The sequence below is a fragment of the Heliconius melpomene genome, chromosome 17 (genome assembly GCF_056956725.1).
Source record: "Heliconius melpomene rosina isolate 202511_hmr_F chromosome 17, ASM5695672v1, whole genome shotgun sequence".
In the NCBI taxonomy this organism is placed as follows: Eukaryota; Metazoa; Arthropoda; class Insecta; order Lepidoptera; family Nymphalidae; genus Heliconius; species Heliconius melpomene.
In genome coordinates this window covers 3,867,654-3,992,132 of record NC_140405.1, presented here as the reverse complement: position 1 = coordinate 3,992,132, position 124,479 = coordinate 3,867,654, and the positions used below count along the sequence as shown (strand labels likewise).

General features: G+C 30.8%; 13 protein-coding genes across 22 annotated transcripts; 7 read left to right on the top strand and 6 right to left on the bottom strand.

Moving 5' to 3' along the window:
• The first annotated feature begins 6,270 nt into the window (after positions 1-6,270).
• LOC146529878 (macrophage migration inhibitory factor-like) lies at positions 6,271-7,263 on the top strand. The gene is made up of 3 exons (XM_085201065.1): positions 6,271-6,478; positions 6,588-6,763; positions 7,008-7,263. The coding sequence occupies exons 1-3, from the start codon at positions 6,371-6,373 to the stop codon at positions 7,078-7,080; spliced, it is 357 nt and encodes a 118-aa protein (XP_085057191.1). The 5' UTR covers positions 6,271-6,370; the 3' UTR covers positions 7,081-7,263.
• A 2,525-nt stretch (positions 7,264-9,788) lies between these two features.
• Positions 9,789-11,215, top strand: LOC146529877 (MIF-like protein mif-2). The gene is made up of 3 exons (XM_085201064.1): positions 9,789-9,986; positions 10,085-10,260; positions 10,901-11,215. Exons 1-3 carry the CDS (start codon positions 9,879-9,881, stop codon positions 10,986-10,988), a joined length of 372 nt encoding a protein of 123 aa, XP_085057190.1. The 5' UTR covers positions 9,789-9,878; the 3' UTR covers positions 10,989-11,215.
• Positions 11,216-17,703: 6,488 nt separating this feature from the next.
• Positions 17,704-28,502, bottom strand: LOC146529876 (uncharacterized). Its single transcript, XM_085200384.1, has 7 exons — positions 28,199-28,502; positions 27,810-27,932; positions 26,372-26,883; positions 25,805-26,106; positions 23,867-23,994; positions 22,532-22,711; positions 17,704-21,794 (listed from the first exon to the last, which is right to left on the bottom strand). Exons 2-7 carry the CDS (start codon positions 27,882-27,884, stop codon positions 21,555-21,557), a joined length of 1,437 nt encoding a protein of 478 aa, XP_085056510.1. The 5' UTR covers positions 27,885-27,932; positions 28,199-28,502; the 3' UTR covers positions 17,704-21,554.
• Positions 28,503-28,801: 299 nt separating this feature from the next.
• LOC146529875 (transmembrane protein 184C) lies at positions 28,802-33,950 on the top strand. Its single transcript, XM_085200465.1, has 6 exons — positions 28,802-29,345; positions 29,434-29,673; positions 30,200-30,481; positions 30,808-30,910; positions 31,834-32,008; positions 32,385-33,950. Exons 1-6 carry the CDS (start codon positions 29,083-29,085, stop codon positions 32,633-32,635), a joined length of 1,314 nt encoding a protein of 437 aa, XP_085056591.1. The 5' UTR covers positions 28,802-29,082; the 3' UTR covers positions 32,636-33,950.
• Positions 33,951-34,079: 129 nt separating this feature from the next.
• Positions 34,080-37,637, bottom strand: nSMase (neutral sphingomyelinase). The gene is made up of 6 exons (XM_085201100.1): positions 37,378-37,637; positions 37,108-37,281; positions 36,804-36,987; positions 36,253-36,407; positions 35,594-35,780; positions 34,080-35,273 (listed from the first exon to the last, which is right to left on the bottom strand). Exons 1-6 carry the CDS (start codon positions 37,413-37,415, stop codon positions 34,824-34,826), a joined length of 1,188 nt encoding a protein of 395 aa, XP_085057226.1. The 5' UTR covers positions 37,416-37,637; the 3' UTR covers positions 34,080-34,823.
• An 862-nt stretch (positions 37,638-38,499) lies between these two features.
• Positions 38,500-44,556, bottom strand: LOC146529873 (uncharacterized). Of its 2 annotated transcripts, XM_085201098.1 has the most exons (7): positions 44,182-44,555; positions 43,986-44,098; positions 43,732-43,905; positions 42,758-42,909; positions 41,095-41,218; positions 40,680-40,779; positions 38,500-39,245 (listed from the first exon to the last, which is right to left on the bottom strand). In XM_085201098.1, the coding sequence occupies exons 1-7, from the start codon at positions 44,296-44,298 to the stop codon at positions 38,778-38,780; spliced, it is 1,248 nt and encodes a 415-aa protein (XP_085057224.1). In that variant the 5' UTR covers positions 44,299-44,555; the 3' UTR covers positions 38,500-38,777. The 2 variants fall into 2 exon arrangements, with proteins under 2 accessions (XP_085057224.1, XP_085057225.1); XM_085201099.1 differs by lacking the exon at positions 43,986-44,098 and having other exon boundaries at positions 44,182-44,556.
• Positions 44,557-44,948: 392 nt separating this feature from the next.
• LOC146529872 (protein ILRUN) lies at positions 44,949-47,402 on the top strand. The gene is made up of 5 exons (XM_085201108.1): positions 44,949-45,421; positions 45,500-45,613; positions 45,803-46,029; positions 46,546-46,655; positions 46,998-47,402. The coding sequence occupies exons 1-5, from the start codon at positions 45,231-45,233 to the stop codon at positions 47,025-47,027; spliced, it is 672 nt and encodes a 223-aa protein (XP_085057234.1). The 5' UTR covers positions 44,949-45,230; the 3' UTR covers positions 47,028-47,402.
• Positions 47,403-47,757: 355 nt separating this feature from the next.
• On the bottom strand, positions 47,758-75,207 carry Ts (Thymidylate synthase). 5 transcript variants are annotated; one of them, XM_085201102.1, is made up of 8 exons: positions 75,018-75,207; positions 73,474-73,630; positions 49,881-50,063; positions 49,335-49,436; positions 48,969-49,226; positions 48,769-48,889; positions 48,457-48,682; positions 47,758-48,180 (listed from the first exon to the last, which is right to left on the bottom strand). In XM_085201102.1, the coding sequence occupies exons 3-8, from the start codon at positions 50,056-50,058 to the stop codon at positions 47,971-47,973; spliced, it is 1,095 nt and encodes a 364-aa protein (XP_085057228.1). In that variant the 5' UTR covers positions 50,059-50,063; positions 73,474-73,630; positions 75,018-75,207; the 3' UTR covers positions 47,758-47,970. The 5 variants fall into 5 exon arrangements, with proteins under 5 accessions (XP_085057228.1, XP_085057230.1, XP_085057231.1 ...); XM_085201104.1 differs by lacking the exons at positions 73,474-73,630; positions 75,018-75,207 and adding an exon at positions 52,321-52,440; XM_085201105.1 differs by lacking the exons at positions 73,474-73,630; positions 75,018-75,207 and adding an exon at positions 52,010-52,027.
• On the top strand, positions 51,260-63,051 carry LOC146529871 (uncharacterized). Of its 3 annotated transcripts, none has more exons than XM_085201095.1 (11): positions 51,260-51,314; positions 51,398-51,543; positions 52,065-52,185; positions 53,698-53,886; positions 55,466-55,614; positions 56,062-56,234; positions 56,987-57,120; positions 57,480-57,654; positions 58,567-58,674; positions 61,679-61,811; positions 62,143-63,051. In XM_085201095.1, the coding sequence occupies exons 2-11, from the start codon at positions 51,404-51,406 to the stop codon at positions 62,453-62,455; spliced, it is 1,635 nt and encodes a 544-aa protein (XP_085057221.1). In that variant the 5' UTR covers positions 51,260-51,314; positions 51,398-51,403; the 3' UTR covers positions 62,456-63,051. The 3 variants fall into 3 exon arrangements, with proteins under 3 accessions (XP_085057221.1, XP_085057223.1, XP_085057222.1); XM_085201097.1 differs by having other exon boundaries at positions 61,694-61,811; positions 62,143-63,049; XM_085201096.1 differs by lacking the exon at positions 51,260-51,314 and having other exon boundaries at positions 51,356-51,543.
• On the top strand, positions 64,311-73,094 carry LOC146529870 (epoxide hydrolase 4-like). The gene is made up of 6 exons (XM_085201107.1): positions 64,311-64,584; positions 69,767-69,891; positions 70,212-70,324; positions 71,127-71,295; positions 72,153-72,301; positions 72,685-73,094. Exons 1-6 carry the CDS (start codon positions 64,384-64,386, stop codon positions 72,948-72,950), a joined length of 1,023 nt encoding a protein of 340 aa, XP_085057233.1. The 5' UTR covers positions 64,311-64,383; the 3' UTR covers positions 72,951-73,094.
• A 339-nt stretch (positions 75,208-75,546) lies between the features above and the next one.
• Positions 75,547-84,245, top strand: LOC146529868 (FGFR1 oncogene partner 2 homolog). Of its 2 annotated transcripts, none has more exons than XM_085201110.1 (5): positions 75,547-75,682; positions 75,864-75,998; positions 76,192-76,443; positions 76,796-76,924; positions 79,624-84,245. In XM_085201110.1, exons 2-5 carry the CDS (start codon positions 75,864-75,866, stop codon positions 79,735-79,737), a joined length of 630 nt encoding a protein of 209 aa, XP_085057236.1. In that variant the 5' UTR covers positions 75,547-75,682; the 3' UTR covers positions 79,738-84,245. The 2 variants fall into 2 exon arrangements, with proteins under 2 accessions (XP_085057236.1, XP_085057235.1); XM_085201109.1 differs by having other exon boundaries at positions 75,568-75,788.
• Positions 84,246-84,659: 414 nt separating this feature from the next.
• On the bottom strand, positions 84,660-88,398 carry LOC146529867 (uncharacterized). Its single transcript, XM_085200695.1, has 7 exons — positions 88,240-88,398; positions 87,791-87,961; positions 87,334-87,450; positions 86,590-86,801; positions 85,628-85,839; positions 85,156-85,422; positions 84,660-84,864 (listed from the first exon to the last, which is right to left on the bottom strand). Exons 1-7 carry the CDS (start codon positions 88,280-88,282, stop codon positions 84,735-84,737), a joined length of 1,152 nt encoding a protein of 383 aa, XP_085056821.1. The 5' UTR covers positions 88,283-88,398; the 3' UTR covers positions 84,660-84,734.
• Positions 88,399-91,452: 3,054 nt separating this feature from the next.
• LOC146529866 (uncharacterized) lies at positions 91,453-123,053 on the bottom strand. Of its 2 annotated transcripts, none has more exons than XM_085200253.1 (6): positions 123,002-123,053; positions 97,150-97,283; positions 96,081-96,245; positions 94,669-95,764; positions 93,581-94,151; positions 91,453-93,073 (listed from the first exon to the last, which is right to left on the bottom strand). In XM_085200253.1, the coding sequence occupies exons 2-6, from the start codon at positions 97,193-97,195 to the stop codon at positions 91,898-91,900; spliced, it is 3,054 nt and encodes a 1,017-aa protein (XP_085056379.1). In that variant the 5' UTR covers positions 97,196-97,283; positions 123,002-123,053; the 3' UTR covers positions 91,453-91,897. The 2 variants fall into 2 exon arrangements, with proteins under 2 accessions (XP_085056379.1, XP_085056380.1); XM_085200254.1 differs by having other exon boundaries at positions 93,581-94,097.
• Positions 123,054-124,479: the final 1,426 nt, after the last annotated feature.

Below are 124,479 nucleotides of genomic sequence, written 5' to 3'. Positions count from 1 at the left end.
ACACTCCCACTTTCCGCCGAATTCTAGAGGCATTGTGTGTTGAGATGCAGAATTTATCGCCGCACTTTGCTTCGAGACCAGACAAAGATTTATAGGCTAGGTCGTAGATCTAAAACTGACATTGATTGAATATGACTTATCAAAACTATTTAGTTTAATAGTAGTCTTATGTCTCGAGCACCTGTTCCTATTGATTTTACTGCTTCATTATGATTGAATGCATATTTACTTACTGCAACTTCTCCGTTCAATATTAACATATTGTGGAGGTTTGTCTTTCAAAACTTTGGAATATAAGTAAATGCACATTTATATCTTAGATCAATAAAAGAAGTCTTGTTAACAACGACTTTAACTTTACGAGATTTTCATTTTCACAGTGGCAGTTTTAAATGTTTTCTTTAATATTTTACGCTATCAAGATATTTCCTGCTAGGAAGGATTTTCGATTCAAACGGTCTAAGTATAACTTTGATAGATCACGTGTAAAGAGCTCGTAACCGGTCGAGTACGTGTCGGGCTTCACGTCATACCTGCGAAGTAGGGTTACACCTCATACTTAATTCATAAAGCTATTATTATTATAATAACTTATCATAAGCCCTAGGTTGCAAAAATAAAAAAATGATAAGTATTTAAATTTTAATTTTTATTATATATATTTATTTTTATTTTTATTTTTAAATGTACTACTAGTTCGATTTGAAATATTTTTGGGTTGGATAGTCCATTTATTGGCAAAGCCCATATATCCATGTCATGTACTTGCAGTCAGAGTTACCTTAGGCACTTAGAATGTGTTATACGCAACTCTAAGTATAATAATATCCTAACATTTCTTTTGAATAATCGATTGATTATTAAATAATACTTATTGAATATTTATTAGTCACGCCATTTAAGTTCCAATAAAACGAATCTTTTGGCTGGTGATATAAATAAAAGTTATAAGTAAATAAAAGTTTATTCATCAAGCATCGCAATACAGATTCTCTTCGAAGTTACTCCCACTTGCGCAAATTATGCGGGAAAAAAACTGAATTGCATCCGTCTAGGAACAATGACGCTTTAGCTGCGGGCACGATAACAAAAAAGAGTTTTCCATCATTTTTGCTCTCATATAAATCCTCCATAGTATATATAGCAGTATATTAAAAGCGGTAAAGCATTCGAGGGGCTAATCACGAGCAAAATCATCACAATATATTCCACTAAAATGATGTTGCTACGAGCATAGTACCTACCTATATACTATAACTAGCGGCCCGCTCGCGGCTTCGCCCGCGTGAACTACGTTATTATTAATTTCTGTCTCCATGAGTACCTACGTCCTATAAGTGACGTCAATGCAAAACTTGAGACTTCTAGCATTTGTAGTAACGAAGTTTCATACAAACTATCAACCCCTATTTCATCCCCTTAAAAGTGGAATATTGCAAATTCCCGTCTTAGCGAGCACCTACGTCCTATAAATAACTTCTATGTAAAATTTGAGATTCCTAGCACACTTAATTTCTGAGATTTCGTGATGAGTGAGTGACCTTTCGATTTTATATATATAGACTAGCGGTCCGCTCGCGGTTTCACCCGCGTAAACTATGTTATTATTAATTTCTGTCTCCATGACTACGTCCTAGTGAACTCTATGCAAAATTTGAGATTTGAGATTTCGTGATGAGTGAGTGACCTTTCGATTTTATATATATAGATATATACCGTATACTATAATAACTTTAGTTAAACGAAGTACTATATGTAATACAATTATAATATACTGAAAGTACAGACTATTAAAGTAATCACGTAAAAGTGAGAACCGACAGGAAAAAAAGGAGGGTTTGTTTTGAAGTGTTATGGCGCTGTAGACGGCGACTGTTTACAGACTAGTGGCTTTAAACAACGTCCTGGCGCAAGTAACTGTTTCACTGCGCTATAGGCGCTATAGCTGGCTATACCTACCTATGTAATATAAGGTAGCAGTAATGTGCAAGTCGGGGGAGAAAAGCCTCCAATCTGATGTTTACGGATAATGTTTCACATTGTATTTCGGGCGTAGTAAATATAAAATTGTATGTTCTTTCTTTTGCAAAGATATACTGTTATATTAATATGAGCTTGTGTATTGGTGTACTGAAAATTGTTTTTTTTTTTGCTTCACGCTGTATGAAGTGTCTTAAAACTAAGACACTCCGTTCCCCAATGTCTGATTCGATTCTGATCGATTTAAGCATCATTTAAATTGTTTTATTGGGATTCTTTAAGATATTAGGTATTTACTATCTTAATAAACAGAAATATTCGAACAGAAATCTGGTCACTGAGCTTTTATACTTAGGTAATTGTATAATTATATTTTTTTTGTCGATATAAATGTTCTATAATGGAAGATAGTAATTGGATAGAACATTCATCGATGAAAACTGCATTGCCTCTTGGACTATAGACATAAACATAATTACATAACATATTTAAATAAATAAATTAATAATATAACATCTATCATATAAAATATTTCTATAGTAAACATACGCTGAGGTATCTGAGACTCCGCATCGACATCAGTGAAGATGCGTCGGCTGCACAGGTCGAAGAGCCACCATCGGGCTATGTGATCTGGCCACTGCCAGCATCCGGGCATTTCGACAATCACACAAACATAATTATACACACATACACTTAACTAACACAAACACTAAAAAACACTTTCATAGGTTTTGTCTAAATATTAACACTAATAAGAATAATATTGTTATATAATGCTTATAAATTATAATAAAAGTACGGTAGAATGTAATATTAAAATAGCTTTTGTGTTTGTGGGTGGAAAATACCGAGGATAGCTTATGTGAATTATTCACCTACTTTTCTAGCAAAATGAACAAAAGGACGTTAGGTCAGTCGAGTATTGGCATTGGCACACTAACAGTTATATAAATTTGCGTAAATATGGCGACATTATAAACAGTATTTAGGTCATTTCAATATAACTTAAAAATACTAAAAGAAATAAGAAAAAACAATAATAACCAAAAATCATATATTACTATGTTTTCACTTATGTTCATAATTATTATATTAACCATTTATATAAAGGAATCTGTGAGTACACTAAGACCAAATTTAACTAAAACGTTGTTGTGAGTGAAATGTACATTAAAAGTAAATTTTCATAAGTACAACGTTTACGAAAAACTCTTTCGTCCTACTTGAAACCCCTACAATTAAAAAGTTTTGGAAACGTTCTTACAGTTTTGAACGGAAAAATATAACTATCAATACTTAGAAAACCTGAATTGACTAAAATTGGTTAAATTATTTATTTTTAGACTGTTTTAGTATATAAGTTAAATGTAAATTGACATCTCTGTGTGTGTATGCAGACACATTGTTTTTCAATATAAAAATCGTAATATAACGACGTACGGTTCTATAAGATTGTTATATTATTTTTTCTATTAAGCAGCTGCTTATTTTACTTTTTCTATTAGAATTTTATTAGATAAATAATAACATTTGATTGAAATGAAAGAAGGTTCCTTTGAATCAGTTATTATTAGGTACCTATTAATTTTCATGTTTGCGGCCTTAGAATGTAATATTATAAAATTTGTTACAATTCATGATACGAATTTCAAATAATAAATGTATTGGAATATAATTAAAAATAGTGATACATATATACAAAAATTGTAAAGTGACAAATATACACGAATTGCTTCGTATCTCTAAGTACAAGTAAAGTGCAATCCTATTTTTTTCTCACTCTACTAAAACAATATTGCACGTGTTTTATGAAAAACCAATTTACGAAATTTTATACTTCAAACACAAGTGACGATGGTATATCACTTCAAACATATTTCACTACTATATACTATGTATGTATTATTTTAATAAACAAATGTTTAACATTTAATAAAAGTGTCTACAAAAAGGCAGCGGTTAAGTCGCGCGGGTTTTACACGTGCGTTTTATTCGCGTCGCCGGAACGTACTTACTACGTCCGTACAAGTTGCGTGCGGCGGCCGACTGGCGCCAACACCCTCGTTCAACAGTTTGCAACCTCTCTCGCGGCTCACCCCTATTTAAAAGAATATTGTTACGATTGATACTATTGACAAATATTGAAATATCTAATATGTTTTATGGCTTGCCGCAAAAAGACATAAACATTAAAGCCCATATAGATACGCACTTTTAAGTAAATACCTGTTATTATTAAAACTTATGCGACTATTTCTATTTTTTATATTAAAGAACTTATGTTCAAGAATTTGTCAACGTACTACTTAAAAAAGGGCCCATTTCTAGAAAAATATATTATGATCTAATCCAGTGATGAGTATACCATATTTTTGCCAGGAATGAGGCTGATATAACCTGGCGTATCGCCATGACCCTAAATAATATAATAATATTAGTATGCAAGACATGAAGAGGATGCATAAATTTGCATGAAGCTGAAAGACGACGTTAGAGTTAATTGATCGTACTGTTTAGACATAATTACGAAAGACGATATATGTGACTAAATTCTGCGATCGCAGAATTACGTACAAGCTGAAGGGACTGATATATAAGATGATGACCATGATCGGACCATTGTTGCTGGAATGCTGGCCAGCACTATCTCGGCACAGTTACGAGCTTCATGTAAGGGCAATGAAGATGCTGACGTGGATGTGTTGTGTAACGCAGTCGGACCCAATGCGTAACACATTAAATTCTTATAGTAAAACACTTAGTCTTCGTTCCAAATAGCTTATGTTATAACAATAACTTTTCGCGATTATTACACATTTTAAATGATAATGGTAGACTAAGGTGACATTGGTCAGTTAATATAATCTTATATCAAAATACCGCCAACGATTTCCTTATTTCGCTTACTGCCTAGCAGAATGAGCTGACTATATCTTGCCCTCTGGTGCGTTGGGTTTGAAACTTCAAAGATTTCGTCTTCAAAGATCATGAGTAAATTCCAAGTGGTAGAAAGTTTCCAATTGTCTTCTCTATTGAAATTAGGATGTTTTGTATTTCAATAGCCTCGAGAATGTGGGGCTTATCAAACCTAATGTAATGGTTGGGTTCATCCCAACCATCACACGCAGCTGACTTCAAGACATGAAGAATGGGCTTCTCGATATCGGATATGTGTGAGATATAAGCTTATTTTATACTGTTCACAAGTTAATTCAAATATAGAAGAACTAAGAGTGTAAACATACTCATCCTGATAAACGATTTTGTTTGAAATTAAACAGTGCATTAGTATAACCATATTTCTAAAGAAAAATATCTTTATTGACCTTTTCCTTGGGTTGAATAAAATACCATACAACAATTATTAACAAACATCAATGTTTAATTCGAATAGAGTTTAAAATAAGACCTTTTGCACCATTACACAGCAACAATTTTAACGAAATCTGATCAGGTATTGATAAAATCGTAAAGTCCATATATATTTTACCTGTTAGATAAGTAGAAATACGTCAAGACACGCGCTAGCATGTCCAGCCAAGTTAAGTAAAGCAGCTGTAAGCGCAATGTGTATTTTACAGCACACTTTACATACTCGAACCAAAATGAACTTAAACAGTTATTGATTATTATATAAACGTAACGTTTTAAAAACATATTTACAATAATGTACGTAATATTATATGTTTATAAATAAATTAAATTATTCCGTATGTGTTTTTATGTACATATTGAAAAATGTGTTTATGTAGTTATATAGATTCACGACAATCTGTTATGTTGTCGAATTTTATCTGTATACTTATAATAAAATCGTAAGAGGGTCGGTGTCTGTACTTGGAAGACATTTAAAAAAAAATGTTATTGGGAACCTTTATTAACCTGATAGAACTCAAAACAATGATTTTTTAATTTTTTGTCAGTTTGTCTGTGCGTTTGTTATCGCTAATCTCAGAATCGGCTTAACCGATTTAGATGCGGTTTTTACTATCTGGCAAGCTTCCGAAAACATATAGGGTTTATTTTATTACAATCGGTTCATATATAAAAAAGTTATGTCAATTTAAAGTATTTAGTTCGACAAATTTGCTAATTGCCGTAACAGTTATTTTATACAACTGTTTTACTGAATTGACTGAATCTTTAGTTTTCAATTACTTTATTAATATTTCTATTTCAAGCGGGCGTAGCCCCGCGCGGGCCCACTTGTTTATAATATTATGACATGACAACACATTTGCTTATCATAAAATAAATGATATGCATACTAATGTAATATCAACAAAAGATAAGTTGGGAGGAGCTGTCGTACGATATTTACTTTATTTATAAATAATAATCCATTCCGGATCGACGTTATTATAAAGAAGTGTACAAATACAACAAGATGCCTTGCTTAAAAATAGTGACTAACGTTGCAAAATCAAAGATACCAGCAGATTTTTTGTCCAAAATTTTACCAGTTCTGTCTGAAGGAGTAAGGAAACCACCTGAAGTAAGTACTTTTACAGCAATACCTCTGTAAATATGTGGATAATTAATATCAGTAGGTAAGAGTTTGTGCTGCTCACTATAAATTTGATTTCCTATGATATTATTTTCAGCTCTTTCTCTGCTCAATAGAAGGAGATTGCCAGTTATCAATTAATGGCAATACTCAACTTCCTGCCGCTATTGCTTCACTTGAGTCGATTGGAAACTTAGGTCCACAAGACAATCAGAGAATCGCAAAATTATTGTCATCTTTTATAGAAAAAGAGATTGGTGTAGTACCAGACAGGTTAGTAATAGTTAACAGTATATTAATTATACATTATAATAAGTTTTTCGTTCCAATCAAGTTATTTTCAATTTTCATTGTAAAAGTAAACCTAAAGAAAAGATCAGAATACTGTTTTTTTTTTTGCTCTGTTTTATGATTATATTCTTACCCTATTCACATTGTTATTATAAAACATTTTTTTTTAATTTTATAAAGGTATGAGAAAGCTTAATTTTGATAAATTACACAATCTTTATTCCAGATTTTTCCTGACTTTCTACGATCTTAAGGATTATAATGTAGCAAAAAATGGAGTTACTATTGCGAACATGTAAAATAGAGACGAAAACTGGGGTGAGATGGAAAACAAAACAAATCATATAATTAAAAAAACTACGATTTATTATATATATATATTAGAACAAACAGTTCGTTTATAACTTTTCTATTTTTAAATAATTTTTAACTGTAATGTTATATCAAATAAATTAATGGCAATAAGCCAATATTTATTCTAATGTTGTTTTTATACGATAAAAAATCGTTATCACTTCCAGCTTTTTTTATAAAATACTTACGTTATAAAATACCTAAAACGTTCGTGTAAATTATCTTCAATTCTATTAAAAATGTAATTAATAATATTATCTGTCCACTGCCCAACAATGTTTTATCTTTTGATTCGATTCGTCTCCATTCGTCCGTAAAGTTCGTTAAATCAATATAAAAGCGATGAAAAAATTAAGACATTATTATAACTATGTCATTTAAGATATTTTAAACTTCTATTAACGACTTATTTGCACGATTGACGTAAATAAAAAATATTATAAATGTAATAGTTGTGAGAATGGATGTTTGTTCCACTTTCAGGTAAAAATTACTGAATGGATTTTGATAAAACTTTACAATAATATAGCTTAAATATCAGAATAACACATAGATTACAATTTATGTAAACATTTTGTATAATTTTGATATAATGTAACTAAGTTTAATGGGGCAAACCCGCGTACGGGCTGCTTGTAACATAATAGATACTTTTCAAACTTTTAAAAATTAAATTTCATAATTTTTTAATTCCAATTTGTTTAAAATATATTTAATAGATAACCATACTTACTTTATTCCTCAAATACACTGAATTAACATTAAACAAATAAATAATCGTATAGTTCAGACATGCGAAGCCGCGGGCAGGCCGTTAGTAGATAATAACTGCGGAAGTTTCATGAATGAAAAATGATACATGATTTAAAAAATGCATATATTGAAATAAAAAATACACGTAAACGAAATTTGAATTGAGTTAAAAAGGTCCTGAGCAAATAGTTGTAACAATTTTAATAATAGATACTAATGAGACACCGAGTGCTGCTAGTAACATTAAGTTTCTAGAGTCTTACTAATTGCATACTAATGTTTACTTAGAATTTATGAATCGTCTGCATATAGTTTACGAGTTTATTTACATAGCAAACAACTTTAACCGTAATTTTGCTCTTTATCAGGGTTACGTAAATTATATAAAAACAGTTGTAGGTTCGATCACCTCTCCCCCAATGAGGGTTTGATCACCATTAGGTGGAATTCCCTAATGTAATCAAAATCAAAAAATAATAGCAAAATCGATTCTTTTATTTAATTTAACGTGTGATGTCTCAAGCTCCTAATGATTTTTAATATTTTTATTGTTGGTAAAATTGGAGAAATGCCCATTGCTTCTAGGCTTCTAGAACACTCTGATATCATTAAACACAAAATGTTACGAAATTAAACATTCGTTCAGAATTTGTACTAATACTATATATGCTCATGAAATTCCGAAAAAAAATATAGTTAAAAACACCCCCGAAAACAATAAATTAAGGTAACTGTTTTGAAAAATAAAAAGACTCTTCTAACACCTGGGATGCTATAGTAAATAGGTATATTATAAAAAATATTATTATACTGACATAGCCACATTACGCACGTTTTATCTACTAACCCGTCCTAAATACGCAAATTTCTTATTCATTAAAATGCTACTTACCAACGTTTCAAAATTTCAAAATAAAATTTGCTCAAACACAATAGACGACATATCAGCTTTATAGCTGCCTAAATGTTCATACATTTTTGTTTGGTTCATTATCGCTATCCTTTAAAAATTCGTAATTTTCAATGTCGTGCACTTGTTCTAGAGCTATATTCGTATTAAATATATCACCTGAATAAATGAAGGTGCTAACAAAAATAGAAAGTCATCATGCTATAATATAAGTACTTAATCATTTTGAAGTGGCAGATTAGCATCTACTGGCGGTTGGCAAAAATATATAAAGATTAGTATAAAACTTCAAGTCATGTCAAGCTGTTTAAAAAGAAGATTTTTAGATGTATAATATAGAGTAGAGATTATAGGTTTAGCTGTTTCTAAAGATATGTATAAAAGGTTTATTGCTGTAATAAAATAATATATCTAATATTAAATATTTTTATCTTAATTAATAATATATGAAAAAAATATTTGTAAGGATGTGCGTATGTAGCTAATGTTGAGAAAACATAAATATATTAAGCAAAGTGTAAATTTTATATTGTTTTAGTTGTTCTTCTACTTTTTTACCCAGTCTGACATTTTTATATATATATCTTTTTATGGCAAGCATATATATATTTTTAGCTTTAAGCATTATTACATTTACATCTTACCCTCATAAATGAGTTACGAAATATCAACATTCATCTACTTTTATATAATGGAACCAAATCTCTACGAGTTTTTTAGCTGCACGCTGTATCCTGCAAATATTTATTAATCATTCCCCCGACTTGGCATCGAATCCACAGCCGTCGCGTCCTCTGTCTCCGTCACGACGACTCTCTTCGAAATTATGTGTAATCAACAATTTGATAATGTAATTAATGCAAAATTTAAGCTTTAACTTCAAAAGTATATATATAATAATATTATCGCTTCGTAAATTTTTCCCAGATACTAATATAATGACTGTGCGTTAGCTTATCGTTTGTTAGGATTATCAGCAAGTATAAGTATTCGAGTAAAAAAAATGTTTTACACAAGACACATTCTAGCAGCAATCTTAGGTGTTTCTTAAAGTGAACAGTAAAAAAATCTTTTAAAAAAATGCCGATTGTTAAGATTATGACAAATGTTCCCCAATCAAAAATTCCTAAGGAATTATTGGGAAGAGCGATTGAAGTGCTTATGGATGGATATGGAATGCCAAGCAATGTAAGTATCCGTGCATGTATTAATAAAAAAATTATAATACTTTGAATTATTTAGATTTTAAAAATTTAATTAATTAAAGTATGGTACAATATTTTCAGCAATTTCTCATTGGTATAGAAGGAGATAGTGTCTTAAGCATCAACGGTGATACTGAACTTCCTGGAGCTATTGGAACTGTGGAAGCTGTTGTTAACATAAATGCAGAATATAACCAAAGAATAATAGATAAGTTGTCGGCGTTTTTAGAAAAAGAACTTGGTATTCCCCCTAATAGGTAAGTTAAAAATATATGGGTAATTTCCACAGATTTTGTGTTATTTTAGAGGTAATTTTCAGTTATGGCAATACCTTTTTAATCAAATTTGAATAGTATCGCAAAACTCAAGAAGCACTCGCAAAAATCAAGCAAATTAATAAATGTTCGTGAAATATTCCATTTACTTGCATAATTGTTTCTAATACACTGTTAGTGATCAAAGCCCATTTACTTTCAAACTTTAATAAGATTTCTTAGTAACGTAATATGGAACCATTTTCAAACACCGCTTGGTGGGTACCGTCAATTTAAATATTTCACTACGAATAATTTTAGAATTATTTATTTAATTATTATTGTTTTTTCTCTGATGATGTTTATTGAAAATACTTGTCAATTATGTCGCGTATAATAAATAAAATTTGCGTTGTAAAACTGTGTTGTACTTCAATATTACTTAAGGATTTCTAAGAATATGTTCGATATTTTAAAATGCTTAACAATAATTCTAAATATTGTAAGTGTTTCCAAATTTGTTGCCGTAATTTTGTAAAAAGTCTTTTTCCAAAAAAGTTAATAAGTATTATTGAAAAAAATAGCAATATTTCATACAAAAACTACTTTATACTACATTAAAAATATTTATATATCTTTTCAGGTTCCTCTTATCATTCTACCTTTTGGAAGATCATAATGTAGCGAAAAATGGTCTCATCATGCCAAATATGCCTCATTATAAGAAGTGAAGCAATCAAGATAATCTCAAATTTACTATAATATATTATGTAAAATATTTTTAGAAAACGTATAAAAATTAAAAATAACGAGATTCTAACGCGAAACCGCGCCTCTTGGAAGCAAGGCTCGGGTTTGACTTCTGTTTGTTAGAATTTTTATATGTTTTCTATACCTACTAATTGTATACACTTAAAAATTGTAAAAAAAATAATAAATTAAATAATAATAACCAATATACGTTTTTTTTTGTAAATTAAATCAAAGCACATCAGTTAGTTAGAATTTTTATATGTTTTCTATATCTACTAATTGTATACACTTAAAAATTGTAAAAAAAATAATAAATTAAATAATAATAACCAATATACGTTTTTTTTTGTAAATTAAATCAAAGCACATCAAGGTAACACTACAAAAAAAAATATGAAATGCTTTATCTATATATATATAAAAGGACATGTTCCCACTGACGCACAGGCGTAACCACTGTGCGTAGAAACGTGAAATTTGGACAGATGTTTATTTTCGTAATCTGGATTCTTTGTGGATACAAAGGGATTTTGAAAAATTTTAACCCTTGAGCTATGAAGTAGGGGGTTGAAAGTTTGTATGGAATTTGAAATTCAGACTTATAAAAATATTTCATTGAACACGTGTATCACGGTTTTTTGAATTCACCCCCTAAGGGTGCAAATAAAGGGTCGAAAGTTTGTATGGAAAAATCTTTAAATCGCCACCGATTTTTATAAAATTTGAAATTTAGACTCTTAAAAATATTTCATTGAACATGTTTCATGGTTTATTAGAATTCACCTCTAAGGGTAATAAGCAGGCGAAGCTGTGCGCGTCCACTAGTTTATAATAATAAATATTATCAAGCCCTGTGCTCTCTGCACAGGATTTCATATCTTAACGTCACAGCATCTAATAATTGTGTGTTCAATGTGTGTTCGATTTTCACTCCTGCAAACTAATTATTTCCATTTCCTTGCTTTGGAAATAAGAGAAACCACAGTTGAATTCTGCAATTCAACATGCATTCTTGAAAATTGGGTGGAAAGTATGGAATGAAGAGTGTTAAGAAAAATTAATTTGAAAAATCGTTTTTAAAATGCTGTCAATTAAAAATGTGTTTTTTTAAATTATTTTGTAAAATTTGCTAATTGTCATAACTACCATAATTAACTAATAAAAAGAATTTTATTATGTAGTTCATACATATTTTTAAAATAAAAGCTTATAGTAAATTCTGTGTAAGTAAAGTATGTGTGCAGTGGAATTTTGAATGCAGTGGGATTTTTAATGTAATGAAAAATTGTGTGTTCTATGCCCACTGCATTATTTTTATTTTACTTATCTTATCTATATATATAAAATCGAAAGGTCATTCACTCATCACGAAATCTCAGAAACTACATGTGCTAGGAATCTCTAATTTTCCATAGGAGTTATTTATAGGACGTAGGTGCTCGCTAAGACGGAAATTTGCAATATTCGACTTCTAAGGAGTTGTTTTTGGGGTCGAAAGTTTGTATGAAACTTCGTTATTACAAATGCTAGAAGTCTCAAATTTTGCATAGACGTCACTAGGACGTAGTCATGGAGACAGAAATTAATAATGACATAGTTCACGCGGGTGTAACCGCGAGCGGGCCGCTAGTAAGATATATGTGTAATATGTATAGCAAAATATTTAGCTCTCATACTCACAAATATGACAGCTAAAAAATATTACATGTACTTATTGAAAAAAAATATTTAAAGCATTAGAGTTTACACATACATCTCACAACAACTTTGATAAATAAAAATGAAGAAAATAAATGTATTTAAAGGCTGGCTGGCATGGTATTGAAACACAGTCTCTGGCTATAAATAAGAAAGTCAAATGATCAAATCCTACTCAATAGAATGAATTTATATTTTCATTTTCTTGCTCCGGTAACAAGACAAAGACTGGCAAATAATTTGGCTAAAAGTGGAAACAGAGGATCTTAACAATAGGCAATCTCTGCCTACAATACTTATTGTGGGATACAGTGTGATGTGAAACAAGAACAAAGTGTGCACAGGTTTTCCTCAATAAGAGTACATTATCCAAACTTTAACTGAAATTTCATACAGAAAAGATTCCCATACCATTCTATAACATCTGTTTAAAGGCATTATAGTTTCTGCTTGGTTTTATAGTCACTGGTATACTTAAAATAAATATGTTGTTAAGAAATAAGCTAAGATGGGATTGTTTTTAACAAATATTACCTAATTTTATTATCTCAAATACAATAGACCATTGAATATTATATTTGTTAGGAAAATATTTTTCAACATACACAATTATATTTTTACAAAAAAAAATCTAATCAATTTACACAATCATACATTGTTTAGGTATAAAAATTCTGGAAAAATTACAATGATACTGGTGAAAATTATGTAATCATTAGAAAATATAAATATTGCACAGTAAAAATTATGTTAAACAGAAATCAATGTCTGGTACAACACATTTAGAATAGTTCTTAAAGTTTATTGATGTTACTTTCTCAGTCCATTAAGTGGTTTTTAAAGTAATAACATGACTTAAAAGTAAAAGTAAAGTAAGAAAAGGTGTCAATTATAAAAGATAATTTTATATTTAAGTAGGTTTAAAATATATTGATAGTTTTAATACAGGAAATGAAGACCTCAATGTTTAGTCAAGCGTGGATAACTTATTTAAAACCAGATTTCATGGAGTAAATATTTTGTGAACTATTCCGTACTTAAATTGCCGCTTACCTGCTATAATTCCATCCATCTGCAGCAAAGCAGCCTCCAACAATTTAGCAGGATCTGATTCGGGCGAAGTTGGATTATTATCGCCATCAACTTGCGTCGATTTTCCCATTACAATAACACAATTAAACCGCTAGATTAAATAGCTTCGCAACTTGAAATAAACACGTAGAGAAATTAGTCCAAAAAAGTTATAATCAAAATCAAAAAGTTTCAGTCAACAAAACTTTGACAATAAAAGTTAAAACTTATTTGATAGTTCTGTGACAGAAGACAGCATAGAATATAAATGTTTTCTCTTTGTTAAGTCTTAACTCTTTTAAGTATTTAACTAACTTTATACGTAAAATGGAGTCAATAGAAATTGTTTTAAGACTTTAATTTAGGTTTATATGATGTTTTCGATTCTAAATACAAAAACAATGTAAATTGAAGTATTGGTTTTATAAATTGAGGGGTATAAAATTAATATAAATAATGTAAATTTATATATAATGTTATTTTAATATAGTTTGATTAATGTTTTAATGAAAGGACAAATAAATTCAGGTAGAAATTTGCAGTTAACTCTATTTCGGTATTTGGTTATTGATTCAATATTTCAATCAGTCTTTGTTTTTATACTACTCAATTATTATGCAGTAAAAATTGTTTATATACTTATAATAATTATATAAAAAATACAAAAATGTACATAATTTCTATTTAGACTAGATACGTGCATTGCCTTTGGGCCTTAGGTAAAGTATCGAAATCGAAAATTCGATCGAATTCTAAACTACTAAGAAGTGTATGTGGCGTTAAATTTTTTTTTTGAAATTAAAAAAAAAATGTTATTTATATGCTTTTTAAACAAGTATGTAATGAAAACTACCCTTGTTAGTAGTTCAAAATAGCAATAAAAGATACTCGCAATATTTCACTTTCGATACTTTTCCTATAGACTGAGATCCGGCCGTTGAATCCTGCATATACGAGTTTTCTTAATTAAACCTATATTGATGAATAATACATGATTAGTAGAACAGATTACACCTGGGTTGCCTGGAAGAATCCTGCCGCAATCACCTTTAATTACATTTTTTCGTAACTCATTTTTGGAGAAAATTGCACCCATACGTTTTTTATATGAATCGCACATCATTTGAAAGATAATCGCATAGGGAATTGGAAAATTAAGGGTTGCCAGCTCTCAGTCTGCCGCAAGTCTAGGGTTGCCTGGTTTAAACATGTCACTAAATGTTAATAATTTGCACTCATGTGTTTTTTTAATGAATTATATATCAAATTAAAGCTTATTTTTTTCTGAGCACTATAAAACAGGGTTGCCTGGAAAATTCCTGCCGCAAACAGGGGTTGCCAGCGTTTGAAATATTTTATTCCGGTTCCGTATTACTATGAGAATAGACGATGAAATGCGCGGTCTGCCTTATGTTTTAAAGTAAAATATTATATAATAGAAGGTCAATCTTAAAATCAATGTTTATTCTAATTGTTCACCTGTTAAATGATGATTTGATTCATATTAAGTACACGCAGAAAACTATTTAAAGATGAAATCATTCTTATTTTTCAAGTAAAATAATAATCCATAATATTGAGTCTTCGCAAAATTTATTTTATAAATAATAATATTTAGTTAAATAACCCTTTTAAAACAACTAAATTATCGAATTAAGTAAATGTTTACAAATATCGATCTATTATAAGGTATTAATTACAACATGTTTCCTTAATATAATGAGAGGTGACAATTATCGCGGATATTTTTTTTATTAATTAAGAAAATATAGAAAATTACATTTCAATAAACAATCTCTCTCTCTTCGCCCTCTGCTTGTTTGATTTGACAACGCCGTCCGTATCCGTAGAAAGAACTATGGCGCCCATCTTTTTGGTACGAATATTTAGGTTTTTGGAAAGTAAATGAAAACTATTCAACTAATAAAAACTATTAAAATATAGATAAAAAAATGTCGCTAGCAAGAACTTGTCCGTCTATGCTGATAGTTTTTAAGGCATTTAGGTCTGAAAGAATTGTTCTTATAATTATAATTAAGCGTAATCACTCACTCACGTCCCTAACTTAGTGTAATCAAAACTGAGGCAACTCCCACGGCCACAATTGTCTACATTTTATTAAACTATATAATTTAAACATTAAAGTATACTTACGTTTTGCATTAGAAAATAATTAAAAAATGCTTTATATTTTTGTTTTAAAACAATGAACTTTTTGTAACACTGTAAATGATAACCGTGCATTGTGTCACTATTTAAAAAAATGTCACTGTATAAAATTCATTTTTTGGTGAAACAATAACATGATTTTACACTTTTGGAGAGATTCCTTGTTAAATTCTATCACATTTTCACTCCTGCCGCACAAAAAACACGTCTTCATTTTTGTCAAGTAAAAACGTCTTTACTCCAAAACGAAAGGTAAGTAAGTAATATGCTGAAAAACAACTTATTTGGCCATCTGCACTTTCATTGCATTTAGAAACAATACATCTTCGAAAATAATTTTATTGCATTTGGTTTGCTTTGTATCGCGCCGTAAAATGTTTATCTATAGTAAAAAATAGCCAACTAATTGATATTTGCTGACTCTTGGTCATAAACCGTAAATAGCGTTTTTTAGTCGGTATTACTGTCGGATTTTCTTCGAATTTATTTTGCTAACTAGTTTTGTTTATTATAATTCTATTATATATATAAAAAAATTGCGGCAAGCGTTGTCAAATCAAACAAGTAGAGGACGAAGAGAGAGAGAGAGAGCGAGTTCATTGAAATGTATTTTTCAATATAATTTATAAAAAAAAATATCCGCAATAATGGTCACCCTTCATTATATTAAGGGAACATGATGTATATGTATGTATATTAATAGTTTATAGTAGATCGATATTTGTAAACATTTATTTAACTAGATAATTTAATTGTTTCAAAATGGTAATTTAAATTAATAAATAAATATTAGTATTTAGAAAATAGATTTTGCGAAGACTCAATATTATGGATTATTATTTTACTTGAAAAATAAGAATGATTTCAACTTTAAATAGTTTTCTGCGTGTACTTAATATGAATCAAATCATCATTTAACAGGTGAACAATTAGAATAAACATTGATTTTAAGATTGACCTTCTATTATATAATATTTTACTTTAAAACATAAGGCAGACCGCGCATTTCATCGTCTATTCTCATAGTAATACGGAACCGGAATAAAATATTTCAAACGCTGGCAACCCCTGTTTGCGGCAGGAATTTTCCAGGCAACCCTGTTTTATAGTGCTCAGAAAAAAATAAGCTTTAATTTGATATATAATTCATTAAAAAAACACATGAGTGCAAATTATTAACATTTAGTGACATGTTTAAACCAGGCAACCCTAGACTTGCGGCAGACTGAGAGCTGGCAACCCTTAATTTTCCAATTCCTTATGCGATTATCTTTCAAATGATGTGCGATTCATATAAAAAACGTATGGGTGCAATTTTCTCCAAAAATGAGTTACGAAAAAATGTAATTAAAGGTGATTGCGGCAGGATTCTTCCAGGCAACCCAGGTGTAATCTGTTCTACTAATCATGTATTATTCATCAATATAGGTTTAATTAAGAAAACTCGTATATGCAGGATTCAACGGCCGGATCTCAGGGATCGATTTATGCAACGTTTTGCGTGCTAAGCCACAGTTCGAAAAATATTAAGATGAAAAATATTATTTATTATTTGTTCTAGTTTTTAATTGATCATACTAACCAATCAATTTCAAATTTAATGTAAAGCCTAAAAATGTACCAATACTTGTATAAAGAACAATAAATAACATTTTGTAAAACAAAATATTGTCATAGGTATTTCTTAATTCTTATAATGAATGATAATATAACGTTAATCACAAGTAAAGAAAGGAAAATAATAAAACGATCGTAGAGTACTTTATCTCATAGTTTATTTATTAATGTTTCATTAGACCCTTTACCAAATTATTATATGTAAATAAATAGAACTACATACTTGGTAGTAAGTACCATTTTATATTTCTAGATCATCGTAACAATACGATAATATTTCAACTGCAAATAAACTTTATCCATTATAAAAACAAGCAAAACAGCCATATTGCAAATATTTTACTATACATAAATAAATAACATTTTGTTTAATTCTTTATAATACTTTTTGTGTAAATATATATATATTTTTTAATGTGACAAACAGTTAAAAATTCACACATCTATAATATAATTGAATAGATTTCAAAAACATGATTTTTATAATTTATATTCTCATTTTATTACTGATCTAAGGCACAATCTGCTATAAACATGATATTTTCACTATCACTCATTAAAACTGGTAGATCATAGTTTTTCGTTATAAGATATTATTAGTAAAATATGTTATTTTTACTCTTAATAATGATAACACAATAAATGTAACAGCAAATATCAACGATGATCTCAATTTGCCTACCATTAAAAATGACACAGGTCTACAAAAAAAAATGTCTGCTTATAATTTCAACTCATTTATATAGTTTATAAAGAGTTTATCTAAGAAAGTAGTTGCATATTATAAAAAATATTTAAATATCTGTTAAGTTCACAACTAAAACAAGGGGAAATATGATAAATTTAAATTGTAAAAATTTCCGAGGGCGTAGATATTTTTGATGTTTTATCGTTTTGTTTTGTTGTGTTTTGTTTTGTTTTATGTTTTAAAAAAATGTATAGACAGAAGAATAGTTTAAAAAACGCAAGTACCACCGCGGCACTCGGACGGTATCTAAGTGACGCAGTTTGAAACCCTGTTCTATTTTTTCTAAAAGTTTTATACATTTTCTAAAATAATATACAAATATTTTTTTATTGGAGACCTGTTCAAATAATTTCTTTAAGACAATTTACTTAAACTACAAATTACACACATAACAACTTAAAACAAATTAAAATGTTGGTAAGCTGTGTTTTGGTATTAAGGTGAGGATTGCTACACTATAGAGCATTCTGTTATGTAAAATATTACATTAAGTTTTAAAAACGTGTAGATATGTGGGCTTTATTATATTATTAAATATGTAAAAAATTAAAAGCAATAAGTTAAAATTGTTTGTTGCTAAAAAATATTTTTAATATTCCTTCCTATTTCTATCATATGTATAACGTCATTTCAGTAAAAACGTTTTTGAATAGTAAAAAGATCCCACACATCTATTAAAATTGAATATCAAATTTTACCTAGAATGCCGCCAAATCGTACTGAACATAATTTTGTATTAATCATGACCAATAGCCACATAAGTATTGAAATACTGCTAAGAATTAACTATACAATTGACATTTACTTTGCATTGCTTTGAAACAATTACAATTATTATAATCTACATCCTACGACCACACAAAAATAGAACATGAAATTGCAACAATTAATCAATGGCTGTGCTAAGATTAAATTTGTATATAATTTCAAAAAGTCATAGCTATTTGGTGATGGAAGATAAATAAATCACAATAAAACTTACTGTGAGAACAAATGTAGACATGTTATACATGTATTCTAATATTTGTATTATTACATCTGCCTATCATGTATTTATTGTAAAATAGACGTTTTTCGTAAAAAGAACTGTGGTTTGACTAAATAAAATATATAATAGCTATAAGTATGACTACAAACATACATTGCAATGTCATTTATCCTTAGCACAGCATCAATCCAATAATATAAGTAGATAAATTTATCTATATATATGTAAACATATGTTACTCTGTAAACTTTATAATTAAGATCTTCTTAATTTTTATACTATAATCTATAAATATATTATCTCTATTAAATATTAAAGGCAATATCTATCGTTAGATGGACGGATCGATTAAAGGCGCCCAACGGGGGTTACCAATTAATAATATTAATAGCTCTTAAGATAATCTACACTTAATTCTAGTGCAGCGTTACGGACCATACAATCCACGTCTACACGAAAAAAAAACAACAATGAAATATAATTATATAAGAATATCTATAAATAAATATGTGTTGCTCGTTCAGGTAACTCACTAGGTCCACGCAAAGCACGGTTGAGTAGGGTTGCCAGCTACTCAAAAAACACTCAATTTAAATAATCTTCGTTATTAGACAGAAATAAAAAAATATCAATATTTCTTATATCTATATAAAATGTCACAAAGGAAAAATAAATACTGAAAATGAAATTACTATTTAGATTCATAGCCGACAACCCTACCGACAGAGCACCCCGCACCGACTTTAACGCTACACATTTCGATAACAAAACAAAATAAAAATTATATAAGTTCGTTGGTAAACATAATTTCAGTTCCACCTAAAGTCAATTTAGTAAACTTAACAGGCAAGACCACAACCGATATTAAGTACTTATTAGCTACAGGAATGTAAATCTCAGGTTAGACATAAGTCATAACGTAAATAATTTGACCAATTAAATCTAACATTTTTTTAAGTACTGAAATTGTAATAAATAACTAGAATAGTTTGTCAGACTATTCCATATTCTTTAAAATAGTTCACCATTATTGAGCACTTTATTTTAGACAATATATATTAAAAAATGTACAGAAAATATAATTTTATAATATTTAAATCTCTTTATCGACGGATTTACCAATTAACATCAAATAAAATGTTACAAATTAATTATTAATAAAATACCATTAAAAGCACTTGAATAATTAATCATGATATGCGTGAAAAAATAAATAAAATGTTTGTGCGAAAAACGACGCAAGTACTTCAATCATAATAATACAATTGTTGAGCCGTTTTCAAATTGTTGAGCAAGTGCGTTTTTTACGACGGTTTTTTTTATAAAACATAACCTATGCACTACAAAAGAGCACAATCTTTTAAGTACACAATCGATGTGGGTACATCTTTCTAAATTTAGAATATAAATAATAACAACATAAAAAAAACACTTGTACATTAAGTATTAGTCGTGGACTTGCATCACATGCGTTAAATAGAAAATATAAAATTAACAACGGAATGTTAGAATTCATAATTCCGTACGGTTACTTGATCACAATAAATCAGGGACATAACAAGGCTTTGCCTTCTATAAACATCTTGAATAACAGCGAAATGTAAAAATATATTAATTTGTACACTCTTTACTATAAGCTTTTAATAAACATTTGTAAAATTCACTATCGCACCAAAATATATTCTATGAATATTGTATCGAATAACGCCCAATGTACAATTCTAGTACAGAGAAATTAAATAATAAATAAAATAAATCTTTTAAAGACAATATTTAAAGTATCACTTCATTCCCCACCAAAGACGTAGTTTAATTTTTTTTATGTCAATCTCAATAATATATGGAATGTACACATTACAATTTGGAATGTCAATATTTGGACGATCCACGTTAGGTGAGTTCTTACCTGAATATACCCAAAAACTCCATTTTGTCTTATCAGCAACAATTTTAACACTAAAATATCCATACAAATATCCTCGCTCATTTACCTACAAATTACCACTAAATAACCTTCAAACAAAAAAAATAATAATTTGCACTTTAAGTTTAATAGCTTCGGGGGGACGTTCTTGCGTGTGAAGCACTTCCGCATACACAATAAAAATTAAAAAAAAAAACAAAGGAAAAAATACAATTAAAAAGTCCATGAAAAAAAAGTGAGGTAAATAAGAATTGAAGTGCTTTACGCCAATACGTATGACAGACAGTGCACAGATAATAAAGTCAATGGAACGGCCCCCCAGCAAACAGTCATTGGTGACTCTTGCTCAGCAGGTGGGAATTGAACTCGTACACATTGCAACACTGTTCCCCACATATGTTGCACTTCCAGGGGTTGGAGTCGCAGTGGCACCCTTTGTGGAGGAAGTAGAGGGTTGAGTCGGGGAAGGTTATGGAGCAAAATGCGCATACAAGCGATGACGGTAGCATGGAAGCGTCGCCGTGCGTCGATGTTATTATACCGCCTTCCGATGGAGATGCTCGCGATGTCTGTGAATTATAACATTTTATTTATTTCTTAATTCTTAATTTCTTTTTTCTTTCTTAATCTATACTAATATAATAAAGCGGAAGAGTTTGTTGTGTTTTTGTTTTGTATGAAAGCTGCATTCTTCAGAAGTGCTATAGGCTATATAATATTACATTACACATATGTACTAATAAATTAAAATAGTTTCTAATTTGACATGCAATTTATTCTGCCATGTTAATAACAACCGTCGTTGCTAAGCACCGGTTTGCAAAGTTTCTTTGTTGTTTTAAGAAAACGTCACCCAAAATGAACTTATATTTTGATATTCATCCTTATAAAAATAAATATATTATATAATATTTAATAAATATTCTTATAGTTCAAGCAGGCGTAGCCGCGTCCGGGTCCACTAGTTCTTAATAAGCCACAATTACATTGGAAAACGCTACTCTCGAAACGTAGTGTTGAGTCACTATTTAGAACCAATATTGTAACTCTGGGTAGAAAGTGTTGAGTGTCTTAACATTCTGCCTATCCTGCTATATATAGTATACAGCGAGCTATTGAACAGGACCATTGTAACTTCACATATATAATATGGCCATGAAAGATCGGAAGAAAGCAGTTGTATGCTCCACCAAGCCACTCACACTTCATAAGACTAGATTATAGAGAAAAAATAGAACAATAATAACAATACTTAAAAGGGAAAGCAATGTATGTAGAGTGTTTTTGGTGTTTGTTGTTTACTTACATTGGACCCCCTCGTGCGTCCTCTAGCGGAGATGCGCCGGCGCAGGTCCTCGCGCAGCAAGCTCTTGAGCGGCGACACCTTGATGAGGGAAGATAAGCTCGAGGACACGTCGCGCTTGTCTGTACCATTCGCTTCACCGTCACGGTCTGTTGTGTTGGAATCATCTTGGGTGTTTGGTTCCTGTAATATCAAAGGATACTATATTAACTAATTTGTTGTATAATCCATTTTCCAAAAAAAAATCCATTTTCATCTATTTCATCAATTTGTAGCCTTTATAATAAAAATTGAATATAATAATTAAAAAATATAAAAATTGCCTTTATAATAAAAATTGTAGGAATATCAACATATTTTGAATAAAGTAATAAATCATTCTGGGGCATATATTTAAAAAAACCAACTTAGGTTATTAAAAAAAATTACTTCAAGTTTTGCTTACTTTCCATTTTTGTATCTATGTTACATATAATTATAAAAGTAATTTTTTGAATACAGTGTCGAATATTTTTATGACCTAACTAAATTTCTCTTAATTAATTCCAGTTTATTCATGATCTCATTGCAACATAAATGTACCGTTACTTTGATTCCCTTTATTAACTTTTTAATAAAACCTATACATGTATGTATAGCTATAGGTCTCTAGTTATCTATACTAATATAATAAAGCGGAAGAGTTTGTTGGTTTGTTTGTTTGAACGCTAAGATCTCTGGATCTACTGGATCGATTTACTTTGTTCTTAATTTGTATGAAAGCTGCATTCTTCAGAAGTGCTATAGGCTATATAATATTACATTACACATATATACTAATAAATTAAAATACTTTCTAATTTGACATGCAATTTATTCTGCCATGTTAATAACAACCGTCGTCGCTACGCGACCGCGTTCGTTACCGTATCATTTTGATATTCATCAAATATTATATTCTTATATTTCAAGCAGGCGTAGCCGCGTCCGGGTCCGCTAGTATATGTATATATGTATAACTAGCGACCCACATTCAGCTTAAAGCTATTTTTATATTATAGAAATGATACAAAACCTTTACATAAATTGTAGCTTTTGTGCTATTCTAATGTATAATGTATATAAGTTTCATCTAAATCTGTTCAATAGTTTTTGCGTGAAAATTAAATAGACATCCTACTGAACAGATCCTATTAAAATTTCGAGGATAAATTAATAATATTTATAGGGTAATTTCTAGATTCATATAAAGAGAATTTATTTATAATATTAGTATTACTATCTAATTATGTAAAAGGACAAAATATAAAATAAACCACATTAAAACATAAAAAAAATTAGACAAAAAGAAATATGTACCTGTTTGATAGGTATTAGTGTAATCGATGGTGTAATGTTTGTAGGAAGTCCGGCAGAAAGGGAACTACTGGCTACTGCACTGTCGCCAGATTGTGGAGAACTTGGACCTTCGCCGTTCATGCGTGACTCTGTAATTTATAAATTTTAGAAATTAAACATTTCATATAATATAAGTTTTAACTTCATGCTACAGCATGAAGTTAATCCCATATATAACAAGGTAGGCAGGACAACTGGTCTTAGTACTAGTTACAGTCCGTTACCCTTTACGTTATTTACAACATAAGCTTCATCATTTTCACCTAAGGATTGCAAGCCTTGGACACAAAAATTGCGCACAAACTCTTAGTCTAGTCTTGAATCAATTCCATATTTTTACGTTTTTTTCGTGCTTTCGCTCAGTCTTTATATGGTCTGCCAGAAGAATTCATTTTAGTTTCTTGCAAATATTCCAACAGAATAACCACATGCATTCCAATTAACTTTAAATTCTAGTTTCAGTCCATCCATCCATCGTTTGTTGTATTTTGTTACTAACTTTTTTGAATGCTCTTTCTTTTAGTTTGTATGTCTGATGATGACAAATAGAAGTTCTCTCTAATAAAAGTTTTCTATTTCAGAAGTATTTTTCCCTTCATAATTGAAGGGATATTGCAAAGTGTGTAACTAAGATAATTAGGTAATAGAAACGATGTGGTAAAATATGGCTACTTTAGTAAAACTTTACTTTACTTTAGTAAACTAGATGGTATTTTTATACTTATCCAGAAAAGAATTTTGTGCAAAACCATAATGACCTAATTAAATAAAATATGTTATATTAAAGACAGTATTTCAGCAATGACTGTTATCAATTAACCAATATATTTAGATATAAAAATGATAATTTTATCACATTCGTGGTTGGGATGACCACAAGAAACGTTATGTTTAAAAATATATATATTATAAGCCAAATATATATATATTATAAGCCTTAAGGTTGCCTGGCAGAGATTGCTATTAAGCAATAAGGCCACCTTTTGTACATTTATATATATATTTTTTATTGTATTTGTGTCGTGTCTTGGGTGTACAATAAAGAGTTATTATTATTATTTTCCATGTTAAAATAAGCCCTCTGGTAGTTTTATTTAAGCTTATAAAACAAAAACGATCTAAATCATAATAATTCTAGATCTAAATATTTCTTTTTTTTTCCTCTAAATCAGAATGAGGCAAATATGCGCAAAATTATTTTTTTTCTCTTGAGTAATTCTTGAATAGTTGTAAGTCTATCATACTACACTTTTATCGGCAGCGGCAGCCAGCGGCAATAGTGAAAAGTCCAATTAAAAAAAGATTATCTTATAGTGTATCACATTTATAAATTTTAAGATGTCTTTACAAAGACAATTATTTATTAATAATTAATTATATTTCATTAAAAAGATAATAGGCTTTAGAAAAATGTATAATATTAAATATAGTTACTACAGAAACCAATAAAGAAAATAACGCTTAAATATTGCTGTGGTATGGAAAATAGGGAAATACCAAAGTATATTGTTTGAAGGTTATTTTGGAAATTTTAAAGTAAAATTTAAAACAAAAATCTTATTCTATTAATATTTGTGTGCATCATTTATGAGATGCTCTTATATAGGAGCACCTCACTGTGTGCAGACTCAATATTAATAATCAAAAAATCTTTGAGTTATTTCCTCATCATCATGGTTGTCATCAACTACATGTTTTTACTATAAATATATTTTGATTGTAATGTCTCAGGATCTAGACTCATGTGGAATTTTTTAAAAACTAGGTCAAAATGGTCTCGGAAGAGCCTTTTTTACATATAGAGTCTTTATTACATATATATTTTTGTACAGGTTGATGTACCAAAAACATGTTGAATATATTAACAATAACATTTCTAAAAAAATTGATTAGCTATACCTTGGTGATTAGTTTGTCCAGGTGAAAAAGTTTCATTATTATCAGCCATAGATATTTCCACATGTGGTGTTAAATAATGCATTGGAGGTGTTGCATTATCTACTGAACGGGCTCCATTACTGTCTCCACTGTCTGAATATGCTGCAGCGACGGAAACTGAAAGGCCAGAGCCCAATGCCCCTAATGCAGTAATTGCACTAGGGTCCATGGTGCCATCTGCGTATGCTGCATTGGCTATGCCGGCAGCAAGAAGTGACACAGAATTGTTGCCTGGACCAGGATTGTCTAAGTCTATTCCATGTCTGAAAATTATGATAAATGCTACTATAATAGATTAGCATATACATATAAAGTTTAAAAAAATTGTAGCATATTAGTAAGTATGCCATTCTTTTTCGAGGTGCATGTTGAATAGCAGAACTCAATGCCACACTTCATCTTGTTGTAAAGTACAGCAAGTGCAGCATCCTTTGAGTGGGAATTGAATCCATAATCTTGTGTAGCATTTGATTAAAAAGAATAAATATATTCTTATTTTATACTTAATTAATTCATATTTATAATTACCTGTTATAGAAGTGGACTCTTAAACTTTTCATAGTGGGGGCACGATAACTACAAAGTGGGCAAGTCTTAACAAGGTCATGCTGTCCAACATGTTCATTCTGGAAATGTGCACGCATAGCGATCTGTCGTTGGAAACCTCTGTTGCATATAGGGCAATGATATGGCAAGCTTTTTGTGTGAGTTGTAAAATGTTCTGCTAAATGATCCTTTCTAAAGAATCTTTTTTGACAAACACGACACTCATAAGGTTTGACCCCTGTGTGTCGCATTTTATGTCTACGCATATTAGCGCCATTTGAAAATTTCATGTTACAGACATCACACTCAAAGAGTTTTCGGTGTGGCCTTGCATCGGTATTTTGGGCTGCGGCAACATTATTGTTGTCAGGGGAGCACTGAGCCATGTGTGTTGTTAATGCTCGACTACTTAATGTACTGAAACTGTTGCATGTGGTACACTTTAGAAGTGTACCACTGCCCCTTTTAGGAGTCTCCTTACTTGCCGTTGGCACCTGAAATTATAATTATAATAAGAAAAGTTGTATCATTATATGTGTAGAAGGTTAAATGATAATTATACTAACAAATCATAAAGATTCATAAATATTGTGACAATACCAGTATTTTTTAAATAATAAAGAATTAAATTTAAAAAAAAAAATTGTGTATCCACAATATTACTTGTAAAAATTTCAAATATTTAAAATACATTAAACATAATTACAAAATGACCACATTATAGAAACACATTATATGTTACATAATATTCTGAAATGAATCAACTTGTTTGTTTACTAAAACTGACATAACAATAAAATATAAATAAATCAGCTTCATGCTGTATCCTGCATTGTGTTAAGAAACTCTGTTTTGCACTTTCCACTGAGTTCTGGAAGCATTGTGTATAAAATGGCGGAACTCAACGCTGCGCTTTACCTCAACACCGGAGCGAAGAAATAGAAATATAAATAAATATTCCATTTTCTCAAGTGGGGATCGAACCCACAACCAGTCGATTTTACAGTCGCACTTTGTGCCCCTGCACTACAATTCCCAATAAAATATAAAACAAAATATTAAAACTGTTAATGTAAGCAAGCACTTTAAACTTCATACAAATAAGATTATATTAATTAAAATATGCTCATTATATTGTCAATAAGTAATTAAATATAAAACATATTTCAATAAGTGTAATTATGAGTATGCATTACTGAATAAGTTCAGTAAGTTGAACACTAATATAATAATAATAAAATTATGACAAGTAAACAATATGTTCTAAAAACATATAAATGTTACATCAAGCTTGATGACTACTTTAAGTGCTGTAAGTATTGATTAGTCCAGAATTTAAAAAACACATAAATAAAAAAATAACCAAATAAATAGAATGTAAGCTATATTTTCATAAATAAATTATTTACAGGAAACTAACCGGTTCATTTTTAACAGCAGTCAAATTTGGCGACACGGTGCCAGAATCGGCCTCTGTTTCCCCTTTTGATGACATCACATTAGGTCGCGATCTATCTGATCATCACTCTCCCGCCTTGCACGTCTACAACACAACACAAATTAGCTTATTTTTTTCTTAACACTACTTAAAATCACTATTTGAATAAAGCTTCATTACGAAAAACATTATTTAATAACAATTTATGAAAAGAATGGCGAGGTGACCCATTTACGAAAACATACGAATTATCGACTGACAATATATTATTTATAAATCTTAAGAATTCTATCCCATGCACATCTCACAACACTAAAATTTAATATAAAAACAATGTTTACTGGTTAAAAATGAGAAATTATCACACTCACTTGATAGCCCGTCTTGATACGTCGACAGCCAGAACAGCGGTATTTTAGGGAGAGATCGCTATGTGGCCTAATTCAATGCTTGAACTCTATGCACAAAATACGTGTTACACGAATAACTGTAAATGCACAAATAAGTGGGCCCCCACCATTAACTTATGTTAATTATACATTTAATAACATTTATAACTTTTTATTTATCCTAAAGAATTTTTTAAATCTAAAATGAAATCACTAACATTTTTATCAAACCTTTACCCATTCTGTTACACTACTTGCTCGTCTACGATGGTTCGGATAAATAAAACAGGTGATTTTTTCTTTATTTTATTTTACATGTGGCAACACGGGCAGCTTAATTCCAGTTGCTATCCCTTTCATACATTTTCATAGACAACTACAATGAAAGAAAGAGACACTTGTAATCGGATACATTGCAATACAAACAAGAAAATAAATATAATAATTTATTTATTTTCTATAAAGTAATAGTTTGAATAAATAAAAAAATTATAAATACGGTTTTAATATCAAATTAACGATGAAATAAAATATATTTCAATATTTATTCATCATAAAATTTTAGAATAAGAAAACTAATATAATGATGAACGAATATGATAGATAAATGTCACTTTATGCTATGACAAATATAAAAAAAACAAGTTTTGTTATAAACTTGAGAGTCAAGAATCAAGATATATTAATATATGCTGTTGATAGAGATTTAAATATTATTATTACCTCATTAAGTATTATATATTTGAAGATATTTCCGTTGCTGTAATAGTGATCGCCTCTTTTTGAAATTTTGAAGCTGCTCTTTGTTAGTATCTTATGGAAACATATGCTACATTAATGAATAAAAGAAGATTTTTAAGAATAAAATGTGTTCAAGATCCATAGCAACATTTTTTAGCCAATGGAGACTATGGATTCGTCCTATCTTCATCGCTACCTACGTTATATTAGTGACAGTATTGGTACCATTGCTGATTATTCACTCAATTAACAATGGATTTACTAAGTCAGATCAAGGTACTTTAGTTGGGGGTGGCTTTGTACTACTAGCTGTGCCAATATCTATTTGGCAAATAACTCAACATATTGTACATTACACAAAACCATCTTTGCAGAAACATATTATAAGGTAAACTATTTAATCTATAGTTCATGGTCAAATGCCTCACTTCTTGTTTTAACAAACACTAATGAACATCTCAATGATTCATTTTTAGGATTTTATGGATGGTACCAATTTATGCGCTAAATGCTTGGATTGGCTTAGAATTCCCAGAACAGTCTATTTATATGGACTCTTTAAGAGAATGTTACGAGGCATATGTAATCTACAATTTTATGAAATATCTCTTTAACTATTTAAATGAAGATCATGATTTAGAAGCAATCCTAGAGACAAAACCACAAGTATATCATATATTTCCACTATGTTGCTTAACACCGTGGGAAATGGGAAGGTAAATACAATTTTATTACATTCTTTAAAAGATCCAACCAAGACCAATTATTAAAAAAAAATTAAACATATTGACACTTCAACTAATTATGCCATATGTCCTTATCAAGCCATGTCACAATTCTTATACTCTTGTTAGCGCTTATTTTTTTCAAGCATCTCTGTAAAAAAATCTTTACAAATTATCACTATCCAAAAATTATTTCTAAAAATCAAGAAGAAAAAAAGGAAATGCTATTCATTGTTTTCTTGAATATCTTAACATTTTTTCATTAATTTCTAAATATTATTCTTTTGTGAAATGGGGTCAGTGTGAAGACTGATATATTTTAAAATATAAAAAATTTAGTCAACTTTTTTTTTACAATAAATATGTATTAACATAGGGTAAGTTTCAACTGTTACTAACAAGAGGACTAATGTCATAATTAAATAAATGTATTTATTATATATTATATTATTTATATATTTATTATATGTAACATTTATAATAAAATTTAAATACATTTGTTTGTTTTTATTTCCAGTGAGTTTGTACACAACTGTAAGCATGGAATTCTTCAATACACGTTAGTAAGGCCAGTGACCACAGTTATATCAATGATATGTGATTTGTGTGGTGTTTATGGAGAGAGTGACTTCAGTCCTAATGTGGCATTCCCCTATATAATAGCTATCAACAATTTTTCTCAATTTGTAGCAATGTATTGTTTGGTACTTTTCTACAGAGCCAACAGAACTGAGCTAAAACCAATGAAACCTATAGGAAAGTTCCTTTGTATAAAGGCTGTTGTGTTCTTCTCATTCTTGTAAGTATTTTTTTATTTTGTTATTTACATACAATTTCTATTACATTTCATTTTTTGGATCAGGTGTGAATACAGAGCATAACATTGAGTTGTGCCACTCAAATCATAATCTATCAAAAACTGGCGGCAAAGTGGAAATTGAAATATCTTAACATTAGTTACTTAACTTATTCTCCATGTCAGTTCTTTTTATATACAGAGTGAAGAAAAAAAAAGAATGCCTCAAGAATAGTTCCTTTTGCCTACCCCTAGTAGGCTACAACATAAAAATAAAAAAAATATATTGCTAAAAAGTTTCTATAAAATATTCTCACATTATGTTTCAGCCAAGGGGTTCTTATCAATATTTTGGTATACTGTGGTGTTATATCAACTATATTTGATATTTCTGACAAAGACAAAGTAAAGATTATATCTTCCAAGCTTCAGGTATCCATGTTTTATTATATATATGAATAAAAATGTGATATATTTTATTTATGAATACTACTACTTAGTTCATTGATGGAAAAAGAAGTTAGAGCCCTTTGTGGTGTTGGGACACAGCAGATGACTATTAACTCTAAGGATGTGGGTTCAATTTCCCTTTTCCCATATTATTGTATTCATTTTAAAAACATATATCTTCGATGTAATTTGTAACTAGCTTTTACCCGCGTAGATAAATGGAAGTAAGTAACCAAGGTAACTCCAACCTCAGTTATAGTGGGCTACATTAAAACAATTAACTTCATGTAATATTCTATAGCCTTCCTTAGTAAAAAAAACCTATCCAACATAAAAAAAAATATTTATTCCAACCGAGAATAGCACACTCAACCTAACAAACTATTCAGTTTTATAAAAAAAAATTATAACTTAAGAACTCTTTTATTACTACGAGACATTAGAACGTACATACGGAACTACCCAGCGAAGTAAAATGAAATTCCACACATGTAGGTTCCCTAGGTAGTGCAGGGGAGAGGGGAAACCTTGGAATTCCTATGGGAATGAGAAAAATCTAGTTTTACGTTTTATAGTTCACATAAATGGAATTGCGTGTGGAAACTTCACTGCTTGAGGGTTGTGGCGCATGGGCACAACCCACTTTCCCACTCTAAGAAATGAATATTTATTTAAATTTATATTTCCGTTTCTTCGCTCTGGTGTCAAGGCAAAGCGCGGCGTTTAGTTCTGCCACTCAACACGCAATGCCTCCAGAACTCGAAGGAAAGCGAGGAATGGAGTTTTTTAACACTAGGTTCCCTCTGCCTACCCTGCTGTGTGCGGGATACAGCGTGAAGCTACAGATAGAAGTGAAGATACACATTTTATTTAATTTTAACTATTACTATATATTTTATTTTCAGGACTTCCTTATATGTATAGAAATGTTTATAGCAGCAATTGCACATCATTATAGCTTTTCATACAAGCCGTTTGTATCGCCTCTCAACCCTTCGCCGTCTTGCTTAGGCTCTTTCCTGGCTATGTGGGACGTTTCTGATGTAAAAAGAGATATTTCAGAACATCTTGGTGTTGTTGGTAAGTTAAGACTATTATAATTTGTTCAAGTCATTTTAGTGTTTATATTTTTATCCATTAGAGATCAAAGTCCGTCATCGCGCAGCGGTACAGCATGTCACTGAGAACGCGATGTTTTAACATTAGGTTCCCCTCCCCCTTTGGTAGGCACCAAGCTATGTAAGATAAAACGTGTAGCTGAATAGAGAAACCTAGTATTAAAACACTCTGTTCTGTTTTTCGAAACCGCCGCATTTTATCTTGTAACCAAAGCGAGGAAATAAAAGTAATTCATTCACTCAACTAGTAATCGAACCACAAACACACACTGTTCTACTGCGCTACAACAGTCTCATGACTTTCTTTAATTTATATTCAAAACTTTTTATTTTAACAGGGAGCTCATTTAGCAGAAGATTACGCGGCAAGTCCATGTATCATATGGCTAGAGGTTATGATGAAAGCTCTCGACTGGTAAACGAACCCGTGCCCTCAAGCTCCGCGCCAAACCTGACGATCGAAACGACTGAACCTACCGTTGAAGTTCGACCCACTTTATACGGTTCCATAGAGAACACAGTTGCAGGGTCATTGAACTCCGAAACGGAACCCTTGATCAACACTGACAATAATGACCCCAAGGTTTAATTTCAAGTGATATTTTATTGATAATGTAGCAGTTAATATAAATTTGGTCCTACATGTACTAAATATTTAATTATTATATGTAATAGTGATGTAACTAATATTGAACTAATGAATATAAACAAATTAATTATAATATCACGTTGATAATATACAATATCTCATACTTTTCTTGTTTTATAATTCGAAAAAGTAATTTGACTCATATTCACATTATCATCCTTATTATTTATTTACTTCCATTTGGGTAATAAAGCTTGAAGTTTGAATTTGTCTTAAATAATAATCAATTTCTCAAATGAAAACTGTTATTGTGAGCTTAAAAGATATTCGTATATTGACATACATGTATACGGTATGATATTTGTTACATCACTAGTACACCACAACATTTGTTAGATTGAAACTGTTTTTACATTTCCAGTAATATTAGAGTATTGATAAATACTTACCAAAGGGATGCCAGTGTAATGAACAATTATATACAAATGGTATATAACAATAAAAGAATTGTACCATCTCATGTACTTATTGAAGTTTAGTACTAAAATGATATTTGACACCATAGTGCAACAGAGGGAATTTTCTGACTATACAGACAATGGTGGTGGGTTCGATTTCCACTTGGGGCAGTGAAAATATTCAAATTATTTTTCCCTCAATCTGGTTTATGTTGATTTTAAATCATCGGAATGTAGGAGATTAATGTGACCTACACTAGTTTCTCTCTAAGAAATAAGAACATCCTTATTTATGCTAAACTTGTATTTACATTATTATTAGCTTTCTAAAAGTACAATTATTACAATAATGAAATTGAAAACAAAAATTATAAAACATAAGGAATTAGTCAAAATCTCATCAATATTAATGAAATGAAAGTTGAATGAATGTGTCAGTGGTGTGTCAGTTGTGTATTTTTGCTTTACATTTTATTTTCTCTTTAAATATATTATTGCTAGTATTTTTTCGCTTTTTAACTTAAAATCAAATTATATATTAGACAGGTGATTTGGGGCTTTCCATAAAAAAACATGCGTCCACACAAAAACGTGGCGTTATTTATGGATGGCCGCTACAAGAACAAGTTATTGTATTTTTTATAAAAGAATATAATTTAGTGCAATATTCGTTAATTGTAAATTTTAGTACGTATTTTTTTCGCTAGTAATATATAGATGCACGTTTATACAATTATTGTGTAATAAATACAAATATCGACACCATATATTAAAATTTAATTAAAAATGTGATATTGATTTATATTTATATATTGATTATATCTGTTAAGTTTCAAAAATAAAAGATATTTCTCTAACATTGTTTTATTAGTTATTTTATTGTTTTATCAGATGAATAAAAACTATTTTGATTTCAATCTATTTGAAAAGGTAAGCCATAAATAACACTTTGTTTTAAACAGGGATATAGGTAAAAAAACGAAATATTTTAAAGTTACTTTTATATTTATTTTAAATATAGAAAGCTCATAGGATATACAATATAACTGCTTAGAAGCTGCTTGGTTTACGTATTTATAATCATATTAACATATTATTAGTTGGTAAGGTTGAACGCATAACATGTGTCATCCATTATACATACACGATATAAAATCTATCTTATGTTTAAAAAAATATATTTCTTGGTCATTTTGCTATAGGACGTTGTGGTGCAGCAGCATAGTGTCTTTCTGTAAAAGCGTTGTGGGTTCGGGTTCCATTTCAGAGAATGGATTATATTATTTAGTTGAGTACCGCCAGTGTCATGACATTAGGTTCCCTTTGCCTACTCTGCTATACAGGTATTTAAAAGAAAATTGATTATATAAAAAATACTCTTTATTTATAAAAATGGCTAAAATAAAAAAAAACAGGTGTACAATGTGTATATGCATAATTTGATATGTTACAGATATTTTATTGAGATAGATATATACGCACAGAATTTATAAATTCAGTTCAATTTATTTATTGTATGATTTATATTATATTAAATAGCAAAATAGCTACGAAAAAAACATTTTAAACTTAAAACTTGTTATTAAGCTAAATTATTATATTGGCAATGTCAAACAAATTAAAATATTAAAATAGCGATGTCTTTATCATAGTCATAACAAAACTTTAATACTGATTATTATTAATAATAATATTTATAAAAAATATTGGTTGTATCTCACTAACAAATCTCAGTTAACATTTTTCTCATCATTTCGGTTTTTATTAAAATTCTCTAGCGCCCTCAATCCGGCTTTCAAGCTATTCATTTCAATTCTATTCCACAAAGTACCCATAATTAAATAATAAAAGCAAATTCCTGTCAATATTATTTTTAATATATCAGATATAATATTATTAGGCCAAAAACCGACAGAGCCTAAAAGAAACATGAATATTAAACCACCAGTCAAAAGATATAATTTTCTCGATTTCCCTATCGTTTTGGTAGCGTCTTTGCATACTTTAATAGTTTCTTCGATAGTTTCTTGAAATTTTTCTTCAGCGCTAAGTTGTCTTTGGTTTATTTTATTTGTCGAATTAAGCTTTAACTCCAAAGAAACAGCATTATGGTCAGAATAAGAAAATGATTCACCTGGAACTCTATTTTCCAATGGGTTTCCAAAGTTCACAACGACAGCCTAAAAAGTAATAAAGAATAAATACTAAATAGAAATTATACATAGGTAAGAATCGAGTTACTTGAATTGGCGGAACTCCGGGCCGCACTTTGTCTACCATTATTAATGGAAACGAAAATTATTAATGGTGAAGGTAATCAAGTCGACAACCATTAGATTAGACATGATAGTCTCAAAAGGCTATTGACACAATCGTGGCACAATGAGTATTAACATTTTCTTAAGAAAAAATGTGTGTTTTGTATAACTACCTACATAAAAGTATGTTAATTAGGTAATTACTAACAAGGGTACTTGTTTTTATACCCATAAATGCTTACCTCCAAGCCAGGTTTAACATGGAACAGAATGTGATCTATTCTCTTTCCTTCAGGGCAGGTTTTAACTAATTTTGCATCAGAATAACTATTATTAATATTATCACAAGTTCCCAATATTTGGTCAGTCTTGTTAGCAACGTGATCCAAGCTGCATGGGTCTATTAGAGCTGGCAGTTGACTTATTAACCTTAAAATAGCATATTAAATAATTAAACATTATGGGCCATCTATACTTAAATTGCGTCACACGATTAGGGGTGTGGAAAAAACATGACGTTCTTGTGACGTCATTTATGTTTTTTTCCTCTTTGTATCTTATTGCTGTTAAGTATATAATTTAGTTAATTTTCAGTCCCAAACCTACTGTTAAGACCCTCTGTTCCCGATGCACCACCCAATTTTTAAGATGTGCGTGTCGATTTCGACATTGGTAATTGAACCCACATTCTTATTACAAATGATGTCAAAAGTTCGATGTTTATTCCTTGTAATAAATTTGAAAATAACCGTGACCATAGTGGACTCAATTCCCACTCGTGGGAATGTATTATTATTTACAGAATAGTCCAGTATGGTCAATTTCTCAGGGCCTTAAGCGTATCTAGAGATGTTTTCTGGGGGAGGCTTGGACTTTAAGCCAAAACTAATGACATCCATACCTGAATGACAAGTCGCCTGGAGCAGTGTTTAAGTCTCCAGCCAGAATGGAGGCATCTGCAGGTGAAGTTGTGAGGTTCACAAACTCAGCTGTTGAATATGCTTGCAATACTCTGTGTGCTAAATATATATCATCCTCATGATATTCTGCATGAAGCTAAAAGATTTAAATATTTATTATACTTCATTAAAGCCAACTCAAGCCAAGCCAAGCTTTGTTGCTTATTCAATTAACAACTCAGTCCATAAATTTAAACTATTGCTAACGCTGAATATCAAAAAATTCATGGATTACGAAATATATGTGTATTGTATACCTTGAGCCAAAACTATTCATAGTTGGAAGAATCAGTTGAATTTAAAAAAAATCAAATCTTAGTTTTTTTATTTTTTGTTGTAAATACTCTGACAAAATAATGAATTTAAAAACCCATAACTGTCATGTTAAAATGAAATTATTGATTGAACTACTAGTGAAACTAGTTGGCTGCTACATGTCACATTGCACGTATACTTAGATGTTTAAATAAATGTTAAAATAACCATAACTTACATGTGTACAATAAACATTAATAAGTCTATTATTGCATTTTATTCTGCACAAGCCAACACCCTTCCCTCCAAACCAGTCACCATGATGAATTTTATGAATGTAGCCATTTAGCGGCCACTGGTGAAAGAAAACATCTTGAATCAACCATTTTGAAAATACACATAGACCAGATCCAAGAACGCCACTACAATAAATTAAATTCACAAATAAATATCAATATTCAAATAAATATAAGTTAATAGCTTTAGAAAATCTCAACCAAAATTATAATAATAGTATCAAATGTATAAAAAGAATTACTTACCTATAAAAGTAATGAGAATATGGTAAGGATTTTGACAATTGCTCTTGCAAATATAAGTAATCATTTTCACTCCAAATTTCTTGTAAGCATACAATATTATGAGAAGCTTGTACCAAATATTTAGCTATGGCTACTATTCTTTCTTTACGGTTTTTTGAAACAATAGGAATACCCCTAAGAAATAATAAAAAATGTATGTAATAAATAAAAAAAAGTACATAATGAGACACATATATTTATACAAAAAATATTTTTAAATTGAGTACATACCAACAATTTAAAGTAAATATGTTTAAATTCAATTCCATTGTTCTGAAATAATAGCTTTGCAGACGCTAATTGATTGATTTTCTTCGTATATAAGTTGATGGGTATTTTTTCGTTTTTAATTGTTCACTTAAAAATAAAGTAAGTTATGTTTTTTAACATATTTTTTTGAGTTTTGTAAGGTTTGATAAGCGTGATAATAAGCAAGTTAGTGATAACACACGTTATCTAGGATAAACAAATGAAATATCATATGACACTGACAGTGACATTTTAGAACCAAGAGTCTTGAGATTTGATGTGTCTTACAAGTTTGAGAGATGTTCAACTATTATTTTAAATATCGACTATATATGGATGGACTACATTTATGGATTATTATTGTGGATATTATTATGGATCCTTGGATTTACATTTACTTTTAATTAATTTCCTGAACAGATGACGAGGTACAAATATATAGTAAAATAATTATTAATAAATTCAAAAGGATTGATAGCGTTCGAAATTTAATTGAATTGACTATCAAAAATATCTGTTTCGCTAAGCTCAATTGTGTACATATGGACTATACGATAATTTTAAGAAATGATCTTATCTATCTAATCGTAAATATTCAACTTATCGTAAATACGATAGGTTGAATATGTTTCAATGTACATATAAGTATATTTTTTCAGCCTAAATTAGGCTAGCATTGGACGGCGATCCACTATACGAAGGCCTCACTCTATATATATAATTTATAAGTTTCAAAATCGCACCAAAATCCGTAGAGTATGATGACGTCGTTTGTGACGTCAAGTTTGAGTAATTTGTCAATATCATTTTTATACTACACAAAATGTCAATTCATCTACTTACCAAGGTGTGACGTCATTCGCTCTGATTCGCTCGGATTTCCAAATAATTATAAATCCTGTTAATTAATAATAAACTTAATTGAAAATTTTAGTAATTTTTACTTATCGCCATCATTCCTATTCACGATGTTACGTCATGAGTGTCGAGCGTCGGAACTAAACGTCGCACTTTGATAAAGATATGTATACCTACTATAATAATTGGGTTTATGTCTTAAGGCTTCAAAATCTTCAAATGTACATATAAATAAAATACAATGAGTCATATAACATTTTTATTTATTAACGAAAACAGATCTCATTATTTTATATCAGTATACATTTATCTATATCGTTAGTCAACTGTAAGTGACTGGGCACATTTGATTTTAGATTTTTCTTACTCCTAATGGTTTTTTTACCAAATAAAACTTAACTACCTCCTTGCTGTATACTTCTTTCACTTGAATGAGACTTTTAACTTTGGTTATAATTCAGTCCCATTTTCTATTAGATATCAATCTCTAATAAAGATATTGTCATAACAACATATTAAAAAAATCATACAATTATTTGAGGTATATCTTGAGACAAATTAGTTTCTACAGAATTACTTGAGGCAGTTGTAAAAGAATTTTCAGCCATAGAACTTTCTTTAGTCACAAAAACATTTATACTGTCAGTATGTGCGTCTTTAAATATTATATTATGTGAGGTAATTGGATTATTATCACTTGGAGACTTATCTAAAGAAGACTGATATACTATTACATTATTTTCAGGTACACTAAAAGTCTTTTTAGGCTGTTCTTGACTAGTAGATTCTATAAATAAACTTGAATTAGGAGTTATATTTGTACTAACAATAGTTTCTTCAGCTTCGTTATGAACAACACCACCCAATTTCAATATTGAAGACACTTTCATACTATTTAGATCCTTTCTTCTCTTTCGGACAATTTTTGTTTTCTTTTTGTTGTTTAATAAGACATCAGGTTTGTGACGTTGTAAATGCTCTTTTAGCTTCGCCTATAAAAGGATGATTTAACTTGAAATATTTTTTATGTTATAAGAAACGTAAAATAATTAAAAAATAAAAATGTAAGCCATTCTAGACTTATTTCCTTATTTTAAATAAATTTACAGGTGCATAACCAGAAGCCTGATAAGCAATTTATTTAACATAAGACTTGCAATGGTCTTATAGTAAAATTTATTTTATTTATTTAAGTAAACAATGGTATTTTTTAAGCTTCTCATGGGATACTGCATAAACCAGATAAGAGAAGCTAGTGTCAGGACCCTTCAGACTTCATTCTACTCAGTTTGAGAAATCGAGTAAAAATCGGCACCGTCAACGCCAATCTCGTAAGACAAGCAAGCAATATTAAATATATGTATAAGGTATTAAAAATCGTAATTTCTATGCAGTAGTGAAGCTAATTATTGGCCCAAGAGGCCAGTCGTGGCGCAGAGGTTGTGGGTTCGACCCCACTCGAGGAAATGAAGTTTTTATTATAATTGAATTTATTAAAATGATTTAATTTGGTTTTATTTAATTTCTCCGCGCTAGTAGAGCTAATTATTAGCCCAAGTGGGAATTAACCCACAATAAATATATACAACTAGCGGACGCGCGCAGCTTCGCTTGCTTATTTAGGGGTGAATTCTAATAAACCAGGAATCATGTGTTCAATGAAATATTTTTAAGAGTCTAAATTTCAAATTTTATAAAAATCGGTGGCGATTTAAAGACTTTTCCATGCAAACTTTCAACCCCTTATTCACCCTTAGGGGGTGAATTCTAGAAAACCATGAAAAACATGTTCAATTAAATATTTTTAAGAGTCTAAATTTAAAATTTTATAAAAATAAGTGGCGATTTAAAGATTTTTCCATACAAACTTTCAACCCCTTATTGGTACCCTTAGGGGGTAAATTCTAAAAAACCGTGAAACACGTGTTCAATTAAATATTTTTAAGAGTTTGAATTTACAATTTTATAAAAATCGGTGCAGATTAAAAAAGAAATCCATACAAACTTTCAACCCTTATTTCACCCATTTAGGGTTAAAATTTTTCAAAATCCCTTCTTAGTGGATGTCCAGATTACGAAAGTAAACATCTGTCCAAATTTCACGTTTCTACCATCAGCAGTTACGGCTGTGCGTGCGTCTTACCTCAGTCAGTGAGGACAAGTCCTTTTATATATATAGATAAGACACTGATCTACTGCACTCTGTTGGCCGCCATACTTTACAGAACACATAAAAAACAATAATCAGCAGGAACCTAGTAATAAATTGATTGTAACTAACATTAATTAGAATGCTAACCAAACAGGGCGGCATGGTCGTTGTCACGACAAAGCTCTTAAATAAAAAGAAAGAAAAAAAAAAAAAAAAAAAAAAAAAAAAAAAAAAAAAACCTAGTAATAAAGTTTTTATTATTCAAAATGGCTACCTTTGAAGATAATTGGGCCTCACATATTAAACAATTAAAGGTCATTCCTTCATGCTTAATGAGAACATGCTGTTTCAAATTACTGTTTCGCGAATAATGTCTGAAAACAAAAGAAATATGTATTATTTCTTATATTATTGGTTGTTCTGTTTATTATTACATGCGGCAAAGCATTTAACTATAAACGCGACTTTCATTCTCACTCAGGGAAATAAAATAGTTTCATTTGCTTGTTCTTGTAACAAGACAAAGATCGGAGTTGGGTTCTGCTACTCAATCCGTCTCGAAAATTAGGATATACGTGGTCAATGAAACGTCTTAAGCATTAGGTTCCCGTTGCCTGCTCTTCTAATTGTGGAATACAGAGTCAAGCTCTAAAAATATATTATTATAAAAATATATAAAATAAAAAAACCTGTGACAATTTTCATGTGGACAATAAAACATTTTTGTTGGTGCATTCGGTTCATGTTTTTTTACATGTCTAATTATGTGTTGCCTTTCCTTAAATACTTTGCCGCAATCATCACATATATATTCTGTAAGAAAATTAATCAAGATTACAGTTTAATAAGACAAGATCACAAATTAACAAGATATTACATAAGAAATGTTTTTAAAATGTTATTTGAAAAAATTTGAAAAGTTAAATATTCTTTAGCTTCAAATTTTTAAAATATGTTTTCTTAAAAAGTACACAATAGATTTACCCGAGAGGTGCGTGTTCAAATTCAAATTTTGAGTGAAAATATGATTTTTTTTTGTATTTTTCTTTAAGTGTAGTAGAATAAATATTCTATATATATAAAAGGACTTGTCCTCACTGACTGAGGTAAGACGCACGCACAGCCATAACCGCTCATGGTAGAAACGTGAAATTTGGACAGATGTTTACTTTCGTAATCTGGACATCCACTAAGAAGGGATTTTAAAAAATTTTAACCCTAAAGGGGTGAAATAGGGGTTGAAAGTTAGTATGGAAAAAAAATTAAATCGGCACCGATTCTTATAAAATTTGAAATTCAGACTCTTAAAAGTATTTAATTGAACACGTGTTTCATGGTTTTCTAGAATTCTTTCCATAAGGGTGCAAATAAGGGGTTGAAAGTTTGTATGGAAAAATTCTTAAATCGCCACCGATTTTTATAAAATTTGAAATTTAGACTCTTAAAAATATTTAATTGAACATGTGTTTCATGGTTTTCTAGAATTCACCCCCTAAGGATGCAAATAAGGGGTTGAAAGTTTTTTTGGAAAAATCTTTAAAACGCCACCGATTTTTATAAAATTTGAAATTTAGACTCGTAAAAGTATTTAATTGAACACGTGTTTCATGGTTTTCTAGAATTCTTTCCATAAGGGTGCAAATAAGGGGTTGTAAGTTTGTATGGAAAAATTCTTAAATCACCACCGATTTTTATAAAATTTGAAATTTAGACTCTTAAAAATATTTAATTGAACATGTGTTTTATGGTTTTCTAGAATTCACCCCCTAAGGATGCAAATAAGGGGTTGAAAGTTTTTTTGGAAAATCTTTAAAACGCCACCGATTTTTATAAAATTTTAAATTTAGACTCTTAAAAATATTTCATTGAACACATGTTTCATGGTTTATTAGAATTCACCCCTAAATACGTAAGCGAAGCTGCGCGCGTCCGCTAGTATTTAATAAATAGTATTCATTCTCGCCAAACGACAATTCTAAGAAATTATCTTTGGGTAGTGGAAATTTGTAAAAATCTCCCTACAGAGAGAAATATATTGATAAGAGCATATGGCTTAGTGGTGATTTCCCAGAGGCAGGGGTTCAAATCCCACTATGATCAATTTTTTGTACATATTCTTAATAAGTATGTAAATGTGTTTACAGCAGATTGTTTGCTTTTCAGTTTATTGCTAAATCTTTTTTGTAGAGAAAGAAGAAGCTTAGTTTATCAACTTTACAACCAATTTCCTAAAAACTGTATGTAGAGTTTTAGGGCTTGCATTAAGTATTCACCATGAATGACAAAGAGTCTGTTGTGCAAGAAATAATTAAACAAAAAATCACTGAAGCCGAAATAATATTGCAAACATACCTAGGGACTGGAGGCATTTTCTTCTGTGTGACATAAGGTCGGTCCAGCGACTAAATTTTATATTACAGTTTTCACAAGTATATGTTTTATGGTTTCTCATATGTTTCTTTTTTTCATACAGTGTGACAAATTCCCTTTCACATACATGACATCTATAATAAATAAAAATACTTTTCTTACTTATAAAACAATAATATTCTTGTAACAAATTGTTTTTCTTAGGAGTCAAATGAACAAATTATTAGTATATAACCGTTTTTTTTAAGTTTAAGAACCAATTTTAATAGATTAATTGAATCTCCAAAAAACTCCAACTACCATCACTCCATTTACTAGTACTCTTTCTAAAGTATTGAAACCATGCTACTTTGGGACATTGAGCTTTAATACAATTATTATATGTTCTACATAATATCAATCTTAATAATAAATGTTTAAACTGATATGTTCTCAGTTGTCTAAATTAATAAAAGCTGCAGCATACATTTTATTTAATATCAAGTGCTATTGTTCTTAATTTTGTGGCTTTTAGGTGTGCCAGTAGAGCACAATCAACTTCACCAATTATTATTAAGTGTATAACTAATTCAACTATATGCATCATATATCAATACCTTAATTTGCAAACCAGCTAGTAGGAACTCAAGAGATGCCAAAAACTTTGTTATTTTTCACATGTCACTTATTTAAAACAGAATTATCATCATCTTATACAGCTAAATATAATTTGGTACAAAATGAACATGTATAAGAAAGACAATCATCATTTTTTATAACATTTTGGTGTCTCTGGTAAAGTTCACACAGAAAGTATTAAAAGATATATGTTTTTATATTATGATATTCTTAGTTGCTCCTAAACTTTTAAGCTTAAAAGTTGCTACACATTATTCCAAAATAATGTAGAGATAGTTAACTAACAATAAAACTTTACTAAGACACAAATAGGACTTTAATGTTAGAGATATTGTTACCTGAATGTTTTTAAACCATTATGAATATACATATGGGCTCGAAGTTGGTGCTTCTTTTTGAAAATCAATTTACAGATATCACAAGCAAAAGGTTTGTTGTTTTCAATGTGACTTACTTTCATATGCCTTTTTAAATTTTGTCTGTTAGCATACTTCTTCATACATTTTGGACAGCTAAAACAAGTGTTGTAGTGATTATTTTATAATATCAATTAAAAAGGGAAAGAAAATATTTTCGGGTAATATGTACATACCAGTGCAATACATCAATATCACTCTTCTTATGTGCACTGTTAATATGACGATCTAAATGACTTTTACTGGTATATTCTTTTGTACATGTTTCGTGAGTACACGCAAAAGCTTTCTAAAAATGATAAATATTTTCATAAAATGCATATTATAAAGGAGTCTGTTCATATAATTATTATATAAACTTATAAACCTTACCACATTTATATGAACCAGTCGATGTTGGGCCAGCCTATAGGGTCTATTAAATACGGCAGTACATCCACTAAACGGACAAGCATGCGCTCTTTTAGATTTTTGTTCTGGTGAATCCATATTTATCGTATAAATAGGAAAAATATCAAAGTGTAATTTATACCACAACTAATATTTAAATGTTATTGTAAATACAAATGAAAATATCTTCTATGACTTCAAATATATACACCTGTATAATATTGTAAAACATTTAATACAGGGAACGTTAACAAAATGTATAATAAAATCCTTAACCCAAAAAGAAAACAATGCTGGGCTTTTTTGAAGTTTTGATTTAAAAATATTTAAGTATAAAAGTCAAAGGTTCGTCACAGATCAATATTATTCATTGGATAGGAGCTATCATATCATAAAGTAAAAAATTGAATCGGGAAGAATGAGAATGCCTGAATGTTTTTTTTAAGAAATATGTTAAATAAAAGTTAATAAATCTTTATGTAAAATTATATTGCGTTGGTGTTCCTTTCATTAATCTATTTATGAAAATTACAATTTTTTTTTCTATTAATACGCTTAAAATAAGAGCAAGTAACAATTATATTAAATTATTTATATGTTAATTTATTAGCATGAAAATGTATTCCAATATATATAATAGTAACAATTTGTGAAATTGTCACTGTTTAATTTAAAATTTCACATTTAATATTTACCATACCGTCGTTATTTAGGTCATTTTTTGAATCTGTACTATATGATGATCGTGATTTAAAAAAACTCTGACAGATTACGGGACAGATGGCCGGAGATCATCGATCATTCATTCATTTTTGAAAATAAATATGTGACATCTGACGATTACTATTGTAATATTTTAAATGTCAAATATTTTATGTTTATTATTTAGTTACAAGTGCGAGCAACTACACTACTTTTGGACTTTTTAACATTTCCACGAATGAAGTCAGCTGACGAATATAAACAAAGGGAATGTCAATAGGATAGTGTTAAGAGTTGCAGAAAGTGCCTGTTGTTTAGGTTTAAGCATAATGGATATTGACGGTTCATCATCAACTGGTGAAATCGGCCAGAACCATGGCGAAATAGATCAAAATCTTCTGTTGCAATTTAGTTGTATGAATACTACCGATAGGGAAGAGCTCATACGCCAAATGCAAAAGCTTTTAGGAACTAGTTTAAGTTATAATACAGCTAGTTTTTTTCTCGATATGAGTAATTGGTAAAAATATACATATGAATTTTATACAGATATTTTCTGTATCCCAATAAATCTTTATAAAATTCAATTGTTTTTCAGGAATTTACAAGCAGCAATATGTTGTTATTTAGATTACAGCTTACCTCCCAAACTACCATCTATGTCATTAAAAGCATCTCAAAGTCAGGAATCTGCAGTGGGACCCTCAGCTTAGTAAGATTTTCTTATATAAGTTAAATTAATACTGATATATTAACAATCATTAGTAAATTCTTATTTTATATATATCTATCTAACAGGTATTATTTATCAGAATTCATTAAATTAATAATATAGAAGTAATGAAAGGAAATATACTTAAAGATGACAAAATTGAAGTAATTCAATAGTATCTGATTACAGTTTTGAACAAAATTGGAGTATTGCCAACACAGGAACTGAAGGGTGGCCAGGTAGCTGTAGATTGATACAGGCTGGGGGCGAGTATTTTGCAGCAACACCAGTGTTTGTGCCACCTCTACCCCCTGGACATTCCACTAATGTAACCATGAAATTGCAAGCACCAAGTGTTGCTGGTGTGCATCGAGGGTATTTTCATTTAGTAACAGAAAAAGGAGAACAAATTGGTGGTATATAATGTTTTTATCTTCAACTGTATTTTTTACACTTATTATTGGCATATGTAATGATTATTAGTTAAGTTTATTATAATTTGAATTCTCTTCCAATGACAAGCGTTTTACTATCACTTTTATTATGGAGGTTAAGTATTTCACAATATAAGGTAAATATGTATTTCAAAAAATTGGTTGAATATTTGGATTCATTCTTTTGTTTTTAGCATCATGGAATCTCATATAGCAGGGTAGGCAGAGAGAACCTAGTGTTAAGTCACTGTACCCATTACAATACTTCTGTTCCCCATATTCAGTCTGAGTTCAGGAGGCATTTCATGTGGAGTGCTGGAACTCAATGCTAGTCTTGGGTTTAGTCACACACTTGTGCTCCTGCACAACAACTATATTGAATCACTCTACTATTATAAAATATTTTAGAATGTGAAAATAATAATAGTATAGGTTATGTATTTTTGACATGTTATGTTATAATATAAAATATTAGTCATTGCTATTTTTATCTTTTAGATACTTTATGGGTGGAAATTACAGTGGAATCGGAAGTCACAATGGCTCTTGCAGAGCAACTAGCTGCTTTACCTGTACCAAGTAGTAGATTGGATGAATCAGTTCCTCAGGTAATATTTTTTTTAAGCTTCAATCTATCTATATATTCTGCATATAGCAGGGTAGGCAGAGGGAATCAGGTGTAAAGACATTATGTTCATAAGCAAATTATTGTAATATTGCTTTTCTCATTAGTTTTTTATAATTTTTGGGGAGTATGTTATTATTGACAAACAGTGACACACTTAATAAATAGTACATTTTTAAACTTTTTGACATTTGAAAAAGGTAAGTTGTAAATTATTTTATAAGGAAAATATATTGAGATCTTATTTATAACCTATAAAAAAAGTTCTTTAATAATATTTATTTAAACTGAATTTCTATGCTAATTAAACTTAATTTATTTTCAGGTCCCACCACAAGATGACCAAATGTGTTGATAATAGCCACATATTGTTTTTTTAAAGCTAATTTACCTACCAATTATTGAATTGACTCCTCCATAAAAATATATTTTTTAATTTCGAAAACACATTGTCATGGGATTCTACAGGAACTGAAAGTGTACTAAACTTATAATGTAACAAGACTTATAACAATGAAGTGATGTACAAATGCAAACTTAAATTTTATCTATGATAAGATAAAAATAAATATGAATTTGTTATTGTTGAGATATTTACAATTGTAAGAGTAACAATTTATTAGCATCACTTAGGTTTTAGATATGAATTGCCATTATTTTTTTAATCATTATGGGGGTTTAATTTTGTAGTTTTATTAATAATAATTTAATTAAAGTAAATATTTGATAATTTAGTGTTAATTATTTATATTTCTAATATTATATATGTATATGTGCAAATTATTCACATCAGTTTATTTTATTCTGAGGCCATTGTGCACAGTCCAATTGAGTTTGGGTTCAGTGTCCTCTTATGGGTATGAAATATAATCATTTCCCCCACACTAGCAAAATATACTGTGAAATTTCCACACATTGAGCATTGAATTTTGCCACTTAATGTTTCATCTCTAATTCTGCAGTGAATATTGGTTTCACCTTGGATTTTCTGTCTACCTCAACATATGTGGGATACAGTGTGTACTCTTTCTTTTTCATTTAACTTATTTAAAATTTTGTTTATGAAAGCAAAATAAAATTCTGCCTGTTTTAACATTCATTTTATTGTGCTTATATAATTATAATACTACAAATACCATTTTATAAATCAAATACAAAAAAATAATTATACTTAAGGCACATAAATACAAGACTATAAAAGCTTAAAAAAGGTTTTTGTTATAACTCAATTAAGTAGATATACATTTAAAAAAATAAAAGAAAAAAGTCTGTAAAAAGTTTCTTTAAAAGAAACTGAGTTAAACTGCCATTTCCATATCAATTTTCGGATAAGGATTGTAGTTTTTAATAATAAAATCTTCATATTTGAAATCATCAATAGAATTAATTTTTCTTGTAAACTCCAGTGTAGGAAAAGACTTTGGCACTCTTTTTAATTGTTCCTTTAAAGGTTCTATATGATTGAGATATACATGCGTGTCACCTGTCGTGTGAACAAATTCTCCAGGCTGAAAATAAAATGTATATTTTTAAAAAGGATATGGGTTAATTTTTATATTATATTTTCATTTTACGATGTTTATCCATACTGTGTTACGTGTGACATAGTTACAAATAGATACCAATAATGAACACACTACTATAAAAATATTACTAAAGTTTAAACTAAACTACTTTGAACTTGGCCGCCATTACCTAGGACTTGATTTTAGAATGAGGAAATTTCTGATACCACAAAAATATTTTGTTAGAGTAATAAATAATAAAAAAAAAAATTAACTCACTTCTAAATCAGTTATATGAGCAATCATATGTGTCAATAGAGCATAACTAGCTATGTTGAAAGGAATACCAAGACCCATATCTGCGCTTCTTTGGTACATCATACAAGAAAGTTTTCCACTAGATACATGAAACTGTACTAAACAGTGACATGGAGGAAGTGCCATTTTGCTTAAATCTGAGGGATTCCATGCGCATACCAACATCCTTCTGTCACTTGGATTGTTTCTAAAACAAAATGAATAAAATAAATATATTATAATTTTTTCCCACTAATTTATAAGGTATATAAAACACTAAAAATATATATATACTTGATAGTATTTATTATGTTTTGTATTTGATCAATTCCTTGTCCTGCATAATCAGTTTTCGCATCAACATATTTAGCTCCACTATGTCTCCATTGAAAGCCATAAACAGGTCCAAGATCACCTAAAAATCAAATTTTAACATAAATTAATTAACCCTGCATTATAATTTAAGCAATAGTTAATTAAAAACAATACTTTACCTTCCTCCCTTTCAGTAAATCCTAAATTATCGAGAAACGTCCTAGAACCGTTTGCATCCCAAATATGAACTTTTTTATCTGATAAAACTTTACTGTTTGTAGATCCTGAGAGCATCCATAAAAGCTCTTCTATTACGCCTCGCACAAATACTCGCTTTGTAGTTAATAATGGTAAGACATTATTGCATAAAGAATATCTTTGCATGGCTCCAAAAATGGACAAGGTTCCAACACCAGTCCTATCCATGCGTTTATCACCTGCGAATGTTTAAATTATATGTATATTTGATACCAATTTAACTTATAACATAGGGAGTACTAATTACTAATCTTATTCTTAATAAAAAAAATAAGGTAAATAGTTACCTGTCTTGATTATTTTTTCTATTAAATTTAAATATTGATATTCTTCGTGATGGTGCATTAATCCATTTTGCGTCATATTGTACTTACGCTTAGAATTATTAGCTATAAAAAGAGTTATTAAATTCTTTCTTATTAAATAAACTTTAAAAATACTAATACTATTAGTAATTTCACACAGACCACAGTAAAAAAAATATTGTCAAAAGTCCAAAAGCGCGCGAAAGTTGAGACGTCAAAATGATAGCTCTCGTTGTTTGCTCTTTAGTTTATAGGCGTGTCAGTGTAGCACAATTTTTTTGCCAATTTCTTCGCCAGGTAGATAGAAGAAAGCGCGATGTAGATTAGTTAGTAAAAAATATAGACAAAATAAAACTTAGAGATAGTTAGTCTCCATGTAAAGAGCATTTATCATGTTTAAAATTACTCCAGGGCAAAAAACCATGAGGTGAAAAAGCTTGGTATCTTTTAGGGACGAGCTACACCAGAATTTCATAAGCGATTCACTACTGGGCTAAAATGTATTAATTAAGCAAAAAAAAACTTTACCTTTTTCCTTTTCAGTAAATCCCACATTTTTTGCATTCCAAATATGCATTTTCTTATCTGATAAAATTTTGCAATTGGTAGATCTTGAGAGCATCCATAATTGCTCTTTACTCTTTGCAGGTAATAATGGTAAGATTTTATTGGACAATCTTGTCATGGCTCCAAAAAGAGACATCATGGTGTCTAGAAACATTAAATATTAAATTGCCTAAAAGTGACTATCAATAGTTAATCGATTTAAATGGAACTATAAAACGCCTAACGAGTTCTAATGTTAGAAAAAACGGGCAAGAATGCGTAAAAGTCCCATGAATAATCGGATTTAGTGTCATACCTACATATATACAAACTGGCTTAGAGTAGACACTCTTAAGAGTGTAGTATAGTAGTTCTATAACATTATAAAAACTTTTGTTCTTACACTAATTAATCTTATATTATATCTTTTACTTAAGGCAGATTTTACGCATTTTATTGTAACTTAACAATAAGTTCGCGGACTAATAAAGATGCTTAAAATACATTGAAAAAAAAAAATAGAAAATGATCCATTCAAATCTGAGAAATTTATCATCTATATTTATCATCAAATATCAACCGCTGTTAGTTGATTTTACACAATATTAAAATAAAAGTTTAAGTTAAAGTTTAGTTAAGGTAAAGACATGTGTAACTAGCTTTCGCTCCATGTGTTTAATGCCAATCTGGTTACATAATATTATAAACTTAAAAAGAAATTTAAATTTCATAAATAGTCAGAATGAAAAAATTAAATTAATTTATCACACTGCTTAATAAACTCTTAAGCTATTTTTCAGATGCTTTTAATATATTCCAATATAATTTTAATAAAATTTAAAAGTTTAAGCATAAACATGCTTTCTCAATTAGAGTCACCCTCTATCTGGTAAATATAATATCCATAGAAAATAACAGCAAAAATTATGGACACAGTCACACAACGCTGTTCTTTATGATATACCTAACCGTATAACATAGTAACAATTCATTAATTTCATTCGTATTTACTAACAGTTAATTATTAATGCAAACAGCACATCAGACGAGAATGAAAATTATTAAGATGCAATGTCCAGTGTTAAAAATTGTTAAGCATTTTTAAAGATTTTATTAATCTAATAAAAATTTATTTTTAATTTTTTTTTTCTGGCCCTACTTTTAGTAATCACTCAACAAATGCAAAGCTCAACTCAAGCCTCGTGAACTCTACCTACATTGTACCTGTATTATTTATCATTGACAATATCCATAGCAACTACGGACTTGTTACTTACAAATGACAAAAATGTAATTTTTACTAGTAGCTTTCAGATAAAAAACGAAAACAAAATCTCTCTTATACTTATTTATATAAGTATATATTTTTTAAAGAGCTTACTCACATAATTGAATTTACAGACAATAAATATAAAGGTATATACTTAATTAAAGTATTAATTCTTAAATTGAAAAACGTCTGTTTAAGGAAATCTATAATTAATATTTTTTGTAGATAGTATAAAATGCCTACACTAGAAGCACCAGTGGTGGAGCTGGGTTCTGCTCCTCGGACCCCAAGTGTGATATTATCACCGTCTCCTTCGGAAGTTTCTAGTGCTAGTTCCCCAGAACCACAAAATGTACGCGCTACACCTCTATTCAGGTGCGTGTCTCTACGTATATTTTTTTTTTAAATAACGTTTATAAATATTAATTAACCAGTAGATTAGCAGGTGTGAGTGAAAGTTATCATTCACTTCATTAAGAAACAAAAAGAACGTGCTCAGGCAGTTTGAGTACCTAACATAAGAGGATAAGTGGTAAAAAATAAAATATAAAAAACCAGACTTGTAAATGAGGCTGTTGAGGCACAGCGGCACAAGGGTGTGACTGTAACGCGACGATTGTGGGTTCGATCCCCGCTCGAGGAAGTGAAATATTTATTTATGGTTATATTTCCATTTCTTCGCTCTGGTGTCGTCGGAGCTAGTTGTAATAATAAGAAACCACTTTTGTATTACAACATTTGCGAACCCCATAAACAATATTCTCAATCATATTCTCAGACGTTTCCCCACAAACAATATTCTTGATTTTACACATATGAATATACTTTAAAAATCACTTACACAATTTGCTTTAATTATATACTAGAAAAAAAATACAATAATGTTGGATTTTAAGGGTACTAGCTATGCCTCCCCCGGAACCACAACAACCACCCGGTCAAGATGAATTAGAACGCAGACTGCCAGGTTATAGACGTATTGTTATACCTCGCGAACTAACACTCATAGAACTGTTGGTAAGATGTTACATTATTATAAATAAAAAAAAGATTTATATTATGGTATGTTTAAATTTCCATATTTTCCCAATACCTAACCGCACTAGGACTTGGGATTAAATAACACACTAAGGAAATTAGAGAAAATTATACCTGTTATCTGTGAATATTATTATATATCGATTTTAATATTGGTTTTATATAAAAAATATGTAACTATATCTTTCAAACGTGTTCAATAAATTATAATGAATTAAATATAATGAATTAGAACTAAGTAAATGAATTAACTTAATAAGAACTTTCCAGTCACATTAATCGTCATTCACGATAGGGTTAATTACATTGATCTTTAATGATTATCTTACTATAATTATGTATAGTGGAATATTTTATTTAAATATTAAATAGAATTATAAAGTCTATTTTATTAATATTAAGTTTAGTTTAATTGATTTTATAAAGTTTAATTATGTAGAGGTATTATATTGATTTTTTCCAAAAAAAAAAAAAGTTTTATAACTTATCTATCCATAGGAAATAGTTCATAGGTAACAAGTAATTTTAAATAAATTTCCTCGTTTATTGTAATAAATAATATTTAAAATGTCTATTATTATGAAAAAAAAATATAAAAAAATATCAAAGATGCCGCTCACAGATCTGCTATAGTATAAAAAAACTGTCAACAAACTACTACTTAAGATTCTTAGCTACTTTAGAGAGTTTAATCAGGTGTGGTCACCTACTAGTTTATTTTTTTTGTGTTGGATATTTAACAAACACTTTTAATCGAAAGCATTTATCGAGAAAATCTAAATAACATTTACTTAATTAACGTTAATCGATATGGCACACGACACATGAAGTACCTACATAGTTATTCCCTCTCGACCACGCAAGCTAAGCCGCCGGAAAAACCTATTTTTAATATACTAATAACCCACTCGCGGCTTCGCCCGCTTTAACTACATAATTAATAATTTACTAATCTACATAAGTTTGTTTTCTAATAATTATGTTATTTTAAAAACAATATTTTATAAAGTAATGATTCGGCGAAATTCAATAAAACAATTATTTATATAAATTTTGTGAATCAACATTTTTAAAAATGGTATCACTTTTTTTGGTTCTTCTTATTTACACTAATCTAAATAAACAAGCAGACAAAAAATTTGGTTCTTTTACTTTATTAAATGCCACCAATTTTTTTTTTATATTATATCTTCCAAGTACAGATGTACCTAGATATAAAAAGCGTTTACTAAAATGAATGAAAGCAGCTTACTTTATTCTTAGCTAGGGAAGCAGAAGAAATCTCCAGAATTTGAGACATTACTCCAACGTTTTATCTAATTAGAGAAGGGAAATGCATCCGCCAAACGTGAAATATTAAAATTATAGAATAGTATTCAATTCGTCGAAAAGTGAGGAGCGGAGTGTCTCAACACTATGTTTCCTCTACCTACCCTACTGTGTGTAAAACAGCGTGAAATTGATTTGATTTATATTTTATTTTTTCTTTAGAAACAGTCAAGTGGTGTGACCACGGATGATGAGGTGTTGACAATACGAGAAGCGAAGTTACGAGTGGTGGCGGAACGGGTTGGGCTTCGACGGCTGCATGTCCTCGCACCGCGCTTGCGAACGCTGGTCTTAGATGGAAGTGCCATTTCATCGCTGCGAGATCTGGGAATTGGATTGATACATTTAAAAGTATAAACTTATAGTTTACCTAGATATATATAGCACCTACGTCCTATAAATAACTCCTATGCAAAATTTCAGATTCCTAGCACTTGTAGTTTCTGAGATTTCGTGATGTTCCTAGCACTTGATGTTCCTTTCGATTTTATATATATATATATATATATATATATATATGTAATATATATGTATATATATATATAAAATCGAAAGGAACATCAAGTGCTAGGAACATCACGAAATCTCAGAAACTACAAGTGCTAGGAATCTGAAATTTTGCATAGAAGTTATTTATAGGACGTAGGTGCTCGCTAAGACGGGAATTTGCAATATTCGACTTCTAAGGGGTTGTGTTTGGGGTTGAAAGTTTGTATGAAACTTCGTTTACTACAAATGCTAGGAGTCTCAAATTTTGATATTAATAACGTATTTCACGCAGGCGAAGCCGCGGGCGGGCCGCTATATATATATATATAAACAACAACTAAAAAACTAAGTTTTGTTTCGAAGTGACGTTTTCTTTTTATGATATGTCCGATATTTTTCTACAATTGTACATAATGCGACCCCGAAGTATGCTTATACTAGCTTTATAATTTATTTACTAATCTGAATGGCTTTCATGTTCTAATGACATTATGAACTCATTGAAATAAAAGAAACATTAAATGTTAAGGGAAGCTTACCAAAACACAATAGTGAAAACTGCATTTAAATAAGTTGAGCTATTTTTGAAATAATTGTGCACATATTAGGTACATTGACGGAACTCCAATAATAATTATTATTCCATATATCTTCCATGCACAGACATCAATCAGTTATATTTTTATTTTAAGTATAGATATGTAGTTCTTACTTCCGCAATTTGAGTAAGAGCAATTAATTTACTGCATTCATACATTGTACCGTGTACTATATCTATATGTTATTTAATCTTTATCTTTTATCATTTAATAAAAGATAAAGATGTAAATGTATACATTAGACATGTTATTATACTTGTCTTATCATGAAAATACTTAAAGTAGTTAAGTACAACAAAGTAAACAGAATAATTATAGAAAGAAGTCGCAGGTACCTATATATTATTGAAGAATTCATATATAATTTTTTAATTAATGAATGAAATTTGAATGGAATATTGACCTATTATGTATAAAATAGCTATGTGGTATATATTTAATAAGTTACAAAATGGCGTTTCTACATACAATACGCAATGCATTGTTGTCTACGCTAATGAACTCTCTTGTTTTATATTATTCAAGTCACGGTAGAGATATAATATATATATGATTCTTTCATTATAATGTCAAATAAAATGTACGTTCATTATTGTTTTGAAACTTTCCGTTTCCCTAATAAAAACATGGCATAATAAGTAAGTATAATCTATATATCTGCATGATGCATTATTATTATTGTAATAGTTAAGTCGTAGGTAGTCGAAGTCAAAATAATTGAATATTTAATTAGCGAATATTCATTATTTTTAATTAGGTGATATTAGAGAAATAAATCTTTTCTATTTATATAAAAAGAAATGAAACTTATCTATTATTTTTACGTAATGATTCATTTGTAGAGTCTCAGCGTGAAGCGATGCGGTCTAACGTCTCTGGACGGCATATGGGGTTTGGGTGCGCTGAGGGAGCTGCACGCTGCGGGAAATCGACTTCGCGACCTGCATCCTTTGGCAGCTTTACAGAAACTACAAACACTTAATCTGGCTGGGTAAATTATAACTTAATTTTCACATACACTTTAAGTATATTTCTTCAGCAATTTTGTCATTCCATCTAATTTCTAGTGATTATATCGCTAGCTACTAAGTACATATTATTTTATTGCTATTAATTTAAATTCAATGAGGCCGTCGTAGCACAGGGGCACAAGAGTGTGACTGTAACGCGACTGTTATGGGTTCGATCCACATTCGGGGAAATTAATTATTATTTAATAATATTTTCATTTCTTCGCTCTGGTGTCGAGTCAAAGCGCGGCGTTGGATTCCGCCACTCAACACGCAATGCCTCCAGAATTCGGCGGAAAATGTTGAACGGAGTGTCTTAACACTAGGTTCGCTCTGCCTACCTTGCTCTATGCGGGATACAGGTTGTTAGCTGATATTTAGTCTAAAATTATAAGAATTAGTCTTATATATTTTTATATATTTTACAGCAATCCTATAGAACAGTCGAGTCGTATTTGGACACTAGGCGTATGTACATCGCTACGTCGCCTTACTTTGTCCGGAACTCCTGTAGCGGATACATTGAATTATAGATCATCGGTAGCATCAGCATTGCCGATGCTTGTGACCTTGGACGACAGACCGCTAAATGGTGAAGCGGGTGAATTATTTGCTTTGTTCTATTATAGTGATAAAGGTTTTAGAGTTCATAAGTTTATAATCATAATTTTTTTTAGGTTCACTCTGTATACCGCATGCATAAGAGTAGACAGAGGGAACCTAGTGTACACTCTGTTCCCCACTTTCCGCTGAATTTTAATTACGTTGCGTGTTGAGTGGCGTAACTCAACCTCCCGCTTTGCCACGATTCCATGGTCTCGATTGGGGCCTCGAACCCACAACCAGTTGTGTTTGCAACTTTGCAGTCACACACTTGTGCCTCTGCGCTACGGCTGGCCTTTATACCTAAGTATATTTACAACTTTTATAGAGGCCAGTCGTGGCGCAGAAACACAGGCACAAGGTATCTATCTTTTGCCGCAATTAATATAAATATACTTGATATATATGCATTAGGTATGCATACACCTATAAAGGTAAAGGTAAAAAATAGATAGCCACGTGTATGTTATAATACTTGTTGGTTTTAAACATTTTTTTTTATTCATAACTTATTTTTAGCATGTGAATAAAAAATCTTCATTAGGACTTAATATATTTCTGTAAAGTACAGAAATTATATAAATCTATGAAGGTTGCTTTTTATAACGTCTTAAAGCAATTAAAATATACTTACCTATTTAATTACATGTTTAATTTTTTTATAACAAAAATAAATAATAGTTAGATACTTATATAAGACTATAAATATTTAAAGGATTAAAAATAAAAGTTAAATGCACTCTTTTATAGATGAATGGATTGACGAAATTCCATCAGATGGGGACAGTGATAGTAGCAATATTGAAAGTAATGTGCCATCCTTATCAGTGAATGATAATAGCGAACAAGAGGAACCTCAGCCTGAAAGTTCTAAAATGTTTGAGGTATTAAAAGAATAATTATACAAGTTGAAAAAAGTTGAGGCTGTGGTGGCGCAGGGACACAAGCGTGCGACTGTAAACGCGGTGGTTGTCGTTCCGATTATCACTTGGGGTATTGAAATATTAAATATTTTCATTTCCTGGTTCTGGTAACGAGGCAAAGGGTGGCGTTGAGTTCTACCACTCAACAGTCAAAAAGTGGGAGCGGAAGTGTCTTTGCACTGGGTTCCCTTGATGCCTTGCTATGTGCAGGATTCAACGTAAAACAATAAAAAAAGATAGTTCTAGAAGAAAAAGAAGAAGAAATCCACTATTCTATTTTTTTCATATATATAATATACAAAAAAATACATGTATTTCAGAAACCACCAGAAAAAATAACGTTAAAGAGTAAGCGGCTATTAACCCGTCAGAGGCCGGCCACCACCGAGTGCGGAGGGACGAGGCCGCGTCACGCACTGCCTAAGAGACCGCGCACGGCGGTGGAGAGGTCCCTCGACGCACCCACCAGATTGCAAATTATGAATACGCTTTTAGGTTTTAACTTTACGATATATCAAATGCTGTTTTAGATCACTCGAGAATCTTATGATTGTTGCACATTTGTTCTATGACTAGAACGCTTGAACTACATAATTATTAATTTACTAGCGGACGCGCGCAGCTTCGCTAGCTTATTTAGGGGTGAATTCTAATAAACCACGAAACATGTGTTCAATGAAATATTTTCTTTAAATTTCAAATTTTATAAAAATCGGTGGCGATTTAAATATTTTTCCATACAAACTTTCAACCCCTTATTTGCACCCTTAGGGGGTGAATTCTAGAAAACGATGAAACACGTGTTCAATTAAATGCTTTTAAAAATCTAAATTTCAAATTTTACAAAAATCGGTGCCGATTTAAGTTTTTTTCCATACAAACTTTCAACCCCTATTTCTCCCCTTTAGAGTTAAAATTTTTCAAAATCCCTTCTTAGTGGATGTCCAGATTACGAAAGTAAACATCTGTCCAAATTTCACGTTTCTACCATGAGCGGTTAAGGCTGTGCGTGCGTCTTACCTCAGTCAGTGAGGACAAGTCCTTTTATATATATATAGATTATTGTAGGTATAACTTTTTTTATTTATAAACTGATTGATATGAAACAAATGTTAAGGGAAGCTTACAATAAAAAAAAATCAGAAATTAAAGTCGTTCATATAAATATATATAATTTTTATATTAAATCATATGTTTAAAAGATAAAAATTATATAAAATATTTATATTTTAGAAATAAAACATTTTATTATCTCTACTTTATTAGTTTTCTCTTATGCTTATTGCAATTTTTCATATAAAAATATCTAATTACCTTTAGATACAATATACCTATACATATTATATTTATTACTTTATTTATTATAATGTTAATTTTATATTTATTTTTAATTAATCCCTCTCAAAGATGACGAGTGGCGTTGTAGTGGAAGTAAATTGACTTCTCAAGGTGCGGTCTGCGGAAACATAGCGAGAGCTTTAAGAAAGTCGACGAAAGAAACTCTTAGGAATTCATGTGAGTATTTAATGGAGAAAACTATGTATGTCATGTTAATAAATAATTATTGTTTTATCAATGGGTGTGCTATAAGATCGCACTCGTTAATCTTCAAATAAGTTTACAACTTATTGTTTTTAAATACATGTTTCTTAAAATAGTTTTCAGAAATAAATTAATTTCGATAGACATTTTTAGTAAATCTAAACAAAACGCGGCGTTGGGTTGGATGGATGGATTAACATGGATAATCATGGATATGAAGAGAAAGGAGTATCTTTACACTATGTTCTCTCTGTCTATCCCGATATTATCTGAATAATTTGTAAAACAGAAGAAAATACGATTTAAATGTAACGTAATATAATAAAAATGGCGTATATACTCGTATGTTCCCTGAGTTGGTATTGGTAAATGTCAAGGATAACAATAGATTGGATCACACGGCTCATTGGTTGTTTTAAACACTGGCCTATTTAATTAATGCAAAAACTTATTATCGTAGCCGCAATTTTATTTTTTCTTATGTAATAATAAATAATTCTAAACACCTAGCTCGAGCATCTAGCTCGAGTGACCTTCACTTTTTTTTGCATTTATATGGATATGCTGTACAATATCGCCTGGTTGTTATACCCCATCTTTTTCGGTCAGCTCAAGACGGGACATTGTAGGGTGGCTTTCGTTTTATTTTAGAGGTGTGTTTTCGTTTTTTTTTAGGTAATATTTACACTTAAATTATCATACTTCTAAAATTTGACAACTGGCCTACTGCGATAATAGCGGAGAAACTTGTTTCGACCGACCATATTTACAATTTACGTGTCATTCGAAAAGAGCCATCAGTATGATGATATCCGTAATTATTGCAAATCTAAAATATGCCATTATACGTATATATATTATATACTTCCAAAGTACTTATTTGAATGTATTCAAAACTTAATTTTATATCTGATATCCATTTTATTATCTCTATTATTGACGAAACCCTCACACCTTTCTGTCATTATTCTTAAACTTAAAAACGAGTTATGTCAAATATAAAAAATAGGGTTTCGAGAACAACGGTTGATTTCACAAATTAACACATTTTCTCTAAAGTGTTCATGTGGAATGTATCACATACCATACCTACAGGCTACATTATTTTAATTTAAATTACTAGCCAATATAAAAAATCTATAAAAAAATATTTAGATAGTATCATATATTTCACTTTCCCTTTATTATTTTTGTTGTTTTTCTTATCTGCCCAATCAATAAAAAATACTCTTCTTTGTCGAAGTCTCAATGGCAGTAGTCCACATTTTTTTTATGCTTTTCGAACACATCGGAGATAAGTGATTAATGTAATTTTATCTGATAAAATAAACATTCGTCGAATTCCAATGATTATCTAAGCAGTTTTGTCGCCTATTTCAACAGACAACATAATACTATTAGTATAGGTATTATAGCATACCGTCACCGGTTGACCTCAAGATTTCTCTTTTTAGATACAAACGTACATGAAAATATCATTGTTGGCCCTAGCGACGTTGTAATCACAAACTCTCTCTTCTAATATTAGTGACATTCAAAAGATGACTTTAAGAAGACTTTGAGAAGACTTTTATTGTATAAAGTTTAATTAGAGTGTATTCAATTAATCGTATTTTAAGTTATCTTTTCTATTTTTATATGTCCTCATCGTTAATAGACAGTAGTGCCCATTTCGTATAATAAACAATGTGATACATTGTTTAAATATAAAGGCATATATGAATTAATATGAATTTTTAAAAGTGCAAATTTATGTATATTGTATTTAAATTATTGTCTTCATTAGTTACCCGCAAACACTGTAAAACATATTTATATAAAATCAACGTTTATTAAAATAATATAAATAAAAATAATTTATTAATATTTTCCAACATACGATTTATACACATGTTTACGTATATATACATTTTCTTAGATTTTATTGTTGTATAAAATAATTATCGCGGTGGATAGTCCGGATAATCGCGAATACGTATAACTGAGGGCCGGATACTCGAGTTTCTACTGTATACATATTTTGTAGCTTACTTGTTTTGTAAACATCAATTTATAACTATAATTAACTGTTAACTGAAGTTAATTAACTGAAGAAAAAAGTACAATCAGACGTAAGGTCGTTTGTAATGTGTTATAAGTTTACATCAAGCAATAAAAAACATATAAAATGAATGTCTAAATCTATGGCTAGTATGTTTTTTTCCTGTTTTTTTTAGAACAGCAAAAAAACGTACTAGCCATAGATTTTTTAAATAATTTCAAAGAATATAATTGTTGTGTTTGCCACACAGTTCGCTGAGTTCCGTTTATTCATAAGAGAGCTGAAGCTTTTTATGGCCCAAAGTCCGTGTTCTTTTATGACAACAATTCTTCTTGTTTCCAATTTTTAGGATTCCGTATTTTAAAAGTGAGAAACGGAACCCTTATGGAATGTTATTGTCCGTCTGTCAAATCATTTTTTTTAAGATCTCAATTTTCCCAATCCAGTGTTAGAATCGTATTACTTTCCAATCCAGAAATTAGTGCGAAAGCCTCAGTGGGCGAGTCCAACTCGCACTTAATCGATTTTTTTGTGTTAAAGCCAGTTATTTTAATAAAGTTTTACATATTTACCTAGTTTATCGGGGAATAGAAAAAATTAAATACGGCTATTTCCTCTTTATGGTAATTACCTAATGCGTAACGCTGAATAGTAATTTAATTAAATTTATCATACATTTTGTTACTTTATAAAAAAATTATAAATATCTTTTTTTTATTGAAATAGAGCTGTTTAATTTTATACATTGTCTTATTGCTTATTGGTATTCAATATACTCGAAGCATTTCTTTTAATTTCAGAAAAATCATATTATCTTTTATAAAATATAGTTTCTCTAGAATTCGGCGGAAAGTGGGGTACGGAGTGTCTCCTCTGCCTACCCTGGATAGTGTGCGAGATACAGCGTGAAGCTGATTTTTAAACATAGTTTATTAGGTCTCGTTGTTACAGTTGAATCAGAATTGCACATGGTAGAGAAGACAATGGACGAGGCATGTCGAGCTCTGGCGGCGGAGATACCACGCGCGCCCGACGCCGCTAATTGGGAGAATTTCAAGCGAGATACTGGGTTAGTGTCAATACACTTTTAATGATTTTGAATATTATTTGAGAGAACCACTCGTACGATACTGGTTTTTCCCTTTTAGGACAAATTATAGAAATTACGTGTTGAATGACGGAATCTGGAATTCTTTTCCCCACTTACTTTATATTTTTTCGAGACATTGCATTTTAAATAGCGTTTGACTCAACGTTTTATCTACCAAATCGGAAAAACGAAAATATTTTAAATATAATCATTATCCAGGGTGTGGATCCCACTACAACCTTCACGTCTACAGCCATTAGCTATCCCAATAGAAGGTACAATTATTGTAACATAACGGAATTTATTTCAGAATTGATATTGATATCGATTTCAATAAAAGACCGAAAGATGCAGACCCATCAGAAGTGATCGATCGTTTGGAGCGTATTGAAAAGGAAACTATGGAACGACTTAACAATGAAAATTATACTGAACCAACCGTCAGTACGTTTGCTTCAGATCCTTCGAGAATATTCTCCCGAAGTATACACGAATACGATTTGTGGAAAGAAATAGAAAATTTGAAAATAGACGATCCACCGACTAATGTAAATGATTTGTTCAAAAATATAACCCCCATTCGTAATAGATATAGAGGAAATGAGAGTGACAGCGACGGTTAATAAGTATTCTTGGTTATTATATGGTGTTATTAATGGGGTATAGTTTAATTGTTATTTTGTAATGTTTTGTCGATTCTGATCATACTCGTAGATCAGTTAGCGATATTTCATTTTTGAAAGTAAAGTAAAAAGATGATAAAAGTATTTTATATTATCAATTTGTACGTGATACGTTTTATTTATTATGGTTATTTGTTCATTATTAATTGACTACATTTATTTGAGCATATTTGAAACGGAGAACGAAGTGTCTAACACCTGGCCCACTCTAGATGAAGAAGAAGACGGAATTCAGAAGTAAAAAAAACTGAGATTTTAGATATGGAATAAATATCTTAATATATTGCTTTAAAATATAGTAGGTACATATATAGTACCGTGTTTAGTTTGATTTTCTTTACTTTTCTATGTACGTGTATATACTTATTACAAAGATAATATTATTAAGATATGTGTGTTGTACTTTTTCAAAAACATTTTAAATTGTCAAAAGTAATTTGTCAAGCAAATAATATTGTTTATTTTTAAAAGTTATTGTTAAATGAAAATTATTTAGATGAAAATATACCTATGTATTTTTTGTGGCTTTTTCATTTAAATTTTAAAGAATACTTAAATTTAGAAACCTTATAAAAATTTTGAACGCAGCGGGAATTCTATTAAATAAGTACCTGGTATTTAATAAGTATTTTTCTTTCCCAGGTTTGAAATATCTGAATATTACAAATATTACAATTTAAAGATACATGAGTCTATTATATATACACGATATCGCAGAATTTTCGCAAAAATTTTGCAACATAGCTTCGCTCGGGTCCACCTGCTGTGCACACCATGTAGCGGATCCTATTTCTTTTTTTAGCTTCAAAGCCGCGCTTTGTCTCTTTACCAGAGCAAGGAAATGAAAATGTTAAATGAACGGAAGTGTCTTAATGGAAACGGGATGTCTTAAAACTAGGTTACCAGGTTGCCTCTGCCAACCCCACTAAATGTGGCTAAAAAAATTATAAATAAAAATATATAGGTATATTATATTTTTAATTTCGTCGATATATGCATAGTTGCATATTAGTTTTGTTATTTGTTGGTTGACTGAGCAATTTTATAATTTGCATAAAACGCATGCATTTCAAATCTAAATATGCACTTCATGAATATGAAACATTATACATACATAAGCAATTTAAGTAGCACGTCATGACACCGCTGACTTTTCTATTTTTGTAAAAGTAATATAAATAGAATTTGGTATTATTATTTTTACAATGTATTTAATTTATTTAATTATTCAAATTTTTTTTTTTTTATGTCTTTATTAAATTTATAGGTCAAATTCGTAGGTACATACGATCGTCGTGACCGTCCTGAAGTTGGTTGTAGATGGCTGCCCAGATTTGTTTTTAAGATTTTTCTACTTTTGATTATTTTCTTCCCGAGTGAACATTGCGCAAAAGTTCAGAAAACTTAACTTCAGGACGGCCACGACTGTATATAGAATGAACTCGGTTGACTCATGCAACCAAAAGAACATGTAATTTCGTGGGGACGCTTAGGTACCTACTCTAGATGTTATTCTTCAAATAAAATCAGTGCAAATAACAACCCTGAGCAAATTTCACATATCAAATCTATAAGAGATATATTTTAGAAATAATGCCGTAAATGATTTGAAAATAAAATAAAGAAAATTTCTATAATGTTTCTGAGGTAGCCAGTGCTGAAAATGTGCTGAAAATCCATAAATTTATCTACTACTAAACTATGTAGGTACTACTTTTATATCACGGCTTAAATGCTCATAAAGAACCAGGAATCGTCAATTTAGCACTTATCTGAATCTTGTGACGAGCGCGTAATTATTTACTCAGTGAAGTATTCGACGTAGGTCATACCCAACGTGTGTTTTGTTCGTATAAGAATATTCCAACATGAATTTACTCGCGGTCGGTTACCGTTTCATTTTAGGTAATATTTTATCAATAATAACAGGTATCGGTGCATGCTTAAGTATAATTATAAATATATTAAAAAATCCTTTCAAAAATCCGTGGGCGAAAAAACTAAAATTGGAACCACCGGCAGCACTTTCTGACCCAAAATATGGAGTACATAAGTACATTAAAGCAAATGTAAGTTATAATTTTGATATTTTTTAATATTCCAATCTAATATTTTTCATATTTATATCTATTTTAAAAATATTAACCTGTTTAGCAACTAAGTATAAAACTTAACTTAGATATTATTATACGAGAGGTAGATACATATACCCCAAGGATAGGGTTATTTTTAAATTGTGACAGGCGCGTCGGATAATTAAAAAAACAAACACGCTTCGCTAGAGTTTGAGTTACAATTTTTTAACGCACGCATTGCTCACATATTTTTAAAGTTATATACATATATCGTTTGAAATAGTAAAAAAAAAAATTTCGTGTTATAAAACCACAATCGTAGACTATGTACTTAATATTGAATACTACGAACATCTTAACTTATTTAAATTAATATTATTTTTTACATTATTTTTGATACGAACTGTCCGAGTAAAATTTAGTTACGTAGGTAGTTAGGTACATACCTATATATAATTGAATTACCATACTGTATACGGTATATACATGGGCGTAGGAAAAGAGGGGAGCGGTTGGTCAGTGCCCATCCTAGAAATTTTACTAAGAAAAAATTTTCCCTGAAAAATTAAATAAACAACGTTCCTCCTTCCCTTATACTTCTTAATTTTAAATTCTGAAAAAAAAATGCTGTTTCCCTAATTACGAGTTTTCTATTTATTCATAAAAACATGTAGGAAAATCTGCGGACTAAGATTAGAGAACCAAAAAAAATATACTAAACGCTTTAACACGCAAATCTTATGATTTTACACCATTTCAAAGGAGTTTACAATATTAACGCACTGATTTCGTTTTAATATACCTATGCATAAATATTGCACTTACTGTAACATGAACAACCATCAGCACTAATAATGATATATTCCCCAGATCAGAAAACGTAATAAGTATTATAAGATTAGGTCACTTATCTATACATCGTTACTCATCAATAGAACAACAATAATAATTTTATATTTATGTATTTTATACAGTGGCGTAGCTAGGGGGGTGCGAGCGGGGCGGTCGCACCGGGCATCAACAGGAAAAAGGCATCAAAGTCGACGATTAGTGTGTTTTTTCTTTGTTTTTTAGACTTTATACCATTTTAAAGGGCATCAAGTCCTCTAAGCCGCACCGGGCATCAAAAGGAAAGGGGCATCAAAGTCGACGATAATTTTGTTTTTTTTAGAACTCAACGTCCACGATCACGTTTTTTTAGAAGTCAACGTCGACGATTACGTTTTTTTTTTAGAAGTCATCGTCGATGATTACCTTTTTTTTTTTTAGAACTCATCAACAGGAAAGGGGCATCAAATCCCCCGAGCCGCACCGGGCAGCAAATACCCTAGCTACGCCACTGATTTTATATTTATGTAACCAGAAATCTGTAGTATAATTCAGGTATTCTATACAATATCTCAGTAATATATAAAATACCTGGAGCATCCAGGCAATATATAACATACCTGGGGTATCCAGGCAATGTATGAGATATAAGAAAATTACTAGATATTGTATAAGGTATCTGCTGTGCCACCGGCAATTATACAATGACAATATATCTTGGTCTATATACCTATAACAGAGCTTTCAAATTTAGAAATAAGTAACATATTTGACCTGACAACTCGGTTATTGCCTACTTGGTCGCAATCGGCTTCCCATTCGGTCTTCGGTATTGTACAGAATACCTACACATAGTAGGTATAAAATAAATAACATTTCATTTTAGGTATTCTATATATTGCCGAGGGATTGTATAGAATACCGAATGGACTTTATTGCTCATAGGTGTGCTTCATTCGATGTAATGATATTTATTTTGTATTGCTAATAAGCATTACGATAGTGTCACTCAACACGCGATGCCAGAATCCGTTGGATAATGGACGAAGTGTCTTGACACTAGTATCCGGATACCCTACTGTGTGCTTAATACATCGTGACGCTGAAAAATATTTTAGAACGTGTTAAAAACGTGCTAAATTATTGAGTAATTGATTAAGAATAAAGTTTCATATCATTATAGTGATAATAATATAATATAATAAAAATAATATAATAAATACAATTCGTGCAAAAATGGGTTTATTGTCAAATATCTGTATTAATTAATAGTTAAACATTGATAATTGTATCTTGGTTTTTAGTTCCCACAGTCATAAGTAAGAATATTTTATATCTATTCACTTCTATTTTAGTGGACGCGAAGAAAGAATAATACTGAAAATAAATTCAGTAGGTATTTTTTAGTTAATTCGTCATAAATAAATAAATTTACCTATTGAGGCTGTCATGGCAAAACCTCTACTTGGAGTCTGACTGAAAACGCGACGGTTGTGGGGTCTATTCCCACTGCATTACCATTTCTTCAGTAGAGCGTGAAAATAAAAAAAGAGAATTGATTATATTATTATATATTTTACTTACATAAAAATGTACATTATAGCATATTAAGTTTGAAATATGATGTGAATTGATGACATCTAACGTAGCACTTTTTGTAAATTAAATAAATAACATCTACATAAACACGTAGGCACACGTGTAACAAGTAGTATAATTATTCTCCAGTAATCAAAATTTATTAATATCAACATTTTTTTTTCAAAAATGGGAAATGGAATATTTTAACACTAAGTTCCCTCTGCCTACCCTGATGTGTACGGAATACAGCGGGAGAGCTGATTCTTTTTCAAAATTCTCAATAAACTCCTACGCCAACTAACAAGGTAACTCACCGGAACTGTTCCAACTCCAGAAAGCGGAACGTCTTACGTATTTATTCCAGTACTATATACTCGTAATATAATAAAATGTTTTCGCAATACACACTGGCTCGACGTAATCCATACATTATCTACTATATACTTTATCACGAAATAGTCGATAATATATACTATTATCATGGTATTCCTGAAGTAACTAATGGATATAACTTTATTGACGTTTTATTATTTTGTCATTGCGTTTTGTTTCTTTCCATTTAACATGCAAATTAAATAAAATTAAACAATAAAAAAAATATTAAACGTATATAATTGACTTATTAAAGTTTATTAGATAGGTATATACTTATCGCACTTAGGTACATTTGCAAAGAGTCCGACTGTGTCTATGATTGTTGTGAGGTCGATTCTCAGTCCGGGGTAATGTTTATATTTTAGTTATGTATTATTATTTATTAATATTTTCATTTCTTCTCTCTGGTATCAAGACAAAAGGACGGCGTTGAGTTACGCCACTACATTGGCAATGCTTCGAATATTTGGCGGAAAGTGGGGAACGGAGTCTTAACAATAAGTTACTTTTGCCTATCCTGCTACATGCGGAATACAGCGTTAAGCTAAAAAAATCATAAAAAACTAAACAACCCATGAAATTATTAAGTATTTAGTATTTACACCTTTTTTTAAACTCACACTCGCACTATATTCTTTTTGCCTCTGTTCTATTCTGTTCTTTTTATTATGGCGTTCCGAGCGTGCTAGTTGAGATAAAAAAAGAGAGGTAAAAAAAGAGATAATGATCTTTTATCTTAATCTCAACAGAAACTCTTTGCCTATCCTTCAAAAGTGACATTCAGGACATTCAGGTTAGGGATTCATTCATTCAGGATATTCAGGACCTTTGACATTCAGGTTTATGCTTTATGCCATATTGGTGGCACATTGCCACATTAGTGGCATAAAGCATGAACCAGTAATAGAAAAATTTTATTACAACTAATGCTAGCATTTTTTTTAAAAGATAGTTAAAAGATAGAAATTAAAAATCGTAAAATGTAGAGCCCTTGAATTTTCTTATAGCCCTATTACTTATGGTGAATATATGTATTTTTGGTCTGACGGTACTATTTATGATTACTTGAATTATATTCCTTTCAAGTAGTCATAATGACGTTAACACTTTTTTAAGTTTCCACGACTGAATGTCCACATTTTTTTTCTAACCTTCCGTGAACTCATACTGCCCAGCGTATTTAATTATGATAATTGAAAAATGTCAAAGAACTTTTAAAAGAATAATAATTTTCGTAATCTCTAAAAACGCTACCTTCAGTACTTTATGAACGAAGATTTTCATGAGGTTTTTTAGTTTGACGCTTTGTACAACCATAGAAGCGTTAAAGAGCTAACATAGCATTAAGCAATGTCTCCGCTTTCCGCCTGAATTCAATACGCTGTACCTATTAGAACGGAGAGATGAAAGTTAATCATTCCCCCATTTAGCCCACAGCCATCGCGATTTCAGTCAAACGTTTTTTAACTTCGGCAAGATGGCTTCTACATTACATAGATAATAATTAAGTATAATTGAAGTCGTGAGTACACGCTAAAATTTCAAAGACGACATTTAGATTGACTTGAGTTTTTTACTTTATAGGAAAAAATTAAATGTAATTTTTTGCTACAAAGCCACCTTGATAGAGCTTCTTGTTTGAATTAACTTTTAAGTATGATAATTTTTTAATGTATCTCTTATATGAGTACACATTGATTTTACATGGTGGCCTTGGACTTTGTTATTGAAGTTACATCTATCACTAAAAGTTTCTATGGAATGTTTGCATATGTTCTTGGCAATCTATATAATTAGATATTCAATACAATACCTTGGCGGTATAGAATACCTAAAACGTGTAATGTATGAAATATTATTTATTTTATACTTTGCCTAGGCATTCTATACAATACTAAATAAGCAGCTAATATTATACGGTACCTATGTACAATACAAGAGCAAGGAAGGAGGGGACGTGCGGGAAGGCACACAATAAACGTGCTGCGAATTCCTTGCAATTATTTATCGCCGCTACAGATTTAGCGGATTTCAAGTGCAGGTTAGATTAGGTAAAGTTAGTTATTTTTAAGCTGAAAAATTTCAAACCTAACCTGAACCACTTAGAATCTCCTAAATCTTTAGCTCTAATATAGGAAAACAGACAGATTTATTTATTTGACACATCGCCGGAGGAACAGGAGGTACTCTATATAATCCCTAAGAATTTTATTAATTAACTTGGTAAAGTTAACATTATATTTCATACGTAGCCTGGACGCTCTAGATATTCTATACATACTCGTGGTATTGTATAGAATACCTAAACTATACAGATTGCAAATATGTAAACTTTCACAATTTTTTTTACTAAGTCGATATATTTTCAGCATTTATTTCATTTTTTTTTCAGTCAGTTAAACTGCACTACGTAGAGAGCGGTGATCCTTCAAAACCTTTAATGTTATTTGTTCATGGTTTTCCTGAATTCTGGTATTCATGGCGACATCAAATTGTTTACTTTAATAAAGACTATAGGTAAATATTTATAATATTTTTATATACATTTATATCTATTCAATATAATGTTGTATAAAATATTTTATTCCTTAGAATAACAGTGAAATTTCTGATTTTATTTAAAATAATAATTGGTGAACATCAAAATCCAAGCCACACCAATGATCTCTAGCTCTCTGATTTACAACTAAGTAGAATTATCGAGCTTGGTTACTTATATTCCGAGGGTTTTTGTTTTCTCTATTACAATAAATAAAAATTATTAAATATATGAAAAAGTAAACTGTCTACATTTGTTAGTGTATACGACATGCAACATTAATTAAAATGTTCCACAGATGTGTAGCTGTCGATATGAGGGGCTACGGTGACTCCGAAAGACCAGAGGGTGTTCAACATTATAAAATAGAATTATTGGCCGACGATATTAAAGATTTGATACATGAATTAGGTAATAATCCTAGTTACTGATTTTTGATTTTTTTTTCTATGAGAGTCTAGTCGTGTTATTTTATTTTTTTATCTCCAAGCCCTTCAGATGAAAATAAAGAAGAAGTACTTACAGGTATGAATATTTCGTGAAAAAGTGTAGTCTATCAATAAATGTCCGATGGTCCGTAGGTGCTCTTTTGAACTGCTAAGAAGTACAGTTTTAATGAGATTGTTTCAAAATTAAAGAAAAAGAAGTTATTTATGTGTTTTTAAACGTATTTGTAATAGAAAACTGCCCTTGTTAGTAGTTCAAAACAGCAATGAAAGAAATTTTTCACTTTTGATACTTTACCTAGGGACCATGGATATGTAAACTCTCCATAGTAATGTTCTCACATCTATGACATTATAAACCGCAATAATCATTTAATTGTCACATATATTAATGATTCTTATGACATTGAAAAGTACAACATGTACTTAATATATATAAAACGAATATTTTGTTCTTCATACCGAATGTAATGTAAAACGTATAAATATATTTTTTTAAGTAATTATATCTTACTTATAAGTGTTTTCTCCTTATCTATTAGGTATATCTATTTGTTTCTTGTTTTCCCTATATAGCATAGCAGGATAGGCAGTATAACCTAGTGTAACTCAAGAACTGAGCTTTAGCGTTGGCTAGTTAAGTGGTGTTATCACAGTAACAAATCGAAATAATTCCAATACACTCATTCCCCCGACTTAGAGTCGAACCGACAACCATCGAGCTTACATTCAAAAGATTTACACTATAAAATTATATTTGTTTATAGGTTACAATAAATGTATTCTGGTCGCTCACGACTGGGGCGGTCTGGTCGCCTGTAAACTACGAGATACCTACCCTGAGGTGTTAGATGCTCTTGTGTTGTTGGGAAGCACTTCTCACAGTGCTTGGTTACGTCAAATGTGGACTACATTTGAACAGTGCAAGAAATCTTTGTAAGTAACATGTTTTTTTTATCGATTTATTAAAAAAAAATTAAATCAACTTCTGTATCCAACACACAGCAGGGTAGGCAGAAGGAATTTAATGTTAGGACGCTCCGTACCCCATTTTCCGCCGAAATCCGGAGGCATTGCGTGTTGAGTGGCGGAACTCAACGCCGCGCATTACCCCGACACCAGAGCAAAAATATACATTTAAATAAATATTTTATTTCCTTGAGTGGGGATCGAACCCACAACCAGTAGCGCGTTGCGTAGTCATACTTTGTGCATCTGCGCCACGACTGACCTTATTTTCTTTATTGATTTATCTTTTTAGTTATAACCATAGTTATTATACATCAATGTATTATTATTAATTATTTTAATAAAATAGTTAAAATCTTTAACAAAAAATTGTATATCTATATATATAAAATCGAACGGTCACTCACTCATCACGAAATCTCAGAAACTACATGTGCTAGTAGGTGCTCGCTAAGACGGGAATTTGCAATATTCAACTTCTAAGGGGTTGTTTTTGGGGTCGAAAGTTTGTATGAAACTTCGTTACTGCAAATGCTAGTCTCAAATTTTGCATAGACGTCACTAGGACGTAGCCATGGAGACAGAAATTAATAATAACATAGTTCACGCGGGTGAAACCGCGAGCGGGCCGCTAGTTGTAATATATAAGTGTATTTTAATAAGTGCCAATTGTATAAGAAATAAAAGTTATTAGATTTAGTAATTTTTACATTAACTTTAAATTTAAGTTGAAAATCCCACATAAGGTGTTCTGTTAAGTTACTTACATTGTACCCGCATGTAGGTCAGTTGTTATATTTTTTAATCTTTCAATTTTGTTTCAGATATGTTTTTCTATTCCGCATTCCAAATTTACCAGAAGTTTTATTACAAATGAACAATTTAGCAGGTTTCGATAAAGCCTTTAAAAAGAAAGCGGAACATGTTACTGATGAAGACATTGAATGCTATAAATATTGGTTTGGAAAACAGAGTAGGTTGACCTTCTAAATATTCGGATATTGGATGGCGGTATCCATCATTGCACTTCATCATACTTTATCTATATATAATATCTAATAGCTCAAATTATATCGCACTTTTAGAATTATTTAAAAGGTCACTCCTTTTAAAAATAGCAAGTTTTGGGAAACGTCAAATAACGATTTGTACAATTACGTTTTTGTACAAAGACTTTTAGAAAATACAGTAAAGGCTTATGAAATTAATTGTTGATTTATTTATATATCTATATGTGCTTTTCTTTCTCAAAATCATTTTTTTTTAAATTATTTAGTTATACTATTATGTAGATACTAATATGTATATATATATATATATATATATATATATCTACAATAGATTACCTAATTTCAGCTGGCTTAACACCACCGTTGAATTATTACCGGGCAATCTTCGCCTACACGTGGCCGGAAAGTATACATGAGGAAAAAGTGCCATTTTTATTCGCGCACGGTGAAAACGAGAAATACTTGAGCAGAACTCTTTTGGATATAATGAGGCGGGAATATATGTGTATTGAAACGGTAATAATAGAAGGTTGCGGGCACTTTATGCAACAAGAAGAACCGGTAAAAGTAAACAAAGTTATCAAAGAATTTCTAGCGAAACATCATTTGTGAGTCGTAAAAAGTATCTACTTATATACTGTGCGTTAAGTTAGCATTACTTATATCTTTGTTTCTGTTTTGACTGTGTTACTAAATAAAGTGATAAGGCTGTAATTTTAAAATGTTTTGAATAAATATAATATAAATGGAATAAAATATTTATCATTTATTATTTACCGATAATTGTAACTTGGAATATTACGGCGCTGTTAAAAATCTAGGTGTCATGGTGGACAGCAGTCTCTCCTAGACTGAGCCGCAAGTTGCACTGCGGTAAGTATAGATAGGTTGAAAAGATGGAAAAAAAATTGTTGCCAATGAAAACCAAAATAACTCTAGCCTAGTTACCTAAATTTATCGCAGCAAATCCTTAAAAATTTGGCACACCTTCAAAACTTCATTATTAGGTTAATTTATGGACGGAAGAAGTTTGATAATATCAGTTAGCATCGCTCTAAGTTGGCTTCCTACTAAAGATCGTCGAACTCTTTCTTTCCTCTACTCTATCGTCTTCCATCCTGAAACTCCAGCTTACCTAAAGCAGCGCTTTTCCTTTCTTGGCTCCAACTCCAGGTTTCCACTAAATCTCCGCTGCCAAAATGATAATGTACTGGAGATACGTTTGTGCCATACCCTTTGCTACAATGAATCGTTCACTGTCCAAACAGCGAAGCTACGGAATCGGAAGCTCCCTAAAAGTATTTAAATATATAAATATAATAATAATACAGAGGCCAATCGTGGCGCAGGGGTACAAGTGTGTGACTGTTAACGCGACTGGTTGTGGGTTCGATCCCCACTCAAGGAAATGATATATTTATTTAAATTTATATTTTCATTTCATTGCATTAGTGTCGAGGCAAAGCGCGGCGTTGAGTTCCGCCTCTCAATATGCAATGCTTCCAGAATATGGCGGAAAATGAAAGGGAACGGAGTGTGGTCTCACTAGGTTCTGGAGGCAACTGATTTTTTTTTATCAATTATAGTGTAAGTACATTCTATTTTTACATGTAATTGTTATACATGCGTATATATTTTACTAGCGGCCCGCTCGCGGTTTCACCCGCGTGAACTATGTTATTATTAATTTCTGTCTCCATGACTACGTTCTAGTGACGTCTATGCAAAATTTGAGACTCATAGCATTTGTAGTAACGAAGTTTCATACAAACTTTCGACCCCAAAAACAACCCCTTAGAAATCGAGTATTGCAAATTCCCGTCTTAGCGAGCACCTACGTCCTATAAGTAACTCCTATGCAAAATATGAGATTCCTAGCACATGTAGTTTCTGAGATTTCGTGATGAGTGAGTGACCTTTCGATTTTATATATATAGATTATACAGGATGTAATGCGATCGACGGTTGAATGGTGGTCAATGAGATGTACTTAGTACCTATCCGTTTCACAACATTTATATTCAAAGATTATTGTCTGGACGACATCGGACCGCCGTCTTTTATAATTGTTTAAGCTTTTGTAAATTAAATATTAATTGTATTGTGCATCATGGTGAAAAATAAAGAGTTTTAATGTTATATTATGTTATTTACCATCTTAGCAAAAAACAGTTCAGTTCAGTTACAATTAACCACTTTTACATTCGCCTTGTATGTTACCATCTCATAAAAACAATTAACAATGTTATAGTAGTAAGTGTTTACATTATTCGTATCTATTCGTTACTGCGTCGCACGTAGTACAGTATGGTTAATTTTTTTTTAGGTATGGGTTTAAAATTGTTTACCCTATGTGCTGATCCCGTAAAAGGACCGCAGACACTTCCACCTGTATTTAATTGAGGGAAGCCGAGAGCAGGCGAAATTATTGGTCGGAGCCTACTACTACGGACCGTTGTTTGAATCACTCACTATCCGTAATATTTATCGCTTTACGTAATATTTGTCACGTATTATATTTATTTTATTATGTAGATTTTTCTGTAAAAATACGTTTTGTAATGAAATTACATTACCTATTTTACAAACAGTTTAGTGTATGACGCAGCTTGATAATAATATTATTGTTAGTTATTAAACTTCTACAATACACAAATGGAAATATGTTTTTAAAAATACCTTTTTTAGGTTAACATTTCCCATGAAGTTGTAAGACTATAAATTTTAAGGCGTTGTAGTAGCATCTCAAAAGTAAATTGTAAACATAGAATTCCAAAGCTTGCAGATTTGTATATTTTGTAAGTGAATATGACATTGACATGTGCGTTTTAGAAGCACAGAACACACTTTGTTTAGAAGGGTCGAGGCCTCGAGTGATGCTGGATACAATCCTGGATGACAAGTTGACAACTATTGTCAATAGACGTTTGAAACTTGAAAGAGAAGATCAAACAAAAGTTGTACATACTACATAATGTCAATAGTCTTGTTGCAAATCTTTAAATTCAGTTACACACAAAAATTCAAATATCAATTATTAAAAATTAAGCATTCTTTTTATTGAGGAATATAAAAAAAAAACAATAAATATTGTCTATGATTTCATAGAATATTACATTCACATATTTGTAATCTTTGTGAATGCTATCAAGGTCATGTCATAAATATTACGGTGATAAATTAAATCGATGTAGTAAACTGTTTCTTTTTCATTCACACTTGCTACAATATACTATTCTTTGGATTATTGGATTTTATGTGAAAGTCTACGAAAATTGTGAGCATTATAGTCAGCTTCTAATGAAAGCTAATGGCTGCCGAACACTAATCACGAAACAGCTGATGTGCGTCGTTTGGGATTTATAATTACAATTTGTGTTTTCGCTGGTTAAATTCATTAATATATTAGATGATCCGTTACTTGCGTCTCTATATTGTGTGGAATTCAGGGTCTGTGCGGTGAAAACTATTCCCAGAAATTTATCCATAAAATCGAACTTTTTTGTAGATTGTTGGACTTTTCAGATGTCACTGACCATACAACAAATTATTTTGGACGCTAAAAGATTAGCTGGACGTCTCAAAGAACGCGAGACAGAAGCGGATGCTTTGCTGACTGAGACTCAAACAGCTTACCGACAAATTTATACAATTAAACAGGTGAGTACTTCTACACGTAACTGCCTCCTAACTATGTCAAATTCTTAACGTATGTTTTTACTTTAGACGTAAATATAGAACGGTCAAATAATTGAAATATATAATTGAATTTATTTTGAAAAGAATTGGTCATTATTGAAAGGTATGGGTAGCATCAATGTTTAGTGTAAACCGTCGAAAAAAATTATTTTAGTACAAAGAAGAGGTGGATACACTTAATGAAGCATCTCGAGAGAGACCAAGAGGAGAACTTATAGCAAGCATGGAACGGGAGTCTCGTTTAATGAGAGATGTACAGAGGGAAAATGGTGAACTACGAGCTGCTTTGGAAGAACATAGAAAAGCTCTGGAACTCATCATGTCTAAGTACAGACAGCACACTGAAAAGAGAATATGGGAGTCACGGATAGACTTCACTGCAGCAATTAATGATAAACAACAAGAAGTGAGTTATATTTTCACACAATAAGAATAAAAAATACTAACAAGTAAATTGAATGAATGTCATTATCACCATCACATTATGATTTTTTTATAGCAAAGTATTTACTTATTCAAAATACACACTATGACTGTGCACATGGACAGTTATGAAATGAAACCATTTTACCTGATTAATTGGATATTTTTGATATTATATATTTAAAATGCCTATATTTTAAACATTGCATCTTATTCCTATCATAGTCTTAATATGCAAAAATATGTAAATTTACTACATACTACTATAAGTACTATAAGTAGTACGTAGTAAATTTACATATCTTTGCAACATTCTACTATTATAACACTTTCAGTTGATCCGCCAACAGTCAGAGAGGATTAATGAAATGACAAGCATAATGTACAAAGCTATCAATATGGATGAAAATGGAGACTCAAGGAAAGAGGAAGAACTTTACCAAAGGCTTATCACTGAAAATAAGGTAAGAAACTTTTCAAAATGATATTTAAAATTTAATTTTGTTTTCCTTTTTAGAAAATTATCATGGTGATTTTGTTATTAAATAAATAATTCACATTTTGGATCACAAAGTGCAGCATTAAATTCTATTTATCTCAAACCTGCAATGACTATAATTTGAGTAAAAAGCAGAAAATAGAATACTTCAATACTGAGTTTTCATTACTTAGCATGTTATTTATTTAAAAATATATTTGTATGGATATTTGATAGTAATAAATAAAAAAAAATGTAAAACTGGAAAACTAAAAAATACAAGTTCCACATTTGTTCACACATTGTTCCAAAAATACAATCATTCTTGACTTTCATTTTCATGGACCTAATCATTTATAATAGAAAAGAGTAAATTCTCATTTATCCTGTTCCCACATGAATGTCTGAAAATCCACACTAAATGGGTGCTTAGCACCAACATGCAGCTTTTATACACACTAGTTTTGGTTATGCATTTCACTATTTAAAATTTTGTCACCTATTGACTAATGGATAGAGACTCAAGAGTTATACTGACAGCAACAAAGTAACAAAAACTATAGCTATAGCTAACAGTTTTCTTCTGTTATTACTGCATGGTTCAACTATATAATCATTTTGTATATATTTTATTAAACTATGCCATCATATTATTCTTTCATATATTTATATTGCATATAGCACCATACAATTTATATCTATTTATAATATCTTATAAAACAAAGTCGCTTTTCGTGTCTGTCTGTTGTTTCTAACTCTTCTTCTTCTAAACCACCCAACGGATTTTGATGTGGTCTTCACCATTAAGTCGGATGTTTTTCGTAGAAGGTTTATATATAGTTTATTATTTGTACATTCTTATGTAAATTAACATAAATACGATAAATGTGTATAAAGTCCTACCCGTTGAGACACTTTCGCGCATGCGCTGCTCTAATGGTAAGTACTACATGAAAAAAATGTATTGGAGTATTGTTCCTCTTAATAAGATCTACAAAAAAGTCCGCGAGAGCATATTCGTATCTTTTAAGAATAACGTGTAGTGATCATTTTTCTGTCTAAAAATAATAATTTCAATATATTTTTTATTGTGAGGGATATTTTTCCATAATGGTATTAATCCTTATCCTTTAAAATACTTTATTAATTTTCTACGTTAAACGAAGATAAAATTTGCTTTTTACAATATTTCGAAATTGCGAATAGTTTTACAGAAAAACGCATTTAATTGTTGACACATCCCGCCGTTGACACATCAGCTGTATGTTACTCAAGTTTCACTTATCCCTTACTCTCAGCATATAAATAAGTACATTAGTTACGTTGGCCATTTAATGTAGACCAAAATTGTCTTTTACTGTTTTTCATTTTAATAAGTACTTTAGAAGTTGTTACAATATCAAAAAAATCCTTGCTGCGAAACGGCTCGCCACTCGCCATGCGTCCGCCGTGCCCGCTTGCCTTACACGCATCGGTGGTTCAGTGGTAGAATGCTCGCCTGCCCCGCGGGCGGCTCGGGTTCGATTCCCGGCCCATGCATTCTATTTAATTTTCCTCACAGGCAGCCACGTCGTGCTTGCTTTTCATCAGGGACAGAATACCCCCTTCAGCATTAACCACAAGCTCGAAAAAAAATCACGGCTGCCTCTATAGCAACAAAGATTTAGTTAGAAGCGTTTGCACGTATTGGATAATTGGAGTTGAATGTATTATTTAAGCGCGATATTGGTTTCACATTTTTTGTAGTAGTTATTAGTAGGTAGGTTTTTGTTTATAATTTCTTCCGTTTAAAAATAGTCATTTAACTATCTAAAAATAGTCATTTAAATATATTTTAATAAGTACTTGAAAAGATTAGTAGCACAGATTTAAAATTACGGTACCTACTAAAAAATCCTTGCTGTGTAAAACAATTGGAAAATCCTTATTGAAACTACGAAAATGCGGGTTGCATTAGGGTTTAATTAATTTGCACATTATCTTAAGTGCTTTGCAAACATACATTACAGGAATAATCCAGTAGTTAAAGCGGGCGAAGCCGCAAGGGGGTCGCTAGTCTATTTATAATTTAATTAAAATTTATCTTGCTTTGACAAGGTTTATTATAATGCATTAATCTCTTCAAAAACCTCTTAAGTGGATTAAACTTATGTTAATACTGCATTAAGGTCAGTTTCATTCTAAAGTTATATTAGATAGATTCTTTTATCCCTTTATTTTAAAAAATTGGATGGGGCAATTGAAATACTTATTAAATTAAAAGTATTTTAAAGTTTAACTTTTAGATTTCCACCACAATATGTATTGAATACATCTTTTTTGATTTTACTTTTATATAGACAAGCATGCATGCATTATTTGACATAATAATTATTTATAATAAAAACTTTCATTTTAAATATTCATAATTAAAATATTTAAAATTAAATATTTATAATTTAGCCAGAGTTGTATAAGAATACAAAATTAAAATAAAACAAATACAAGAGGCCACCAGGGCACAGTGGGACATTTAACTGTGAACATGATAGTTGTGGGTTTGATTGCCACTTATATGTGGAAGCTATTTTTTTTCATTTCCATAAATGGAAAGCAGAGTATAAACTGCTTTGATACTATCTTCTATCTGACCCTGCTATATGCAGAATAAAGTGTGAAACTGAAAACAAAACTTAATTTTTTCAGGGTCTCAGGGAGATGTTGAATTTGTCAAGGAGGTATGGTTCAGATAAATCCTACGGGCCCCCCATGGAGGACAAAGACGTGCAGACAGATGGGCCCCCTCTGTCAGGGGCGTGACGACCACCGGCCAACCCGTGCCTCTGCGCCCCACCCTCCCCCCTATAACTGTCTGTGTACGCGTGACCCATTCTCCCCACGTGTGTTTGCACATGTGACTCATTCTACTCACATGTGTTTGTTTCTTGTGCGGACACTGATGGCCACCGTTCCAATATACATCTTTGAACAGATTTTAGATTCTATGTCTTTTGACAGTGTGTATCTTTCATATTTCTTATAAACGGTGTAACAATGAATATGTATTAAATTGTAGATTTATTGCCATATAACTGTTTCTCTATTGGTTGTATGTATTTGATGTTAATTGTTATAAGCAGTATGTATGTATGTAGAAAATTTTACTGTCATATTGCACAGTTTTTTTTAAATGACTATTGAATAAATGAAATTCAGTAATGTGACTAAATATTTTCGCTTATGAGATTTATTATTATGAACCTAAATCTTGTATTTCTGGTTTTTTTTTTTATTTTAAAAGATGAGTATAAGAAATGCATGGATGAGAGATATATGTTTTGGATTTCCTCAGTTTTATGTATAAATGAGGATTTTACACGCATTAAATAATTATAAGCCTTAGTTTAACTCAAACCTTTATATTGTTTTATTAAATACAAACTTGTTATAAATAAAAAAATATCAAAATTTTCATTGTGAAAAAAAAAATCAGTTTCCTTTATAACTAAAAAAGCTGTATTACAATTTCAATTATCAACAGTTATAACTATTTAAGGGATTGGTCATTTAATATTTCGTTTAAAAGGTTGATAAACAACAAAATTTTCTCAAAAAGTTTTACTTTGCGACACATCCATGCTAAATTTTTGTTATAACACTGAGATTAACAGTTTGAGGTTATGACATTTTGTTAAAAATGTATAATATAAACTTTCAATGTTGTTTATGTTGTAAAGGAATATTTTATGATAACAGTTACAAGACTGGGAATAATGAATTGTAGCTTTTGACAATACAATAAATAAAGATATTTTGATTTTTCCTAGAAGCTTTATGCATTGTTAGGTATTTTAAATATTAAACTACAATAAGCTTACCATTTATATAATTATATAACACTTTCATCATGTAATTATCATTATTGTTTTAATTATTTTGTACTCTGTATTAATTAAACATTTGGCACAAAAAGGATGTAACATATAGTAAAAGTACCAAGTCCATAAGTAAGTAAAAAAATGTTTTTTTCAAGTTAGTGCACAATAATAAACACAGAGATCATAATTTTTTTTAAAAAATTAGTATATTTAAATTATTGATTTATATTTTCTACAAATATCAGATTTAAAAATTTTATAACTTCATGCAATATTTAGAACAAATGTAGTGTGAGATTCTTCTAAATTCTATTAACATTATGAATTTAAAAAAACTTCTTTAAATGAAATGACTTACTAAATAACGCTATAAAAATCATCTTATTGATTAAAAGTAGATGTAAAATAATAATTTTACATCAACTTTCGATGCAACCAACTTCAAATTGTGAATTCACTTTTAATGGAGTCCTACTTTAGCTGTTTCAGAAAATCAAACATTCTACTAATGGATAAAAAAAATTCTATTGAGATTAATAATTAATTGATGAATAATTATTTCGATCGATTCAATCAATATTACTTTTCTTTTAATACATATTTCAACAAAAAAATAATTATAATAATTAAAATTTTAATATATTTCTTTATTTTAATATTCATTAATAAAAACTAATTCATGTACCAGACAAAGAAAATTTGTAAACTTAATTGATATATTAGCTGACTACAAATTTTCTTTTATTTTTCAAAAATATTTATAAATCCTTATCATAAATCTCCTTCAAAAATGACCTTGTGTGAAGATAGTGAAGATTTATTGTACTTATCAATAATTTGTAAACTCAGTAGATAGGTACAATTTTTTTTAATTTGATCTATATTATATTCTTAAAAATGTTGTTTATGATATTCTTTGATACTATTTAGAATTAATGTGAGTCATTTGTACTATAATGATAACGTTAAAATTTTGCTCGATTAGAGAAATGTGGCGCGTTATATTACTATGAACTATTTTTTCATGCGAAAATGCTTTGGATGTTAGTAAAGTAAACGTAGCTACGGTAGAATTTTGGTAGGTTTCGTGATTATCAATCACGCTAGAGCATGCAAGCAATATACTATGGACTGTCTCATAGATATAGTCTTATTATTAAAGGACGTTGTAATTGCACCGTTAATAAATAATTGACCGTCCTTCAGTATTTGGAGTGCACAGGAAATTTTAATTAATTTGTGACAAATAAACTTTTTAAATGTTTATGTTCTATGAAACTTTTGGGGTACAGAATACATGAATATTTAATTATTTACTTTGCTGTCATTTGATTCTTTCATACAAAAAAGTGCAAATCTCATGCCAAGTAGGATAAGGTAAAAGTATAATTTGGGCTGAACGCATTTTTCGCTTCGCGCATATTATGGTGAATCGGAATGGCGGCTTTCCTATAAATTTATACATATGTTTACAAGCATATATTTTTATGAATACTAATGCTAAATATTAAGTGATTCAAAATTTTAAAATAAGTTTGGTTTAAAAATAGTCTGGTTTGCTTATAGAAATGTACTTTATTGATTTCGAAAGTAGATCTGTATACTTATAGGTTACAAATAAGACAAAATTACATCGTTAGCTTTCTTGACGCAAAATGTTATCTCGAATTCTCGTAGCTCTTCATGTTCTAAAACAAAACTTCAAAATTTCCATATAATAAAAGTGTCCGTTATTGATTTCTTATGTTTCTTGTAATATGGTTGTTAAAACATATTGTTTGCTACCCAAGACTAATGTTTTAATATTAGTTTATTAAAAAAACATCTAAAATTTATTTACCTATTAGAATTTAAATGTTACCTGTTCTTGTGTTACACAATCCGTAATATAAGTTTTAGTTTAAATTTTGCACAAATGTAGTGTAATGTTATAATTTTCGAAACTAATCTTCAGCTCAAAAAATATCATAATCAAAAGCAATAATATTATTTTATGGTTCATAATTTATATGTAGAAAATCATAGCATGGAAAACTCAGTTATTTTTGTTGTTCAGATGAATGCTTACGCAGAATCTAAATATAATTATAGTTAACGTTTGACGTTAGCTTGGTGTATTAAATTTATAAATAATAGGTAAATATCATTTAAATTTGTTGAGCTTTAGTATAGTATGTTTTCTATTCCATATAATATAATCTCAAGTCTTATTATAACTCTTGTTTAGTCCTAAGTCCTGTTTGAAAATTTCTAAAACAAGTATCACATGTAATATACCTACATATAATTCTATTATGTTCAAAATTCACGAAATACCATTTTGATTTGAATTATTTTGTATATCATATTATCCAAATTTGTGTTAAAATCTGTTCTTTCCTTAATTAAAATTGAAGTTTTAGCTAATTAATGTTTTCTTTTGTGTGATTTAAGGATTTGTGGATTAAGTATTTAAAACATTTGTTTCAATTGTAGAAAAACAAAAGAGGTACTATAATTACTTTTAAATAGAAATTCTTTATTCTTTGGTCAACCTGCAGCCACGGATTAGTGCAGTGGCCGAAACGTTGTTGCCAAAAATATATAATCTAAAATGAACTTAATCCAGGCAAACACTTTCATTTAATTTATTACCTTGACTTCTACCTTTTGTTGTGGTCATGTCCAGTGCATGCTTGTCTGCAAGATAAGTATGTAAATATATCATTATATGGATAGGAGTCGTATTTTGGTCTAATCAAAAAACCTTTCCTTACAGCCATATATTTGTTGATTATTATCTTCCTTTTCACATGTTATAAGGGAGTCTTAATCAGAAAGTAGTGATTTCACCAAGTAAATTAAAATGAATATAATCAATTGATTTATTCCATAACAGGTTGGTGAATGTTGAGAATATTTAACCTATTTTATATTATTATTGATTACAATAATAACTTAGTAGGATTTACCTCAATATTTTGCTATGCTGAGTCTTGTACATGAAATATTGTAGAAATAATTTAGATAAAGTAATACTTGTATGGATTTATAGAAAATACCTTAAAGACATTAAGGTTAAAATAATTAGCATAGACAATTTTTACAATAAATATAATTTTCAAATTTATAAAAATAGATATTAATAATCATGTAGTGCTGCCGTGGTCAAACCTTGGTCTTAGTGTTGTACTAGTTGGAATAAAAGGATACAATAAATAGTTTATTAGATGACAGATTTAATTTATAATTGTCCTTAGACCACAGATATTGTAACATAACAATATTTATTAATATTTTACCAGTAGACTTCATTGGTCAATAGATATAAAAAAAACTTGTTTTAGATATATATATTTAAAATCATTAAAAAGCATAAATTAGTTTCCAGCTGTAGAAAAAAATGTAGTGCTAAATTTAATGATAATGTATCTTTAAAACTTTAATTGACAAAATATACAATATAAAATACAGGAAGTTTATTTTACCTTTAAGTCATTTTTGCTTAACTATATAATTGTCTATTAAGCAGGTAATGGGGTTTGTTTGGTGCATTGATACTGGACCTGAATATCAATGAAATGATTGTGGAGTTAATGTCCACTCGGGAGGGTCATTATTTTAGTCCCTGATTTGACAGAGAAAAAACATGTTACTATACAAAATTTGGGAGGAAAGTGAGGAATAGCATTAGCTTTCCTTTGTCTAGCTTTGTCCTTTTACAGATAATATTGATGTGTAGCATCTTTGATATTATGTACATGATGTGTATTTTCATACTAACAGCATTATTTGATGGTAATAATTATATTTTTTAAATCACTAATAAATTTTAGAATAAATACAATTTTTCACTGTGAGTAAAATCGAAAATCAAAGTCAAGATTTAAATAAACTGTATATTCTGTCTTATCAAATAACACACATTCACAAGTTCACCTACACAATTATATACTTTAATCACACTCTGCTTTGTGTATATTCAATGGGGAACTTGAATGAATGCTGGCCAAGAGCTCCGATGTTAGGAAGTAGGCCTGCATTTGGTATTATGTTCCATGACAGAGTTAATGTGACATTATTGTGACCTCTGAAAAAATAAAAAGGTAATATATAGCATAATTTAATGGTAATATATAGCATTTTTGAGGCCACAGGGGTGCAGGGGGATAGCATGTGATGATATTATATTTAAATTATCCTTAGTTTGGCCGTTTTGATAAACAAAGCACATTGATTGCAGCAACTCAACATACAATGTTGTGACAATAATGTCTCGAAAATTGGCGTCTTTGCTGAGATATTGTCTTACATCTCTTTTTGCTATGTGGGAAAAAAGGTAAAGCTGCTTTGTTTTTCTTTAAAATCTGTAGATACTTACTTTAAACCATTTCCATCATCCCAGAAGTAATATTTAGTGTTCATGTTTTTGAAATCTAATAAAGCATTCTCGCCTCTTAATATTATCTTGTCCCATAATACAACTTGATTTAGTTCATTATTTGGGGTGACATATTCTGCTGTGAGGTACAAGAACAGCTGTTTTACATTCCAGTTGAAGAGGTTAGACAAATCAGTCTTGAGATCAAAAGTTAAGTACCCAAGATCATTTCTTTCCCTTGAAGCTCCATAGTCAGGAACATTCTTGCTGTAAAAAAAAGATATATAATTATAGTGTAGTGTACAACGTACACATAAATACAACCAACTTGTAATAAAACTAAATAAACAGTATCCTATGTCTGTTAACGCCTAACTAAAGAATGACAGTACGAACCATGGATTTAAGTTATAGGTTAATATTATAAACATACCCTACGGTTAGAATAATAATGAAGTATTTATTTACTTACACTACTACTTTTACAGTGTTCATTTGAGCGGTAGTTCTATAGTCCACAGTTAACGTGGAAAGAAAACACAAAAACGTTAAACATGCTAAAACACTTAGAGTATAAGTTAATATTGCATTTACTCTTGTCAACACAGAATACATTTTGGAAAACTTATTGTTTTTGCACGGTGGATATAAAACTCCACCGCAATGGAAGTCAATTGTATAATTTTAGTTAAGAATTCTATCACTTTCTATAGTTACTGTCGGCGTTGACAATATATTGACATTTGAGACACGTCATATAATCTTCGTGTACAAGCTTTTTCACTATCTATGCAAATTTAAGCCTTGTTTACTTGTTTAGAAGGTTGATTTTACTTTCAATCTTCTATAGAGTCGTACCATTCTACGCAAAATTTATTTTTTAATAATTTTTAAATTTATATTTGTTATGTTATTTTTATAATTATGATGTTGCAATATGATATCGAAGGCTGTTGTAGACATTTTTAGTATGTTTCATTCAATTGAAATCAAATATCTGTAATCTGCCGCATGTGATTTCCAAAGTGTAGCTGTTTAGATATATATTTTTTTACATTTACGTTTGTTCGTATATTTACGCTTGAGAGAGAGTATTAAAAGAGCCTGGACTTTGAATTTGAACGCCTGTTTAATTTTTTGGGGAAACTTTTGTCGTAAGTAAAATTTCTGGGGTGAGCACCAGACTATCCTGGAACAGGCACGGTTCACCCGGCTCCCCCCTTTCTACGCCTTTGAACTTTAATATCACAAATATCTTAATTTCATGGGAGTTTACGATAAAATTAATTAGTCTAAAAAAATACATATTTTTAACAAATAAAACAATAATATGTTAAATGTGCTTTATTTTTACACAGAACGATAACAAAACATACTATAAATTACAATAAATAGAAATCTATAAAAAAAGATTAAAAATGAATTATAAAATTATTTCCACAGAATAAAAAATATAAGCGTAATAAAACTTATAATGGGTAGTAGATGAGGTGCTACCGCAGAATTACAAGGGACTCCGCCAGGGAGGCTGCGACATAGGCACACTCTTGTTGCGTAGCTGCCTCTCGTTTGTACATAGCAACCGTTTGTTAAAGCCGTATCGTTTGCAGTGACAGCTCTTGTACACATATATGTTGAATTCTCCACTGAAATTTCAAATAATTATGTTAAAATACTTGAATGCCTTAATATAATTTCTCCTGCAATTTAAACGGTACGCAAAAAGAGCCAAGTTACATATTATGCTTTTATTATTTTTATTTATTTTTAAAAGAAAAATAACAGTATATTGGGTTTTAAAAAAACAAAACATAACGAGGTGGTGTCAAAGTGCAATAGTGAAATTGCAATCTCGTGACTAAAAAGTAAAAACGATTACATTACGAAGAAGATGCTCATTTATCATAAACAGCATAGGTAGGCAAAGGGAACCTAGTGTGTGCTCCATTTTTCGTCAAATCCTGGAGGAACTCAACGTTGCACTTTGCCTCGTCACCAAAGCGAAGAAATAAAAATATGAAACATTTCATTTCCTCGAGTGGGAATCTACACAGTGCGCCACGACTGACCTTTCATATTATCGATTATTTTTCTATTAAGACTTGCAGTAAATATTTTTATTTGATTTTCAAACTGGTATTCATTATTTTTAGTAAACAATATATTGTTATGACTTACCAACGCCATTGAAGTAATATGTGTATTGGGCGCAAACATCGTTGTCAGCGAGCAAGCATGTAGAGTCGTTCATGTAATTGGTCCACAGGTATTCAACATTTGGCCACGAGCCGTCATCTAAAATATGTATCTATATCTACAGATGGATGTACCAGTTATCTATATAAACTCCATAACATATTAATTTTAATTCGGTATTTGTATTACACAGTTATTGTACATATTATTAAAGTAATTAGGTAAATATAATTTATAATTTATATTTATAAATTTTAACCCAATAATATATTAAGTAATTTTACTATTATCAGAACTACTCGTAGATTCTCAAAACATGAAGAAAATTTTGAAAAACTTCCACTTTTATTGCGAATGTGATTTTAATATGTATGTTTTTAATAACATTATTAATAAAATTTAAATAAAAATAAAAATTTATACGTTTTCATAAGCTTACATGATGCGACCAACGGCAATTCACAAGGGACTCCGTCTGACATCCTCGTAGCATCCTGGCACGTCGCGTTTAGGATTATACTGTGATTGTCATACCTTGGCCCCAGCCAAGTAAAGCGAAAACAACGGGTTTCGTTCTGTTCGTTGGACTGGGCCGCTATAAGGATTCCACCTACAAAAGTTTCAAAACTTCATCAAAGGCCGTTCGTTGCCAGTAGCTTTTCACTTATCGTGATTCATTTGTTTTCTTTATTATTTTGGCCAAAATAGCTTTAAGTATACTTAGTATTTTGAGTTTATTTCAGAAAGTAATTAGAAATGGTTCAGAATAGATATATTAATTGACGCAATTAGTTGAAATTACTTTATTAATAGTATATTGTTATGCTTAGATATGACTTTTAGTACATTTATAATATAATTACAAATAAAACAGATATAGGTACTCACTGAACAGTACAAGAATCACTGGAATTAATATTTTTATATACATGATGCACTCTTTTTATTTTATAACTAAAAATGAACACTTCGACGTTGTTTATTGTTTCACAGGTTACTTATTTGACGTTAATTATGTTATCTTTTAAATGTAAATACAATACGAGTTATTCATGTCCTTATCGCCATTACTCGTTACCGATACCATGATTGCATAGATTTTTATTGATAACCGTTTGATGATTAAAGTATGAAATAAGTATCTATGATATATAATTAGATCTAATTAAGTCCTTGAATACTACCAAGTAAAAATATAGTAGTGAAGATTGTTAATAAAGAGAACTAAGGGAAAATGGTACTATTAAAAAATTGAATAAAATATATATAGGTACAAGGGTTGACACGTATATTTTTATTAATTAATAATCATTTTCATACCTTCCATATTTTCCGCCGAATTCAGGACTCATTGGGTGTTGGTTGGCGGAATTCAACGCCGTGTTTTACCTCGACACCAAAGCGTAGATGTGAAGATATAAATTTGAATAAATATACTAAAATACATATTCGTCTAGTTGAAGTAGGCGAAGCTGAACGAGGGCCACTAGTATTCATAAAAATCGTTTTTTATACGTACCTAATGCCAATATTACTTTATGAAATTCTATTCTTTCATAGCTATTGTGCTTTTAAAACGTGTTACTATTGTATTACGTTTTTCCGAGATAAAAAGTGAAGGCATTGTCAATTTGCATGGCCGTGTGTCGGGCTGACGATGACGAGAGGACGGGGAACTCCAATGAAATTATCCCTTTACTCCATCGGCGGACGATAAGCCGATTTCGTCTAACCTCGTTCAATCAGCGCGCACCGAACTGCACCAGTATAGATTTATGACGTCGCTGATATTGGGTCGTTTTAAATATTTTTTAAGTTTTGCTTACTGATTCTTTAAGAGAGAGTTATGTTGTGTATTACTTTTCACATTTTTACTTTAGTAATATGATTTTCCAAGATTCTTAGAATTAATTGCATAACAAATCATGTTAAATGAAAAATTTTAAACATTATTAAGTTTACGCTCATTACTTGTCCGGCATCCAATTCGGTCGTATATTTTCAAATAATTATAAGTACTTAAGTAATTATTTTAATTAGATGCTTAAGTAATTAAATTAAAATCTTTTAAAAGCACCCTTTGAAACTACCAAAACTTGATTAGGTCCACATTTTTTATTATTTAATACAAAAGCTACTAGAGGTAGACAGATTTACGGACATCGGAATGATTTTGTAAATTATCATATTTGTTGTCGTTTTTTATTCACGTTTACCTATAAATAATTTAACATATTTCATACTATATATGTGTTATAAATAAATATTAATGTAGTTCTGTTCCTGAACCCTGTTCCTACTCTGCCAACTCTGGATATAAAAGAGAGTTGTTTTTAATTGAAAAACTGAGTAATCACTGTTGTCTCTATTGATTTTGCCTTTTGGCACAGTATTGTCACGTCACGCGGGGACAAAGCCGTCATCTGCAGAACAAAGCGGATGCTGCGTGCATATCTGCGACGGCGTACACCGTTGAGATGTTGTTGACATGAAATATCGACATTTCGATCGTTATCTCACGTGTCGATTGCTAACTTTTTGCTTGTTTCTTTTTTTTTTGTAAAAATGTGTTAGAATTATTTTTAATGTTGCATTTGTGTTGGTTGTAAAATAGGAAAGTAAATAATAACTTTTTAGTTTTTTTCAGATTTCAGGAACATAGTGTTGAGACACCAAACGACGCCTAATGTCGAAGTATTGAGTGACTGAACTCAACGAAGCGCTTTGCCTTGTTCCCAAGCGGAAATCGAACCCACAGACGTAGTGTTTACAGTATCACACCTGTTCCCATGCACTACGACGGCCTCAAAATAAATTGCATATTCAAAGCCAAATTTCTGGTCTCTTATGCTACTTTATTTATTAATGTAGTATTTTCAAAAGTCTATATATATATACATAAGTAGCGAGCTGCAAATACAGTGGTAAGAACGAACTCTGACATTTGATACTATAAGTCATAAGGCTTTACTTTTAAGTTATTTACTTTGCGTGTTTACCGAACAACGTGTTTGTAGTTTTATACGAAGTAGAAACAACTTTAACTTACCTAGATGTTATTGAATCTTTAGTTCTCTTACTATTTTTCTAGTACTGGCTTATGGATGAAGATACTTTGTACACAATTATGAAATATGTATGTTTTCAAAAGGATTGTTTTCCAAGAATAAAATGAATTATTTATAGAAGTTTCTAGTAAGCTGTTTTTCTAGAATTTTATGTAGGTACTTATGAGTAAGTATATAAAATTTTAATTCTCTTTTAATTAAATGCCTGAAATATTTGACTGACTGTACATAATATGATAATTAGAGACAGCTGAGTTCTATATAGGAAAATCATAATATAAATATTGAAATAACCATACAACAGAAGCGAAAATTTATAATATTCCATAAGTTAATATTCCAACAGTTCAGTATACAAAGTTTGTTTAATATCTAGCCTACTTCAATATTAATATTCTAAGAAAAGCGAAATCTAAAGGTTAATATTGTTTATTAAGTTTACAAAACAGCTTCCATTAATCTTAGTTCTCAAGGTCCTTTGTTTCTTTCGCCCCCGTTTGCTATGAGACGACTTTAATTAAAATATCATACACGAAATAAGATCACATCTTTTGAAGTATATCTACTAGTTACGAAAACAAAAATTGATTTGTTTTTTTAGTTATGCTTATTGAATAATATTAGCTAAATTAAAGTCAGCTAACCCAAGTTATGCTAGTAGCTATGATATTTTTTTAAAATAAATTATATGTTGTAATGAAATTGTTTTAGGTATGTCATTCCACGCAATCTTTGATATAATATGGATTAGTTGATGTTTTTTTTTCCAAAGCTCTTCAAGTCAAGGCTTCCTCAAGATGGTATATATATTTTTTAATTTCATGCTATATCCCAATCTTTGTGGCATTGCGTGTTTAGTTGTGATACTCGGCGCTGTACTTTGCCACAGAGCCAGAGAAAAAAAAATTAAAATATTACTTAAATATATAATTTTTTCGAGTGGGAATCGAACCCACAAACTGTACCGTTTACACTCACGCGCTTATGTTTCTATTAACTATTAAATTTCTTAAGGAAAAATAAAAACCAAACGAATTATATAATTATTTAATATTTATCAATTTATTGAAGCAATTATACAAAATATGTAAAAATATAATTTTATCTACATTTTCGTTTTTACTTAATTTTAAAATACAATACGACTTATTTACAATGTAAAAATAATATAAATTACGAGTATTTACAAACAATTTACTATCTTTAAGTAAATCGCGGTACAATTTTTACACACTACGCAATCCTATCCTATATTAGGATACAACGCTCTTCAACTTCATACATCCGAAAAACTAGAGAATTACAGCTTAAAGTTTCATGCACTATCAACGGCCGCTTTAAATCGTGAAATTTTGGAGCTTCCTTAAAGTTTTTTTTCTCACTCACTCGCGATATAGTTTTATCACACCGTATTACATCGTTTTTTTCATCACAACCACTTTCACTAGTAAATATTTAATGCTATATCCAATTTTAGATTAACCTACATATGGGAAGGGGGCGAAAGGTGCTGGGAAGTATCCAGGGAAACCAGGCGCTGCACTCGGTTGGATCGGGATGGATGACGTTACGTACGACGTTAGCACGGTTGGAACAACTTTCGTGGAGTAGAGCGTCGTGTACACCGTTTTGGCACCAAACGTCAGTTTCAGAACTTGGCTGTTCGTAGCGACGACTTCAGTGTTCAGAACAACTGGCGTCGAAGTTACTGTAAACTGTTGTTGGGGGTAAAGTGGGTTGAGGGGTAACGCAGGCAAGCTACTTGTTCCTAATTCGTATTCAGTTTTAGTAATAGTTGCAACCGGTCGAGAAATTGTACTTTGAATAGTATTTTTACCATCAAAAAGCGGAATTACATGGGACTCATATATTGTTTCGAATTTCAAAACAGGCTTTGAAGTTGTCACTACGTTCGGAATTTGAGCAGCTGCAGCAGGATTTAAGAGTCTTAGTAAAGCTAATTGTTGAGCTTGTTCTGGAGTCAGAGCTGGTGTAACTGGTTTTGGTGGTTCGGTTACAGGATTATTCTTTTGTCCGTGTGCCTTTTTAAGCCTTAAGTGGTTGTCTCTATATTTGTCTATTTCGGTAAGGTCGAAATTGGATCCGATATTCGCGAGGTCTAAATCAGGTGGGAATACTCGACGAGGAACGCCATCCTCATTTTCGTTGCTGTCACCAAAGTCCAACTCTAAATGAAGCTCTGAGCCAGCCTCATCGAGTCGACTATTAAATTCCTTCAAAGTTTTGCTCGGTATGAATTGGAAGAAATCCATTGGGGGTAATGTTTTAGTTGCTGTAACGAATCTAGTGACTTGGTATGTTTGGATAAAAGTGAGGCTACTCGTTACGTTAGCGTCTCTCACTATTGGTAATATGTGGGTTTTTAGCATGTTTTGTGTTGTACTGAAGGTTTCTGTCACAGTTTCCAAAGGAGGAGTTTCAACATCTGATGAGAGAGTTATTGCGGGTAGAGTTGCTATACTAGAGTCTAACAAGTAGTGATCTTTGCCGTATGGTGATGCTGTGGCTAATATGTTCTCAGTTAAAGGCTCGTTTAGTGGAATCTGAGAATTCAGAGGCAAAGCTGTTGGTTCGATTCGCTTTTCTATCGTCGTAGTTACTGTTATAATACGAGTGTTTTTCACGCGTCCAACCTGTAATGAAAAGATATGGTAAAATTGTATTCTATTCTATTTTTTTATAGCATTTACTAAGGCCTGTCGTGGCGTAGGGGCACAAGCGTGCGATAGATTGTGGACTCGATTCATCTTCGAGGAAACGAAATTTTTAATATTTTCATTTCATCGCTCTGGTAAAGAAGCAAACCGCCTGGTCGAGGTCCGCTCCTTGTCCGGTCCTGTCTTAACACGCAATAACTCCAGTTTCTGAGTAAAGTGGGGAATGAAAGTTTCTTAATACTTGGGAACCTAGTGGCTGCCTTTGTCTACCCTGCAATGTGCGGGATACAGTGCGAAGTTGAACAAACAAACATTACTAATGTCTATAATAAGATTTTACAATGTTATTAAAATATTTTTTATGAATTAATATGATAAATATAATATATAATATAAGTTTTTTTAATATTAACTCTTATATTGTTTTATATTAATATGTAAATTTTATTTTTTTAAATTTATATATTATCTTAAAAAAAATACCTGGAAGGTATACGGAGACTTAAGAGTTGCAATTTCGTAATAAACATCTCGGAAATCAGCCGGAGTTGAAATCTCTACTTTAAGTGTTTCGACCGGCGGCGGCTTTTCAATAGAATTATCTTCAGTTTCATTGTCAAGTAATGTTCCCGGACCACTTTGGGAGCCAGATAGTTCTAAGTCGTTATCTGATCTTGCTTGAGGAGATACTTCATTAGACGGTTGGTCTTCAGCACTCATTGGGGTTGTTTGGTCATCATCATTCATTTTCCGTATAGTTACTTTTGGCTTGGGGCTGGTTTTATACTGCCAACGTCCAGAGCCCTGTTGTCTATTAAGCTTGAATTTATAAACACTTGTTGGAGCCGGAGTCACCTGTTCCACTGAAGATGGTTGTATACGAGGTTTGAATCCTCTCTTTGATTGATTCTCAGTATTGCTTGATGGCGTTACAGTTGTTTTGTGTCCAGAATTGCGATTACTCTTTCGCCTATTTGAAAACGAAGGTGATGAACTTTCACTGAAAACAGACACGGTTGCCAGTTGAGGAGATTTGGCTGGTCGAAAACGTGTACTGAAAACGGAAAATTTACGCTGCGCTATATTTAACTTAAGTTCAAAAATGATTGTTACTTTTATGAACTTACATTGTATGGATAAGTCCGTTGAGCAAGAATTTGTTAAACGTGAATAGTAATAACCTTCGGGTTTGTTAATAAGATATAGTTTAATTTAATAATTAATTATTTTAATTATATTTAAAAAAATTGTAGGTAATATGTTAAAAAAATGCGTTTAATAGAAAAAAACATGAAAATGGAATGCAAAAAATGCAGGCAATGATTACAAAAAATACATATTAAATAATTACTATTTTGGATGTTTAATAAAATTAATAATATTACGTATATTAAACAAATTAATGATTTATTCATACAATGTAAGTTTGATGACTATTCTTAGCTACGCTATATAAGACAGGTTAGTATAATAAGCTAAATGTAAATAAAGGTAATGTAATCTTTCCGTTCAGTTTTCACATTTTTATGTCGTATATGAGTGATGTATTGTATTATACTTATGCAACATACCTTTGAGTTCGTTGAGATTGAGAAGAGTTCCTATTTTTAAATTTTTTGCCCTGACTTGGTGGTGGTGACGGGGTATTATCATTTTCATTGTTTTGCGATCTGAGACGATTCTTAAAAGAGCTGCCACTGCTTGTTTGTCTTCGAGTTGTTTTACTGAAACCGGTGTCATCATCATTAATTGATGGTGTCGGTTCCAAGTTGTGACGATGATTCTTTGTTATCGCCGGTGCTACTGTTTTCATTATTCGATGCGACGGACTGGGGGATATTTTACCTTTAAGTCCAGATTGTAAGATTTTTGAGTTGCTGTTTAGTACTTGCGCGTATTTTCCAGATATGTAAGTCCCTATGACACTGGTTTCATGGACTGTTGTTAGGCCATCCTTAACTATCGTTCCGCCAAGTGTGGTTACAAGTCCAATAGGATGTTCTTCATCATCAGGTGGTGGAGTTGGTTGGTGTCTATTTTTAAGATTATTTTTCGGCTTCTGCGCATGACTTTTAGATGGACGTAAGTTGATAACTCTATAAGTTTCTTCTACAAATTCAGAGGGCTGGCGTGATAAGTAGTCGTATTCTGGTTCTCTAATGTTGTTTGATACTAGAATTGCTGGCTCCTCTTCGCTTTCACTTGATTTGATTTCAACCACACTGTTAACTTTTGAATTGACTATTAAAGATGGTTCGGGGTTTTGTTTCACTTCTACTTTGCTGCTCACGATATTGGTCACACTTTTCACTGGTTGATTCTTCGGTTGCTGCTTTTTCGGCTGTGGTAATTGTTTGTTGGCTTTAGCTAATTGCTTGGCAGCATTACTATCAACTATTTTGGATGGTCCTGCGAAGACTTCTACTTTTGTGATAATTTGCTTTTGTTCTTTTGCCACAGATTTTGGTATATTTATAATATCAATTTTAGGAGGAGAACTTATAACTGAAATAGCGCTGGAGGCACCTATTGGAATTCCCGCTTTGTTTGTTGTATCCTTGTCCACAGTTTTGCTGGGCTTGATTGCTTCAGGTTTGACATTATTTATTGGTGGTGGTTTAGTTTCTATAATGTTTTCTTGAACAGATTTTTCAGTTGACGGTGGTTCTAAATAAAGAAATAAAAGTTAGATTTCTTAAATATTAAGTGTCTACAAGGAGGAAAGAAGTATACTTTTTCGGATGTAGCGGGATTTGAACCCACTCTGACTACCACGTTTGTTACAACTTATTTGTGTTGTCAGCATCTCTGTAAAGAGATTCTTACAAAATTCTCCTATCAAAAAATTATTATGTTATTTTACATTTAGGAATAAAAAATATATTTTGTATACCTGTAAATCTTAAAACTAAAAAAATATATTATTTATAGTAAATCGAACTTAATATTAGAATTTGGATACTCAAATTTAAAACTATACTACCTGGTGGTGGAGCGGACTGCGGTGAGAAAACCATTACTGTATTGCCTATTGTGGTTGTGAAATCAAGGAAGCCGTAAACAGTTTGTGTTAAGAAGTTACCCACTGGCGCTGGGTTTGCTGCTTTTGGTCCACCATCGTAAAATGGACTCTGTGCCAATGTACAACCTGTAATTGAGATTTTGCATTTTAAAATAAAAATATCATATCTAATTTATTTAAAAAAAAAATGTTTAAATTTTAAATAGAATATTGGTATACTGCGAAGAAAAGTAAGCGATAAAACGATAAATAAGAAACTTATACGAAGCGTAAAAGATTCTGAGCTGAAAAGTATTTTAGTACTTAATATACGAGTATTACTTCAATACCATTGATTGGTAAATCGTGTGTTACTTAATCCTCGCTCTTAGAGAGGAGATATGAAATATTCTCATGTCTACGCGTGTTGCTTGTTTAATGACGTGTGAACTCCTTTCCCTTAGTGTGTATATTGAAAAACTTTTTATTATATCTTATAATGGAATTTTAATGTCATACTTAAATAAATTTATTGAATTTCGATTTCTTGCAACTTTTTGATAAACTTAGTGATATATGTTTTTTTTTTAATTTAAAAGGCTTTAAACTTTTAAATAAAATTTTCTAGTAAAATTATTGACTTCACTATATTATATAAGGTAGACGCAATGTTTTGTGCGTTGCCAAATACAAATTTATGTTGCATTTTCACATAGAAATTGGATAACAAAATTCTGGCTGGGTCGTGTCGCTATATCCTTGTTACTTCCGGGCCATTTGCCATCAAGTGGGTTGAGATAGTCTACCTTAGATACGAGCGGGACGGCCGCCCACTCCAATCTATGTGTTTTCAATTACTTTGCGCAGAACATTTTCATCCTTTCTCTGTTTTGTATGCATCGTTTGTTCGGAATTATATTTTCGGACCTAACGTTGCCCAATATTCAATACTCCATTGATATTTCCTTTTTTCACTTAATTTGTTATTGTTATAAAATAAATATACAATATAAATAATTTACTATTTATATAATAAAAAAAAATTACTTACTAAAATGGGCAAATACTGCCAAAAAGATAAATATCCGATGATCCATGGTTCTGTTTACGTTTCTTCGCTTTAATTTCACGACTGGAACAGACAGTGCTGGAACAGCATCTTGTAAGACGTGACTATGAGAATACCTGTAACGAAATACACAATGTTTTAAATATATATTCTTTATATTTTAAAAATGAAGTTATTAGCTAATTATTTTATTTCCATAATTTAATTAATTAGAGTTTAAGAGGGTCTTATTCTTTTTTATAATCCATGAACTATTAGAAAATATTAATGATTATAATTGCGTATAATTGATTTGCTGAAACTTGTAATTAGAATTATTAAGTTCGATCGTTATACTTATTATCAAAGTCAATGTCTGACCTAAATGATATGTGTAAAGCTCGCTGCTTTCTTACATAATTGCAATTTTACAAATGATAATATTAAAAAATATTAAAATGTCTATTATTTTTATTAAAAAAATATAGGATTGAGGCCACCGTGGCACAGAGAAAAGAACACGGATTTAGGTTCAAACTCCGTTCGGGGGAATTATATTATATAATTTTCATTTCACCGCTCTGGTGTAAAAACGCAGGGTAGAGTTTCACTATTCTACATGCATTTCTCGAAAATCAAGTAGAAATTAGAGAATGGAGTCCCTATCACTAGAGTTTTTTTTCATTATTTAGTAAGATTGTGCACAGCAATGTAGGAAAAAGCTTAATGCTAAAACTTTAAAATAAATGATAATTGATACGAATATAATAGCCAACGAATCGATATAACTAATCGTTAAAATGCTACATCAGAGTTCGCGGTCGCTTTTCATTTCAACGGCGCGCGGCTGTATTCATTCGGTAAAATATTGCTTTAGAATAAATATGCTTCGATTTACTGAGGTTTTGTTGTGATTTAAAATTCATTTATGTTCTGTAAAAGTACGTAAATATTCTTCACTTATTATTTTTCAAAAATTAACTAAATTATTATTGTAGCCATAATGAACTGGGGAATAATTAACAAATTATATTTTATTAATAACAGAAATAATTATTGTATAAGCTAATTGTTTTGGAAGACCGTAAATTGTTTACTATGGAAATCAGTTAAGCCGAACAACAGTCCTAAATAAACAACAATGTTTATCGTAATGTATTATATTAGCATTTCAATAAAAGCTCACAATGTTTTATTTTTCATTCATATTTATATTCTTTTTTGTAATTTTGTTAAGTAATTTTCTAGCTTTGCTTATAATATGTTTTTGTTAGCTTCACGCTGTATCCCGCACAGAAGAAATCTGGTTACAACCAAAGCGAAGAAATAAAAAATACATATTTCATTTCCACGAGTGGGAATCGAACCTGCAACCTGTCGCGTTCACTATCAAACGCTACGTGGCTGGCAAATATAACACTGTTATATGTTATTATTCTTTAAAGTACACAAATATAATTTCATTTATTTATTATGAAACTTAGAATCCTTATCTTAATAAAAAAATGAACGTTAAGCAATATTAATAGATCTAAGTCTCGTCTACGTTGTCCTCGGAGGGAAGATAAATTAAGCCGAAGTTATAAAGTAAGATTTTATAATAAAAAATGACCGTCTTGTATATAACACTTTGCAATAAAGTGAAAAAATTTTAGTATGTACTTCTTTATGGTAATTTGTTTTTGATTAGGTACAAATAATTCTTATGTTAGAAATCTCATTTGAATTACAAGTACATTAAAGATTTCTTAGATATTCTGTTGCTAATATTAAAAATATATATTTGGAAGGAAATCTGGTTATTTTATAGATTTTTTCGGAAATTAATTGGTAATTCATGATTGGTTAGCTACGTGAGGTTGAATGAAAGATAATAAAAGTAAATAGACTTAGGCACAATCCGAATGCTTTCACATATTTTATAATATACATATGTATGTACTTAAATATATTTTCATATAAAAATACAAATAAAAAAAACTTTCTAAATCGACTAGGATCTATATTGAATATTTATATAAAACTAGATTCTGTTATTTGAAAATACATAATATTATAACGAGCGGCGTAATAGAATTAGACTGTCATCACATACATACATACATACAAATAGTCTGCTCATACAGTCAACAATCGGAACTTGCTAAGCATTCAAACGCTTTCAATACTGCAAGCTATGGCAGAGTAACTGGACTGGCACAATAGATGCCAATTTGCAAGGGAATTCGGCTTGGATGCCTCTCCTAACGTATTGAGTTCTGACATACGTCCCTCCAAGAGGCTCATTGAACTACTACACTACTGCTAAGGCGACTATTATAATTGACTTAGATGAACATAATTCGGTGTAATTGAATTTTGAATGCTTCAATTGGTTATTGTTGGGTTTTATCGTTTATATACGAGCAAAACAAGTGCCTACCTATGTACGTACCTATTTGAATTCATATGTAAAATAGAAATAGAAAATTATTTGAATTGTGTTTTTAATTTCTCTAAAAGGTATTTTACAATTTTTAAGGATATATAATAAGTATTATTCCGTTTTCAACAATATTGTAATCTATATTTTACTAGAATCCAATTTCAATTAAATCCAAATTGAATATAATTGTAAATAGAATTGATTACATGATACATGATACTTAATTCTATAAGATAAACAATTCATTTACTATGAAAAATTTGAATTTGAAAGTAATTAAATTAATGGAACAGGTTTCGATGATGAAATGGGAATGTTTGAATGAAATACACGAGAGCATACGATGAGCAATCTTAATCAATGCGGGTCAGCCATTTTGTGGTTACGGCCAAATAGCAAAATGCAGGTTCACCTGGTATTTAGCTACTTATTAGTGTATAACACAAATATACTGCTTGTACTAGGTTGTTAATATAACTATTTTCTAATAATATAAGCTTTGGTTTATTCAAGGGAACAAACTTATACAATAAATAATTTATTTATAATTAATTTCCACATTACACGCAACGGACCCGTGGTTTTCCGTGCTTATTGCACGTGATAAAATTTTCATTTATTCTTACTTTATTTTAAATTCACATTACATTTTCCGAATACTATGGAATTGATAATAATGAAAAAAAAAATACAAAATTTCAAATCAGCCTGTATAAATTTTGAATCTTCGCCTGTTCTGTAAAAAAAAAGCCATAAAAAATGAAATTGAAATGTGCTTATGAAACTGCATAACGCGGCAAGGGTCGTAATCTCAAGAGGGAAGCATCGAGGGGTTGAGGGTTGAATGATGTAAGATTCGCGTGTGTGTGAAAGGGCTGCTGTACCTACTGAACCTTCTGTACTGTAGTGTTTACTGTTTACTCGCGAGATGGGCGCGGTGATGGCGGTAATGTTTGTGGCTCTTCCCGTCTGGAACTATTCATTCAGCTGATGCATACGTTATTATTGTAGGGATAGCGAAATAAACATTTATTGGCAATTATGATATAAAAAATAAAAAAAAACACACACATGACGAAAGCGTATAGCGGAGTGTCTTGGCTCTAGGTACGAAATGTCTGTCCTGCTTTAAGCAAGTGTTTTCCTTGGTATGCAGCGATACGTCAATCCAAACTCCACTTTCCACCTATTGGGGAAAACTATCAATGGAAATTGCCTATATATTTTGTTATAAAAAGTTAATTTTGTTATAAATAGTTTCGTAGTAAATTTCATGTTATTTATATTTTTTTCCTGTAATCTGTTGCCATCAATGACAACAATATGGACACAATTAATATTTTATGTAAGTTTTGTTAATAAAAACTGACTCAATCGTTGTCAGACACTGAAATATTTGGTAATTTAAAAAATAACCATTTTTTTTGATCCTGATCATTATTACCTCTTGCGATTGCAAACCACAATTAGAACTTTTTGTAATAATTTTTATGAATTTCTCTTTACAAAATATTGCATCATAAATGAATTAATAACAATTAGATATACCTACTATTAATTTAAGATCGCTAATTTAAGATAGCTTCACTAGTATCCCGCACACAGCAGGGTAGGCAGAGGGAACCTAGTGTTAAGACACTCCCGTTCCCCACTTTCTGCCGAATTCTGGAGGCATTTCGTGTTGAGTGGCAGAACTCAACGCCGCGCTTTGTCTCGACACCAGAGCGAAGAAATGGAAATATAAACGTAAATAAATATTTCACTTCCTCGAGTGATGAACGAACCCACAACCGTGGCGTTACACTCACACCCTTGTGCCGCTGGTCCACGACGACCTCTACTAACACTAACAGGAAGTAATAAAATAAAAAAGAATCTGTAAACAATTTTTTTCACACTGCGGACGCTACAGGGTTGGTTTCTGACCAGCTAGTCGTAGGTGGCTGGTTCATCCCTCTATTCAAACAAAATTTAATGAGGCGTACGCTTACACAGGAACGTGGGTCTTTGGAGATCATACGAGATCAACGATTCATTGTATTCAAGTCTATGAATTTTCTATAAATTTTAGATTACATAGACGGTATTGTGAGCATTCATAATGATATGGAGGATTTAAAAACAAAATATAATATCGATGATCTATATGAAGTTAAAATAACATATATTTTCACAAGTTAATAAGAATTACGTACGTAGAGTAGCAGAAGTTTCATAAAATGATTTTATTTTTTGCTTCATGTATACAGCAGATTAGGCAGAGGAAACTGGTGTTAAAACACTCTGTTTTCCACTTTCCGCCGCGCTATGCCTTGTTACCAGAGCTAATTTCCTTAGGGAATAGAACCTACAACCAACGCGATTACAGTCACACGCTGCTCCACGACGGTGTCAAGCAAAATGTTCTTATAATCAAATATAATTAAAATCTACCTGAACAATATTTCAAGCCAAGTAATTTATGGAGTATATAACAGTACTATTCTGGTTTTCATTTCATATTAGCCATATTAGCTCTCAAATATTATATCGACAGCAAGGCGTAGCAGCTGCGTTACTTCCATACAATATTCAATATATTACTTCGCTTATTAGACAGACACATTGACTGACTGAATAAATATTGTTCATAAGACCGTTTACAAATATATTATTGCGGTCTACATAATATATTAAATGTTAGGCAATATTATTGTTCACTAATTACTAGTGCTAAGGCGTAGTTTTTGAACTGTTGTAGCAGTGATGCCGATATGTATACCTACACCTTTGAAATATTATAAACTAACCCTATATAAAAAATTAGCTTCAACACTGACTACAGTGTTGTGTTAGAAGTGGGGAACGAAGTGCCTTAACACTAGTTAAGGCACTTCGTTCCCCACTTCTCGCCGAATACTTCGAGGCATTGCGTGTTGAGTGGAACTTAACGCCGGGCTTTCGCCTTGGTACCAGAGCGAAAAAATGAAAATATTAAGAAATAATAATTCAATTCCTCGAGTGGGAATCGAACCCACAATCATCATCACAATCAAAACATCGCGTCACAGTCACACCCTTTTACCCTTGTCCCACGTCGGCCGAACTAAACCTATGTATACATATATGTATAACTTTTATTGATTTACCTGGGATTTTCTACGTTTTGGAAGGTATGTATTGATGTTCAGTGATTAGCAACTCTGTTTTCCACTTTCATAATCATAAAAGTACTCAACGTGCATAGAATCGATATGAGAAGTATTTTCCGGATTCCTTTCATATAATAGGGACTAAAGCGGGATTTAGGAAATATTTTATGAGATTTTATTCAATACGGGAAGCGTAAGCCTCTTTACAGATTTTTCAGACGTCTTATGAAGGCTTTAATCTCCGCCTTAGAAATGTGAATGCGGAATACATAATTTTTATGCTATGTTGAAATATTTAATTATAAGATTTTATTGCTATGAATGCATGATACATGTTTTATCTATTAATAATAAAATTTTGAGCGTATTTTTTTTTACTGAAAATATAAATCAGCTCACGCAATATCCCGCTCACATCAGGGTAGGCAGAGAGAATCTAGTGCTAAGACATTCCGTTCCCCCCTTCCGCTGAATTCGGGTAATCGAACCCAGAACCAGTCGCGTTTATTACTGACTGACCTCTAGACTGGCCTCTAAATTGGACTAGACTATAAATATACATATTTTTTAAACCAAAAAATTGATTTATTAATAGGTACTCTATAATAAAAGCGAATGACATCAAAGATGTCGGCGCTGTGTAAACATTGGTCCATGATTGTATAGTGGCCGCACTCGAAACGAATGACCGATAAAATTTATGTCGACAATTTCTTATTGTTCACAAACAGAACCGTCATTAAATTTATCATTCAAGTTTCAGTAGATAAATATTTTAGTTGAATGAGAGAAAATATAGGAAATATGAGAAATTTGCAGATGAACTCTTATATTACTCTTTTGTTTATACGAATATGTTTACCCGCGATCTAGTGGGGACTTCACCCGTGATATCACGAGTGCAATCGTTTTTATATATATACAGGGACTCAAACGTGGCTTCGCTCGCCTAAACTTTATTTTTCTATTATAGCCAAATATATATGTTTTTAATAATTGGTAAATAGTCTCCTATATCTTACCTAATATCTCTAAGAAAATGATTATAAAGTTTCATGATAATCGGTTGAGCAGTTTTGGCGTGAAAACGTAACAAACAAGCTTACATTCACATTTATAATATTAGTATGATCATATGTACAATATATGGTCAAACAATATAGGTAACATTGTACCGCACTTAGGAATTTATTAAACGTACTTCAAGTTGGTATTTGTGAAGTTTACCTGGTAAATATATTTTTTAAATAGATGTCTGCCCAATAACTCATAGGGTAGTTATCTATTTCGTTATTAGTTCTTTTGGGAGACATTGTGTTCTGAGTGATCGTAATATATATTGTAATTATTAGACCAATTTACAGTTATTTATCGATGTCCAAAATTTAGTCCAACGATTGTTATTTAACAACGATGGCGTTAAATTGTTGAAATTCAACAAATAAATAAAGTAAATATATATGATTTTCACAGAGAAACGAGTGTTTCAAATAAACATAAGAGAACCTCGCAGTGGTTCACGCGGGGTGCTGCGCGTGTTGGCTGCAGCCCAGGCACGTTTTGCATTTTATTCAAAATGGTGACGTGAAGGATAAAGTTTTATTATTTTACTACTTTGACGTGATCTGCATGCATCTGGTTCAAACACATTGCACTGATACGACTTATTCTTGCAGCATTTTCCTGTATTTCTTTCTGGGTTATTGTTTAAGAAGTGCTGACATTTGTTTTTCTTCGCTCTGATATAAATATCTACTCCAAAATAAAATGATATAAGTAAAAAAGGGAATTAATGATTTAGTGAGGAATTAATGAATGAGATATTAACATTTTAATAAGTCTCTACAATCTCTATACCTAAGTATAAATATAGAACTGCAATTTTCGTAATACAGCGCATTATCAGAAACCGTAAATTTAATTTTGTCCTTTGATCAATAAAGTTATTTTTACTCAATAAAACTAATCGTCCTCTTTATCTATAGTTAGCTTCTACGGAACCCTTCATGGGTGAGCCCGACCTGACGTTGCGTGTTGAGTGGTATAATTTATTCCCACTAATTATTAAACTAGAACGAGGAAACGTTCATGTTATACATAGTTTTTTACTAGGATTTAGGATTCGAATCCACATTCCACCAAAAAAACCTTCAAACAAATTCGTAAAGCATATTTAGATCCCGGTAACATTTACCGTCACTCGCGGGACAGCGCGAGGAATTTTAATCAGCCCGTTGTAACGTCCAAACGGATTTATGTTTTGTTGATTCGTTCACATCTCGATTTAAAGTCAATTCTGAAAAGGCAAAGGTCCAATTCGTGTCAACCAAACAAACGTCAATTAAGAATTATGAACACAAAATTTATTCGGCATTTGATTTACATTTGAGCTGTATTTTACTTAAATTTACCATATGGGTACTATGGTTAGGTATTTTGTTTTAAAAAGTATTATCTGATTAATTTTTAACAATACAGATAATAAAAATTACTATATTCTGTTAATTGGATGATTCTTCTGACAAACATTTTTAGTCTGTTATTTTACTGTGACGTTTCTTTTCTTGGATAAAAGTGATTAATAGTATATTAAAGATGTAAAACCAAAATATGCCATATGACGTTCTACTTGTACTCTCTGTCTACCCTGCCATATGCGTTATTAAAGTATTATTTGCTATTTACAACATAAGGTAATTAAATAGTAATTTATAGGTATTAATTAAACAAATATCTCATCAAATACCATAGTTGATAAAAAAAAATACTATAAAAGAAAACCACTATATACCTACATAACAACATTACTAATAGCGAAAATAACTCAATTTTACAAGAATTCAGTAAAATATTACAAATTCAACCACAGAGAACTTCCTCGACACGATTTAAGTTGAAACAGTAATTTCGCAAGCCCATGAGGTGTTCTGATCAGCATCGCAATGAGTCACCGGCACGAAGCTCGAAGGGCGCGGCACTGAACTGTCGAGATAAGAACAATAGATGCTAAACGCGCACCCACGTTTCAAATACCGAAAAGATGATAGCTCCTACCCACAAATGTTGGATTCACACGAGATTGCAAATGTCACGTTATATTTAGTTAATATAATCATTTAAATATCTTGCCGTATTCAAATATTTCATGTAATTATGTAAATATAGTGTATAGAGGGAACCTAGTGTCAAACCACTCTGTTCTCCGCGTACCCCCTAATTTCCGACCCGAACCCAAGATCGTCTTGTTTACAGTCTGATGTGTCGCTGCGCTGCGATGGTCTTAGTATATATAAAAAAAGTAAAGAATTTGAACAGAAAGCTAAGGATATACTTATGTATAATTTTGATTAAATAGACTTGGGAACGGACCTGGGATCTCTAATTAAAATAATCTTTTTCCGAGTGAAATTTAAACCCAAAATCATGGCTTTTAGTTATGTATTCTGAAATTACCACGTTGTCCACTATTCACTATTTACCAATTATTATATTCTTTAAAGAAGCGTATTTTAAATATGTGTTTTTTCTTACAGTTACAGACATGGGTAAACTTAAATCCGACCTCTTGGAGGGAGCTTTTCTTAGTTTTTCCCCAGAGTCCAATAGAAACGTTTTCTTTAAAGTTTTTGGTTTTGTCTTTTCTATCAGTTGGCAGTTACGGATTATTTATTTTTTTAAATAAAAACCATGTTATAAGACGACAATAAATACTAAAGCAAAGAAATAGAAAAAAAGGGGATTATTCTCTGATTTCCGTGAATCGAACTCAGAACCACATGTACAATTGATAAACATAATGATGATGACTTCTGTACGACCAAAAAGTAATATTTTGTAAGTTAAGCTCATTTCTATTCGTATCATTACCTACTCGCATCCTGGTATGGAAATTATATGGAGACGATTACGTCGTACAATCTATTTTTTATTCGGGTTAAAGCGTGAAATTTGTTCATATGATATTTCACGGTAGATTATTTGTGGGGAGATCGTGAGTGGATTAATTTATATGAATTCAACGTATTCCATAGTGTTTATTGGGCTTTTTATTTCCGGGAGTAAAAAAATATATAAATTTAAGTAACTTAAGTGGAAATATTTAGTTCTATGTTTTTTTATAGATTTTGACATTAATAACGAAATTATAACAATTCTCCACAAAGCTTTCACAGGTGAAAGTTTCAAAGAAAAATGTTAAAAAGTTAAAATATTTTTTCAAAAAAAAAACGCTAATAAGTGTTACTAGTACTGTTTATGAAAATAAATTTATCAATACATATAAAAATGCAATCTGCATTAATTACATACAAAAACAGCCCTGTATCTTACGTTATTATATGTATACAAGTTCAGTACATTATAAAGAGATGGCGTTACTTGCATGTTTGAAACGATATATTTCAATGTTATACAATACCAAGCTTCGTTTCTAGTAACAAAATTAATTTGTTTCTCAAAATTTAATCTAAAATACAAAAAAAACATTTTACCATTTAATAAAAATCAATAATTGCTAATATTAAGTATATTAGCCTTATGATATAATATTTTCATTGTACGTTGTGCTTGCAAAAGCATTTATCCAGAAAAGAACAGCACTTTAAGAGGCAAGACTGCGGTACTACCACAGACGATCGATGTCCACCCGCGGCCAGACAAAGGACAGGGAATATTGTTTGTCACAAAATTTATTATGGCGGTAGAGGACGGGCTCGGACGGGGCCACTAACATATCCCATATATCACAGACATTGGGGCTCGAGCGCACTGGCTTTTTATTCGACCCGCTCAATGGCGTTTAACGCGAGGAAATTTATAGGTATTCGCTTTACATATGTGACACCTAAAACTGTTACGATCGTTGTTCCAAATTTAGTGTGACCAGCTTGTAAAATAATATAGTGTCAGGTCTAATTGTTTTTTTAAAATCGCAGTTAATAAAAAAAATATAATAAATAATTTGTAATTTTTATGCTTTTATGATTTAGTAATAAAAAGGCGTTTCCATACGTTTATTTTGTTCAAGATATATTATTTAATTGAAATTGCAATTTTAACAACAGGCAACACTTTTATATTTATGAATATTATTTATGTATTTTAAGTGCACATTTGAAAAAATATTTTAACATTGTCGTTTGCTCTGTTGACATATTTATATAACAACAACATAATTTTACAAGATAACCATCTGACAATGTACCGGTATAAATTCCAGTTTGGTGGCTTATTTTTATCGCAAGCATAAAACTACAGTGCGCGTTTAATTTAACGATCCCCAGCTTTAGCGCAAACATATTTCCGTGGCTTGCCGTCTCCACATCCATGTCTACAATCTTTTATCAAATGTCCCAAGAAATACCATGTTTATGGTCCGCGTGGATGGATATAATATAATTTACTTCGAAGTTAACTGTCTTAGATGTAAACAAATATATGCTAGGTTGGGACATTTCTCATATTCTTCTATCTATTCAGATCTGTTTGTTTCGCCTTTTATGGAGCTGTATTAAATTAGTTTTTCTTTTATCACGAATAATATTGCCAAGAAAACAACTGGTTAAGCAATTCTATTGTTAGGCAAAAAAAAAATAGTGTATATCAATTTTTCTGTACAATAAAGAGTTTTTTCTGAACCAGTTATTTCCATTTCTTTTTTAAGGCGACGGAATTTGTCTAAAAAATTAAACTATGTAATCTAGAAAATTATGAAAATGAAATAGCAGAAAAGAAAATAGACTTTCAAATAACAAATATCGTCAGAACGTTATAAATAATGGAATCAATTAAAGCGGGGGAGAGTGCTTTACGAGTGAGATTTTAATATAGATAGAATATAAATTTCTGCCAGATTCCATTTTTCCTTATCATGACGTTAAGCCGTATCTCAGGTTTTGAGTTAAATTATGGCCCATTATAAGTACTAAAAATAAATGTTAAGCGATCATTCGCCGAAGGGATCGTTATATCATACTTTTTTTATTGAAATAAAACCCCAATAAAACAGAAGCGTCAAATTTATTGTCGTTAATTAAACAATAAATATCCTAATAGTATCTGTTACATATTTATTTACACTTTGGCAACCATTTGAAGATTTATTCATAACTGGCGGACCGCCCTCGGCTTCGCCTGCGTGGACTACTTTATTATTAATTTCTGTCTCCACGATTACCTACGTCCTATAAGTAAGTCCTATGCAAAATTTCAGATTCCTAGCACATGTAGTTTCTGAGATTTCGTGACGTGAGTGACCTTTCGATTTTATATATATAGATAGATAGGCCAATCTGTTTTCTTTGAATGTATTGAATATAAAATATAATTATATTTATACGTATTTTAATAAATTTATAAACTTCATTTAGAATGTTGATGTTATTTAGATAGCGTCTATTGTCTTGTAGTTCTAAGCAAAATATAACAATGTGGACATTTTATTTTCAACATATGTTTGTTTTACTATACAAATGTTATATTCAAAAGTCCTATCTTATAAATATTAATACTCACAAACAACGATATATTTAAGGTTTAGCTTTATAAACTTTTATATGAGAAACGGTCTTTTCCAGGTACAGAAAGATACAAGAAATATGATTTATGGTTCGGTTTGTTATAAAATAACATTATTTAAGATCAGGAAATTATTATAGAATACAACTGCGGAAAAGCATTTCTGTAATGAAAGCTATGTACCTTCGCAGAATGTTTTAAAGATCTCTCGCATACAATCTCATTAAAGCAGCACAGTGGTTGTTAGAACTGTCGCTATAAAATGTTGCAGGAATTTTAACTTTAAAAAACAATTTTAATCAATCAATTCACTTCTCTAATAAAATGTTTTAATCATATATTATACTACAGATAATAAATAAGGATAAAATGAATAATTCACAAAGCGGACAACAAAAACTAGTCTACATTCGCTTCCTGGATATCTTTGTTTTCTAGCGACTGCAGTAAAATCTATCTCGTTATATCACTAAAAAGTAATTAATTACTCGCTCCAAGAAATCTTTAAGACTGCGACGAAGGTTGGCATTCTTTTCTACGTTAGCATTCTTTGCTGAATTATTCATGTGCATTTAATTGAATAACATTTAAATTCATTATTCGAGCTATTCTTATTTATAGCGATGCTCTTTAGTTTTCAGAATAATGTTTCGTGCTCACGAATTCTGAGACAAAGGTAAAATAAGTGAAGCACAATGAGTTCTTTATAAAACAGACATATTTTAATCAAACATTTCAATAATTAGGGGCCAGTCGTGGCGCAGGTCACAAGCGTGTGACTGCTACAGGTCGTAAGTTCGATTCCCACTTGAGGAAACTAAATATCGTATATTTTCATTTGCGCCACTTAACACGCTCCTTCTGTCTACCTTTCTACATGCGGGATACAGCGTGAAAAAATCTCACTAATGGATTTTACGAAGCAACTGTCAACTGTCAAAAAATAGACGTTTTGATCTGTTGTCAATTCATCATTTCCTCAAGTGAAAACCCGCCTCAAATCTGTCTCGAGTATTCATAAAATTCGCATAAAATACCTCCACATCGAAATATCATTTGTCATCCACTTTTAATGGTGGATATTCTTTCCATTTATCTGTTTCAACAAAATTTTGAATTTCAGATTACAGTCCGCGAGCGGGCGGAGGGGCGGCCATTAATGGATGAATAATATCAATCGTAGCATAATGGAATCTCTAATATATATTTTCACGTTATAATCTTGTCGAATATATCGTCGAGCTCCTCTAATTTATATATTCAACAACCACGGTACATGTATCCCCTATTTATATAACTTTAATGGCCCTCATACCTGAGTAGTACCCTTGTAATAATATGTCACTGAAAGCGGACCAAGTTAAGTTTGCGTTGAACTAATTGGATTTGGAACTAATAGAACGAGCGTATAATTATATTTATACGTATTGTTTATGTTAATATGAATTCTCATAAATGTCAATATTAATGAAGAGCTTAAGGTAAGTTTAGACTGTGATATTATAGCAATCACCATATTCTAGAGCTGGCCTGTGACGCAGGGGCTCAAAATGTGACTAAACGCGACTGGTTGTTTAGTCCCCTTGGGTCCATTTTTTCACCTTGGTGTCGACGCCAAGCGCAGCTTTGAGTTCTGCGACTCAATGTGTCCAAAATATAGTGGAAAGTGGTGATCAGAGTGTCTTAACACTAGGTTCCTTCTACCTACCCTACTGTAGGCGGGATAAAGCGTGAAACTGATATAAAAAAACTTCTAAGTCTTGAAGACAAAAAGGGAGAGCATAAAACAAAAAACTTGTTTTCAACTAAAGAGAATTCAAAAACTCGTCGTCTCGAAGAAACTTATACACGTGTACTCAAGCTCGGTATCCTGTCGGACACTTTGTCTCCTGTCTGAATGTTAAATGGACTATTGTCGCTGTATATATTTAGCGAACTGGGATTGAGGAAAATGATTTCACTTTAACATCTCCAGAAACGACGAACGAAAGCATCAGTTTAACTGCAGAAACATTATAATAGACTACCTTGAACTATCTGCGATTGCAATTAGTATGCACTCAGCTATTTAACTAGCAGCGACTGTTTTACACATCTTATTTGTCATTTCACAGAATTATCTATTAGTCAAATACAAACGAATGAATGAACCATTTTTTACTTTGATTTTTTACTTTATTATTTAAATTTATTTGCTCTGATGCAGAGGCAAAGCGCGGTGTTGAGTTCTGTCACTCAACACGCAATGCCTTCGGAATGGGGCGGAAAATGGGGGACGAAGTGTCTTAACACTTGGGTCCCTACACTGCTGTGTTTTAATTAATTTAATTATAATTTTTAATTTGATTCTGTACATTTTCAGACGAACTTTCACGTACGTAGGCTGATTGTTTAATACCTATATAAATATTATATAAAGAATAAAATATTAGTCATATAAAGAAAAACACGGCAAATTACAATAATAGTCCACCTATAATACCGTATTAGGTAGCCCCTTAGATGATAAGAGCTGGATGCATACCCTTAACAATGGTTAAGGGAATGGACCTCACGTTCGAGTTTCATATGCGGTGTGCACGTTCAGTCTATTCTGATCGGAAGACATTGGACATTTCCAATATCATATAAACAAATGTTTCTATAAATGGTTATGGTCTCGGGCTCTATACACAGTACATATAACGTAGAATCTCCTTAACAATTTAAAATTTTCTTTTCAACCGATTGAACGATTGTAAAGTTTCAATTGTGCGTCTATCTGGGAAAGCAGAGAGTACCTACGTAATGTCAAGACACTCAGTTTCTCACTTACCTGAATCAATATATTTGTGTGTTGAAAAGCGCAACATAGGCGGGGCAGTAAAAAAATAATTCCCCGAGTGGGAATTGAACCCACAACTATAGTGTTTACTGCTAAATGATGTCACACTGTTCTACGATGACCTCGTAATACTATTTTATGGTTTTTAATTTTGTAAACTGTCATACATATATTTTTTTAATTGCATATGACCTGTAATAAAAATAACAATTGACTAAATTATAAGCTACACTAAACATAAAACTAATGTACTTTTCGTGTCTTTAGGTCGCAAACGAGCTCTGTCAACATACATTATTGATATTAAAAGCGTTAAAATTCGCGAATGTATCATTCACATACATATGTGAGTATATATTGACATTAACACCTTAGCTTAAAAAAATCATATATGATATATTGTATAGTAGGTATAAATTTATATAAAGTTATTTTTGTTAATTTAAAAAAAAAAAGGTAACAAATTCATGACGTTCTAGGCTGAACGCAATAGGTTTCAGATTCAAATCCTATATGGGGGGATATTTTTAATATAGAATTTTCTTACACCTAGATAAACAAATTGGCAAAGCTAGTGGAGGTTCTTAACACCGACCAAACCAATCTAAATAAGCGGAGAGCGGAGACGAAAGACTTATTATAACACCCTCACTATTTACCTCATAATTAAAATAAAAGCTTTTAAAAGAAAAAATAGAATCTTTTTGCTAATATTTCATTCCTATAGCAGAGTGCAAAAGTAAATAAACTTTAACGATACGTGGCTTGCATAGGAATGACGAACGATTCTAATTTTACGGCGTGATGAAGGGCCCCGGGACCGCTCATTTTCCTGGCTGTTGCGGATATTTTCAATTTGCTCCAGTAAGCCTACTTTTTATTAGTTTTTGTTTTGACTCGAATACTAATTTGTGATTAATATTCACGCGATACTTTATTTTGTTTTATACTATTAGGGTCATATTTTTTAATGCGAAATGTAAAAAGAAACGTTGTAGGGCAGAAATTAATTGTTATTTCGTTCTTATAAGTTTCTTTTATATCATACTAATTTTTTCATTATTTTTATTTTAGTTTATGTTTTCTTTTATAAACTATAAGAGATCTTGCGGCTTCGCCCGCCTGAAATAGACAAACCGACAAACAATTAAAAAAAATCAATGTTTGGTTGTATTACGTTGTTAAATGCCCCAATATGTTTTTATAATATATCTTCCATGTATAGAAACCGATCATTTTTGATATACCTACCACATTATTACAATAATAACCTATAGATATAGATATAGATTGGTACATGTCCATTTACGACATTAGTGTTTTTAAGTTCAAAAAACAACAAAATAGCTCCTTTGTAAACATGTAGTCTTAGTAAAGTAAGGTAAAATATAGTCTTGAAAAAGTAGTCGAGCACATCTTTTTACGTAACTTTAAGTTTTATGTAACTTCGAGTTATTAAGTGATAGATCAAGCAAAAGTTTTCTCAGAGTCTATCGTTACACCTTTTTTCATCCTGAGCTAACTTTAATTAATTAAAGTAGCTGTTGATATTGGTACCCGCTTTGGTGCAGTTTAGAAGTGCTTGTTTGAAACGATGGTTGGGGGTTCTAATTCCTGATTCCTAGATTCCACCAGATACTCAATGTCTCAAAATACAACAAATGTCTGATAAAGAGGGGTGAATAGAAAGAACGTAAGAATTGACCTAATTAGTCTATATTATATTATTGTTTTTTATTATAGAATTATTTACTATTTTAATATAATAACAAAATAACAAAGCCAAAAATATATTAAAACATATTTATTAACGGATAATTCGTTATTAATTGAAACGTGTGTTCGAAATTCACAACATCATATCGAACTGGTAAATTAAATGTCCTCCAACACGAGTACATACTGAAACACAAACGTTGTATAGTCATTAAAATTAAATAATTATCCCGTCCATACTATTAATGTGAAGCGTACGTTCAATAGACGTGTTAATCTGAAAACTGACGTGAAATTTAATTAATTGGTGGAAAAGCGGAATGTAAACAGTCATGAGTCCATGTTTAAAGCTGGTAACGTTGTATATATGGCGGTGTTGATAATAAATCTGATATTAATATTAATTTTCCTTTATGAGAACTGAGTAAAAGTTTGGTCAGTCGTTAAGCAGGAGTGTGATTGTAAATGTGACAGGTTCGATTCTCACTTGAGAGAGTGGAATATTGAATATTTTCTTTTTTCGCTCTGGTATTGAGGCAAAGCAGCTTTGAGTTTTGTCACTTGTAAAAATAAAAATAAAAGTGAAATAAAAAATAAAATCAAATTTAAACTAATATTTGAAAATAAATAATATTTATATAAACAATCGTTATAATAACCTTACTAACTCTACTTACGTTTGAGAACTTCACCTTTATAAATTCCGTAGTTTTAATATAAAATCCAATATGTCAAGTCTTTATTTACAACTACTAGCATAGTAGAAGTTAAAATTGCAGACGGTATGGGATAATTAAAGCAGCACCTAATCTTCTGTCTCCAGTAGAGCTGACAGCGGAGTTAATTACGTTTTTGATGAATCGTCCCTTTTGTGAATTTCCTTCATGTAAGTCAACTTTGCTATCGACAAGGGAATATTTGAACTTCATAAAAGCATTTTCTGATTTTTTTGTAATTTCAATAGTCATAAATAGGTATATTTTTCTTAACTTTCATCATAATATATTAGTTTTTATTAAATAAATAAAAATTGCAAACTTTTTTTCGCCATTTGTATTATATTGTACTATAGATACTTGCATTGTACCCTTTTAAATCGGAATATCATTAGGGGTACAACACCGGAAAACCAAATATTTACAAAATTCGTTTCTATAATCATCAAAGAGAAATCACAAGCCTCATAGATCCTGATTGAGGCGAATCAATCGACCGTGACCTCTTCGGCATTTCACGAGAAATAAAATACACAAATTATTTTGGGAAGGAATTTAGAATTGGTTCCTATTTAGAAAAAAGAAACTAACAGTCTACTACATTATAACTTACTAGTCTTAGATAAAATGCTTTTTTTATCAGCTTCACGTTGCATCCCGTACACAACAGGGTAGCCCGAGGAAACCTAGTGTTAAGACACTTCGCCGAATTCTGGAGCCATGGCGTGTTGAGTAGTAAAACTCAACGCCGCGCTTGTTTTTAATTAATTTAGGCTAAATACTTTTGAATGATTATATTCAAAATTCAAATAAATCTATAATAACGAAATTAAAAATATTATTTTACAAACTTTACCTTACATAAAGATTTAAATAGGTTACGAGACGCACATAAGCTTAATATTTCGGCTACAATTACATATATTATATACATCATCTTACATTTACAACATACAATAGAAATAATACTTGGAGCGCGTCAAAGATAACCTTTGCCCCAATATTGTGATTGACGCGTAATAGAACAAGGTTGCTGTTATTGTTAAGCCATTGTCAGTATAGTGAAGCCTCCGATCCTATTCAAAGCAGCTAATCACATCAAATATAGACAACTGAGAATCAATTTAACTTCCAATTAATAAGCTTTACATGGCCTATGCCTATTCAATTACATACAAATGTATTGATCATAGAGTGTTTTGTAATATAAATGAGAAAGCTAGTAGTTTAAGTGTTGCTATTAGGGCTTTGCTTATATCATTTTATGATGAACAACTGAGGCCAGATAGTTATTCATCATAAAATGCGTGGTGCAAGATGACGTGTGTGATTCTAAACGCGACAAACTGTGGGTTCGATTCCCACTCGACGAAAAGAAATATTTAATATTGGCTGCATCAAAAAACAGAGTAAAATTGTTTTTTTTTTTATTGAATAAATTACAATGAGAATTATTGAAAATATAATTATTGTAATGAATTAAAAATAAGAATAATTATATATTCTGGAATAATTTGCATACTCGTAGAAATAAACTTTTTAAATGGGGTGTTGTAATGAGTTTACATGTAGATATTTATATTTAAATGTAACATTACCAAAATATATGAAACCAAAGAGGTTACAAGGATTGCCCGTAGTATAAAAAGAATGCAAGCCATTTTTAAAGTAATTTAATATCCACAGGGTGGTATCGGCTACTAGAAAGTCGTTAATGTCTCGCTGCGGTTGATAAGGAATGTTTCTTGGGAAAATTGAATGTAGCATGCTCTGGAGATTCTCCAACATTACCAATTGAATTTACATGATAAAAACTGCACGAATTATTTAAATTTCATTAAATAATAAATAAAAAAATGTTTTATGCTTAAGTCAAATCGATATATTAATTCTATTGTTTTTTAGCTCTACGCCATCGAATGTGTTACTAATGGTCTCAAAGTAGCTCTAGTTAATGCAAATTAATGCACATGCGATGGCGTAGAGCTAAAAAACAATAGAATTAATATATCGATTTGACTTAAGCATTAAACATTTTTTTATTTATTATTAAATTGCATTTTATTGCTGAATTTTCATTTTCGTTTCATATAGATGATGATAAAGTGTTTAATAAATATAATATGAAATATTATATAATATGAAAACCCCTCAGAATGTCTACAATATCTCCAACAAAGACAACAGAGGTCATAGTCTATCAATCATTTCGAATAATAACAATAAAATGATCTCACGTCTCTCCATCATCGCGTCAAACGAGTCTTCGGTGTTGACGGGCGGTTTAAAAATCACGATTTCAATTTTTGTAACACAAATAGGTAATACTTATAGTGTTTTGATAATGATTATATACTCTAAATTGATGTCGAAGTTTCATCATTGATTTTTAAGAAATCATTACATGTTGAGGCCGTCGTCGCGCAGCGGCACAAGGGTGTGACAGTAACGTGACGGTTGTGGGTTCCATCCCCACTCGTGGAAGTGAAATATTTATTTACGTTTATTTTTCCATTTTTTTCGCCCTGGCGTCGAGGTGAAGCGCGGCGTTGAGTTCTGCCCCTCAACACGCAATGCCTCTAGAATTCGGCAGAAAGTGGAGGACGAAGTGTCTTAACACTAGGTTCCCTCTGCTTAACCTGGTGTGCGGGATACAGTGTGAAGCTGATTTAATTTTGATATTTTTTTTATTAAATTATATCTTCCAAAGGACTGACGAATGGAATTCACGAGACAATGTGAAATGAAAAAATGAATTAAAATTTTAATAATTATCTTATAATATAAAAAGATTTGGAGATATTTAATATTGCTAACAAAATAATTGTTATACAAATTATCATAACTAAAATTCAATAAGTCACCTTTATTCAAATTATTAATTTATTCATAACTAAATTTGCATATTGCACTAAGAATGCATAATCTAAAACTGACACTCCTAAACACTCCTAACCACGTTACACCAATTTATCTGTTCAGCTATAATATGAAGCATTACACAGCAAAATAGCTGTTATACAGCCTCGAGCGAGCCGATAGGTCAAGGTGGTATTTATCCATTGTTTTCCAACATGAGGGTATATATCTTTAACTGTTGAACGCTACAATCCATCATCTTTGCCTAATTGGTGTCTACGAGCGATTAAAATGCTTCACTTGCTTGCTTTAGAGCGTTCATTATTCTGGCTCTGGAGGTCAGAAGTCAGCTATGATACGTGACGAATCTCACCATTTATTTCGTAGTTCTCTAGGGCTCTGGTGTCTATTGATTGTAAGTCGTGTTTTACCTCTCATGTTAGTATGAAGTTGATTATACACGAATCCTTGTTTAGTGCAATCAAATATTACGGATACTATAATCGTTCTTGCAATACTGTACGTACGTAAAAGGTTTCGTAATAGCATTAGGGTGTGCCGTAATTTCTGTTTTAGTATTTAACAATAAGGTTTTGTAGGTGTTTTTTCTTTAAATTTTCAAAAAAATATAATTAAACTGATATTTTCTAAAAGCCTAAGATTCGTCGTCGTGAGATCCAGAAGTCTAAGGTTTTTAAAAATTAAAATATTTAGTGAGACGACGTGAGTAGATAGCATAAGAGAACATAGCAAAAAAGTAAAAAATATATTTAACATAGTTTCTTTCTTGCAGCTTGTCTGAGAATACAGATCCTGTGGTAATTAATTCATAATAAGGTTTAAAATTTATATATTTTTTTATTTTTTTGAAATAGTAAACTTACAACAAAAAGTAATATAGATAAATTAATTACTTACCACTCTTTATAAGTCAAGGAATAAAAGATATTAAGCATTATTATTAAACACAGCTATTAAGAGAAGCATCATCTTGAGATATTCCCAGCAGTGTAACTAGCCGTCTTTTATATCTTTTGTATTCTTTGAAAGGACTTTTGCCGTGCAAAGTGCGAGATATATTCGCATAGAAAAGTGGCAGAGGAGGCTTCAGGGGATCTGAGCTGCTTCCTTATCTCATTTGCGTGGAACCTACATATCATGCGAGGAAACGGTGAAATAGGATTTATTCTGTGAATTTATAGACTAGTTTATGCTTAAGCGGATGCAGGAAATACGGTTTGTTTAGTGCATGTGTATTTTGTGAGATCTTGTTGAATTGTATATGTATAAAATTATATCTTTATTCTGAATAAAAAATCAAATGGTTCTTTCTAAAGCTTCACGCTTTAGGCAGAAGGAACCTAGTGTCAAGACACTCCGTTCCCCACTTTTCGCCAAATTTTTCAAGGCATTGCATGTTTGTTACATGCCAGAGCGAAGAAATGGAAATATATCGAGTGGCGATCAAACCTACAACCGTTCAGTCACACCTTTGTATCCCAGCGCCTTTATTCTAATAAACTTTTATTCTATAAACAAATGAAATAATTGTCATTCATATTGTTAATAGGAAAATTTGATAAATTAGAATGTCCGGGAGTTTTGAAATTACATTTGGCAGTAATTGTGATACACTGTTATGGTATAACCTATTTAGATTTTGCATAAATATTAATTATACACTAAATAGGTGTTAGGATGTGTTTATTATTACTTTATTAGTATGGTCACTTATATATAAAGGCAGTGATTATAATTTTCGAATAGTATTTCTTCCAATACAATATGCATAAAATTGCATTGTCATTTACTTTTAATTTATTTATTGTGAGGATTTGGGGGGAAATCGTACCTAATGAATAATTATTCTCTCTGATCAGACAGCAATCGAAAGCATTTGTAAATATAAATATCATCACTTGCGGGCCCCATCGGCGGTGTTTTTAGTTATACGTTCCACTCGATGGAATGAAATATTTAATATTTACTTTTCTTTTTTTTAGCTTTCACGGTGTATCTCGCACGTAGCAGGGTTGGCAGAGGGTACCTAGTGTTAAAACATTTCGCTCCCCACTTTCCATCGAATTCTGGAGACCTTGCGTGTTGAGTGGAGGATTCTAACGCCTCCCTTTGATACCAGAGCGATGAAATTAAAATAATAAATATTTCATTTCCTCGATTGAGAATCGAACCCACAACCAGTCGCGTTTAGTCACACGCTTGTGCCTCTACGCTACTTGCCACGACATATAACTAGTAAAAGTAATCTATTAAACATTAATCTTAATGTCTTTAAAATATGTTAATGTGGTTCCAACTGAACATCAAGGAAGAGAGTAAGTAATGAGTTTATGCACGTAACTGGTCATCTGACGTTGCATGACACCAGGAAGAGTTTCTTCGTTAGAGCACGCTACTACAGGATATCTTGTTACGTGGTAGTTCCGGTGTGTGAAATTATTTTATGACAATTTTATTGTATTAAATTTTATGAGGGACTTTATAATATTTGTTAAATTAAATTTTAATTAACTATACTTTTAGATATATTCACCTAGATTCCTAAGTGTGGAAGAACACTTTAAAAATGAATAACTGCATTAAGTATTTTGACTAATATGTTTGCATACAAAAGAAATATAAAAATAGTAGTATGCAATGGCGGTCTTATTGCTTCAAACAAGCTTTAACAGACAAGCTTTGGTAAATAAAGGACTAGCTGTAACGAAGAAAAGGGGAATAACGTTTCAGTGCAAGTAAATAATAAATGAATAAATACATTATATAATATTTCTTATCATATTATGTGTTTTTTTCATAAATATGAACGATAAATATTATATAGATGATATATTTGAGATATGATTTTGTAGCATAGAAAAACGACAAAGAGAGAGAGAGAGAGAGAGAGAGAAAGAGAGTCTTGTTTAGTGTGTACGTAAATACTAAAATAATACCTTTAGTATCTACGATTTATATTACTACATAAATACTAAACTAAATCATCAAATTTATAGATATAAGCTTGAAGTGGGATATCGACAACTTCAAATACGATACGATCCGCGATATTTACAGTAATCGCTATGATCCCTTCATGAATAATTCATCAGAAGCCACAACAGTTAGAACGCTGTAATTATGTAAGAGCTGTCGAAGTGTAATTACAGAGGAGCAACAACGATGGCTGGCGATATTTGATATTGAGAGGAAAACATGGAAATGAGAGGACCTGAAACTGTTTATTTCCAGTTGGCTTGGTCTTTTAATTTTTAACATGTATAGTATAAGGTAATTCATACATAAAAACCGGTTAAGTGTGAGTCGGAATTGCCCACCGAGGCGTTTGCACCAATTTCGGGATTGTAGGCAAGCAAGTACAATTTATAAAAATTGGCAAATTTAAGTATGCGTATTTTCATTTAATGTATGTAATTAACTACAAATAATTGTAACAATGTTTTTCTATGAAATAGCCATAATATTTTACTCCTATATGTATGAGCTCCGTTTACACCTTTTGAGGTACGGAACCTAAAAAAATATATCTTAATGACATAAATTTAACATTAAGTTTACTCTATCCCATACTACATTATCACGTAAATCTAATTCAAATTTTATTCTCCGTCACGCGTGCATCACATCAGCATCATTATTCGTAGACATGCATGTTCCCGGGGCACATACTCGTAATGCAGTTAGGGCGCAAGGGCCCTCGCGCCCCCACTATTTATGCTTGCTATGTCAATTATTACGCTTTCAAATCCTACCCTCTGAAGCTTTGTTTGTACACTCCGTCTCTAATAGACAGCAATTTAGTTGTGAGGATTCTTCTATTTTTAACCGAATTTTGTAAAAGAGGTATTTTTTTATGTTTGTTGCTTCAGAACTTTGGACTGGGTGAGCCGATTTTGATGATTCTGGCAATATTATCCATGAGAATATCACATAAATCTTAAATTTGCATAGTTTACGTTTTGAAATCGGTTTTGTTTTGTTAAAAATTATTGTTTACTTTGTTTATATTAAAATTTCTTCTATTAGAAACTATTTTTAAAATATAACTTACGTTAAGTGATTGAACATTTAAGTAACATTAAGCTATCGAAAGTAATAATATAGCAAGGCTTAACCAAAACTTTAGTGTGAAAACATCGATGAGCTATCGAGAACTGTTCAGCGCTAACGACCCGATAAGTTCGATCGTGCATCTCATTACTTGTATATGAGTTTTCGATAAATGTCGACGGCAGATAATATAACACTTTAGAATATTGTAAAATATACTTTTTTATATTTTATTTTACTTTATCGACTTTGTAGCGATTTGATAGTAAAGTAGTATCGTTATATATACATCGTTGTGAGTATAAATCTGATAAAGATATTTTAATGTATTTATTGTAAGTCTATACATCGTTTATAATTTGTTAATCTATTTGGGCTTAGTTTAGTTTTAGTTATAAATAAATAAAGATAATTTGTTTTCAGCTTCACGCTGTATCCTGCAGACAGCGGGGTAGGCAGAGGGAGCTTAGTGTTAGGACACTCCGATCCCCACTTTCCGCCGAATTCTGGAGGCATTGCGAAGAAATGGAAATATAAATTTAAAAATATATTTAAGTTGCTTGAGTGGGAATCGAACCCATAACCTGTTGCGTTTCCAATAATGTGCCTCTACCCCACGACTAGCCTCAAATAGAAATAATAATTAAGTTAATGCATCAATGTCTTAACAAATTCATCTTTGGAGAATAAAATGTCGCACCAAGAAATATGAGGAAGTAAACAAATGTGAAAGAAATATACTACGGCAATTAATATTATAACATTTACACTAATATTAATAATAATTATTAATTTATTGGCTACTTTTCAATATTGTAGGTATATAATTCCTGTTGAAAGGTAGCAAACAAATGGAGTTATAATCCAAGTTAACAAGTTAAAGTGCTGTCTTCCATTGACAGCATAATGTTCTATCGACTGCCAATCATACTAGAGCCGTACCCGTTCATATCAATTAATCCACACGGTAAAGAGCGAATGGGGCTATTTCCAACTTCCCTATATAATTTAACATTAACGTAAACTAGGCAATTTACCATATAACAATAAAGTTCATATTATAATTATGTATAATATATAAGGAAGTTGTTCGTTCGTTTCTTCTAATGGTGACAGTTTTTATAATAACTGGTTAAGGAACCTAGATTTAGAAATATTGTAAAGACAAAAAGCCTTAGTTACATTTGTACCAAAATGGTATCAATAATTATCCTTGTTATATCGAAGTCTTTTTTTATTTAAAATAAATAAAATAAATCAGCTTCACGCTGTATCCTGCAGCAGGGTAGGCAGAGGGAACCTAGTGTTAAAACACTCCGTTCCCCCACTTTCTGCCGAATTCTGGAGGCATTGCGTGTTGAGTAGCAGAACTCAACGTCGCGTTTTGCCTCGACATTAGGGCAAAGAAATGGAATTATAAACGTAAATAAATATTTCACTTCCTCAAGTGGGGATTGAACCCACAACCGTCACGTCACAGTCACACCCTTGTGCCACTGCTCCACGACGGCCTCACACTTTTTTATTTGACAATTAAAAGTTTAATCTTTTAAGGAATATATAAATTTATACATGTATTTTAAAAGATTATACGTACCTATAATACTATGTTTTCGAATATCAACTACTAAAGTTGCGTAGGTATATCTGCAACAAGAGAACAAATTAAACATGACAACACAAATCAATTGAACGTTCATTGTTAAAATCCTACTGAAATCAAATTTCCCGCATCGTACGCTTAAAATGACCCGTTTGTGCGCGCAATAATTCTTTAATGAAATTGCATCACACATTTCGATTCCTGTCGGCTTCGCCGGTTCATTTAGTGGTCATTATTCGTGGGCACGACTCGTCGCTGGTCGTCGGCTGTCAGTCGTGTGTGTTTGATCTGCATAAATCGGTAATCTAGGGAAGTGAAATGTGTTAAAGTAACTGATTTTAGCTTTTTTTTAAAAGCTTTTATTTAACTTGCAATGTATGTATGTGGGTTCGGGTGAAATCTTAGAGCTCAATTTTGAAGTAGATATCGTCAACCGATTGAGTTTTTTGAGACCAATTTTGTATGCACGTTTACTTTGGATGACAATGCACGATAAAATATGTGACGTCATTCTAAATCTAATATGGCGGACCATGCAAGATGGCGGAATAGTTATTTTTAATGTACTTCTACAATATGGGTATCAAATGAAAGAGCTCGTTGAGAACAACTCGTAAAATAATGTGATGTCATTCTAAATCCCATAAGGAGGATATTGAAGATAGCCGAGTATCTATTTGGTCTACTTCTACAATAAAGATATTAAATGAAATGGGTCGTTGACCGTAACTCTAAAAATAATGTGACGTTATACTAAATCCAATATGGCGGAACATCTAAGATGGCGGAATAGATATTATTTATGCAGTTCTGCAATATGGGTATCAAATGAAAGATCTTGCCGAGAACTATTAGAAAAATAATGTGACATCACTTGAAATCCAATAGAATCGACACGATTCAAGTTTTTTGTGATTTCATATAATGAAAGGTATGTTCGTACGATTGAGCTGAAATTTTGTATACACGATTGGTTTGGATGACAATGCACGATAAGGTTTGTGACTTCATTCTAAATACAATATGGCGGACCATCCAGGATGGTGGAATAGTTATATTTCATGAACTTCTATAATATGGGTATCAAATGAAAGGGCTTGTTGAGAGTAACTGGAAAAATACTGTAACGTCATTCTGAATCCAATATGGCGAACCATCCAAAGTAACAGAATAGTTATTTTTGATGCACTTGTATATTACGGGTATCAAATGAAAGGGCTTCTTAGGAGCAACTTGAAAAATGATGTGACGTCATTCTAAATCTAATAAGGCGGACCATCCAAGATGGCGGAATAGTTATATTTAATGCACTTCTATAATATGGGTATAAAATGAAAGGGCTTCTTGAGAGCAACTTGGGGAATAATGTGAGGTCATTCTAAATCCAATATGGGGGACCATCCAAGATGAACGAATAGTTATTATTATTGCAATTCTGCAATATGGATATCAAATGAAAGGGCTCATTGAGA

Excerpts from the sequence above, each read along its gene's own strand:
- LOC146529878 (XM_085201065.1), top strand. The coding sequence starts at position 6,371 with ATGCCTTGCTTAAAAATAGTGACTAACGTTGCAAAATCAAAGATACCA. Across the intron at positions 6,479-6,587 it reads GAGTAAGGAAACCACCTGAA|CTCTTTCTCTGCTCAATAGA; the intron begins GTAAGTACTTTT and ends TATTATTTTCAG. Across the intron at positions 6,764-7,007 it reads ATTGGTGTAGTACCAGACAG|ATTTTTCCTGACTTTCTACG; the intron begins GTTAGTAATAGT and ends TCTTTATTCCAG.
- LOC146529877 (XM_085201064.1), top strand. The coding sequence starts at position 9,879 with ATGCCGATTGTTAAGATTATGACAAATGTTCCCCAATCAAAAATTCCT. Across the intron at positions 9,987-10,084 it reads GATATGGAATGCCAAGCAAT|CAATTTCTCATTGGTATAGA; the intron begins GTAAGTATCCGT and ends CAATATTTTCAG. Across the intron at positions 10,261-10,900 it reads CTTGGTATTCCCCCTAATAG|GTTCCTCTTATCATTCTACC; the intron begins GTAAGTTAAAAA and ends ATATCTTTTCAG.
- LOC146529876 (XM_085200384.1), bottom strand. The coding sequence starts at position 27,884 with ATGTCATCAAAAGGGGAAACAGAGGCCGATTCTGGCACCGTGTCGCCA. Across the intron at positions 26,107-26,371 it reads AGAGTCCACTTCTATAACAG|ACATGGAATAGACTTAGACA; the intron begins GTAATTATAAAT and ends CATAATTTTCAG. Across the intron at positions 21,795-22,531 it reads GACGCACGAGGGGGTCCAAT|ACATCGCGAGCATCTCCATC; the intron begins GTAAGTAAACAA and ends TATAATTCACAG.
- LOC146529875 (XM_085200465.1), top strand. The coding sequence starts at position 29,083 with ATGTGTTCAAGATCCATAGCAACATTTTTTAGCCAATGGAGACTATGG. Across the intron at positions 29,346-29,433 it reads TTGCAGAAACATATTATAAG|GATTTTATGGATGGTACCAA; the intron begins GTAAACTATTTA and ends ATTCATTTTTAG. Across the intron at positions 30,482-30,807 it reads GTTGTGTTCTTCTCATTCTT|CCAAGGGGTTCTTATCAATA; the intron begins GTAAGTATTTTT and ends ATTATGTTTCAG.
- nSMase (XM_085201100.1), bottom strand. The coding sequence starts at position 37,415 with ATGGAATTGAATTTAAACATATTTACTTTAAATTGTTG. Across the intron at positions 36,988-37,107 it reads TATTCTCATTACTTTTATAG|TGGCGTTCTTGGATCTGGTC; the intron begins GTAAGTAATTCT and ends AATTTATTGTAG. Across the intron at positions 35,274-35,593 it reads ATGTTAAACCTGGCTTGGAG|GCTGTCGTTGTGAACTTTGG; the intron begins GTAAGCATTTAT and ends ATTACTTTTTAG.
- LOC146529873 (XM_085201098.1), bottom strand. The coding sequence starts at position 44,298 with ATGGATTCACCAGAACAAAAATCTAAAAGAGCGCATGCTTGTCCGTTT. Across the intron at positions 42,910-43,731 it reads AATGGTTTAAAAACATTCAG|ATGTCATGTATGTGAAAGGG; the intron begins GTAACAATATCT and ends TATTTATTATAG. Across the intron at positions 40,780-41,094 it reads CCACATGAAAATTGTCACAG|ACATTATTCGCGAAACAGTA; the intron begins GTTTTTTTATTT and ends TTTTGTTTTCAG.
- LOC146529872 (XM_085201108.1), top strand. The coding sequence starts at position 45,231 with ATGGATATTGACGGTTCATCATCAACTGGTGAAATCGGCCAGAACCAT. Across the intron at positions 45,422-45,499 it reads TTTCTCGATATGAGTAATTG|GAATTTACAAGCAGCAATAT; the intron begins GTAAAAATATAC and ends ATTGTTTTTCAG. Across the intron at positions 46,656-46,997 it reads TGGATGAATCAGTTCCTCAG|GTCCCACCACAAGATGACCA; the intron begins GTAATATTTTTT and ends ATTTATTTTCAG.
- Ts (XM_085201101.1), bottom strand. The coding sequence starts at position 50,073 with ATGTTTCTAGACACCATGATGTCTCTTTTTGGAGCCATGACAAGATTG. Across the intron at positions 49,227-49,334 it reads AGAAAAAATAATCAAGACAG|GTGATAAACGCATGGATAGG; the intron begins GTAACTATTTAC and ends AAACATTCGCAG. Across the intron at positions 48,683-48,768 it reads AACATAATAAATACTATCAA|AAACAATCCAAGTGACAGAA; the intron begins GTATATATATAT and ends ATTTTGTTTTAG.
- LOC146529871 (XM_085201095.1), top strand. The coding sequence starts at position 51,404 with ATGCCTACACTAGAAGCACCAGTGGTGGAGCTGGGTTCTGCTCCTCGG. Across the intron at positions 57,655-58,566 it reads AATTATGAATACGCTTTTAG|ATGACGAGTGGCGTTGTAGT; the intron begins GTTTTAACTTTA and ends TCCCTCTCAAAG. Across the intron at positions 58,675-61,678 it reads AGAAACTCTTAGGAATTCAT|GTCTCGTTGTTACAGTTGAA; the intron begins GTGAGTATTTAA and ends ATAGTTTATTAG.
- LOC146529870 (XM_085201107.1), top strand. The coding sequence starts at position 64,384 with ATGAATTTACTCGCGGTCGGTTACCGTTTCATTTTAGGTAATATTTTA. Across the intron at positions 64,585-69,766 it reads ATAAGTACATTAAAGCAAAT|TCAGTTAAACTGCACTACGT; the intron begins GTAAGTTATAAT and ends TTTTTTTTTCAG. Across the intron at positions 69,892-70,211 it reads TACTTTAATAAAGACTATAG|ATGTGTAGCTGTCGATATGA; the intron begins GTAAATATTTAT and ends AATGTTCCACAG.
- LOC146529868 (XM_085201110.1), top strand. The coding sequence starts at position 75,864 with ATGTCACTGACCATACAACAAATTATTTTGGACGCTAAAAGATTAGCT. Across the intron at positions 76,444-76,795 it reads TTAATGATAAACAACAAGAA|TTGATCCGCCAACAGTCAGA; the intron begins GTGAGTTATATT and ends TAACACTTTCAG. Across the intron at positions 76,925-79,623 it reads GGCTTATCACTGAAAATAAG|GGTCTCAGGGAGATGTTGAA; the intron begins GTAAGAAACTTT and ends TAATTTTTTCAG.
- LOC146529867 (XM_085200695.1), bottom strand. The coding sequence starts at position 88,282 with ATGTATATAAAAATATTAATTCCAGTGATTCTTGTACTGTTCA. Across the intron at positions 85,840-86,589 it reads TATTTTTTATTCTGTGGAAA|AATTATACAATTGACTTCCA; the intron begins TAATTTTATAAT and ends ATTCTTAACTAA. Across the intron at positions 85,423-85,627 it reads AACACTGTAAAAGTAGTAGT|CAAGAATGTTCCTGACTATG; the intron begins GTAAGTAAATAA and ends TTTTTTTTACAG.
- LOC146529866 (XM_085200253.1), bottom strand. The coding sequence starts at position 97,195 with ATGGATCATCGGATATTTATCTTTTTGGCAGTATTTGCCCATTTTA. Across the intron at positions 95,765-96,080 it reads GCAGTCCGCTCCACCACCAG|AACCACCGTCAACTGAAAAA; the intron begins GTAGTATAGTTT and ends TTCTTTATTTAG. Across the intron at positions 93,074-93,580 it reads AGTCTCCGTATACCTTCCAG|GTTGGACGCGTGAAAAACAC; the intron begins GTATTTTTTTTA and ends TTTTCATTACAG.